The following is a 124,762-nucleotide window of genomic DNA, read 5'->3' on the forward strand; positions in this document are numbered from 1 at the left end:
ATTTGATAACAGCAAGCATTTTGTTGAAAACTGATTTGTGTAACACCAAGCCTCAAAAGCCACTGGAAAGTGTTAGACGAGAGTGGTATCATCTGTGGAGAAGCATCTTAACTGGAAAGGGATGGGGGGGTGTGTGTGGGGGACATGGCCAAGGCCTCAGGGAGGCAGACTCTCACCCGAGCCCCTGGCCCACCCATCAGGCTCCCCAGCCTCAGCCTCTCTTATCAGATGTGTGAACACGGGCTGTCCCGTCCCCTGTCAGGTATCTTTGCTTACCTGGCGGGGGGTGGGGGTGGGGGGACGGTCAGTGGGCCTGGGCTGGCTGTGACCTCTCCTTCCCTTTCCCGCACAGATGTCTCCTGGGACAACCCCTGGTCTGCTACCGAGCCAGCAGCTGGCTGCTGCAGGGTGTGATGACCTGGGCACCCTACTGAGGGCACGGCCTCCCTGATGTCTACACACCTGTCCATCCCTTCATTCTCTGGATCCCAGATAAGGTTTCTAACGCCACCTTTGATACCTTGGTCAAGAAACGCCCTTGGCGCTGGCCCAAGCCCAGGAAGGGAAGCAGCAGCAAGGGTCCCAAGCTGATGGAGTCCTCACTCAGCTCTGTATCTACAGCTCTGACTGAGTCCCAGTCATCTTGCATCTGAATCTGCTTCCTCTTTTGCACAACGCCTGTTGTTCAGTCGCTCAGTCGTGTCCAGCTCTTTGTGACCCCATGGACTGCAGCAGGCCAGGCCTCCCTGTGCATCACCACCATTTCCTGTCCACCAAACTCATGTCCATTGAGTCAGTGATGCCATCTAACCATCTCATCCTGTGTCGTCCCCTTCTTCCCCCGCTTTCAGTCTTTCTCAGCATCAGGGTCTTTTCCAATGAGTCAGTTCTTCACATCAGGTGGTCAAAGTATCAGAGTTTCAGCTTCAGCATCATTCCTTCCAATGAATATTCAGGACTAATTTCCTTTAGGATGGACTAGTTGGATCTCTTTGTTGTCCAAGGGACTCTCAAGAGTCTTCTCCAACACTACAGTTTGAAAGCATCAATTCTTTAGCACTCAGCCTTCTTTATGGTCCAACTCTCACATCCTCCATACATGACTACTGGAAAAACCATAGCTTTGATATTGCGCAACGGAGATGTATTCACACTCCAGTACTCTTGCCTGGAAAATTCAATGGACGGAGGAGCCTGGTAGGCAGCAGTCCATGGGGTCGCTAAGAGTCGGATACGACTGAGCGACTTCACTTTCACTTTTCACTTTCATGCATTGGAGAAGGAAATGGCAACCCACTCCAGTGTTCTTGCCTGGAGAATCCCAGGGACCGGGGAGCCTAGTGGGCTGCTGTCTATGGGGTCGCAGAGTCGGACACGACTGAAGCGACTTAGCAGCAGCAGACGTATTCAATTATCCATCCACTCCACAAGCTGCCACCAGTGCTCAGGCAACCGGGACACGGGGCTGGCACAGCCCTGGTGTTCGTGGTGTAGGGCTTGGGGGAGAGGCGGCACTGGCTGGAGCTGTCACAGTAATCAATGTGCAAAAGCGAACAGTGGTGAGCGCTGAGAGCAGGCGGGCAGCCGAGCCCGGTGGGCTCGCCCCTCCCCACCGGCAAGGTGCTGGGGCGGCCCCTCAGAGGTCCGTTTTCCCGCGTCACGCAGAGACCTGCTGTCTTGGGCTTAAGGACCTTCCAGGTCCCTTCTCGGTTTGTCTAATAAACTTTTGGGAGGCGAGGGTCTCAAAGGCACGAGGGAGAATCTGTCGACCCGAGGCAGGGAGCTGCTGGCCCCACGGGGACTCTCGGAAGCGCGGCCGGACCCCGCCCCTCAGCAGCCTCGGGCTCCAGTCACACACTCCAGCCGGCAGCGCGGTGGTCAGAACGGACACACATTCCCGGGCGATGGCCTGGGTCCTACACCACCAGCTACACTCGCGTGGGGTTCCTCGCGCCGACCGCCCAGCAGACTGACCGGACGGCTGAGCCCCGCCTCCCACCGCAACGGGCCGCTCCGACTGCGCCTGCGCGCCGCCGCCTTGTGCGCGCTTTTCCGAAGCTCCCGCTTCCCTGAAACTTGTCCCTTGCGCCACGCCGTCGTCTCCAGGGCAACCCGGCGCCTCCTAGTAACCGCGCGGCCCGGCTATGGCGGCCGCGGCCCCCAGCGTGTTCCTGCTCATGGTCAACGGGCAGGTGGAGAGCGCCCAGGTGAGCGGCCGTGAGTTCTCCAGGGTCGAACCTCAGGGGAGGGAGCCAGCGTGACAGGCTTGGCGAGAGGTCGCGCGGACCCTCCGCCACGAAGTGCGGTGGGGAAACAGGCCTGGAGGGTTGAGCAGGCCGAGGCCACAGTTGGCCGAGCCCGCGTGAAGATTCGGGCAGGGGCCTCCATCCACCCAGCGACCCTCAGCTCCTCCGGCGCGGGTTGGTCTGACACAGCGATGGTGGCAGCTCTCCTGACCTGGAGGGTGTGTCTGTCCGACGGAAGGGGACAGTGCTTTCCAGTCCCCTGCATGTCCTAAGAACCGTTTGTTACTACTGTAAGACATGATATATGCCAGTCTTCATGCCCAGCCCCGCTCAGCCAGTCTTCACAACCACCCTTTGAAGTAGGTATTACTTGCACCCCCATTTTACAGATGGGAAGTTGCCCAAAGGAAGTGGCAAAACGAATTTCAAACTTGGACTGATGTCAAAGCTTTGCTGGACTTGCCTTTCCAGGCTGTTTTTAAAATATTATGATTATATTGTGAGTACTAACCAAGGTGGTCTAGGTAAAGCCCCGTGGGGTCTCTTAGTGGGCATCTCCCGCCTTCCTGTTTCATCAGGGTCGCTGCCCCACGCTCCCACCCTGTCCACCTCCTCCTTGGCCTGGTGCCTAAGGCCAGCTTCCCCTCTTCTGCTTTATCCCAGCAGGGGCCTCAGCTGGGCTGGGTCACATGTGCCTGTGTTCTCAGCAGCCCCTCATCCCCACTCTTCCCCTTCTCTGCTTGGGCCGCTCTGCAGGCCCTCAGCTCCCACCAAGCCCTGTATCCTGGGAGCACCTGTCTTCTAGACCTTTCACTTCGGCATCATTCCTTAGACCCTCCTGTGCCCACCCTGTGCCAGGTGCTAGGGACACAGAAGGCCCACATACCTGTCCCTTGTTCACAGTCTAATAGAGTTGAGAGAAATAAACATGGTCAGTGCTGTGATGGAGCACCAGGGGCTGTGGAAGCTGGGATGTGGCTCCAACAACCTGGAAGTCATGGCAGGCTCCCCGAAGTGTCAGTTTTGAAGGGTGACCAGCACTCCTCCAGGTGAAGGAATGAGAAGGGCATGTCATACAGATGTCAGAGCCTGAGCAAAAGCCTGGGGGCAGCAGTGGCCCTGGACTATCCCACATCTTGAGACCAGACCCTCCAATGAACTCCATATCCACGCACCCTGCTCTCTCAGCCCCTGCCCGCCAGGTGCCTCATGTTCAGAGTTGCTGGTGGCTGTACCTGCCTGGCTAACAGGTGGTCACAGCACGAGTCCCTGTGAGCAGAAGCTGTGTGTGCTTATTTCCAGTTTCCTGAGTACGACGACCTCTACTGCAAGTACTGTTTCGTGTATGGCCAGGACTGGGCCCCCACAGCGGTAAGCTGGACCCTACAGCCTCCCAGACTCACAGCTTTTGTGACTGGAGGGGTTTCTGAAGGCTCCATTGCACCCTTTCCCCTCCCAGTTCAGAACCAGTTAAGAGTTCACGGGTGGCACACACGTGAGTTTGTTCCCAGTGAGGCCGGGGCAGAGAATGCAGAGATCCCTGATCCACCCCTAAGGCTATGGTCGCTCCTGGGCCCTGCCCTGCAGCAAACAAAGCCAGACCAGCTCAGCTTTGCTGGGGCCACTTGCCTGAGAGGGAGACAGACTCGGGGCAGTAAACGCTCCAGGCTGTTGGCTAGTAGCGGTGCTGAGGGGAAAGTGAAGGCAGGAAGGGGAGGGATGAGAGGCCAGAAAAGGCCTCCTTAAGACAGTAACTGAGCGTAGAGCTGAAGGAAGCAGGGGGATGGGCCAAGTAGAAGGCTGTAGAATAAACTAGCCAGGCAGAACGACAAAGGAGAGGGCAACAGCCTGCTGGACCGTCCCCTCCTCTGAAGGAGGTGCAGGTGGAGCTTGGGCACCAGGAGAGGGGAGGGGCCTCAAGGTTTCAGGCCCTAATGGATAGAAACCCTCAAAGACCTGGGAGCCACTCTGTCATGTCTTAGGTCCCTCTGTTCGGCAGAAGATGGTGATGAAAACAGCTCTCAGCTGTCACCTCTGGGGTGGGGTGGGAGGACATGGCAGCCTGGAGCTGGGACGCTGGCCGTCACTGTCATTGTCCTCGCAGGGGCTGGAGGAAGGCATCTCACAGATCACCTCCAAGAGCCAAGATGCGAGGCGGGCGCTGGTATGGAACTTCCCCATCGACGTCACCTTTAAGAGCACCAACCCCTACGGCTGTGAGTCTGCAGGCTTCGTCCTGCTCATCCCTGGGGCCCTCTACCAGCCTTGTCAGGTGCTCTCAGACACCTGGCTGTTTTCCCTTCCTTCCCACTTATTTGTGTGCACTTGACCTTTCCGAGGTTCTGAGGAAGTCGGTGAAGCCCAGCCTGAAACCTTGAGCAGCGACTGCCTGCGAAGGGCAGAGCCTGGTGACTGTGGCTCAGCAGTCTGGCCTCTCATCGGCTCTCCCCCATCCATCACCGCTGTGCTTCCGCCAGTCCCGAGCCCCCTGCTCCTCCTCCAAGACCCTGCCCTGAGCCAGGGGTAGGCCCTTCTCTCTGCCATGGGCACCCAGCCCTCGTCCTACCTCTGGCCTCCCAAAGTTCTCCTTGCTAGTGTCTGCAGGGTTTGTTGTCCACTGTATCTGGTCGTCTGTGATCACTCTCACTTAATGAGTGCTGCTGCTGCTGCTGTTGCTAAGTCGCTTCAGTCGTGTCCGACTCTGTGCGACCCCATAGACGGCGGCAGCCCACCAGGCTCCCCCGTCCCTGGGATTCTCCAGGCAAGAACACTGGAGTGGGTTGCCATTTGCTTCTCTAATGCATGAAAGTGAAAAGTGAAAGTGAAGTCACTCGTGAGTGCTAGCTGTGTGCAAAGCCTGGCTCGCTCCACAGAGCTGTGCGTGCTCTCCAAACGTGGACTTGGCTGAACTGTGAGATACTATCTTAAAGGTAGGCTTCTCTCCACCTCTTCTCCTGTTTAGGAAACCAAGACTCAAAACAGTGGCATCATTTGCCTTCAGCTTCACCTTGAGTAGCTGAGCACGGATCTGATTTCACAGTCCAGGCCTTCACACTGCGTGCAGCCGGCGCCCAGGCTTAGAGGGTCTGGGGTTGCAGGTCTAGAGCAGAGGCTGCCCAGTGACCCTCCTGGGCAGGACGGCCATCCTGCTGTCCATGAATAAGAAACTCTCATTGGCTCCCTGGAAGACAGCACTAGGTAACATACCAGACTCCTGCTGCCGAGGACAGGTGAATAGAGTACTTAAAAGCAAAACCAGAAAACAACTACATGAAGGCATCAGACAGGCAGCAGAGCATGGAACTTGATTTAGCTGCTGAGCTCCAGGAGCAAAGCAGGGCTCCAGAGAGGCCCCGCCCCCGCTCCCCCCAGGAGCATTTGCCGATTCTGGCAGAGATGATGGAGATGCCCGTTGAGACTTTTGCCAGCCAGATACTAAGCTGTAATTATACAGCACAGTGAGGAGGGCACCGGGACAGACAGATCCATACGGAGCCCCAGGCAGAACTGAATCTATGCAGACAGCCGGTTCATGACAAGGGGCAGCGCAGGAGTGGAAAGGGGACTTGAGAGTGGTCTGAGTGACCAATAAACAGGACAAGGCCTCAGGTTTATTTTAGGAAGAACAGTTACAATTAAGGAAAATGCAAATTAAAGCTAAAGTGAGGGGCTTCCCTGGTGGCTCAGTAGTAGAGACTCCACCTGCCAGTGCAGGAGACACAGGTTCGATCCCTAGTCCGGGAAGATCCCACGTGCTGCACCACAACTACTGAGCCCAAAACCACAACTTCTAAAGCCCTAGAGCCTGTGCTCCGCAATAAGAGAAGCCACCACAGTGAAGACCCGCACATCACAACAAAGAATAGCCCTTGCTCACCGCAACTACAGAAAAGCTAACACGGTGATGAAGACTCAGCACAGTCAAAATTAAATACAATCATATAAGAAAAAAGTGAGTGGCCACAATGCAGGCACCAGAACAGCCCAATCAGGAAGCTTGAGGATGGCAAGTTGTCATGAAGGGTGCCAAGCGCTGGCTCAGGGAACAAGGCTGGAGTGGGTGCTGCGCCCCCGGGAAGCAGCTGGGGGGACATGTGCTGAGCCCCTGCTTGACTGTGCACCCCACAGACATGCTAGATGGGACCAAGTTGAGCAGACCCTGTAGGTGACATGGTTTGGTTGCATCCCGTGAACACTGAGTCTAAGAAGCTGAAAGAAATCTATGCACTGTTCCATTCCCATGGTACAAAGTTCAGAACACAGGCAGAACCAAAGGACCAGGCTGGGAACACTTGCTTTGGTGGTGAAACCTTAGGAAAAGCAGTGACAATCTCTGAACGGCCCTCCCCGCCCCAGGAACACTTCATGTGGGTTGGCCACGAGCCAGCTCCTGCCTCCACCGGAGGGGCCCAGAGTGGAGGGAGTTCTCTTCTGGGCCTCCAGGGGGCAGGACTGCCCACCGGGAACACTGGGAACTGTTAGGATTCCAGTTAGGATTCCAGAGGAAGGGCGTACAGGCCTCTGCTTCCCCTCTGTCCTCCTGGACCGGACCGGACACCACCCCTCCCAGGACCCACCCCGCTGGCCTGAGTCTGACACCCCTTCAAAAAAGGTCCCAGGACCGGACCCCACCCGATCACACCTGGATGCCTGCCGACTTCCTGGGTCTGTGGACAGTGGAATCACAGCATCCCAGGCAGGGCATCGGCCGGTACTGGACAGCTGCCAGGCTCTGCCCCCCTCTTCCCGCCTCCTGAATCCTGGGTGGCAGAAGCCCCTGGTGTGGGGTGGGAGGTCCCCACATTCACCCCGTACTCTGTCAGCCCCATACCTGGGGGCTTCAAGGACCACGGCCCTGCTCTCTGCCCTGCTCTTCCCAGGATTCCCCACGGGCTGACCCCTGCCTTGTCGTTCGAAGGGCCGCAGATTGTGCTCAGCGTGTACGGGCCGGACGTGTTCGGAAATGACGTGGTCCGAGGATACGGGGCGGTGCACGTGCCCCTCTCACCTGGCCGGTAGGTCCTCCTCCATGCTCCCTGGGCTGCTGGCCACGCAGCTTTGGGAGGTGGGCACCCTCTGCCAGGCTCCTATCCAGAGGAACCCCCCTGGAGGTGGGGAGTAGATGGGGCCTTGCAGGGGTGGGGGCACAGCCCCATCTGGGAGGAGGCAGGGGTGGGCACTGTCCTGGGCTTCGAGAGGCCCCAGGGGTTGGAGTTGAGACATTCATTCCTTCTTTCCTTCCCGAGAGCCCGCATGGCTGCTGCCTTTGTGCGCGGTTCTGCTGGCCTGAGGACGACGTGTCAGACACATGTGAGCTCAGGGCCCTGCCCTCAGCAGCCCCCATTAGTGGGCAGGGTGGAGAGTTGAGGCTCTGTCTCATCAAGCCCCATGACAGATGTAGACACAGTGCAGACAGGACGTCTGGGCACAGGGGGACCAGGCGGGCCCTAAGGAGTAGGACTAGGTCAGAGGGGGCGGAGGGAGGCGGCACAGCAGGCAGCCGAGAGGTGTTGGGACAGGACCTGCTCGCTGATCACAGCGGGTGGGACCCTGGGGGCTGCCATGGGCTTCCTGGAGGAAAGGTATCCGGGCAGCACAGGGGGACATTAGGGGAAAGGCAAGACCCTGTGAGGGTGCAGCTGAGCCGGGGTTGGTGTCTGTAACCCTCACATCCTCTGGCCCTTGAAAACAGGCAGGGCTCTCGGGAACTTGGCCCTGGAGGCGGCCTCGGCTTTAACCTCTGGGCACTCCAGCTTGTCCCTCACTGGAGGCTCAGAAAGTTCCAGCACTTTCCCTTGATTCAGCACAGCTGTGAAAACATTTGTTTCAGGCACAAAAAGACCATCCCCATGTTTGTCCCAGAATCTACATCTAAACTGCAAAAGTTTACCAGGTGAGTAGACGCCTATCCCCCGTCCCCAGGGCGCCCATCCTGGCCTCAGTGGTGGGAAGGAAGGCTGTCACATTCCCCCACCCCTCCTTGTCATGCTGAACACCTCTGCATGAGGGGCCTCTGCCAGGAGGTGACATCTGAGCAGGGCTTAGAGCCAAGGGTGGGGCCATCATGGCAGAGCCCAGAGAAGATTGCAGGCACAGGGAGTAGGTAATGGACTTGGCAGCACAGCCAGCGGGGGCTGGACACAGGGCCTGGGTGAGACCAGCCGAGGCCTCTGGCCCCTTCCCTCATCTGAACAGGAGCTGGAGGGTGGCTGGGCCTGGCTGGCTGTTGGGGGTAGGGATGGAGAACAGTCAGCTCAGCTGCTGGGTGGGCGGGCAGGATGAGGGGAACGTGGCTGGAGCCCTGCTGGCTGGAGGAAGCTTCCTGAGCTCTGAGGCCTGGGGAGCATGGCTGGGTGCTTGCTGCCCCTGGGAGCTCCTCCGGAAGCCACTGTGATTGGGCCAGTGTCGGCTGGAGGTGACATCACCACCCACGGGGCAGCTGTGGGGTGTCAAGGGCCTTGTGGGTCCACACATCCTGGCCACGTCCACACTGCTCGGGGGAGAACTGTGGGCCCCCGTGTGCTGTCTCCCTGAGGAAGGGGCTTCTGGCTAGGGAAGACCTCACTGCTGACCAGGTGGTAGCAGGGGTGTCTCCTGCTCTTCTTGCTGGCGGGGTGGGGGGGTGGGCAGGGGGCGCTCTTGCCCCAGCTGGACTGTGTGAGCTTGGATGATGGAACCCAGGGCAGCAGCTGAATCGACAAGACCACTGCAGTCCAGGGCCCTTGGAGGCCACTGAGAAGCTGGCCAAGCAGCCCCTCCAAACACCCCCTCTCTGGGTGCTCTGCTCCCAAGCATCCTTCCTCAGCCTGCTGCCTACCCACTCCCCTGCGACTGCTTCCTGTGACCACTGTGACCAGTTACCACAGATGTGGTGGCTTAAAACCAAAGACGTTAAGTTCTCTCAACAGGACCTGGTATCTCTGGGGCCATCACTCCGCCCCTCCAATCTGATGCTCAAGGGTTTCCCCAAGATGCCACCACATGGGCGACTCAGGCATGTCTCTGCCCCAAGGAGCCGCTGGTGCTCCTACAGCAGCATCTGTCCTTGGCACATGCCAGCCCTGGGGGCTGCTTCCCCAGCTTGGTCCTCAGCGCAGCCTGGCAGGCAGGTACAGGTGGAGCCCTGCTCCTCTGACGGGGAAACTGAGGCGCAGTCAGTGAGGCTCCTCCCGACCTGCCATGGCCACATCGCTTGGTGCCTGTGTGGGTGTAAAGGACCCAGGCCAGTGCCACCTCCCTGCCGTTGGGAGCGAGGTGGCAGGACACTGCCCAGGCGGGGGGCACAGACATCTTGGCCAGAGCCCCGTCAGGTTGGGCCTGTGATCACATCCCCGGGACACTGGAGAACACTAGGGCCCAGAGTCGGGAAGTGACTAGTCTACGGTCCCGCTCTACTAGGACAGCAGAGAGCCCTGATCTTGTCCCTCTGCCCACCCCCAAGGATGGCTGCTGGACTCCGGGTGGGGCCCCCTGGGTTCAGGCCGTGCACCCTCCCAGCCCTAGCCCGCCCTCTGCTTTTGCCCACAATGACCGTACCCATGGACGGTGTCCAGCTGAGGAGGAGGGTGGTGTGGGGAGGCTCTTCCCCGGGAAAGGGCTGAAGGGAGAGCCCATGCCATGTCTGCAGGACCCCCAAGCTCCTTGCTCACCCGCTCCCCTGTCTTCCCAGCTGGTTCATGGGACGGCGACCCGAGTACACAGACCCCAAAGTGGTGGCTCAGGGGGAAGGCCGGGAAGGTAAAGGTTCACCCCTCACCCTGGGCAGGGTGGGCATGGAAGGGACCAGGTGGGCCCCCAGGAGTCAGATGGGTGGAGCAGGGTCCAGCTCAGAAGGGTTGCCACTTCCATCGCCCTGTCCCCAGGGCAGCCCCTTCTCCCAGGGAGGAATGTAGGCTGGGCAGTGTTGCCCCCACTTTCCAGGAGGGAACACGGAAGCTGTTGATTCCCAAAGCAGCCTGGATCTGTCTCTGACCCAGCTTGGCTGACTCTGTCCTTCTGTCCCCAGTGACCCGTGTCCGCTCCCAGGGCTTCGTCACTCTCCTCTTCAACGTGGTGACCAAGGACATGAGGAAGCTGGGCTATGACACCGGGCCTCCGGACACACAGGGCGTCTCGGGGCCCAGCCCACCCCAGGGCCTCCCCCGGTGAAGGCAACAGCCCTCTGCCCAGCAATCGTATAATAAAGTGTAACCTTTTCACAGAGCCTGGGCTAGGGCTGCGCCGACTTTTGCAGCACATCCCCTGGGAGCAGGGCCCTCACCTCAGAGGGCACCGCCCATGGCCGCTGCACAGAACAGCCACCAGCACGCGCGCTTGGACTCAACACTGATCTCAACGGCTCACAGCTGTGTGCCCCTCACACCTCGACACATTCGGCCCTAAAACCTGCCTGCTTGGTGCCTGGCACATGTCAAACTGACCATGCTCCATGGCTCCAGTTCCATGGATGCCTGCCACCCTTGGACAGGGGACGGGCTGAGAGCCTCCCCAGGTGGGTGGTATTGCAGGGGGAGAACCCACTTGCCCTCGGCCAACGCCAGGCCACCTGACCACCCGCTGGCAGCTTCAGGGGAGCCCTCTGAGCAGGTCACAGGGCTCGCCCAGTGTTCTCTCCTTGGCAGGATTTGAAGGGAGCCCCCGGCTCATGTTCCCCCAGTTCCTCTGGAAACCAGAAGTTTATGCTACTCAGGGCCACTCCCCCTGCCCCAACTCATTGTGCGCCCTGGAATAGGCAGCAGGACGCTGGCCTTTTCTGCATGAGGAGTCCTCTCCTGCTCTGGCCTCTGCTCCGCAGGCGCATCCCCCGTGGCCCCATCCCAGCTTCCAGAACACCCCTGGTCATCATACCAGCCTACGGCCACCGGACTCCAGCCACCCTTGACGCATCCCCATCCACCTGGATGGTTCCTCCCTGACATGGCCTCTCTCTCAGCTCCTCCCTTGTCATGACCTTGACTGTACAGGAGCTCCCCAGTCCACTCCTTCCCTGATGCTCAGGCTCACACAGGCACCGGGACCAGCTCAGTGGCCAAGCTGGGTCCAGGTGGGAACTGGCTCCTGAGCCGGCCCCTCACAGTGTTTCAGGATTGATGAGGGTGGAGGCAGGGGAAGGACACAACCAGAAACCGCATCATGATACAAATGATAAATTATATTTATACAGTAAATAAGTATCAATAGTCAATACGAGTTCAAAACCAGCCACCTGCCCCTGGACTGAGAATGGCTGGGTTACACCCCCACCATGGCACCTGGGCAGGAGGGCGCTTGATGGCACACATCCCACACTCTGGCAGTGCCAGTGGCTTCATGATCAGTGCAACGGGCAATGGGAAGAGGTGCCTGGGGATGGGTCTGATCGAGGGCGGGAGCTGAGGCTGCCTGGGCCTCGGAGGCCTGTGTCACGTCAGGAAGGGCTCCTAACTGATGAGGAGCGGCCCCAGCACCCAGTAGTGTGGTCCTACCACCTGTGCAGGCGTCAGCCCATCCCTCCCTGGGGGAACATCTTGCCCCAAGCCCGCTCTCCCCTGGGCCGCTGGGAGAGGAGAGCCGGTCCGGCCTTCCTGATGACTCAGGAGCCCACAGTCCAGCCCAAGTCTCTGGGCTGGAGGTGGCCTCCGAAAGGAGGAGCAGAGTGAGCTCTCCAGGCTGCTCTGTCAGCCTCCCGTGCCCAGCACTGCAAGCAGAGGGACCTGGTGTTAACTGCCCTTGGTGCCGGAGGCAAGACGTCCACTGTGGAAATGGAGACTGACTTGCCCACTAGGCTAGCTGTCCAGACATGGGACTCGGGGCCAATGTCCCTGCTCTGGGGAGGAGTGAGTCTCTTCTGATCTTTGTGACTTAATACTTCTTTAAATTGTGGTGGGTGGGACAAAGGAAGCAGGGGAGAGGGAGGTAAGATTAGTGCATGTTTGTTAATATCTTTTCTGTATAAGAGTGATTTTTGATCCTCTCCAAAGAAAGAGATGGTTATTTCTACATCACAACATGTGTCTGGAGGGCAGGTGAGTGTGTGGGAGCCAGGCTTGGGCCGCAGCCCGTCAGCCTAGGGCTGTCCCAGGAGCCACAGCAGAGCCCCACTGCCCCCCGACAAGCCGCCAGCACTGTCCCCACCTCTGCCCTGAGGGTGGAGCTAAGGGGGAGGTCACAGAGACAGGGTTCCATCCCATGTTTCCACTGTAAACGCGAGTCCTGTTAACTGTGCATGCCTTCAGTCACAGAAGTTAGCTGATAAAACCTGGTGAGTAACATTCATATGTTAGATTTTGTCTTTAACTTTCATGTTGGTACATCAGTAAGAAAAATAGCCTCTCTCTTAGATCTAGCCAAAAAGGCTGAAAGTCAGTTTGGTAATTTACCAAAAAAGGGAGTTAAAGGAAAAGGCAACTAGAGGCTACAATTTTTTGTTACTATTGTAGGTTTTTCTTTTTTTTTTTTTAATATCTTTTATGTGTAATCAAATTCCCATATTTTTCCTATAAAGAATTTGCTTTAGTTTTTCCATAAGGCATTTTTTTGTCTCTTCGTATTTAAATTTTCTTACAGAGTTAAAACCATAAATAAGAGAATTTAAACCACTAACATGACACTGCCAATATCTTAATTCAGCCAGACCTGGTAAATTCTATCAAAACTAGACAGTTAAATAAGAACCACGTTATAAAAATATTAGCCAAAAAAAGACTATTTGATAATTCTGCAAACTCAAATATGAAACTGTACTAAACAAAATCTGTGCAAACGCATACAAGCACGGAGCACGTGGCAGGGCTACGCTCGGGTTAGTTTAAAGCTTCTCTAGTGGATTTAATTCAAGAGTTGTTCCACGGTGGTGGCGTTCACTTTGAACTCACGCACGAGTCAAAGAAAAGTAAAACACGCACAACTGCGTCCCCAAAAGGTCAGTGTCTGAGGGTGCCGGCACTCCATCCGGTCCATGCCTGGGGCTGCCCGGGGTGTCCCTGGGGCTAGGGGTGGGGGCCAGGTCCCGGGCGAGAGTGTCCCAGAGACCCTGGGCTGAGGCTGGACTGGCACTTCACATGGCCGCCGCCTCGGCCAAGCCCCCGAGAGCTGGCAGATCCCCACAGAGGCAATGGGGTGGCCAGGCTGGGCCCGGGGACCCACATGCTGTGTGATGCCTCTTGTCTGCTGCCACCGCTCACCCCTCAGACTGAGGCCCGGGATCACAGAGACACCCTCTGCTCAGGAAGCTGGACAGGACGCCCTGACACCCATCCCCCTGCTCTCCGACCCCTTCCACAAGCGACAGTCCCTGCTCGGCGTCCTCGGCATGGATGCTCTGCACGGGTCCCGGCCGGGCACTAGAGGAGGAACGGGTTGGTTGTGCCGGTGGCCTGAGCTGCCGACTGGGGTACACCCAGGCTGCCCACTATGTTCATTGCAGCAGGGCCCAGAGGTGGCAGGGAGGAGCTGCTGGCCCCCAGGCCTGGGTGGGAGGCCGCGGAGGTCATGGAGGCCACAGCCACAGGCTCCACACCTGGGCTAGGACCAAAGGAGGCACTGCCCCCTAGCACTGGGCTCCCCCGCAGCTGGTTCAGCGTCAGCGGCTGCGGCTGGTTAACCTGGAAGGGGTTGACAGGGGCCGAGGCTGTGGCAGCACCTGGGGAGAGAGTGGGAGAGGCAGTGGCTGTGGGCAGAGCAGCAGCGTCCCTGGGCCCCGGGGCTGGACTACAATGCCAGGGAGGCCACCCAGGCAGCCCCGCCTCTGGGCGCGATGTCCAGAGGAGGAAACTCAGGCTGTGAGGAGCCAAGTGATGGGCCAGGCTGACAGGGGCCAGCGCCTACTCCAGGCTGGCACCCTGGGCACCGTCAGCAGCAGCCACAGGTGCAGGGAGAGAGGGGAGCCATGGGGGAGGCGGGACGAGCAGCGCAGCCTGAAAGCAGTCCCCACATGCTGTACCGGGGGACCCTGACCTCATGAAATCTCTGAGAAGTCCTGCGATCAAGGAGAGACGCAGACCCCTATCCCTTCAGGAGCTCATGGCTGGGGCTTCTGCACTTTTGCTCGAGGCTCTGAGAGCTTGGCCCTGCCAAGTCCTCAGGCCAAATGCCCTGAACATAACCCGTTCCTGTCCTTGTAGAGCCCAAGGAAAACTCGGGGAAGGGCGGGGGCTTCCTTAAGGAAGAGGGTTGCCTGGACTGGGGCTGAAGGGTAGATCTGACCCTCCCACCCAGGGAGAAGCAGGACAGCCAGGCCGGTGGGACAGAGCATGTGGCAGGGATGGTGAGCAGCTCACGCAGCTGAGGGTGTGAGCACACTGGGACTCGGGACTGGGGCGGGACATGGGGCCCTGGCCACCGACTCAAGGGCTGGGGCCTGTCCTGCAGCCTTGTGGAGCCCCTGCGGGTGGAGAGCCCACCAGCAGGGAGGATGGGCTCGGGACAGAGGGCAGAGTTCCGGCCCCAGAAGAGGCAGAACCCAGGGCAGGGGCAAAGTGAGGGTCCCTGGAGCATGGCTCGGCAGAGGACCCAGGTACACTCACCCAAAGCGGGGGCAGCCAACCCTGGCTCCCCTGGCCCCCAGAAGTGTCCCAAACTCATGCTTGCTAGAGGGTTTCCCTGGCTGGGGGCACCAAGCCAGGGGCAGCTTCTGCTCTGTGGTCTTAACTGAGAGGAGGGGCTGTTTTCCAGCCCCTCACAAGGCCCCCCGAGAGGCACCAGTGCTGGCCCAGGATGTGGGTGCTCCAGAGCGTGCTCCCCACCTGCCTACGGCCTGTGGGAAAAGTCCATCCAGGGTTGGAGAGGAGGTCAGCGCCCACAGGCCTGCCCCAGGGCCACTCTCAAGAAGGGTGGATGGCTGGGGGAACCCAGGAAGCCACATACCTGGTGCCAGGAAGGGGTTGAGGGCCTGTGCCGGCGGGGCTGGCCTGGTCACCAGTGAGTCCAGGTTGACCAGGGCCGCGTTGGGGCCCAGGAAGGACTCTGGGGTTTTCCGGGCACCACTGGGCTTGCTCGAGGCGACGGTCAGGGGCTGAGACTCAAAGGGATCAGGGCTGGAGGTTCCATTGTTCTGGGTCGGCGGAGAGGCTGCCTTGGCTGCAAGACAAGGACACACGTGGACCAGTGAGCTGGGAGGGCGGGGGCCCAGGACAGGTGCATCCCACCCTGCAGTATCCAGAACCCAGATGTCCTCAGATGCTGCCTCGCTGGGGACGTGCACGGCTGCTCCAGAGGATAGGACGTTCATGGCAGAGCTTTCCCAACAGCCCCAAACTGGAGCTGCCAGCAGCCACAGGGCAGGGCTCGCACCATCAGACCCGAATCCAGGGACAGAAGGTGTGGGGAGGGAGAGACCAACCAAGAGAAGCAGGGACCAACAGCACGGCCCCGTCTCCACACACGACAACAGCACTGTGGGTTGGTGGCTACGCGTGAGTAAATTACATCTTTTGGATGTTTTCATTTTTTAAAGTTTTTACAAAGGACATGAATCTCTCAACAATAAGCAAATGATTTTTAAAAATTCAGCCAATAGAGGGTGTGCTGAGACAGGCCAGCAGGACATGGATGTTCTGCCAAGATGTGAAAAGGCAATGTGGATGTGGGTTCCTAGAAATGGTGGTGCCTTTGCTCATTGTTCCTGCAGCTCCACGTCCAGGAGCCTGGTCTCGAGAAATACCACACAGAGACACACAACCTGGAAGTCAGCCTGAAACGTCCTCCCCTAAGTGAAAAATTCAGTAACATCGCTGAGATTCTACAGAGCTATTTCTAAAGGATTTGTAATGCTGAGAGAAAATGTTTTCAATCTGTTTTTCCAAAAAGTCACGGGGGCAGGATTGGACTCTCACGCCACCGTGAGTTCCAACGACAAAGGCCGTACGTAACAGCTCAGGAAAAGTACTGGAATGAAGCTTGGTGGCCACAAGCACATGGAAGAATTGGAAACGATTCTCATTTTCTTCCGTAAGCGTTTCCAAACTTTCTATTGATACAGTGGAACTCCTCTGGAGTCGGGGTAAACACTTCACAGGCCCAGGGAAGCGTGTTCAGACTTCTCACTAGGCGCAGGGAGCAGGTATGGACAGTTAGGTTGTGCTTTGGCTGTGGAGGACACACGGAAGCTTGCTGCTTTCTTCATGTGGCAAAACAAAGAGCCCAGGAAGCAGCAGTTCTAAGGCGCTTCCGGCCCCTCAAGCCGCAAGGCCTGGGGGTGGTGCACAGTGCCAGGCTGCCCGTACCTTCAACCAGCCCAGCCCGGCTGCTGGGGGAGGCACAGGAGGCAGTGGGAAATGGGGAGGGGGAGCCGAGAGGAGAGAGCAACGAGAAAAGTTGCTCTGGCAAGAGGGGTGGCCCTGGGGATACTCTGTCCCCAGCCCTGTGCGGTGTGTAAAGAGGGCGTCCAGCCCCTTCCTCGGCCCGCCACCCTGACCACTCCCAGCCTAGGGGCACACGAGGAGGGGTCAGGCCTCCTGCACAGTGGCTGGTGGGCAGTGCAGGAGCTGCTTGTGTGTGTTTGTGTGTGCATATATCTCTGTGTGCGCATGCGCACAAGTGTGTATGTATGTGTGTGTGCATGTTTTTATGTATGTGGATATATGTCTGTGTGTGCATATATCTGTGTGTATATCTGCACACGCACTTGTGTGTGTGCACGTCTGTCTGTGTGTGCATGTCTGTGCGCACATGTACGCATGTGTATGCACGTGTATGTGTGTGTGAGCATGTGGCTCTGTGTGTGCATATACCTGTGTGTGTGTGTGTGTGTATGTGTGTCAAAGATGCCTGCCTATACAGAGACCTGAGTGGTCTAGAAAAGGGGGCGCCTCTGGAGAGCTGGGAGGAAGGAGGCAGATGGAGGTGGGGCAGGAGCCATGTGGGGCTGGAAGCTAGGGCAGTAGCCTCTGCAGGCAGCCCCAGGGCAGGAGGCTGAGGCGGCCCAGCGAGAGGACAGAAAGCTCAAGGGCATCCACTGCTGCCCCGAGTCACTCCAGCTCTGAGTCAGACAAGAGGGAAGTGTGTGGAGTCACTGGGCTCACGACTGTCATCCCTGCAGAGACGGGATTGGTCAAGGGCATAGGACCGTGCGGAAACCACCACCACCTCATGTACCTGCTTTTTTTGAAGTTCGGAGGTTGTCAAATTCAGAGAAGTCATCTTTAATTGTACCATTCAGATTACTGAAGAGATCGAAGGACCCTGGGGGAGAGAGTGGTGGTGACTGCAGGGGGCCTCCACTCCCTGCCTTCCACTGCCCACCTGGGCCAGGGTGGGCAGGCATCTCTGCCCCTTGTGGGGAGAACCAGAGAGCCAGCTGAGGAAAGGGAGGTGAAGCACAGGCTTGGGTTACCAGGTGGGCAGGGCGGGGACCAGGAGAGGGACTCCCCATGCAGAGTGGGGTGCTCAGACTGAAGCAGAGGAGCCAGGAAGGGGGTCTCACCAGAGGAAGACACAGGCTTGGCAGCCGAGGCTGCAGCCCAGGGGTCAGCAGCTTTCCCTGCGCTGGGGGCTGGCTGCTGCGGGGCAGCCCAGGGGTCCGAGCCCTTGGGAGCAGAGTGTGTGCCGGCTCCAGTGGGTGCCCCCCATGGGTCGACGGAGGCGGCTGGCTTGGCACCTGTGGAGAGGTAGGGTTGGCTCGAAGATGCCCGGTGAAATGGCTGGGCAGCTGGAGTGAGAAGGGGAGGGCCAGCCCTGGGTGGTAGGAGCACCCAGGGGGAGAGGGCCGCAGAGCCTGCTGGCAGACTCATGTGCTTCAGAGAGCACAGGGCACACACCTGGGCGCCACCACAGCCACTCGGCGGATCTGGACAGGCCCTTCCCTGAAGGACAGACAGACTTCTATACCCTGAAACTGTCCGTGGGGAGGGGGCTGACTCCAAGAGCACCCACATGCTGGCTCTCCCCCCTCGGAGCATTACAGGTGCCCACACCATGCCCCTGCGCCCCGTCCCAGTGGCCAGCACCTCCCCTAGGCGAGCGGTGCGGGGCCCCTGAATCAGGTGCCTGGCAGACACGCCACAAGGCTGTGTTCACGTGTTTTATTTGGGAGGCTCAGCTGTGCTGCTTTCCTGCTGTGTGACGTTCCGCTCTGAGACACAGAAGGAGAGGCGGGTGTGCTTGTGTGGCCACCGCTCCCCAGGAGCCCCTCACAACTCCCCTTGCCCTCCATGAGGTGCTGACTCTGTTCGCCTCCTGAGGGGCTGCTTTTCTCCATCATGCTCATCAGTGGGGTTCTTTCCACATCTGGCTGCTGATTCTCTTCCGTGAGTTACAAACATCTTCTCACTTGTGGACTTTCCCTTCACCCTCCTTAAGGGGTCACTTGAAGAATGGAGAAGTTCTCAACGGGGATGGGGCAGGACCCCCGGGATTTTCCTCTGATTTGTGCTTTCCGGGACATGCAGGAGCTCCATCCCCACACGCGGCCTCAGTAATACTTTTTACTATAGTTTTTATTTCCATAAGGGATTTATACAACTTTTGTAAAAGTTAGTCCTAGGGACTGTTATGTTTCTAAAACTTCATTTTCTAATTACCTTTTTGTTATGCAGAGAAACAACTGAAGTTCACATAGTAATTTTCATATCCAGCAATCTTACTAAACTCAATTCTAATCACTCAAATTCATCCTATTTATTCTCACAGTAATTCTAATAATAACTCTCAATTCCAATAAACCCCTCCCTGGAAGCTACGCACTCTCTCCCATCTCTCATAAAGGATGGGGGCGGAGCTCTTCGAGTTCCTTTTCTTTCTATCTTGCTGCACTGGCCAGAACCACCCGTCCCAACACATGGCAGGGGTGCACGCTGCATCCATGTCTTGCTCTTAAACATTTACCATTAAATGGCACCATTTACCATGACAGGCTTTCTCCTTTCAGAAGCTGACCAGGTTACAGAAGCTCTGCATTATTTCAAGTTTGCTAAGACTTTTGCAATAAACAGCTGGTGAATTTTGTCAACCTGTTTCTGCCTTTACAAAGATGACTGCATGATTTTTCTCCTTGGGTTTATTAATATGGTACATTAATACATTTCCTGGGGATTCCCAGGTGGCTCAGTAGTAAGGAATCTGTCTGCCACTGCAGGAGATGCAAGTTCAATCCCTGGGTTGGGAAGATTCCCTGGAGAAAGAAATGGCAACCCATTCCAGTATTCTGGCTGGAAAATTCCATAAACAGAGAAGCCTGGCAGGCTACAGTCCATGGGGGTCGCAAAGAGTCAGACATAACTTAGCAACTACACACCAACCGTGCATTTCCTGACTTGGTCCTGGCAAACAAGGCTTTTCGTAATGCACTATACCATTTTTATGCTTTTCTCATTTTGATTTTGCAATTGCTTCTTTGCTGAGGGTTTTTGCATCCATATTCCTAAGTGAGCCTGGCCTGACATGTCTGTTCTCACACTGGGCGTCTTCTGTCTGGTTCTGGTATTAAGGTTGTGCTAGCCCACAGGAGTTTGTGTGAAGGGGAGGTGTTTCCTGTGGGGTGTCAGACCTCCCAGCAAAGCTTGTGGGGTGATCAGGGGGTGAGGGGGAGGTGCATGGCTGACTCAGGTCCTTTAGTGACTCTAGGACTATCCTGTTCACAGGTGTCCTTCCACCACTGTGGCTGAGTGTGACTTCATCCATTTTATCCAAGTCCTCAGGTTTGCCAACACAGAGTTGGTAAAGTCTTCTCACTCTCTGCTGAGTCTTGGCAGGATCTCTCTCAAGGACGCTGGCTCCACTGCTGGATGAAGCTGGCCCAAGCATAGAGCCACCTGTCTGCACTGGGGCCATATATGACTGGTGTCCTGCCCATCAGACTGCCTCCTTGACGTACTCGGGGTGCAGTCCTGCCCTGCAGCCCCCATGCCACCTCCTCACACAGCCCAGAGTAAAGTGCATAAGAACCAAGGAGCTGGCCCTGGGTCAGGCAAGGAACAGCAAGGAAAAAAGCGGCAGGCCACAAACCACATGAGGCCACAAACCACATGAGGCCAACCCAGCTGTATTCTGATGAGCTCCAAACATGCTCTTAATCTTTTAAATTCACTATCAACATTTAAAGGTTTGATTTGAAATTTTAAGGTTATGGACTTTCCTGGTGGTCCAGTGATTAAGAATCCACCTGTGAATGCAAGGTGCCTGGGTTTGATCCCTGCTCCGGGAAGATCCTGCATGCCGTGGAGCAGCTAAGCCCAGAGTACCACAACTACTGAGCCTGCGCTCCAGAGCCCACAAGCTCCAACCTGAGAGCCTGTGCACAGCAACGAAGACCCAGCACAGGCAGAGATAACCATTCTTTGTTAAAAAATTTTTTTTCTAGGTTTCAATCATCTCTTACTGCTCAATAGTTATACAAAATATGATTTAATCTACAAAATGGAGTATTATTCAGCCATAAAAAGGGGTGAGGTAGGAATGTGTGCTACCATGTGGATGAACTCTGAAAACATACCAAGTGGAAAGCACCAGGGCCACGTGCTGTGTGATCCCAGGGCAGGGCGATTCCCTGCGCCTGTCCGGTCCCCACGTGGGAGAACGGAACCTGGCATTTGGTACACTTCAGCAAACTGCTAGGGAACTGAGCTGAATACAAAAGATGGGGTTCTGGTTTGCAGAGACAAAGGCCCCAAGAGACATGGGCACAAAAGATACATCCAAAGTTGTAAGACAGGATGTCCACAGATCAGCCATGGCAGCAGGATTGAGTATACCTCGGGGGGCTCCCAGAGCGGCGGGCTGGCTGCAAAACCGTCCCAGAGCCTGTAGCCAAGCCCTGCCCAGCGATCAGGAAGTCCATGTGCCCAAGGTTACTCCCCAGATGAAACTGATGGTGCCACGCTCATGTCTGAATCACCTGTCACAAGTTCACTTTACGCTGGCATTAAACAGAACTCTAAAATGTTCATTTAGCCTATTAAACAGATTTGCTATTGCTTTAAATAGCAAGTAAGAAGAATTACTTTAATACGGTCATTTAAGCATGTCATAATTTCTAGCTAATCACAGCAACTCGACTCAGACATTTCACGCCGTATAATACAGTTTCTTAACCCAGGTGCGATCCTGAGGCTGAGGGTTGATGTGTGTCCCAGGGGAGGGACAAGCCATTTCCAGTGCACGTGGGAAGCAGAAGAGAAACGTGCCCAAGCAAAGCTCCTCACAACAGGATGAAGTGGAGCTCTGAACCACCACCCTCAGGAGGGCGTTACAGTGGGTGTGCAGGCCTGGACACCCACCCCATCACCTGGACCCAAGCCCACCACTGCCAGGTGAGCAGAGTGCCCGTAGCTCCTCCCTCATCCAGCAAGTGCGCAGGGGAGATGTACCAGAGGGGTCTTTACCGAACGACGGCCAGGGGTCCGCAGTGCTGGCTGGGGCTGCCGGCGCGCCCCAGGGGTTGGTCTGGCTGGCGGAGGTGGACGGGCCCCAGGGCTCCGCCTTCTGGGCAGCAGGGCCCGCGCTGGGCAGGGCGTCCATCAGGTCCAACAGCGTGGTCTGCTGCGGGTGGGAGCCGTGCTGCTGAGACGAGCAGGGTAGGGGACAAGTGAGCTCTGCTGCCTGGCAGCACATGTTCACCCATCACCTGCACCTGCCCAGGGTTCTCCCAGAGAGAAGGCCTTCGGGGGCCCAGAGGACCACAGGACTCCCACTGCCCCACATCACCACTTCCCAGTGAAGACCCGGCTCCACCCTACATGCCACGTGCCCTCTGTCAACCGGTCCTCAGGGTTTCCTGGGAAAACGCAGGCTTTGCCTCCTTCCAGGTGCTGTCCGCTGACACACCTGGCCCTGCAGTGGCCAGCATCACCCAAGGCCCTCTCTCCCGGGGGCTGGCTCACCCTCCCACTCTCATGGCCATCCTGGATGCCGTCAGGGCCAGGATGTATCAGCACTGTAACAGGGTAGGGGCCCCAACGGAGCCCCTGGCCCTGGGGGGACTCTGCCGTCCGTCAGGATGGTTGTCGGGGGCAGAGTAGTCACATTTAGATCTCAGAGCACGTGATGCGCAGCTTAGGAAGCAGTGGCTAGAGCCATGTGGCTGGGGGGTGGGGGGCCGGGGAGGGGTCATGGGGGCCCACCACCCAGGCAGAAGTGTGCACTTCGCCCTCTCCTTGCTCCTGCTGTCACACCACGGGGGCGGGCTTGGAAGGGTCTCACACAGTGACCCCCCAGCCCCGTGAAGCACTCACCTCTTTCTTTTTTGGAACTTTAACCGTGTCTCGGCGGCTCTCCTCCAGGGCCATCTGCAGCCTGAGGTCATCGCCCCGCCTAAGGCGCTCTTCCTGTGGAGCACAATGGACCTCGAAGCTGGTTATGGCCACAACATCGCCACCCAGCTAGGCCCTCCCACCACAGCCGGAAACTAAAGCTGGATCGCCAGTCACTTCAGAGGAGGGTCTGAGGACAAGGTGGACAGCGAGTATCTCCCGTCCCCTCTATGCGCCCGGGGTCCCCTCCCACCTGTGTGACTCCCACCTACTTCCAGTCCCCACCAGGGAGCCCAGGGCACAGACACCACAGACAGAGAGGAGAAGAGGAATACTTCTAAAATGCTCTTTCTCAAAGTGAAAATGACTTTAAAATTCTTTCTAATTATGGAAGCAATATGTCTCTTCATAAAACACAAATAATCAGGAGGGGAAAAAAAAACAAACACAAACAATCCAGAGAGGAACTGGAAGGGGGACACGTCACAGGCCGTTCCACCCTGACCCCTGCCGTGCTTCCAGAAAACAAGTGTGTTCCTATTTTTGAATTCTAACAGAAATGGTCCATTGTATTTTATATTTATTCAAAGCACAGTCACCATATATAAGACTGGGCCACTCAAGCTTTTACAAATGGATAATATAATGATTAAATGTAAGTGAATACACTCATTGTGTCTTATTTACTCTAAGATGGGATAAGGAACCACACTGGATGGGCATGTCCATCTGCCCCGTTTTCCTTGTGAGCTCTCTGTACCTCCCTTGGGCCGCCAAAGGTGAGGTGGGACCCATAGGGAGGTCGTGTGGACTGAGGGGCCACCCTGGGGGCAGTCCGCTACTGTGGACCTTACAGGATACTCCAGTTACAGGGGGACCAGCCACTCTGGGACCGACAGCTGCCTCCATGTGACCCCCTGCCTGTCCCTCACGGCACTTCTAAGCGAGAGGGTGACGCAGCCATGCCACACGGCTTTGCCCTTTTTAACCACAGGACAGCAAGTCAGGGCTGAAAGCAGCAGCAGAGGGCCAACCCCTCTGAAGGTCCTCTGGGCCACTCCCCCTCCTTCGCCATCTTCACGTGACACGTGCTCATAACAGGGAGACCAAACACACACCCCTCTCTGGACGTTAGCACTCTCCTCTCTCCTGGGCCCTCCCTCCAGCCTCTGTCTTGTCCTTTTCCGGGTCCAGATGCTCTCCAGCCACCTTGTGGATCGTATTCTGCACACAGGATGTGCAGAATACAGAGGGAGCATCTTGTGAAGCACCTCTGACAGGTGCGTCCCCAGGACCAATGTCCTGAAAAGCCTTTCCTCTGTGTGGCTGTGCCTGGGCCCTCCCCGCCGGGGGTGTGTCCCTGCCAGCACCCACCTGCTCGGCCACCTCTCTGCTCATGGCCAGCGCCAGCTGCAGCTGCAGCTCCTCCTCCCCACTCGTCTGCGGCCTCGCCTGCTCCAGCTCCGAGGACACCCGTGGGGAAGTGGCTGTAGGGAAGACAAAGTCACTGTGAAGGATCCGTGTTCCCCGGTCAGCCACCCGCTCCCGCCTCACACCCACGGGTCCCCCTGGGCGGGGAGAAGGGGTGTCTGCGACCATCCCAAGGTCACAGCTGAGGAACATCACAAGCACATCAGCCACCCAGCACCCACCAGGAAAAATATCCTGGGGCACAGGCATGGCCAGCTCCGACCTCTCAAGGATCAGACCTGCCCCCATGGCAGAGCTGCATGGCATCAAGAAGGGGAGCTGAGTTTTTACAAGATTGGGGGCACAGTTCTGGAAAAGCTGGGTCATCATTCAAAGAAGCCCAAAGCCTGTGTGGACTCACAGGTCCTCTCAAGACCTCCTGACCCCAAACGCTGCTTCAGCCTAAATCTCCCACTTAAGCCTGCCTCTCAGGATCTGCTTCTTTGGGAGAAATTAACTGGTGGGGAAGAGCTCGGATACTGAAGTTTCTAGATGGCTGTGCTCTGGCTGCAGTGAGTAAGGTGGGAGAGGCAAGACTGAACTGGGGTCCCTGAGCAGTGCAACGGGCAAGGCTGCGGGGCAGTTTGGGGCAGCCTGTAAAGGGGAAAGACACGTAAACACAGCGAGGAGACTGCATCTGGAGCAACCAGGCCTGGAGCACAGTGTGTTCACTATGATTCACAGTCAACCAAGAGAAATGGTTTAAAAAAAAAAAAAAAGGCCAACTGCCTCATGTGTACTCTAAGCTAATGAAGAGGTCAAAGAGCAAAAAAACACTGCAGTTAGGAAAAAGCACAAAGATGCTTTTCTAAATAAAATCAAGTCCAATCCCAGTCCATCACCCCAATTTTCCAGAGCATTCCTTTAGAAATAAAGCTGGATGGTAACAAAATGTCCTCAAATCTATCTTTTAACAATCCTATTTCTTAACAACATCCCCAAACAAAAGCATGTCTGGTCCCCAAAGTTCACCTCTGCCCATCACAGATGGCAGATTCTGGCGTCCCTGTGCTCTAGAAGCAAAGCCACCACCCAGACTGGTGAGAACAAGGGAAGTGAGACGGCTGGGGTCAGTTGTGGGGGCAGGAGGAGGCTCTCCCAGGACCAGAGTGGCTATCTTATCCAGGTCACGGCCCCATGGGCCGCCCGCTCCCCGCCGGCTCCTGATGAATGGTCTCTGAGGCTGCCTCACGAAACTCTCAGTTTATAACAAACCCTGGATATCTACCATCCTCCACTTACTCCCAAAGGGGAAACCAGGCCCCCAGGCTCCACCCTATACCCCCAAAGGGCTCTGAACAGAGGGCCCCATGTTGGCAGGGAAAGCTGAACTTGGCTGTGCAGCCACAGAGCCTGACTTGCCCGGGACAGGATGAATGGGCCGGGGCTCTGCAGGGCTGGCCAGAGAAGTGAGGCGCCCTGTCCTCGGTGCCTCTCTGCACAGCTGCGCGGCCGGCCCAGCTTCAAATGCAAATGTGCACGTCTGTGTCCCCCCAGCTGACGCTGCTGGAATAATGTGTGGCCGGCACACACGGAAATAGCTCACCACATCAATGTGGAAATCAGACAAAGGGTATTCCCCTAAATGCTGTGGTTTTTATAAGCGGATGCACGGCTCTAGGTCGCGCAGATGGCAGAATTCACAGCCACCAGCCCGGAGCGTCAGCTGAGCGCACACGGGCTTCAGCTGCGAGGGCGGCGTCCGGTGGAGATGCTCCTGCCTTAGTGACAGCATCTCGGCCCCACAAAGGGCCTCTTGTGCCAGAGAACAGGACAGTGAGCACAGAGCCTGAAAGGGCCCTCCGGCCACCAGAGCTCGGCCGGGCCCCACTCTGAGGGTCCACCATTCACGGGGCAGTAGGAGAAGCAAGTCCCCTCGGGTCTCTGCTGCTTTCTGCCCCAGCCATGCTCTCCTGGGAAGGCAGGCCCTGTGCACACAGGCTCATCACCCTGGGAGCACGAGCATGCCCCTGCCCTTCCCCTGCGGTTGAGCCTGACCCGTGGGGAGGAGCACAAAGCTGGCACCCCTGTGGCAGGCTCCCTTTTGTCCTGCCTGGTCCACCACCCTGGCTGAGGAAGCACAGGGGAAGGCTGGACAGGGAGCCTACACAGGATCACATTTTCTCAAACTCCAGGCTAGGAGGAGAACCAGAAACCCACCCCCAACCTGGTACCTCCTGCAGGGCCACCCTCCTTGACCCTGCTTGCCTGCTCCAGGGCCCGAATGCCCCCTACAAGGCACTTCAGGTGTGCACGGTTGGGGAATTGCGAAAAAAGAAAGTAAAGCACTCAAGGTAACAGAAAAACAGGAAACTGCCCCTTCTCATTGGCAACGTTCTGCAGTTTTCCTAGAGCACTCTTCAGCGGCGTCTGTAGTCACGGCCGCTGTGAAGGGTGCAGACTGCACGCCCCCTCCCGCAGGCGACTCTGCACAGGGACTTCACGGAAAGCCAGGCACACGGGCTGGCAAGAAGGCAAGGGCCTGGCCATGCGGCTCCAAGGAGACCCCACCTGGGTCTGAGCACTGCCACTACCCCATGCCTGCCAGCAGACGGGGACACCAGGCACCTGGCCTGTCCCTACCCCACTGCAGCAGGGAGCTGCACCTGGATGCCACCCCTCCAGGCTTCTGCTTCCAAGTCTGTGAGGTGAGCGATGGGAGGGGCGGGAGGGGTGGGAAGGCCCGAAACAAGCTGCCCCCACCCTGGGGGTTGGCCCTGCCCAGGTCACTGCTCTCCACTCCACCCACAGCCACAAGACACCCCCTGTCTCACGGGGCAGAAACCAGATGGACACCGTGGTGGCCCAAGGCCCATGTGGGCTGAGGACTGTGGTTCTGGAGGCCGTGGCCTCCCCCTCCCTTTTCTGTTGGCCACCGAGGGAGGGGCTGTGGAGCTGGCACTGAGCCCAGGGCCACTTTTTGCCCCTGGTGACCAGATCCCCGTTCAGCTAAGTTCCTTCCTCATCACTGAACTGCAATGAAGTGCTTACTGGGCCTTCCTCAGCTGCCGACATCTTCCTGTGATCCACAGGCTGTTTCCTGAGTCAGCAATGACCTCAGCCACCAAGGACACTCCCACGGAGAGCAGAGGCTTCTGACCCTGTCCCCTGGGAGACCTTCCAGGCCCGCCCTCTCCCAGCTCACAGGCGACAGCAGGAAAGACTGTTTTTAGTCAAGTGAGATGAATTATGAGAAAATAAGCTCAGATTACCCCAGGTAACATTGAAAGGGAGAAAATACAAAAATATGTTGTGGAAATAACATGTCCACTGACTCAACGGACTTGAGTTTGAGCAAACTCTGGGAAATGGTGGAGGCCCGGGAAGGCTGCTGTGCTGCAGTCCATGGGGTCGCGGAGTCAGACACGACACAGCAACTGAACAACAATGTTGTGGAAAAGCCAAAAAGGTGCGAGATGTGAGGAGACGGAAGCACCACCACAGCCAGGGGACCTTCAGGACAAGGGGGGCTGGACCATGACCATGCTCTGCCCTTTGCCCACCACTTGACAGTCCTGGCAAAACCCTGTCCAGATCCCATCGCAGACTCTACATCTGATTCCAGTTCACAGAAGCACAGGAAAAGGACTGAGGCAGACAAACCCAGATCAAGGGCCGCTTTGCAGGATGGCCAGCCCAGCATCCCAGCACAGGAGGGTCATGAGCATAGTCAGACTGAAGGGACAAGATCCCGGGCAGTCTCCGTACAGACAGTTGGCTGCACGTCACAGTCAGAACAGTGGGCAGATGGGCACGCGGGCAGGGACGAGGCGGCCCAATGGCTGCTGTCCACTCCATCCACTGTCAGGCTATGGGGGAGGGGAGATGCCAGAGCCTGTGTTAAATACTTCAGCATAAGAGGAAGTGAGGGCCGCCCCACTCTTCCTGCCTCTACCCCTCTTCCCAGAGGAAACAGCTGTTGACATTTTCTCATGATTCCACCCAGAAGACATACTCGCACACCCTGCACATTGGCGTGCTTTCCTGACTCTCGCCCACCAGCCCCCTCAATTCCTGCCATGTGTGGGCTCCACCTCACCGCATCCCCACCCAGGCTGACGGTCTCAGCCTCAAAGAGGCAGCCCTGGTGGAGGGTGCGCCTGGAAGCCTGGGCCCAGACCCGGGCTTGCCGCTGCTCAACCCCTTGCTTTGGCTTCCTCACCCACAGGATGGGAAACAGGGTTCCTGCGGCTTGGGCTGCTGTGAGGACCAGACGAGTTCCTACGGGGGGCACCTGGCCCAGTGCCTGGTGTGTGACAGTGGTACCACACCTGGTGTCTTGCCCAACCCTCAGCCCAGATGGGGTCCTGCCTTCCAACCCACCCTCAAAACCGGGGCTGAGGTCCAGAGATGAGGTGGCTTGCCAGGGTCCCACAGCCACAAGGGACAAAGGCCGACCTAAGGCCTTGCTCTTCACCATCACTGCTTCCCACAGAGGAGGGAACCGGGGCCCAGGGAGGTCACAAGGCCACTCAGAGCCAGCAGAACTCAAGAGCCAATGCCATGCTGTCCCCATGCCCTGAGCTGCTCGGAGCCCTCGGTCCTAACATTTGCGCACACCATGCCTGGCGCTTCTCCAGGCCAGAGGGCAGCCCATGCTCTCCCAGGGCCTGTGTCCAGTAAGGAGGGACAAGACACACACACACAGGGGAGGGGGTGGGGACACTGGAGCATGGCCTGTGGGCAGGCAGCAAGGCTGCCAAGCAGAGAGCAGGTGGGCTTCACCAGGGTCGAAAGCCTTGCCCTGCCGAGGGGCCAAGGCAGAGCGGGCCCAAAGGTGTGAGGTCCTGACCCCCAGCGCCTCAGAACACGAGCAGATTTGGAAATGGCTGTGGCAGAGTCCTTAGTGAATGGTTAAGCTGAGGTCACACTGAAGCAGGTGGGCCCCACATCCAACGTGACCTGTGTCCTTACAGGCAGGGAAGAGATGGGGGCGAAGACACGAGGGGAGGGCGGCAGCCATGGCCCAGGGACACCAAGGAGGCCTCCAGCAGCAGAAGCAGGGGGAGCATAAGGCAGGATGCTCCCTGCGCGTGCGGGTCTCAGAGGCAAAGGCCTGCGCACGCCCTGATCCAGGGCTTCCAGCCGCCACAGGGAACAAGACCCGGGTCAGTGCTGCTGCAGCCCCAGGTCCCGGGCTCTCCCAGCACACACATCTGGGCCCCACCTCCCGCACACTCTTGCCACGGGGAGGAACTGCCCCTGGACTCTATACTGCTCACCACCCACCCCTGGCCCCTGCTCTGTCACCCCCGCACAGGCCCTAGAATCCCCCAGCTCCTTCTGGCTCTCGGGCGGGCAACAGCACCTCGGCTTCCCCTCCAGGGTCGGCTCTGGAGCCACCCCCCTAGCACGTCCTCCCCACTGGGGTGCTCCACGGGCAGGGGTTCTTCTCAACCTGGCTCAGTGCAGACACCCCTGCCCCGGGCACCTAGAGCCGGCAGACCGGAGGCCTCACCTGCGCTCCAGACCTGCCTGCAGCTGGGCCATCTCCCCAATCTGCCTCTTTCCACGCACCTGTGTGTTCATTTTCTAGTCTAGTTTCCAGTGAGCAGAAGCTGTGACTCCCAAGGGCACACCTCACACACTGGTCCCAACCACCCTGAGGTGCGTGAAAGCCGAAGCCCAGAAGAAAGGAGGCAGCGCAGACGACTGTGGGGATAGGCAGCTGGGCAGAGACAAAGGCTGCCCTAGGGCTGGCTGGCAGGACTCAGAGCCCGTCCTATCTGTGCTGCTCTCCTTGGGCTGCAGAGTAAATCCTGTCCGTTGTAAGGCCATCAGCTTGCAAGGTGGGAGCTAGGAGCTTGTCCAGAACAGGAAGCCATTTTTTCTCCTTGCTCTTTCCCAGGGGTTCCATGGTTCCTGGTGCTTTGGGAAGTCACACTCTGGAGGGGGTGAGGGAGCACCAGGGCTAGGGCCACACCCACAGCTCCCCAGGCAGGCGCTCGGGAGGAACGGGGGTTGGGGGGGTGCTGTGGTCACCGGAACTTTAACAGAGACAGAAGGCTCTCTTTCTTAATTCAGTCGTAAACTGAGATTGCATGCCTAGAGCACTTTCTTATAGAGCAACACTTACAAACAGGAAACTCACTTTTAAAATGAATATCCTGATGGAAATTTTCATCTACTAAACTAGCAAAGTAATGCTCAAAATTCTCCAAGACAGGCTTCAACAGTATGCGAACAGTGCTTCCAGACGTTCAAGCTGGATTTAGAAAAGGCAGAGGAACCAGAGATCAAATCGCCAACATCCGTTGGATCATCGAAAAAGCAAGAGAGTTCCAGAAACACATCTACTTCTGCTTTATTGACTATGCCAAAGCCTTTGACTGTGTGGATCACAGCAACTGTGGAAAATTCTTCAAAAGATGGGAATACCACACCACCTGACCTGCCTCCTGAGAAATCCGTATGTAGGTTAAGAAGCGACAGTTGGAACTGGACATGAAACAACAGACTGGTTCCAAATCGGGAAAGGAGTACATCAAGGCTGTATACTGTCACCCTGTTTATTTAACTTTTTTTTTCCTTTTTGTTTTTTTGTTTGTTTTTTATTTAACTTTTATGCAGAGTACATCATGAGAAATGCTGGACTGGATGAAGCACAAGCTAGAATCAAGATTGCCCGGAGAAATATCAATAACCTCAGATATGCAGATGACACCACTCTTATGGCAGAAAGCGAAGCAGAACTAAAGAGCCTCTTGATGAAAGTGAAAGAGGAGAGTGAAAAAGTTGGCTTAAAACTCAACATTCAGAAAACTAAGATCATGGCATCCGGTCCCATCACTTCATGGCAAATAGATGGAGAAACAGTGGAAACAATGACAGACCTTATTTTGGGGGGCTCCAAAATCACCGCAGATGGTGACTGCAGCCATGAAATTAAAAGACGCTTGTTCCTTGGAAGAAAAGTTATGACCAACCTAGACAGCATATTCAAAAGCAGAGACATTACTTTGCCAACAAAGGTCCATCTAGTCAAAGCTATGGTTTTTCCAGTAGTCACGTATGGACTGAGAGTCGGACTATAAAGAAAGCTGAGTACCGAAGAATTTATGCCTTTGAACTGTGGTGTTGGGGAAGACTCTTGAGAGTCCCTTGGACGGCAAGGAGATCCAACCAGTCCATCCTAGAGGAAATCAGTCCTGAATATTCCTGGAAGGACTGATGCTGAAGCTGAAACTCCAATCCTTTGGCCACCTGATGCAAAGAACTGACTCTTCTGCAAAGACCCAGATGCTGGGAAAGATCGAAGGCGGGAGGAGAAGGGGACGACAGAGGATGAGATGGTTGGATGGCATCACTGACTCAACAGACATGAGTTTGAGAAAGCTCCGGGAGTTGGTGATGGACAGGGAGGCCTGGCATGCTGCAGTCCATGGGGTCCCAAAGAGTCAGGCACGACTGAGCGACTGAACTTAACTAAAACTAGAAATTATCTTTCAGAAAAATCTCAGTACCCATTTTGGGCTGGGGGCTATCCACCAAGCATGGTCACCCCTCTTGCACCCCAGCTGGGGGCGCTGCACCTGGGCCGGGTCTGCTGGGAAAACATCTGCCAAGTTCAAGACATAGAATGATGCTAACACACTTGCCCACTAACCTCACTTCCTGGAATTCTACTTTGAAGACAAGACAATTCTACATCAAGACCCCTCGGAAAAGCAGCTTTCTGCCCAAAGGTATTCATCACATTGTTACCACACTGTGAGAACCTGGACACAATTCAGACAGGGTGGAGACTGTGATCCACGCGGTCCCTTCTCAGAGCATGTCCCTCAGGCAGGGCGCTGTGTGAGAGCCTGTGACAGCACAGGGGACAGGCAAAACCGGGAGAGAGCACCATCCCAACCTGCTGTACGGACCTCTAACCCACCCGAGCTCTAACCTTTGCAGTCAAGTGTAACTGTGCAGCAACGTGGAAAATGCACAGCAAGTTATCTGAGTCAGCTGAGGGGTCCTCTGAGCCACTGCATCCGGCCCACTGCATGCAGGGTGAGAACAGCCTCTGACTCGCCTGCCCGGCCCCCTCCGGGCACTCCATGTGGCACACCGTCAAGGTGCCCACCCTCTCCCAAACTGGAGGCCCACAGAGGGCCAGGCCTCATCTGGGGACCACGAGCCCTCACTGCCCAGCGCGAGCCCTGGGCAAATGAACGCTGTAGCCTTCTGAGATGTGTGCTTTGTTACAAACAACACGCGTGTAACACTGTTGTACCATGTATACAATATAAAACATCAGATTTCTTCTGCTCCCACAAAACACTTCAGACCCAGATCCAGGTCTGTCCATACAGCTGGCTGTGGGGGATATGGGTATTGATCTGGTCCTCGCTTCCTCCTCAGAGGAAGAACTCTCTGGCTCTCCCAGACAGATGGCCATGACGAGGCCCCACCACTGCCTGTGCCCAGAGGCCTGGGAGCTGGGACGACGTCGTGATAGAAAGGGCAGGGATCCAAACAAACCTGCAGGCCTAGAAAAGCACCTGCTTAGAAAAAGCATTCAGAAGGACACACCCACACGGGAACAACAGCAGTCTAAGGAGATCATGGAGTGTGTCCGTCTTCCTTTTGCACTTTCTACATGATCAGTTGTACACAGGCATTATCTTACGATGAGAAAACCAGCAGAGTTTCTTTTGTGCCACCCATGCTGAGCTCACCACCTAGACATGGAGAAGCGGGCCACAGGGGCACTGGCCTGACGGGCTGGTCACTGAGTGGCCAGCAGGCTGTGGGAGGAGGCCCATGGGCGCATCGCCTGCTGACTCTGACTTTCTGAAAGGGCACGGCTGCCGGTCATCAGCCGGAGGGACGGGAGGAAGAACCTGAACTGGACAGGCCACAGCCTCCGAGAAAACTCAGCACCAAGACCACGATGCCCGTGCCCACCCCAAGACTCCAGCTTGTCAGACGTGTGCCTGGGCTCTGGGCAGCCAGCGGCTCAGGGAGCAGAGAAAGGGCAGCTACAAAGTTGGAAACAGCCTTCACTACCAACAAAATCTAACCTCTAAGAATCAGATTTCTAGACTCAAAGCCTCAAGATATGGCACATTTCCACATTTCTGGAAAAGCCCACAAAATGCAGTTCCAAAGGCTAAGTGTCAAGAAAAGGAAAAGAGGGCTAGTTCCCTAGCCTGATACAACCACCGATGGAGATAGCATACCACACGAGCCGAGCTGACGGCCCGGCCTGGATCTCCGCTGTGTCTCACAAGGCCGGTCAGGGTGACCCCTCCATGCTGCATTTCCAAGCCAGCGAGTTCAAGGCAGATCCCCAGGGCCCAGGCAGATCCCCAAGGCAGATCCTCACCTCACACTGGGCATCAGGCGGGTGCTCAGAAATGATCACCCGTGACGGTGAGGGTTGAGACACAGAGAGAAAGGCACCCAGAACGGTGACACCACGTATCACTGGTTTGCCCAAACCTCATCCAGCACTTGAGAAACTCTGGGAAAACAAACTCACTCACTCATTTTACCCTTAATTTCTACCTCTAACCCCAGAGCTGAGGCAGTGTGGGCTGTGGGTCGACCAACTTGGTGGTGGTGTGTGGAGGCACCGAGTTGAGGGGGGACCTGCGGGCCTTGGCTCGGGGGCTTTGAATGCAAGCGTCCCAGGAGAGCTGGGGGCCCCGGGTACTCGACAGGCAGGCTCAGGGGCCCTGGGGACCAGCGGGAGTGTCACTCTGAAACACTATGACTGCCTCCCTGCACCAAAGCCAGTACTCCCTCGGGACAGAGAGTGAGGGGAAAATGGGCCCGGAGCTCAACACAGTGATCCCGCGAGCACTGGCAGGGGGGCCACAAGGCGCACAAAGCCCAGGTGAGGGGCCGCCAGCCGCCCCGGTAGAGCCACTTAGGCAGAGAGGAGAGGCGTTCTCTGTGGTGGGCCCAGGTGCCAAGGCAGTGGACTGAGTGCACTTCTTCGTAGGCTGCGGCGAAATCTGCTTTCAGCGTAGCCCGCACCAGCTGAAGGTCGTCCAGGAGAGCTAGCAATCACCACCAAAGCAAGCCTCACTTCCATCCCCATTGAGTCAGAGACCTCCAAACACTGCAACCTACAACTGACTAGGCAGCCAACTCTCTGCTTGCCAGGGTCCCGGGTCCTGCAGATTTCAGGAAGGATGGCGGGGAACTGAGAAGCAAGATCCACCCCATTTGGTCCTCTGCTCACCTGCCCACATCACTGCAACATGGAGGATGGCTCCCGGCTGGGTGTGCCGGTGGGACAAGGACCAAACCACAGGCCCGGCCCAGGGGCCTGGTCCTCCCCGCATTTGGGGCTGCCGCCAGCACACCTCCAATCCCGCAGGGTGTGGGACTGGGAGAGCCTGATAGCTACCCAGGCCTCATGCAAAGCAAACAGCGGATCCCCTGAGGCCTCTGGGTGAGGGGTGTGAAGAGGGGCGCAGGGTAGCCAGGGCTCCCGGGAGAGGGGAGGGAGGACCAGCGCTGGGCTGCAGAGGGAGCCGTCCTGAGGCCTGGGAGGCAGGGAGAAAGCTGGCTCTACTGGGCAACCAGGAGCACATCCAGCAGGCTGCCCGCGTTTCCCACCTTGGGCTGCGGGGTCCCAAGAGAGGCAGGGCTGGGCCGGGTCACTGGCCGGGCAGGAGGGTGGCCCCGGGCGCAGCAGGAAGGGCGGGCGATGGCTCGGCGGCGGCTCCTCGCTCTGACCCCACAGGGGCCCAGTGCGGTGCTGGGGACACAGCGAGGCCTCGGGTGCTGTGGGGCAGGGACACACACACACACACACACACACACACACACACACACACACACACACACAGAGACAGGCCGTTAGAGGGACAGGCAAGGCCGGACCCCGCAAACAGACTCTGAACATGCAGCTCAAGCTCGGGCTCTCAGAGGTGGGCCAACTCAGGGCCGCTGGGCAGGGAGGCGAAGGCTGAGGCCACAGGACCAGACACGAGGCCCCACCACCTCCTCCCAGCCCCGGAACAGTCTTCACTCGATGCATGGGACGTGGCTTCAGCTCCTACACTCAGTCCTCGGGACTCAGGGGCAATGACCTCAAAAGGCAGGCAAGAGAAAAGCAGCCCCCAGGGCCCTTACGTGACCACTTCCAAAGAAGAGGCCAGCCCGGAGCCCAGCCTACCTGCAGCGGCCTTTCTTGGCGGAGAGGGGCTCCCTGAGGGACACATACGACTTCATTTCTTAAGGTCAATCTTCCTTTTCTATCAACCTAGTGTAGGGGAGCCCCTGGAGCCCCAGATTGCATGCTCCAATTCTTTTAAGCGGCTTCACCAAGGTCCCAGCATTTGCCTGAGCAGAGTCATCCAAACTAGGTGGGGAAACGACAGGAACTACAAGTGGGACAAGGAATGCTGGCCTCTGAGCTTGACAATTGCTGAGAATCCCAGAGGCGGGAGTCCAACCCCACTGTGCAAACCTGCTCAACACAGATGCTACAAGTGGCGGGGCGACGACAAACCGAAACCTGCCAATAAGCAAGGTCAACAGGGGGTCAAACTGCAAACAACTGCCTTAAAATTTTTTTTATGCTAACAGTGTTACTTATTCCAAAAGCAAAGGGTAGGGGTACCTGGATTTCTGTTTTCACAGCCAGAGGCACAATTTCTGTGTCCCTCACCCTGCAGGCTACCAGGGCTGCCTGCTTGCCACCTCACTGAGAAGGCAGAGGGGCACCATTTCAGGGCCCACATCCATGAACAGCTAGGATGCCAACATGGCTCCCTGGCCAGCCTCCGTCAGGCCCTGAATGCCACTTCTGCTCTCTGACATTTCTCCTGAACACTAGGCAAAGACCTAGCATCTTCAACATGCAAAGCGAGAAAACAGAGCAGCCCAGAAAGCACAGACCCAGCCGTGTGACCGAATCACCAAGGACTCCCACCCAGAAGCGGGAAGGAAGCCTGGTCTCTCCCTCTGCAAGAGAGGCGAACATGCTCTGCCTCACCCAGTGATGCTCAAGCAGAACAGAAGCTGAGCCAGTCAGGAGACTGGAAGCCCAGTTTCAGAAAGGGACTGAATATGAGATAAAAGAGAGTAGATTCTCCAGGACAGCCAATCCCCTGCTGCTGTGGGCAGCCAGGCCCTTCGCTTCAGTCCTGCCCTGAGGAGGAAGCAGGTAATCCAACCTCTGCGCCTGCCTTGCCCCCGAGGCCAGCCCTGCCCACATGCACAGAGTCAAACCCCAGAGCAGCAGAGGGTCTCGGGACCCCAGGCCAGAAGCCCCTCTGTAACAGTAACTCCAGGCGGACTGAGGGGCTGCTGCCAGGTGCCAGCAGCAGGAAGGTAGGGGCCATGAGCTCTGGCTGAGCCCGGTGCCCAGCATGGGGGTTACTACTCACAGCCATGGTAGGAAGCCGGCGACCCCCCGGCCTTGCCGTACTCCTGCTCCGAGTAGCTGGTGGACAGGTTGGGCTGGCTGGAGCCCCGGCCAAAGGTAATCTGGTTGCTGCCCATGCCGGTGGCCACCTGGGCCATGCGCTCCTTGGTCTTGAGGGCCTGGGCCCGCTCGGCCTTAAGCCGCTCCTCGTCCTTCAGCAGGGCCACCAGCTGCTTGGCCTTCTCACGTACGTTGACCCCCTGGTCCTTGCCGTCACGGTCAACGTACTGGAAGTCCTTCAGGGTCTGGATAGCAAAGATGTTCTCGCGGCACTGCTGGGCCACGCGCTCGGAGCCCGTCTTGATGAGGTAGTCAAGCAGCGTCAGCGCCTTGTACACGTGCCGCCAGTTCTTGCCGTGGTCGTTGAGCCGCTTCCACACCATGCTCATGATCTCCGAGAAGGCCACCACGTTGTAGGTCAGGTCTGCAATCTCCGTCATCAGGGAGCTGGACGGGCCCCATGGGTCATTGGAGGTGGCTTCCCGCACTTTTATCTCAGCTTCCGAGTAGTTGTTGACAATGTTTTTCATCTGCCGTCTGATGGATGAGGTCGTCATCTTTACGTTCTGTGACAAGTGCAGATCCTTTCAGAGAGAGAAGCTTCCCCGTCTCCGGCAGGTTCGTGCTCCACAGAGGTTCAGTCTCCGTAACAGGTCTGGAGCAGGGTCCCTGACGGTCATTTCCTCTATTGGAGCCTCAGGTCTGAGAAGCTGGAAGCCATGACCTAGAGAAAGAAGTAACAAACGTTACTGTGTGTGAGTTCCCGAGACAGCAGGCTCTCTGCAAATGGCAGGCAGGGGTTGGCCAGCCGGGGTGGTGAGAGGACATCCTCCAGCCCCCGAGGACAAAAAGGATGCCATCTTCCCTTCAAAACTAAGTTAAGAACAATACTACACATTAATAACCAATACAGTTTAAACTCAAGTTTAAGCCTCTGGAAGGAAAGCGGTAACACTGTAACTCCTGGTCTATTTTCAAACCACTTCTGCTGGATCTGCTCTGCCACACCTGGCAGACGCCCGCTAGAAGAATCTCACACCATCTACACTGGCTCCAGAGACTCTCTCTGACCCTCTTCTCCTGACTTCTTACAGAGACTCCCAACCCCTTCGAGACCAGGGCTGAGGCCCCACTGGGCTTTCAGAGCCTCCAGCATCTGGCACAAGCTATGTAGCACTGATACAACCTTACATATAAACTGCTTCTGGCCCAGTTTCCTCATCTCAGAGAAAAGAGAACTGAGGACTCCACATTAACAGGTCCACCCAGTCCTTTGCCACAAACACATCTCTCCAGGGAAGGAACACCTGCGGAGCTGGAGTGAAGGCTACGCCTCTGGCCACAGGCCTGGTCCAGAGTGTGGAGGACTCCACCTGGTTTGGTTGCCAGTGGGCACCCAGCACTGCGATATAAATGCTGCTGCCACAAGTTAAAAGCAGCGCCCCTTCCCCCAGGAAGGCATCTGGCAGGGGACAGAGGTGAGTGCAGGGACCTGAGGATGCAAGTGGAGGGCAACTCGACTGTGGCGGTGGGCCACCGACAGAGGTGAGGAAAGCACTCCCTTCAGAGCCCTCAGGGGGGTTCTTCAGAGGAGGTGACAGGGTGGGCGGGGACTGGAAGGGAAGCGGTGCCAGGTGACTCCTCTCCTACAGAATGAGGAGGGGGCCCAGGACCTGCAGCTCCCCACCCCCACCCCACCCCCAGCTGCCACTGGGCTTCTGGCCTGGGAAAGAGCTGGGTGGCCTTGGGCCAGGCTGTCTCACTATATGCTCACAAAAATCCTTCCTTCCGGGTAAGGATCACCCCTCCCCTGGTGCAGATGGAGAGCCTTCCTTCTGGGTCATGAGGTCAGCTGACCAAGGCCCCCTGGTGAGGACTCTCTCCCTCCTCCCACAGGGGCTCTCACTCTGCTGCTTCTGCCAGAGGAAAAAGAGGTGGGCGGCCTCTACCAGCTTCATTCCAGACTCAGAAATAAATAACCAGCAAGTGTCAGGAGTGGGGAAGCCAAAGGAAATGCCCACTCCTCACATTCAGCCAAATAGGAGAAGCTCATAACCGTCATCCTGGTGCCATTAGTCATCGGCCTGGTGAGCAAGGCCTCTCCACCCTCAGACAGGCCAAGAATTCTATCTTCATCTGCAGATGCAGGGCTTCAGCAGAATGGGACTTCAGCTGAAGGTGGGCAGAGTGAACTCCACTGCCCGGTCGGCTCTTAAAAACCTTCCACAGTGTGTCCGAGGAGCAGGGCCAGGTGCTCTGTGGGGACCTGCATGTGTGACATGACAAGGCTGGTCATCCATGGCCACCAGACAGGATGGGCCTCAGAGGGGGCCTCCTGAGCAGCTCCGGCTCCCAGAGCAAATGCTCCAGCATCACTGGTCACACTCAAGGTCCTGAAGCCCCAGGGCCACTGAGCACTTTGTCTGTCACCCACCTGGGGCTCGGCAGGCTCCCCCACCCTGCACTTCGCAGCTGCAGGAGCCATCGCGGCCGCATGTAACCTGCAGCTTGCATGTCCTGTCCCAGGCAACAGCCCACCTACACACACAAAGCCTGAAGGACGGGCCCCTAGCCACAGCTAAGCCATGGCCCAGTACCACCGAGGAGCTGCGTCCCTTGGCTCTCAACACGCAGGCAACCCAGCCAGAGTCTGGGATCAGGACTCTTGATCTCAAGAGCAGCCTATAATGGTGACCATAAAGTAACAGCTGGATCACATTTGCCAAAGACAAGCTGGGGCAGAAAAATTCTGGCATATTTGAAAATATAACCAGAATTCGCCTGACAGTGGAAACTACAAGTAGACTGAATAAAACAGCAAATAGAGCAACACTAAAAAAACAAACAAAAAATTCCAAGGCTAGAGTGATGCCCCTGGAGGCAAGAAGAATTCCATAAAAATGTGTTCAAGAGCCTTCAGAGTTGGGTGGGGAAATTCCTTCCCAATCCAGAGTCCCAGACTCGGGAGGAAGCAGCCCTCATGGCTCCAGACGCCAGGTGGGCCCTGGTCAAAGCCCACGTGAGTCCTGGCCATCCCTTCTGTGACAGGGACATAACTGGCCAGGTGTCAAGAAGATGTTGATGGTTGGGGTCTCCACCAAACCCCCATCTGGGGGGCTTTTCAGGGATCGGGGATCGTTATCAGGGACCCAGACCAGCTATGAGGGAACGGCAGCAAATCTCTCCCCTCCCCAAACCTAACAGGATCCACAGATGGCAGCTCCTGATCTGCGTCTGGCGGCCTCCTGTGACTTTCTCCAGGCAGGCGACACCCACAGGGAAGCTGAGGGCCGTCCGCCTCACTCACCGAACGCAGCATCTGTGTCCCAGGACTCCTTGGTGGGCAGAGAAATCAAATCTTATATCTCTATCCCAAAAGTGGGCTTCAAGAAAACCCTGCATTCATGTATGTGAAGAATTTCAAAAACAAACATCTGAGCCTCTTAACTCCAAGATGATAAAGCAGATACAGTGGCAGCACCCACATTACAGGGAGAGCCCCAGGTGCCAGTTAACTGGCTGCAGGGGGACTGACCGTCCTCCCAACGCTGGATGACCCCTGTCCCCTTAAAAAGAAAGAGCCACCTGGGGGCTTCTCCCAAGACATGACAGCCTTGGAACAAGCACAGGAAAATTCAAATTCGATGTCAGATAGCCTCCAATGACCATGTTAGTGATTTTTCTCAAAGCAGAAATCAAGCACTGAAAACACACGTGAGGACTTCTTCTTTTCTTTAGCAGTGTGGCGGATCGTTCAGTCTCTAGGAAGAGCAGCCGGGCTGCAGGTTACACGGGTGTTGAAACGCAGTCACTCTGAAAGGCGGTGTGAAACAAGGACCAGGCTCAGGAGACGTGGTCTGGCCACCCGACAACACAGGCGCTTAGAAACGGTGGCGTGACGAGCAGCACCTCCCGGAGAGGCGCGAGCACCGAACGCTGGCGCCTGGGCCAGTGGATGCGTGAGCAGAGGACAGAGAATTCCTCACTGCTCCCCTCCACCACTCCTCCATGTAGTTTTGCTAATGGCCAACCAGGGACAACATTCTTAAACAACCCTGCCAGAAACCAGACAGCACACAGAACCAGGGGCCTGGAAAGCAGGGCTCGGGCTGGGCCAGGCCCAGCCTCCCGCTCCTGGATGGCAGGGCAGACCGGACACCCAGCCTCCTGTCCCAAGGCCCCTTTCTGACAAGGGCTCAACTCCTGCCAGCCCAAGGGTGTCACAGGAGCCCCCACCTCAGACCAGCTCCAGGTCAGTCACCATGAGGCTAGAGTTCTGGCGACAAGCCTAGTGGTGGATGTTTCTCTTGGCCTGTGGGGCTTCCCGGGTCTGTGGAGTGAGCCCCTGGAACTCAGCCCCCCTCCAAGAAAGGAGCTTGTGACCCCTGGGCCAGAGTCTCCATTCCAACACGCTAAGTGACTCTACCACCAGAGAGAGACCCCCGATGGCCAGTGGCCACGCCACCCAGAGACTGGGGCACAGAAGGGGACATTTGATGGCTTCACACCCACCCACCCGCACACGGGGCAGGCCCGCAATGGGTTTGATCAGCAGAAGTTTCCAGCTTGAGGCATTTTGGGAAAAGAACAGAACTACATGGGAAAAGGCAGAATTCCCAGGGATTCATGCTTAATTTAGACCTGGCTGGTCATTGTGGTGGCGCTGAGTGCTGGGCTGTGGCCACGTCCTGAGGAGCCAGCAGGAGAGGGGAAGCCGGGGGAGGGGGAGCTGTGGACCACACAGGCCTGGGTTCAGGCACAGCAGCCACCCGTCGCTGCTCTTTCAGGAGCTCAAGATGCTGCCCAGAAGAAGCCCGCAGGTGAGGACAGGCACCTCCGGGCAGTGTAAATGCAGACCAGCCTGGCACAAAGGGCTCCCGTGGGCTTTGGGGAGTGTGGCTGAGGTCCTTGCAGCCCACCCCAGGCGGTGCGGGGGGCACCAGAGCCCAGAAGACGGCACACCCGGAAGGTGACCTCCTCCAGGGCCAGCACGGGTGCACCCTCGCCCCCTGGCACTCTCCCGGTCCCAGGCACGGTCTGCTCCCCTGCCCGTGGCCTCCCCCAGCACTGTCCCACTGGCTCTTTCCTGTCAGTTGAGATCTGGGGACCACGATCACTCTCTCAAGTCACCAACTCCCACTGTGGGCAGAACCTCTTCATGTGGGACACCTTCCTGCTCATCCCAGTTGCTGCTTGCCCATCTCCACCACGTGTCCTCAGCACAGGCTCCTCTGACGCGGGCTGAGTGAGTGGGAACAGAGGGAAACTGAACAAGGCAGACAGCACCCCACCCCCTCCCCCTCAGACACGGGGCTCACCTGGGCCAGTCCCCCAGCAGTCTCCCTCAGGGCTCTGTCGCTGGAGTCAGAGCAGCCACTCTGCTCAGTGAACATATAAAACCACTCCACGTGGTTAAGAGTTCACAACGAAGAACCTGAGGGCAGGGGTGGATGAGCCATGTCAGCCAATAGTACCCAGGCAGTCCCACGGGCAGCAGAGCCCTGCCACCCCACCAGCCTGGGCTCAGGAGCAGACCAGGTGATGAGGTGGGGACAGCTGCTGCTCAGCACTGAGTGACACAGGTTCAGACACCTGCGTCCTCCCAGAGTGTGTCTCTGAGGATGTTTCTCAGCAGCACCCCGAGGGCAGCCTGGGGACACAGTCCAGGGCAGGGGACACACCTACAGAAGCAGCAGGGCCCAGGCAGAACATGCTGGGCAGAAGGCCCCTCCTGGTCAGGCAGGTGGCATCATCCCCAAGCCCCTTCCTGACCGTCACACCCGGGCCCAGTCCTCTCCTGTGTGGCTGGCATTCCCAACAAGGCCTCAGATGTGCTAACTCTCTGATGCCAGCAGTCACCCGAAAGAACAGGCTCAGAATAGAAACTGAAAATAGCACAGGCTCTCTCAACAGACGCTGGAGAATCCTAACAGCTCTGACTGCATGCCAGAGCGTCTGCTCACTGAACCTCAGTAAGAATTTGCAGGTGAGGAAGTTGGGCGCAGAGAGGGTAAGAAACTGGCCTGAGCCACATGCCAGCACGTGGTGGGACCAGGACTTGCTCCCAGACCTCTGGCTTCTGGTCCTATTCTCTTCATCTCGTCTGTTTAGCTTCAGATAAACCCCACACTACCATGAGAATAGTGAATCCTTCCTCCCTGAATCCAGAGGCTTTGAAGGGCCCTCCTATCAGGTGCTAAACAGGCAGTGAGACAGGACAGAAATAACCACCCTCCTGCCCCTGCTCAGCCCGTCTCCAGCTCTGCAAGCCAAGCAGGCAGGAGCCCAGACGCTGGAGCTAAAGGGCCAGCCCCTGACCGCGTGTGGACATGAGGCCCAGGCGCTGTGGTGCTGTCCTGGGATAGGCCCCTGGCATTCCCAGCGCCTTCCAACGTGGCCCACCAAGGAGAGGTCTTTAAGGTTCTTCCCAGAAAGCACTGCCCTGGAAAGCGTCAGGCCCCACAGACGGGAACAGGAGGAAAGCTGGCAGGTGGAAGCCTGCGCATCAGAGACTCCAAGACGACTCCAGCCCATCAGAACTCACACTTTAAGAAACAGGACCTCTTCGGTGACTGCTGCATCTTCTGCTGAAGCAGCCACATGGGCTAGAACAACCCGAGAGCTCTGATTACTCCTTTAAGAACAGCCGTCATCTGAAGTACCACCAGGAAAAAAACCAGTCTCAGGGCCGAAAGGTAAACTTCCTCTTTTGGTTCAGAATAAAAATACAACTTCCCTCCTTCCTCCTCTGCTGGATATGTTCCCAGGATTTTATTTACTCTGCACCGCTGACTGGACTCTCAAATGTCAGCGTCAGCCCAGAGAAGGTCTTCCAGCCACCACTCTGTCCTCTTACATTTTTATGATGTACGTGCTGCTGGGCACACACGAGTACACACCAGCCCCATGTGGGCACAGATGACGCGCCCCTGTCACCCAGACCCCTTCCCCACCCAACCCCGCAAACAGCTTGGGTTCTGAGCTCCGTGATCCCACGGTTTTTAAGAAAGAAGATGGTCTTACCATTGACATCATCCAACCACCACAATCTGCCGGTGTCGATACTGAGGCTCTGAGACTCGTCCGCGCTGCTGTGTGTCCCTGCCATGTGACAGCGCCTGTGTTCACCGACACCCACCCCCTCGTCTGTCCGGGGACACCTGAGCCCACTTCACCTTCTTGCCATCGTGAACAGTGCTGGTGTGTGCAAGAGTCCCCGAGACTCGTGCACCAAGGCTTCTAGACCCTGTTCCGGGAGCAGAGCTGCTGCTCTGCAAGGCACACGGCGACGTCTGCATGGCATTTTACAAATGTTCTTGCTGTTCTCTCTTGTAACATCATTTCCTTGTCACAGCGCAGACAGACAGAGGGTTTAGCCAATACTTTTCACACGTTGGACATACAAGGAATGATGCCTATGGGGAAGCCCAGGACGCAGCCCCCGCCCCTACCTAGGTGGGGACAGCCGGTGGGAAACCTGTGTCCCTGGGGCAGGGCTGCAGGAGGATGGGGGCACAAGGGAGCCATGGGCATGAGGGGAAGAGGTGGTGAGGCGGGGGGCGGGTTTGGGGGCCTCATGCACTGAGGAATCTGGATCTGCTGATTCGTTATTCCCCTTCCAGATCTCTGTCAAACCCTCCAAGTAAGAGTCATATGGTTAACACTCACAGGGTACTTCTGACATGCCAAGCGCTGTGTTAGGAATCCTCCTCTTTAATTCTTAATATAAGCTGCGTTATTGTATGCTTAATATTTTTCTTCAAATCCATCTACTTTGTTTTTGGCCACACTCAGCTTGTGGGATCTTCATTCCTAACCAGGGACTGAGTTGGCCATGGCAGTGGAAGCACAGAGTCCTAACCACTAGACCACCAGCTGCTGCTGCTGCTGCTGCTGCTGCTAAGTTGCTTCAGTCGTGACCGACTCTATGCGACCCCATAGATGGCAGCCCACCAGGTGCCCCCATCCCTGGGATTCTCCAGGCAAGAAGACTGGAGTGAGTTGCCATTTCCTTCTCCAATGTGTGAAAGTGAAGTCGCTCAGTCGTATCCGACTCTTCGTGACCCCATGGACTGCAGCCTACCAGGCACCTCCATGCATGGGATTTTCCAGGCAAGAGTACTGGAGTGGGGTGCCATCGCCTTCTCCGCTAGACCACCAGGGAAGTCCCTAAATCAATTTACTTCTAAATTCAAATACCTGCATTAAGTAATCACATACATGAAATCAGGTATCATGCTATGGCATTTGGGCAGAGGAGGTCTTTCTATTTGTTTTCATTAAGACGAAATTCACCATTTTAAAGTAGGCAATTCACACTCACAGCTTAGGATCCTCACAGTGTTGCATGGGCTTCCCAGGCGGCACTAGTGGTAAAGAACCTGCCTGCCAATGCAGGACACATAAGAAACGTGGGCTCGATCCCTGAGTTGGGAAGATCCCCTGGAGGAGGGCGTGGCAACCCCCTCCAGTATTCTTGCCTGGAGAATCCCGTGGACAGAGGAGCCTGGCGGGCTACAGTCCTTGGGGTTGCAAGAGAGTCAGACACAAGTGAGTGACTTAGCATACAGGCACAGTGTTGGGTAACAGTCACTGCAGTGGACGTTTGCATCCCCGGGAGACCCTGTCATCGGCCATCACTACCCACTCCTCCACTCACCAGCCCCTAGCACGCTGCCTTCTGTCTCTGTGAACTCACCTACTCTGGACACTTCACGCAAAACCACGCAGTATGTGCCTTTTATGTCCGGCTCCTTTCACTCAGAGTATTCTAAAGGTTCGCTTATACTGCGTTTATCAGTACTTCACTCCTTTTTGTGGTAATTTTCTCTCGTATGGACAGACCACATTTATGTACCCACTGATCAGCCAGACACCTGGATTGTTTCCATTATTGGCCTTTATGCACAATGCTGCTGTGAACTCTGCGTATGAGTTTTTATGTGGATGTGTGTGCTCAGCTCGCCTGGACAGGTACCGAGGAAGAGGGCTGCTGGGTCACCTGGCAGCTCTCAGCTTCACTTTCAAAGGAACCACCAAAGATACCACGGCATTCTGACGATAAAAAACTCTCTAAGATGAGTAACATTCAACGGCTTCCACTTAACATTATTTTAAGAAACACTGCCGCAGCTGAAGCTACTGGAGTGGGTTTGCAAGTCTGGGGACAGAGAAGCAGCGCAGCGGAGGCGGGGCTCCTGCAGTCCTGATGGAGTCACAGCAGGCGGACTGGGGGGGGGCGGGGGAGGGGGAGGGCAGGAAGCAGGCAGACGCCCATACCACAGTGCCTGGCTGCACCAGAATGGCAGGGACACAGGATGTCAAGGTGGGGAGAGTGTGCCTGCTTCAGGAGAAGGAAGGAGGCCGTACAACTATGAAGACAATGAAGCTGGAGGTGCTGGCAGGACCAGCACAGAGAGCAGAGACAGCCGAGGCAGCTGTGCCAAGGGCTGGGGCGGGCGCTGGGGGAGAGTGGGCATGGAGCACAAGTCAGAAGGGGGTGAGTGGCCATCAGTGACGTCCAAGAAGGGCCAGGAGAGGGGTGGAGACACAGGGGAACCATCCTGTGGTGTAGGAGAGAGGAGCTGAGGGGATTCAGGGCATGATGCCAACCAACAGGGATGCAGAGTCCAGAGGAGGCAGCAGGAGCCAAGCCTCAGGCTGGGAGGGCTGTGACTTCTCTGCCTGGTTATGCCAACAAACAGCTCCAACACCCAGTGTGGGGCCCTCGGCCCTCCAGACCTGCTGCACGGGGCCGGCCTCTGTGGCACAGCACCAAGCCCATCACCGCCCCCCCACCTCCAGCCAGCCTTGCAGAGCACCCCCCACCTGCTGCGGCTGCCCTGCAGGCCACCTGCGCTTCCGGCCTCCCCCTTCTCTCCCCGCTTCCTCCCACGGCCTCTGGACAGAGGCCCCGACTGTCTGCACACTGGGGCTGCCTCACAGGGCCTGGCGCTGAGCCGGGCACACAGCTGCCCCAGGAAGGAGTGACTCAACCCCACCTGCTCCCACACTGCCCCAGCCTCGGCTGCTCCTCACACCCTCACCCGATGCCCAAGTCCAGGGCCCCCAACGTCTCACGGGGTGTGGAAACATGGGCTGTGATGCTGCTGGGGGTAAAAACTACCATGAGTTGGAGTGGAGAGAGAGCTGCCCCCACACCACGTTTTCGTCAGCTCACTAATCTGTTTCCTCCTCAGGAAAATGGCAGCAGCAGCCTTGGAAGCCTACAGATGACCCCATGAAGGATCTGAGTGGATGGAGGGGAGACCCTTCACTCCTGCGGGGCCCACGGCTGCTCACAGGCCTCTGCCACACCCTCTTCGGTCCCGCTGAGCACCTCCCCCACCCAGGAGAAAAGCAGGACTGGAGAGGCCCTCGTCTGGCAAGGCGGCACTGAGTCAATTTCACACTAAAGTTAACAAGCAGAAACAAACCACGGCTGGCATACCATGTAATTTTTTTAATTCTTAAAAGATTAGAAGTATGCTGCTGAATGTCAAAACACAAAAACCAAAAAGAAGTTAAAGTTGTTATTTTCCTTTTAGCTTTATCTCCATTAGCCAAATACTTCTCTCCAAACAACATTTACATTGCCTTTGTCCTACTTTGCTGAGGAAAATAATAACGCAGGAGTGAGTTTCCAGTGCGGATGACAGTGCACACGCAGATCTGCCCAGTAAACACTCCACTTTAGAGAAAGAAGTGTTTCCTTGCCTCACTGGCCACCAGCCTCCTGCTCCCTCGGTCAGCCCAGGGACGACCAGGGGGAGGACCGGGTCCTTCGGCACACCTGTGCTTCACAGGAAGACAGTCAAACCTGGGGAGGCCGGCCCGCTCACTCACCGGCCGCAGGCTCGGCTGCTGCTGGCCAAACTCACCGAGGTGGCCGCTGAATTTACTGATGGCTTACTGTGTGCCCCAGCCTGCAAGGGAAGCACTTCACAGGAGAGGAGAGAGGGTGAGCGAGGCAGTGCCCACCGAGGAGGCGCAGTGCCAGCTCCTCAGCCTCAGGACCCGAACATAACTTACACGAGGCTCCCGGGTCCTTCCTTGAAGACCACCACATGTTCTAAGCTGCTCCCTGGAGGACTCATAGTCTCTCCACCAACCAGCTTCCAAGGCGGGCCTACCAGTGGCAGGTAATTTGCACCTGGGAGCCCCACCTTGCAGTGACCCCTCCCCTGTGCCCAGAATGCCCACTCCCCCTCTGTGGTCATCATTTCTATGCACCAAGGACTTCCAGTCCACCGCCTCCTGGGCCTGTAACAGAACTGTGTTCCCCGCTCCTCAGGGATCAGCCACGGCCCTAGCCGGTAAAACTGGCAGAAGGGAGGTGTGACGTTCTGCGTCCAGCACCTCAGAGGCCCGTTCCCCGCGGCATGTGTGTGGGGGGGGGCGGTGGAGGCCTGTGTCTCCGCCAAAGAGAAAGGATGAGGTGCCCAAGCACGCACGTGGCCCTGGAGTTCACAGCAACATCGCTCCTAAAAGCCAGCCAGTGAGAAGAGCTTCCCTTCACAGATGAACAAAACGTGGTATACCCATACAGCCTTAACAAGAAGGAAAGCAGGCACAGAGAGGGCCACTTGGGGCCGCCCTGCAGGCCAGCAACAAAACTGGACCCTCCTGCCGGGCCCTCCCCTGGCCTCAGTGAGACACAGAGAGACGTGGAGCTGCGGGGAGACGGACAGGCCCTCAGAGGCCAGCTGCACTGGCCTGGGACTTTCTCTCTCAAGTGACTGGATGCTCAGAAGTCGCCAGTTCATCGGGCACTGTGCTTGGCCCCTTCCACATCACCACCTGCAAGGCGGGAGGCCTTGGGGGAAGGATTCCAGGTTACATCCTGTGAGCCTCATGGCACAGGTTTTTAAACATCTTTTATTTCTGAGAGCTTGATTCAGAAGCAGTGTGCCAATGAAGTTTCTTCCTTTTAAAGAAGACAATATTTGTTCCCCTCCTCCTAGTTTTAACCCAATTTCTTTTTCTTTCCTCCCAACGGCCTTTAGGGGTCTACCACATGGATTTCTTCACCATCCAGTGGCTAGCAGAGCAACGCCACACATCACTGATGCAGACCCCCGAACACCCCCCCAATACACACCAGGCCCACCGCCATCACAGGACGCACAGGCTCAGGGGAGGCCAGCACCTCCTTCCCGGAGGTGCCTGTAACCAGCCAGGCAGGCAGGGAAGTGGGGACCCCTCCCCAGCATGACAGAGCTGCTCACAGAGGCTCAGGCTAGGCACAAGCACATCCACACCAAGGGCCCCAGAGGGAACTCACTCAGCACTGACGTGTCGTGGGTCACCCCAAAGTGACCTGTGAACCCACAGCCTGGACTGGAACAGAGGGAGCTGGTTAGCCCCAAGCAAAGATGTTCCTGAAGAACGGCCTGCTTTCTCTTCTGGGGCCTGCCTTCTCTTCTATAGCCTCCAGAAAGGAGAGGCATAAACCACCCACGACCACCTCATCATAAACCAACCTGACCTCAGTGAGGGAGGAGGTTTCTTCAGAAACCCAGGATGACAGGCCGGACGCCACTCCAGCCCAGAGGGGAAGGTTTCGAAGATCCAGCACCCAGGCACCTGGCCCTGGGAGAATGCCACCCCCTGTACTACATGGTAAAGGGCAACCTGAGCCCCGAAAGTCACAGCTGACTCTGCCCGGGGGGGCGCCGCCCGCTCCACAGTCTCTGAGGCTCGCAGAGCCAGCAGTCTTCTGCTCCACTGTTCAGCCCCAAAGTCTGCCTCCCTGCAGGCCACCCTGCCTACACGCCCCGTCCCAGCACCCGCTACAGCCTCCCTGTCAGGGTCTCCTCCTCCTCCTCCACATCCAACTGCTGAATAAGCCCCTCACTCCGCAGCCTCGCCCCCAGCAGTGCTCTCAGCCACAAGACCCCGTACCCACAGCAAGGAAGCGGGGGACAAACCACAGGAGGCAGCTGAGCTCTTCCCAGCTCAGCCACTGAGGGAGAGCTCTGTGCCAGCCTGCGATGGCCACACAGGCCACAAAGACCCCTGGGCACTAAACAAACAACTTAGAGAAAATACACCAAAACATTAACCGCAGTGACAGTGACAAGGCTAGTGCCAGCTTGGCCCTTCCTACTTTCATGAACTTCCCACATTTTCTTTCATTACCATTAAGACAGGCATCATCAACATTCCCCAGAGACGTAGCACGGAGAAGAACCAGCCTGAAGATGCTCGGTCAGCGTGTATGTTTTATCAGAGCTAGCTTTAGTTTTTGGAAAAACTACGGATAATCAGACGGTGAAGAGGGGAAAAAGTTACCAAGGTTCTTGCTCAAAGTCAAAAGAACCTAATGAAAAAAACCTGAGAAGAGGGAGAGAGAGGGAAGAAATAATAAAGGGTTTGGTTTTGTTGTTTAAAGAAAACATTTGTTTCTCTTTCATCAAATATTAACATCTACCTAACACCTTGCAGTCCGGTTACACGGTGATTTCTTACGCTACTTACTTTACTCTCCTGCCAATAAATAAATTTTTTTTAAATCAAGAAGGAACATATTTTCAGTCATAATTTATTCCTTCTCTCAATTAGAGCAGGGAGAGTGCTCCTTTAACACACAGGCAGGGTCAGATGAGTTGCAAAGACCCGGTTATGAATGCCTTCTTATCCACTGGTCTTCTCTAGAACTGCATTCCATAGCAAATGGCAGCCTGACTGGGCCCCACACACAGGCTCGGGTCCTGGACAGCCCGGGGACGTTGTCACACAGCCGCGCTCCCATCAGGCAGGCCCAAAGCCCTCAGAGCAAACTCTACAGCCACTCATCCCCGGTCTGTCCAGGAGGTGAGGCCTCTGCAGGCTGGCCAAGGAGAGCTCCTGCTGGTTCCACCAGCAAGAAGGCCACCAGGAGCTACATGATCCACCTGCTGCTTCTCTGAGCTCAGGCCACCTTTGCATCGGCTGTCCTCCCCAACTCCATCCTTCCTATGGAGGCCTATGTTTCCTACCTTGTCGCTAAAAAGAAGGGAAATGGCCAACAGCAGTGGCTCACAACCCCCGCCTGTGAGGGGGATCTGTGCTGGGATCTCTGGCAAGCTTCAGGAACTTACTTATGCTCAAGCCCCACCCAGAAAAATTAGAACCAAAGGTGATGGGGGCACAGCATTTGAGAATCACTGGCTCAGAGGAAGCCAGGAGACACGGCGAATGGCAAGTGAATGAAGAAACCCAGGCAACAGGGAAACGGAAGGGGGAGGAAAAAAAAGCAGGGCCAGAAAGCAAGGTTAGAACCCAAGTGCAGACCACACCAGAGGTAGGACAAGAGACTGGCTCTGAGCTGAGCTTCCTGGTGGCCAAAGCAAAGATGACTCACACTGTCTACAGACAAAACAGAACAGAGTCACAGAAGAAGCTTCTCCTTGTCCTGGGGCCTGAGATGAACCCCACCCTCATGTCCTCATAAGGGGACACACAGCATGACATAGATGAAACGTGCTCCCAACACCAGGACCAGACCCCTATGAAGTGGACAAGGGCCGCTCTGCATCCCCATGGCAGCCCTTGACCTACAGTCAGCAGTTGGGCTGCCACTGACTCTTCACTGGAAATAAACTCCTACCAGAAATCAACGCCCACATCTACGCCATGCTCCCGAATAATTTCATGGTCCAGCTGACAGCCATGTATCTAACCAGCCATCCTGAACTCAGCATGCAGTCATGAAGCCACAAGGGAACTGACTCTGACCGTCTCACTGGGGAAAGCAAGGAAAGGCATCCACCCGTGTACTGATGGCTCCAAGAGAATATGAGAGATCATCCCCTCGCCACCATCCACCCCCAGACCCATGGCTGTGGCTGTTCAGGTTGGGAAGGGCAGGGCCTGTCCTTGGTCAGCAGCCTGCTGGGAGGGCCTCATGGCCCCCAGAGGCAGACAGCAGCCATGTGGGCCTGGGTGCCCTGAGGGGGATGCTCTGCACAGTGCGCTTCTGTAGTACGTGTGTCCCACTCAGCAGCGAGCATCTTTAAATGTGTGTGTAAAAACCAATGGAGCCAAGAGTAAGGCACCTTCCTGCTCCCTCACAGGTGACATTTTCTTTTTGATCCACACACCATATCACCACGTTTCAAATTAAGCATTGACAAGTTAAAGCGGCAACTACTCACAGCTGCCAAAGTGGAAACAAACCAAGTGTCCATCAACAGATGAACAAATTGTGGTCTGTCCACATGACGGAATATCATTCAGCCATAAAAGGCATGAAGCACTGACACTCGACCATGGGGGTGACTCTGGAAGACAGGATGCCAACGGGAAGAAACCAGTCACAGAAGGCCGTGGGCCACATGGTTCCATTCATGTCAACTGCCCAGCACAGGCAAATCCATGGATGCCGGGGTGGGGAGGGGAGCAGCGGCTGCTGATGGGTGCAGGTCTCCTCAGGGTGTGATGAGACCAGCTTGGGAACCAGAAAGAGGTGAGACTGTACAACACCATGAATGTGATGAATGCCGCTGAGTACTTACACTTTAAAATGGTTGCTGCTGTCGTTCAGTTCGGAGAAGGCAATGGCACCCCACTCCAGTACTCTTGCCTGGAGAATCCCATGGATGGAGGAGCCTGGTAGGCTGCAGTCCATGGGGTCGCTGAGAGTTGGACGACTGAGCTACTTCACCTTCACTTTTCACTTTCATGCATTGAAGAAGGAAATGGCAACCCACTCCAGTGTTCTTGCCTGGAGAATCCCAGGGATGGGGGAGCCTAGTAGGCTGCTGTCTATGGGGTCACACAGAGTTGGACACGACTGAAGTGACTTAGCAGCAGCAGCAGTTGTTCAGTTGTGTCCAGCTCTTTGTGATTCCATGGACTGCAGCATGCCAGGCTTCCCTGTCCTTCACTATCTCCCAGAGTTTGCTCAAACTCAGGTCCATGGTAAATTTTATGTCATTTTATAAAAAAAATAATAATAATTAAGATAGCTGAACTCTCATTGTTTTGCCTTAATAGAAGTGCTAATAAAATTTAACCCACATCAAGATTTTGTATAAAGATGACTGTTATGCTACCACTGAAAAAACCCAGCTTTGAACCCAGAGAGTATGAACTTCAGAATTAGGACCGCTGGTGGTCAGTCCTTATTTAAAAATAAGTTCCCAAAGAGTCCACATCTGTGAGCAATACACATTGAAGCACTTATCAACAAAGTCAAGTCTCAGATTTGGTTTGAAATAATCTGGCAGGGGAGGGAGAAGAGCCTAGATTAAAACAGTCAAGCTGAACTATTCTATTTTTATAAGCTGGAAACCCTCCATAATGATAAGTCTTACTCTGTTTTCAAGCAAGTTTCCAAAGATCTCTGACCTGCTGGATAGTATTCTGTGTAGATAAAAGAACTAGATGCCTCTAAGCTGTCAAATTCCAGGGGCTCAACCAGGTGTCCTCCACCTGAGCCCCAGAGCACAGGGTCACCTGGAGGCAGACCTGGCCACAAGCAGCCATACAAAGGGCTCCTCGAAAATAACCAGAGTCCCAGGCCAGGCCACCGGGCAGCAGCGCACAGAGGTGTCTGGCCTGGTCTCTCACGCTGCTAATGCTAACTAAGGGCCCTCCAAAATGCCTGTCCCAAATTCAGCCATCAGCTGGAGTCCCGGCAATGTCTGCAAATATGGGGATCAGTCACCCAAGTGCCTCTTCCAGAGCCCCAGCACACCAGACGGAGCTCACCTCTGGGCTAGGGTCCAGGAACAGGACGCTGCCAGAGCCTCCCTCCCGAGAGGCAGGAGGAGCTGATGCTGCAACTAACTGCCAGCTCACCTGTCCCTGCTCCCTCTTCCAGAACTAGGTGTGCAGGGGAGGCAAGGCAGGTATCTCCCTCCACCCACCCCTGTCGCATTCCCAGAGTCTAGGGGAGCATGTAGCACACAGCAGGTGTTCAACAAAACACTGCTGTGTGGTCCTGACTCAATGGGCACTGCTCTAACGGTGTACTAGAAAGACTTGCTTCTCACAGACGCCAATGCAAGATGTAAGATGGAAGGTACCAGGATGGAAAGAAGGGACAGGAGACAAGGAGTTATGGTAAAAAAAAAAAAAAAAAAAAAGCACCACCACCAAGAAGAGCACCAGAAAGGCTCTGGAGCATGGAGCCTGGGTCAGCAGGGAGGCATGGAGAGGACAGAGATCTGGAGGTGGGGGAGGGGGGTCTCATAGGGACACAGAAGACGGAGGCAGGAAGCTCCACCATCCTGAGCAGGCACCTGCCACCACAGGACTCCGTGGAAGGCTGTGAGTCCCCAGAGCAGGGCCCAGGCCACAAAGGGAGGTGAGTGGACACCACGGGAGGGGTGGGGGCTGTGAGGAGCTGGAGCACGCAACCTCACCCAGAGATGGCGCCGACCCTGGCACTGACCCAGGGTTGCCAGGCAACGGGGCAGGCCCCGGCTGCCAAGTGTTCTGATTTGTCAATGAAGCCGCAAGTCTGGATTGCTATGTAAGATCTCCTGATTTTCATGTTGGCATCTGGGGTAGACCGAATAATGGCCTCCCAAAGATGCCCTCATCCTAATCCTGGATGGATGGCAAAGGGGAATTACAGCAGCAGATGCGATTAAGGTCTCTAATCAGATGACCTTAAAATAGGGAAGAGGACCCTGGATTATCCAGGGGGCTCCATGTAACCACAAAGGACCTTAAAGTACTAGTGGGGGCAGGCAAGCCGTATCAGAGGGCACAGTGGGAGAGGGACGGGACTATAGCTGCTGGCTCTGAAGAGGAGGGACCTCGAGGCAAGGCGCTGGAGAAGGCAGGGGACAGAGCTCCTCAGAGCCTCCAGAAGAGCCAGCCCTGCCTACACCCAAAGAGCCACATGGACTAGACTTGCAGAACCCTGTTGCTTTAAGCCATGCGTGGGTGGTAATTTGTTACAGCAGCCATAGGAAACCAATACAGCAACCAAGTTCAATCTTGAAAACGAGGCACCAACAACCCAAACGAAAAGTACCGGCGGGCTGGATGGGACCCACGGACCACTTCTGCCTGGTGCACGTGGGGGGTGCCCAGGTCCAAGTCTGGCACACGGCAGCTGCTCACACATGCCCTGAGCTAAGGGCTCGACCCCTCGCCCCAACAATGTCGTCACACAGGGCTCCATGGGTTCTAGAGAACATAGCCGCTTGGCTGTCAGGAGTCCTCTCCCCAGGGACCTGCTCACTAGGCAGGAGCACTGCCCCGCCCCGCCTGGACCCAAGGAACCAGCTTCGCAGAGAGGAGGGGCAGCCGAGAGCCCCCTCCAGCCCCACCTTCTGCGACAAAAGAAAGGAGTGTGGGCATTCCAGGTTCCCAGGGAAGCCTCCAGCACCCGCTCCCAGTCACCCCAGGGTATGCCCACACACCACAGCAGTGACATCACTTCAGTCTGTCTCAAACAGCAGAGGACCTCTTCTCACAGGAGCTCTTTCCAGCTCCCCACGCTCAGAGGGACCAGAGCTGCTCAGATCAGAGGTCAGGGGGAGCACCGGGTGCCCCCTGCCACCAAAGCCATATGAGAACCAGGGTGGACTCCAGGCTGATGGGGGCCTCCGCGCACGCCCCGGCCTGCCTCCTCCACACCCTCCCGGCTCAGGGAGCCTGACATCTCACCCACGGCTCCTCGTGGCCTGTTCCTGCTGCTTGGGGTCCTCTGCCCCTCAGAACTCCCACTTTTCCTTCAAGATTCTGCTTACGTACCATCTCCTCTCTGACACCCAAGTTCGTTCTCAGCATCTGCCCACACTTTCTAACGTCTCTCTCTCGGAGTTGACACTACCTGTCCCACGTCAGGAGCCGCTCTCCGCAGATCATCAGCTGCTTAAAGGCAGGAATTTACATCCTTTGTTTTTAAACTAGAATATTTACAACACTGATTCACAACACAGTGTTAATTTCAGATACACAGCACAGTGACTCAATAGTGTGTGTGTATACTTTTGAAGATTATTCTCCCTTATAGGTTACTACAAAATACTGAGTATTGTTCCCTGTTCTATACAGTAGGTCCTTGTTGGCTATCTATTTTATGTATGTGTGTGTGTGTGTACATATATATATATATATATATTTGTGTGTGTGTGCATGATCAGTTGTGTCTAATTCTTTGCAACCCCACGGACTGTACTGTAGCCTGCCAGGTTCCTCTGTCCATAGAATTTTCCAAGCGAGAATACTGGAGCAGGTTGCCATTTCCTACTCCAGGGGATCTTCCGGACCCAAGGATTAAACCCACGTCTCTTGCATCTCCTGCATTGATGGCATATTCTTTACCACTGTGCCACCTGGGAAGCCCTATTTTATATATAGTGGTGTGTATATATTAATCACAACCTCCTAATCTTTCCCTCCTAGGAACTTACATCTTATCATGTATGTATTCCTAACCTACAGTGTATAACACGTGTGTTCAGTAAACATTAAAAACTGAATAAACTGGACTGAAAACTACTTTTTTCTGGAAATACCATAAATGATGATATTGTGGTATGTGTTAAATACACCAGGTAAAACCTTATTTCTGACCTTTAATCAATAAAGTGCATCTACCTAAATAAGGAGTTCTAAATTACAGCTGCTGCTGCTGCTGCTAAGTCGCTTCAGTCGGGTCCAACTTTGTGCGACCCCACAGATGGCAGCCCACTGGCTCCCCCATCCCTGGGATTCTCCAGGCTACTCTAATTACTTTTCAGAAGTGTAGTTCTACATTTTACAAGCAGTGTCTGCTGTGGTCATCACAGTTAGGGATGCAGGAAGGAACCTGGCTTCCAGGCTGGCCCGGCGGTGTCAGTTGCACTGACGTGGCTGAGAGCCAGGCTGAAGGAGGTCACCAAACAGCTGGGCCAGAGTCTCTTCTGCTGCACTAGAGTCTCTTCTCCTGCTCTCACCTTGCTGACTCCGCTAACCCAGCCCGCTTTCCCCGGGGTGACTGAAAGGCAAACCTCTGCAGCCAGGTGGTCACCCAACCGTCCTCCTCTGGCACAACTCCCCTAACCTGCCCCCTCCCCTCTCTCCCTCCCAAACCATCCACAGCAGCTGACAGGAGCTCAGGGTCCCAGCACCCCACACCTCGTGACTGCAAAGGCTTCCGGCTCCCTCTGGCTCCAGCCTCGCAGCCCACACACACAATCAGAGTGCTCTAAAGCACTTCTGAAAACATGACTGGCTCCCTCACCACGGTCTGGGGTGCAGCCCCATTACAGGCATTCTGAAAAGCTTTCAGGCCACGTGACCTGCAGGTGCAGCCAACAATACGAACTGCAGGCTCCAAGGGCATTGACAGCCACCTTCCTAGGCAGCAAGAAGGCCCCAAGGAGCCCCCTCCACAGAGCAGGACTCCGGCCTCTTCATCCTGACACACACCCTGGGGCTGGCTCTGGAACTAGGACCCATCCAGTCCAGTGAAGGCAGCCTGGCCAGGCCCTCACCCACAGGAACTAAGCCACACTGCAGGCCCTGCCAGAGGGCGCCCCCAACACTGGAACCCCAAGGCCGCAGCCCCACTGGAGCCAGTGGCCACCCAGTGCTCCCTGCTCTCAGGAGGCATCTGCCCAGCAGGGCTGCTTCCATAGCCTCCTCCACACACACGCCACACCCCCGCCAGGCACCTGCCCCCCTTCTGCCTTCTGGCTCCCTGTCCAGCCACGTCCAGCTGTGATCCTGTCCTCTCCCTGACTCTTCCAGACTTTTCTCCACTCTTCATTTCCTGACCAAGAATCAAAATCACAACTCAACAAACCAGCTTCTGCCTCACTAACAGTTTTCTTTAGTGGTGGCGGAGCCATGGCTTCTCACAAACACCCAGCTCTGACCTCAGAGACCCTGTGCGGCACTCCGGCAGGCTGCCCTCAGATATTGGCCCTATGGTCATGGAACCGCCCTGACTTGACACCCATATTTCTGCCTCAACCGACTGCCTCTCAGAAAGTGGCCTAAAAGCTATTTCTCTGATCATTAATTTCCCAGTATACCCCATGGCAGCTCTGGGTATCAAACAGGCACTCAGGGAGGACATACTTTCAAGTAAAAATGTGAACTTTTCAGCCCATCATCATTCCTTGATTGCCACAACCTTGGGGTAGGCAGACATAGAGAAGGGGACAGACTCTAGCTAGCAACCTTTAGCTCTCAGGATGTATTCACCCCAGAGTCTTAGAGAGTTTACAAAACAACCAACTGGAGTCCAAACCTCCAGGGCCTCCCAAGAGCACAGGGCAGGTACTGACACATAGCTGTTTATCACCCCTTGGCTTGGGAGCTTCGGGCAGTTTTCAAACCTTGGGAAAGTGATCACACCCCAGCCTCCTCACCCATGGGAAGTAGGACCAGAAAAATGACCCATGTGCTAGAAGGCATATGTGAACTGCCTACTGAGGAAGGTGAAGCATCATATTTTTATTTATATGCAACATTTTAAAACTACCAAGTTTTTCGGTATGCATTACCAGACCATTTTTTAGTCCTAAACTCCCATGTGCTATGTTTACAGAACAAATGTGCAGTTTCAGGATCACAGAGTCAAAAAAAAAAAAAGCCCCTTCTCTCCAAGGGCAATTTGGGCGATTACTTTAGCACAGCTTTATGAGCACAAAACCAATTACCAGCCACACAGACTTCCTCCCACCGCTCCAGCCAGGCTCCCCCCAGGTTCCTGCTCTACACACCCAGGCAGCTCTGGGTCTCAGAATTGACTTCTGCACCTCTTGGCAGTGAGGGGAGGATTCAGGTCCTGCCAGCAGCGGGTGGGTGCCCATGAGCATGCCCAACCCCTCCAAGCCCCAGCTCTGCTCCCCTGTGAAGCGCCTGCCCCCGGGCTGCTGTGAGGCACGCTGAGGCAGTGGGCACACCTGCGACGGCTGCAGGGCAAGGCCACTGAGACACTGTGGTTTTCAATCTGACACGGTGGCAGCAGTGTTCAGCTGGGCAATGACTGGCTGTGTGGCCTGAGGTCAGCTGCTGAGCCCCTCTGAGACTTAGTTTCTGCACAGGCGAAAGGAGAAGTAGTGACGGGTCTTGGAGGATCCCTGCGCCCTGTGGAGGGACTCCTGAAGGAGTCACACGGGGCCAGGCACAAAGGAGACACTCAAAGATCGGCAGGGCTCACACACACCCACGTGTCTGGTTTTGACGGACAAGCTGATCATTACTACTGGAGACAAAAAAATTTTCCTTCCCAACTGTAAACACCAAAGACTATGAAATCACTCTGAACTGCTGGAGGGAGGAGCAACTTCCATTAACACCAGAGGCCACCCCCAACAGCCCGGTGGGAGTTTGCTCCTGTCCAATGCCACGCCCCCTGCCCTTTCTCAGCTGCATTTCTCAAGAGCCTTGACAGCGAACATCTTGCTTGACGTGTGGGAATGAAGAACCAGCTTTTCAAACAGGATTCTGGACTTAAACTGCCTCTTCGAACAGCACTGACGTTTACGTTCCCTTCGTTTACGGACAACATCCTGACTAACCCACAGAGTCATCGTGCTGTGACCACAGGTCAAATTATAATCACGTAAGAACAAATGAAAACATCACTTTGAGAAACCAAATTCCCTTCCCAAGCGTCAGGCCACCATCTCACTCAGAGCACTTGGGAGGCAGCAAGGACCTGCTGCTGGTGACTCTCCGGCACAGCCAGCCAGGGCAGACTCCTCACTGGCCTTCCCGTCTGTCCTGTGGGCCTGCATTTCCAATCTGGCCCCAGAACAAGCAGCATCAGAGAACACCTAGTAACTGGCTGAAAAAGCCCATTTTCAGGCCTCACTCCAAATCTACTGGGTCAGAAACTCTGGGGGCAGGACCCGCCCCGCCCTCTGAGCGATGCTAATATGCACCAGTGGCTGAGGAAGACCACTCTTCTATCTGCAGTGGTTATTACTGGCCTCTTCAGAGACAAGGAAAGCAAAGCTCAGTGATTAAAGTGCCCAAATCCATCCAGCCAGGAGGCCAATCTGTACCCACACCTGATTCCAAAGCTGTCGCATGGCCTCTGTAGCCAAACTGCCTGTGCCATTTGGTGTCCTCAGCTACGGAGCCCTGTTCTGTGAAGCTTACTCTTCCTTAAGAAGGGGGAGTGACAGGAAGGATGAAGCCTGCACTCAGAAGTGATGAATTATAGATGCTTTTAAACCCATATCATGCTTGAGCCTGAATGGGCAGTCACCACTCAAGCCGAGCCTGATTCTCCTGACCCCATTCACGATCCATGTGCCAGGAAGCGGACGGGGTCCGTTCCCTGACAGCCTCTGTGCACAGTTCCAACCACCACTTCAACCAGGTAAGGGACACGGCTGCCTGCTCTGTCTCCAGAGGGCTGGCACGCTCCACCCAGATCAGGGCCCACAGGAAGGCACAACGCAGCCCCAGCACCTGGGTGCGCCGCGCTGAGTCACCAGAAGGAATCCCATGCACGCAGGGGATTGTCACAGTGCTGAGGATCTGCTCAAAAGAGCCAGGCCATTCTCTAAATCCGAAGCCAAAATTCAGCCTCTATCAGTTCAAACAGTCCATTCAAACCTCAATTTCTTCACAGACACTAAAGTCAGAAAAAGACACACATCTCCTTGCTCACAATTCCCAGCCCTCTAAATAAATGTGGTGGTTTTCAGGTTACAAGTGTGTCCTATAACAGAAATGAGCACTCATCATGTGGGGTGTTCTGCAGGGGCTGGTGGAGTAGGAAGCACCCAGCTTTAGGAACCACACAGGCCTGGGTTTGACTCCTGGCTGGGTTAGCTCCTCAAAGGTTACTTAATCTCTCTGGGCCTGTTTTTCTACTCGCGATAGGGTGGCAACCCCTGTGTTGTATGTGGATGTGAAGACAGAGGGGAATTATGTTCAACAAGAGTCTGCTGGAACAACTTTGCATTTCAAGCCATCAAGAATCTAGAAGGTAGGTGCGGTCAAACAAGCCAGTGGATAGAGGCTACTCAACACACCCTCTCAGCTGCATGGACACTTACTTCACTGTGTTTGCTTTTCAAGCGTCTATTTTTAGACACCTTGAACAAACTTAATTAAGACCAAAGAAAATTCCATTAAGGAACTTATCAGAAAGCTTGTCAATTTTCAAAAACTCAACAGATGGAGACAAACAGACATTTCACAATGCATCTGGCAAAGCCAAACGTACTCTCCCACCTCAGCAATCCTGATAATCAGGTCACCCCGTGGTATTCAGTCCTCCACCAACTCACAGCTGGGTTTAGAACAAGTCTCTTCACCCCAGGACTCAGTTTCTCAGATGATATTAAGGCATCAGAACATCTGGGGAGTCAACACACCTGTCTAAATTCAGCCCCATCACCTACCGGCTGCATGACCTTGAGCACAAGACTTACGCTCTTGGGCCTCAGTTTCCTCACCTGTAGAAGGGGGATAACACCCACTTGACTGGCACAGGACTACTGGACCAACAGCAGCAGTTCTGGCAAGAGCAAGACAGAACCATGGATCCTGCAGTGGGGATGGGTAAGCTTGTTCCCTGCTGCCCACCGCCCAGGACTCCTTATTCACATTTCATGCTACACTGAACGAAAATCTTTGTTCTTTTTTTAAATATATTATTTGGCTGCATCGGGTCTCAGTTGTGGCTCATGGGCTAAGTTGCTCTGCAGCACGTGGGACCTTAGTTCACCGACCAGGGATCAACCCCACATCCTCTGCCTTGCAAAGCGGGTTCTCAACCACAACAGCACCAGGGAAATCCCGGAAGGCCTGTTTAAGTAGAACGCTTGAACTGAGAGCCCAGCAAACAAAAGCAGGGTAGGACTAGATAATTCCTCACATCCTCCCCAACCTCAATCTCCCAAATCCAAGCCCTTTGATTTCTCCAAGGCTCAGAGTCAATAGATCCTCAGCCATGAAACAACAGATTCTCAATCTCCCAAATCCAAGCCCTTTGATTTCTCCAAGGCTCAGGGTCAACAGATCCTCAGCCATGAAACAACAGCCACAGTTCTCCACACCCACCAATTCACCAGGAAGGTTCTGGGGAAGGGGGAGAACAGCTGCCAGAGAGCTTTGAAAACTTAAAAGGCGCTTCCCTAGAAAGTGAAAACAGCAGCCCTGTGCGTAAAAATCCTTCAGCACTTCAGGCCACAAAGAAGTAAATGCTGCTACTCTTCCTAATAAAACTGAAACAATTATTATTATTATTATAAATGCCCACTCCTTAGGTTCGGGAAAAGTCAAGCCATTGAAATAAATCAGAGACTTCCCTAGTGGTCCAGTTGCTAAGACTCCACACTCCCAATGCAGGGGGCCTGGGTTCGATCCCTGGTCAGGGAACTAGATCCCGCATGCCATAACTAACACCTGGTGTAGCCAAATAAATATTAAAAAAAAATAAAATAAATCAGCGACACAAGCAATTCTCAACTACTTTTGCAGGGCTCTTATCAGAATCCAAACACTCAGGAAACCCATGTCTTGTCATGGAAGACAGTTACACAGAGAGTCACCTGCATTTCTAGAGAGGATTTCCATAGAGGATGGGGCAGTTTTCAAGACTGTACACACCATGCTAGCTTTCATCACGCGAGTCTTACATTTCTTCACACCCCAGGCACATGCTTGGAGTCACACACCCTGCTGGAAGAGAGGTCTCCCCAGAGCACCCCATCCACCAGGCACAGGGAGGCAAGAAGCCTGTGTAAACCGAGATCAGTACACCCCACAGCACAACCCAAACACGCTCCTGGCCGGGGGGCTGGTGGGATGCAGTCCTGGATCGTGCCTCACTCTAATCAGCACTTTACCAAACTCTTCAACAGCCAGTAACTCCTCCAGGACAGTGGAGGACAGCCTGGCCTGCTGTAGTCCATGGGGTCGAAAAACGTAGGACACGACTTAGCAACTGAACAACAACTCATCCAGTGGGCTTCCCTGGTGGCTCAGTGTTAAAGAATCTGCCTGCCAGTGCAGGAGACCCAGGTTCAATACCTGGGTCGGGAAAATCCCCTGGAGAAGGAAATGGCAACCCACTCCAGTATTCTTGCCTGGAAAACTCCATGGACAGAGGAGCAAAGGGGTCCATGGGGTCACAAAGGGCTGGAAACAAGTGAGCAACTGAGCATGCATGCAACTCATCCAGTGCTTCCAAAAGAAGAACTCAGCAAGACTGGTAAGGATGACTGACGCAATATTAAAACTAAAGAAGCAAAAGAGCTTTCAAAATGTAAAAATACAGTACAGATTTTTTTTTAATTCAGATAAATAAGAAATGAGATCTTGGCAGACTCTGACACAATCACCTGTCCAGCAAACACAATTGCTGGAATGAGCACCACTCAGGAACAACCTGTAGGCCCTTTGGATGTTAATGTAAATACAGATGAAAACTTAATTATCAGTGCAAATTCAATCCCTGCTGAGCAGGATTCAGCATACGATCTGTTAGCACCTAACATCCGTAGATAGAGCTACAAGATGCACAAGTTTTCTGCCAAATCTTCATTATCTTACATAATTGGAAGAGGACAAAGACAATTAAAAATTAAAATTCACCTTTTTCAATCATTTTAAGCTCCTCCTGGAGGTGGAAAGGAACAACTACTTCTCACCTTTTTCTGTTCAAGTTCTTAGTGAATGTTAAAAAGAGAAGAGGGATAACCCTGAACATCTCTCTAAAAAAAAAATTCTAAAATATCCCAGAGAGCCCAAGCTTCTAGTTCCGGCACCGACGCTGCATCACCGCATGACCCAGTGCCTCTCCCTGGGCCTCAGTTTCCCCATCTGAACCCTCAAGGTGGATAAACCCATCCTCTTTCCAGCACAGGCTCCGACGCGTCCCCAGGGCAGCTAAAGGGCGAAGGGCCCCAGACGGAGCCCATGGGCGGCGAAATGGGTTTCCACAGGCCCCTGCCGGGATTTCTGGGGACAGCGAGCTGTCCTCCCCTCTCCCCGCGGCAAAGCCACCGGGCCAACTCCAGGTTGCAAACAAAAACCTGTTGGCACGGACTCCTCTCGGAAGGGCTGGCCTCTCCCAAGGCGCTAGGCTCCCGGGAGCCGCCCCACGGGGAGAGAGACGAAGGGTCCTCTGGAAGAGGCGGCTCCACGCACCCCTTCACCCACCTCGACCAGCCCGGCAGGACCGCGGGGCGGGGTCTCTCCATCCCACGCGGAACAAAAGGCAGCTGGAGCCTGGCTCCGCCGCCCCCGTCCCCGCTGTGCCGTGAGGTAGGAAGGGCGAGCCGGGTCCCTGCGGAGGGGAGGGGGCCCGCGGCAGCCCAAAGGGGGGCGGCCGGCACCTGGACGAGGGCGGGGGCGCCCCGCCCGGGGAGGAGGGGCAGGGTGGGTCCAGCGGAAAGGTGGACGGCGAGGCCTGGACGGGCTCCCGGAGCTGCGGAGGGCGCGGGAAGCCCGGGGCTCCGAGGATACCAAAGGAAGAGCTCCCTGAGGGAAAGGCGGTGGGGCGCGGTGGGGGGGGGGGGGTCCCTGCAGAGGAATGAGGACCCAGACGGGGAGGGGCCGTGCTCCAGCCCGTGGGGCGGGGCCTGTTGGGTAAGAGGGGATCCGGCCTGAGGTACAGACCCGACTGAGACTGAGGGGTGTATACTCCGGGAGGTGGTGGGGGAGCTGCGCTCTTGGGGCGCTCTGGGGAGGGGCAGGGTCCGCGCCCTCGGTCCGCTCCGGCCCCCGAGCCCCGAGGCCCCGGCTCACCTGCGCTCCTCCGGGCCGACCCGGGTGCGCGGCTGCGGCCTCCAGTAGAGCTGAGGAGGCGGGAGCGACTGGAGCCCGAAGAGTCACAGCCGCTTCCAGCTCGGTTTGACACCCACACACCAGCCAACATGGCGGCCGGGAGGGGGCGCGCCGGCTGCGTGCGCGCGCCCGCCGGCCCCTCCCCTCTGCCCGGCCCAGGTCCCGAAAGGCCCCGCCCCCTGCCGTCTGGCCCCGCCCCGTGCCCCGAGGGCCCGCCCTTCCGCACGGCCCAAGTCCCGCACGGCCCCGCCCCCTACCTTCTGGCCCCGCCCCGCGCCCGCGGGCCAGGGTCCCAGCCAACCCAGGCTTCACTTTCTCTGACCCCGCGACCTCCCTCGGATACCCACGACCCCACGCAGACTACCCAGCCTTCCCACCACACCCCACAGCCCACGCCCCAATACTCTAAACAACACCCAAAACCTACGCACGCGTGCCAACGACCCCACACCACTGCACAAACCGTGGCAAATTCACCCCGAACCCACGCACACGGCAACCTTCACTGCTGCTGCTGCTGCTGCTAAGTCCCTTCAGTCGTGTCCGACTCTGTGCGACCCCATAGACGGCAGCCCACCAGGCTCCCCCGTCCCTGGGATTCTCCAGGCAAGAACACTGGAATGGGTTGCCATTGCCTTCTCCAATGCATGAAAGTGAAAAGTGAAAGTGAAGTCGCTCAGTCGTGTCAGACTCTTAGCGACCCCATGGACTGCAGCCCACCAGGCTCCTCCGCCCATGGGATTTTCCAGGCAAGAGCACTGGAGTGGGGTGCCATTGCCTTCTCCGGCAACCTTCACTCAGACCCCACAAATCCCCCCATATCTCAGGCATGTCCCACAGGTCCACACACCCTCTCCTCCTTCACACACACACACTCCCAGAGCCCCCAGCCAAAGCTCAAACACGCTTTCCCTCGCAGTGTGCGCTTGTAAACATTACCAAGTCCGAGAGGTGGAACCGGATGGTGGGGGTGGGTGGTTGTGCAGGGGCGCTGGGTGCTGGGGTACAAGTGTTACCCTTGGTGAAAATTCACTGGTGTATGCTACAGATGTGTCACTTTAATGTATGCATTCTACTTCAGTAAAACACACCTGAAAATTATTCTGAGGATGGTGCAGATGCTTTGCTAGACTGCTAATGACATTATGACCCTAAGAAGGTGGGGCACTGGGTTCACCCTCCTCCTGTGAGGGGCTTATAGATCCCCCGGTGCAGGCTCGCCCCTTCACAGGGCCTCGCACTCTCACACAGGAAACACGTCCTCCCTTTGGTTCAACCAGGGCCCACGAGACACCTACTGTGTACTAAGAACCATGCTGGAGGAGGGCCAGACCCTGGAGAGGAGCCCAAGCCCACCTTGCTCCAGTCACAGTGGGGTCAGCAAAGACCCCTCACAGCAGGGTCTGGGGATGCATCAGGGCTTCCTGGGTTGGCAGAGAGCACCCTCCCGCAGCCTGTGATCCAAGGAGGCCCAGGTGACCTCAACAGTATGCCAAGCTTTGGTTTCAGGGGGGCTGTGTCCAGAAGTCCCACTGTGCCCTCACTGGCAAAGGCATGGAAGGCAAACCACTGTCCTTCCCCGAGCCCCATATTCCTTCCGCCTGTGTGAGAGGATATGGGGGATGACAGCCCTCTGTTCTCACTAGCTGGAATCTAGACTACCCTTCTCTGGCCACAAGATAAGAGGGAGAGAAGAAAGGAGAGGGAAGACTGGAAGGAGTGATGAGGGGGAAGGGAGAAGCAGAGAGAGACACTAACACCTCTGCAAAGCCATGCAGCCATCATTCTTTTGAAAAGTCCAACAGTGGCAGTCCTAGAGGCCAGAAACCGCTTGTCCAACCTGCCTTCAGACTCCACATGCCTTCTCTACCAGAAAGTGAATGGAGCCCTGCATGCCTGCCCCCAGAGGCAGGAACCTGAGCTCCCGATTTTAAACCCGGTCCACCCCCATCCTGGAGCACCCTCCTGGTGAGCCCCGGCTCTCTGCTGGGCCTTCCTGGGCCTGCAGGAGGGCAGCACTCTCGCTGAAATCATGGCCCTCCACCCCCCAAAGAATCTGCAGCTACAGATGAACTTGTGCCCACACGCAGCAGTTGCCGGCACAGGCTGGAGTGCTGTCCACAGATTCTACAGACCAATGCTGCCACTAGGACTCCTTGGGAGGATGGACTGCAGTCTAGCTGTCCTGTCCACACGTAAGCACTTGAAACGTGGCCAGTGCAACCGAGGAGCTGCAGTTTTAAGTCTTTATTTAACTTTAGTTGATGAATTTAAACAACCACGTGCCCCCACCAGGCATGGCGCTGGCCCCAAACCTCACCATGACACCTCAAGGTGAGCCTTCATATTGTTCGAATTTTACAGGAAAAAAGTGAGGTTTGGAGAGATGCCGGGCTGGATCACCCAGGCCAACATTTGCCTGCAGAACCCAGTCCCTTCTACACCCAGCTTGCAAATCTGCACTGCCACAGAGATTTAGGAAAGAGAGCTGGATGCAGATAAAGAGATGATAAGCCAACCACAGCCCAGGAAGTGAGCTGGAGAGCAATTCACGGGATCAAGCCAAGCTGCAGAGTAGGGAGGGCCTCCTAAGGCTGGAAGACCATCTCCCCTGTGCAATGTCGGAGGGGACATTCCTGCGTTCCTCAAACTCACTTCTCTTTCCTCACGCCTTTTGAATCCCAGTGCACTCTGGCACTTCCTCTCTTGGTTCATCCCCATGAGGAGTCCTTGAGGTTAGCAGTGCCATTCCCATTTTAAAAATAAGGAAAGAGAGGCAGCGCACGGCCATGCTGGGATTCAAAGCCAGGTTCTCCTGGGTCCACAGCATGTAAGCTATCTTACAGAGGAAGGTGCAGGATAAGTCAGATACTCTGCCCAAGGCCCAAGCTGACCCAGGGCACAGGCTGGAACAGTCATGCTCATCTGCCTTCCTGGGGCTTCCCTGTGGCTCAGTGGTTAAGAACTCACCTGGCAATGCAGGAGACATGGGTTCTATCCCTGGATCAGGAAGATCCCCTGGAAAAGAATGGCTACCCACTCCAGTATTCTTGCCTGCAGAATCTCATGGACAGAGGAGCCATGCAGGCTACAGTTCATGGAGTTGCAAAGAGTCAGACACAACTTACAGTTTGGAGGTGAGTCTCAAATGCCTAAAGAGGCAGAGTGATGGGGGCCAGTCAGGGTGATGAGGGTCAGAAGCAGGAAGAAATGGCTGTACAGATGGGAATGTCTCTGGGGTTAGGGAGGGAGGGCTTCAAGGGGGAGGCACTGCAGGCAGGGAAGAGAGGGCGTGCCTTGAAGATGGCATGCATCTTCTCCTGGTGAAGACGCAGGAGGTCTCAGGGAGCTTCATCCAAGGTCTGAACTCCAGATCCAAATCCATTTGTCCAGCAAGCAGAGCCTATGCTGGCCAGCCCTCAGGTTCCCCATCTGTGAAGTGGGGGTAGCAATTCCTCCCACCTTGAGGGATTGCATTTCAGTTCAGAATGAGAAAGCAGAGAAGGAAAAGCTTTAGAAATTTAGAAGCCCTAGATGGGCGGTGGTTCTTATTAGGGCACAGAGATAAAGCTACCCTGGTCCCTCCAGGGGCTGGAAGTCTGAAAGGGCAGAGGAGTCCTGAACACAGACAGAAACCAAAACACTGAAACCACAAGAAATCATAAGAGAAAGGGCATGAGGGCTCAGAAGGAAGCTTCCTTCTCATTTTTAGGGAAGGAGCAATATTTGCAGTATTTTCTACATTAATCAATAACCTGGTAATTCAGTAGAGATTTGTATAACACCTTTCTTCCACAGCTCTCATCATGCCTGAGAAACAAGTTTTTATGATCTTCCTCAGATTTCCTCCCTAGGGCATGAAGTGTAACAGTAAACAACAGCATCAGCTTAATATATAATTTTCAATCTGTGACCCAACATTTCTAGTCTTTATTGACCATTATTCCTCAGGTTTTTTCCCCTATAGTGGTGAACATTCCAAACAAGATAGGCTATTTTTATTGTTTTTTAATGTTATTTATTTATGTATTTAGTTTTGGCTGTGCTGGTTCTTTGTCGTGGTGCTCGGGCTTCTCACTGAGGTGGCTTCTCTTGTTGGAGAGTAGGGGCTCTGGGGGACGACAGAGGATGAGATGGTTGGATGGCATCACCGACTCGATAGACGTGAGTTTGAACAAGCTCTGGGAGTTGCTGATGGACAGGGAAGCCTGGCATGCTGCAGTCCATGGGGGTCACATAGAGTCAAACATGACTGAGAGACTGAACTGAGCTGAACTGAGGGCTCTAGGGTGCCTGGGCTCAACAGCTGTGGTGCACGGGCTTAGCTGCCCCGTGGCATGTGGGATTGTCCCAGACCAAGGATTAAACCCTTGTCCCCTGCCTTGGCAGGTGGATTCTCAACCACTGGACCACCAGGGAAAGTCTTTATTTTTTGTGGGGGGGGGGTAAACATCTTTAACCAGAGAAGGCAATGGCACCCCACTCCAGTACTCTTGCCTGGAATATCCCATGGATGGAGGAGCCTGGTGGGCTGTAGTCCATGGGGTTGCTAGAGTCGGACTCGACTGAGCGACTTCACTTTCACTTTTCACTTTTATGCATTGGAGAAGGAAACGGCAATCCACTCCAGTGTTCTTGCCTGGAGAATCCCAGGGACGGGGGAGCCTGGTGGGCTGCTGTCTATGGGGTCGCACAGAGTCGGACACGACTGAAGTGACTTAGCAGCAGTAGCAGTAGCAAATATCTTTAACAATAATGCTTAAGGGACTTCCCCAGCAGTCCAGTACTTAAGACTCCACACTTCCACTGCATGGGACGTGGTTCCTTCCCTGGTAGGGGAGCTAAGATCCCATATGCTGCACAACTCGGCCAAAATAATAAAAATAACAATAATCCTTAAAAAAGTGCAGGGGCTTCCCTAGTGGTCCAGTGGTCAAGAATCTGCCTGCCAATGCAGGGGACACAGGTTTGATCCCTGGTCCGGGAAGATTCCACACGCCTCGGAACAACTAAGTCTGTGAGCCACAACTACTGAGCCCTTGAGCTTCAGTTACTGAAGCCAGAGCGCCTAAAGCCTGTGCTCTGCAACAAGAGAAGCCACCACAATGAGAAACCCACTTGGCTGCAACTAGAGAAAGCCCGAGTGCAGTAAAAAAGACCCAGCATAGCCGAATAAATAAATAAATCTTTAAAAAAAAAAAGCATGCACACATTCTACAAATACCTCACCAGTACTTTTCAAAACTGCCAAGGTCATAAAACACATGAAAGACTAAGCGGACAAGATAACTCAATAATACCTGCTTCGCATAGGAGACCATGGGCAGGAAGCGTGTATTCCAGGGCCACATGCACAGCGGGCCCTTGCACTCTCAGGATCCAGTGCTGTGGGAAGAAAAGCAAGAAGACTGGCCTTGGCTCTGGAAGAGGCCTCCGGCTGGGGCTGCTGGAGCAGACAGTCGGGATCTACCAGTCTCTCCGGAGACCTCGGACCTCACCTCCAGACTGGTTCTCCCTCCGCCCTCTCCTCCCACGCACCTGCTCCTTTTCTGAGCCCCTCCTTGTGAAGCAGGTTTGTGCTGGGGCATCAGGCTGGGGGAGGCTGACCCAGACACAGCAGTTACAAAGCCAAGACACAGAGGTCTCAAGAGAGGGCAGGAGGCCAATGACCTCAAGGGGTGAGGCAGTGCAACAGTTTTGGCCATTTAGACCAGAAAAAGGCAAAAAAAAAAAAAATCCCCCCAATCTTTCTTCTGCTTCTTTCTCTCATTTTTCTCTCCCCTTCTTTCCTCCCTCCCCCTCCTTTTGTCTTCCTTCCACTTCTTTCTTTAATTTCTTATAAGAAAATACAAGTTGAGGACATAAAGCAAATATTGTTATTAATTTTTGTAACTGTGCTTATCTAAGAGATACTGAGCAGAAAGATGAGAATAAAATTCCATCTTCACCATCTTCATCTGAGTGGCTGGATACAAGCCGCCCACACACCCAGACTGCCAGCCAGCCCGGGTCCTCTCAGGCCTCCCTGCTTCATTCCCGCCAGGTTCCTCTGTTGGCGCCGCTCCCATATCCTGCCCTGCGCCCCACCTATTCCCCGGGATCTCCCAGATGGCTTGCATGTGCTTGCCTCTGAGCGCCTGAATGTGCTGTTCCCTCTGCCTTGAGCACCTCTCCACCCCGGAGGATCCTTCTAGAAGTCAGCCTGGCCCAAGTGCTCATAGGTTTTTAGGATCCAGTGGGCATCTTGCCCTGGGGGCCTCCGTTGATGCTATGGGCATCCTGGCACCTCCCCCTGGACAGTGATGTGGGTTCTGCCACCCTGTGGTCCTGCAACTCCTTGACTGGGGCCGGGCCTGGCCTCCCTTACCTGCGTCTCCTCCCCTGCAGGGTTCTCCCAGGGCACAGTGTTTGAATGTGTGTGTTGAGGAACGATAGGGGACGGGCCATCACTGGGGGAAAGCCCTCCCGAAGCCCAGGGACCCCAGCTGTGGTCGGTGGGGGTGCTTGTAGCCACACCCAGCACCCCACACAAAGAGCAAGTTAGGGAGCCCGGTCCGGCTGCTGCTCTGTGCTGGGGACCAGACCACAGGCGCACACGGGGACCCTCAGAGCCTCTGCTTCCTCGCTGCATTCAGGGCCTGGCCCCCTCCCTGGCAGAATTTCTGGGGAGAACACAGGAGGACATGTCACCCCTCTCAGCCTCTCCAAGGACTTGGCACCACACTTAGAATCATCCACAGCCCCTCCCATGGCCAGAAGACCCTGCCCCTGCCCCTTCCCCCAGTCCCCCCCGACAGCACAACCGCTCACTGTTCAAAGTTCCCTTTGCCAGGAATGCCCCTCGCCACATGTCCGGAGGTCCAGATGCCCCGTGCGGGCTCTCTCCAAAGACAGACAGCGCACCCCTGCCACCACCCGCTTACCCTATGCACCTCCCCACTTCCTGCAGACTTGAGTTACAGCCACCCTGTCTGACAGGGCTGTCGCCCGGGGTTCCAGTCCTGACCACCCCACCAGCTGCAAGACTGGGCAACCTCTGAACCCTGTGAAGCGAGGTGTGAAGAACCTGGTGGGGTGAGTGCAAGGTTGGAGCAGGTCCGGAGTCCACCTCCTTGGGGCCAGGCCACCACAAGGTCACAGCCACACAGACCCCACCGTGCAGCCCCTCTCCTGAGCCCTCCCCTATCATCCCACTGGACCTTCACACCAAACTTTCACACCAACAAGAAGGCACTCTCATGATCCCATTTCACCAACGAGGAAACTGAGGCACAGGCAGGCGAAGTGACCCAGCTAGGAGGCAGCAGCCTGGAGCTAGGAGCCCAGTCTGTGCCCTTACCCACTCCCCCATAGACAGAGACTGTCAAGCCTGTCCCATGCACTCAGCCTGGGCTCAGGCCGGGAGTGAATCATGACTGAAGGTCTGCATTGAACAAGGATTTCCTGCTTCCCTTCGAGGGAGGGTGGAAAGGAATCCAGTGGAGGGAACAGCAAGTGCAAAGGCTGAAAGTCAAGAGGATGAAGGATGGCTTGGCTGCTGGACAGTGGGGCTGGATCAGGAGGCCACAGAGGCTCAGGGCAGGTAGGTGACCTGCCCAAGGTCACAAGTGCCCACCTTGAACAAAGATTCCAATGGCAGTTGTTGATTTGGACATGACTGCAGGAGTCACATTTAGGAGCGTGGGGAAAGAGAGGGAGCCCAGAGTTGTGGGCACCTGACCCCGCCCTCTGGCTGTGTGGTCCCAGACCAGCCACCAGCCCTCTCTGAACCCAAGTTTCCTCTTTTGTAAAAGAAGCCCCACTAAATATCTCCCACTAAATATGTCCCAGGAGATAAAAGACTGGGAGGTGTCCCGGGACAGAGGGTCCTGTCTGGGTTCCCGGCCCTGGTCCAAGCTCCAGGAAGCAGGCGTGCCCCAGTGAGGGCTCTCTGTGGGTGCTAAAGCCACAGGAGGCAGGCAAAGTGCCCGGGCTGTTACCACAGGGGCCCCGAAGAAACCACATCACGGCCACCACAGCCTCCACCGACCCACGGCGACTTCCGCTGCTGCCTCTCTTAGGGCAGCGTCTCCTCCCGGCAGTTAGCTGTCCCTCCACCAATACCTGCCCCGGGAGGCTGTGCAGCTGCAGGCCCCTTTCAAAATGCCGCAGAGACTCCTGTGGTTGAGCCCACATCCCTGCCTTCCAGCGCTTGTGACCTCAGGCAGGTCACCTCTCTGCCCTGAGCCTCTGTGGCCTCCTGATCCAGTCCACTGTCCAGCAGCCGAGCCGTCCTGCATCCTCTTGACTTTCAGACTTTGCACTTGCTGTTCCCTCCCTTGGATTCCCTTCCACCCTCCCTTGCTGCCTAAGTAATGGCTGTTTCTGCTTCAGCAGTCAGGCAGTGCCCTCCCAGGGGAGGGAAGCCCTCACTGGCCGCCCCCAGCAGACTAGCATGGGGCCCCTTTCACCTCCCCCCGCCTACTCTTCCTCGGTAGCTCTGAGCCCAGCTTGTGAGCTGGTGTTTACTCCTCTGATTACCTCACTGCGAAACCCAAGAGGGCACAAACTTATCTTGCCTCCTGCCAGAGCTCAGGGCCTATGGGGGGACTGGCACCAGTAGGTGCTCAATAAATGCTTGTTGAATAAATGAATTCCTGTCTGGAAACACTTGTCCTTGGTCAATTCCTTGGCCTTCTGGACCAGACTTAAATGTTACCTTCTACAAGCAGTCTTCCCTGATTGCTTCCCTGATTCCTCTTCTAAGTTTTCAGAATTCCCTCAAGCTATTTCACAATCACAGATCACCTTGCCTGGGTCCAGTTACCAGGACCCTAGCCTGCTCCCAATACCCCTTCTCTAAGTGAAAGCTGGAGGGAGAGACCTTGTAGAAGGGTGGGGGGCTGAAGTCCAGCACTGACCAGGGTGGAGATGTGAGCAAGACCTGTGACTGGAAGGAGGTGGAGGAGGGACAGGGAGGGGGAGGGGAGGGCGGTGGCGGCAATTGGACTGCCGGCAGCTTGCGGTGGGGGGGGGTGGGGAGTGGGGTGGGTCTGGTATTTCCTGAGATCACCCGGAAATGCCTGGGGCGGACCTGGGGCCCTGGGAGGGGACGAGGGGATGGCCCTGGAGGTCCACACCCTCACGCCACACCCACAGGGCTTAGGTCACTGCAAGCCTTCCTTCCAGTAGCCTCGGGGTGCTGATTGATCAGTCCCTTCAATCAGGAGAAGGAAACAGGCCCAGAGGGCCAGAGAGTCGAAATGTCTCCAGGGCCAGGCTGTGCCCTCCAGGCATCTCCCCATCAGGGCTGCATGACCCACTAGCCTCCCCATACCACCAGAGGTGAGGGACATGGACATGGAGGTGGAAGGGGAGATGGTCACCAGGCTGATTTCTGCCTTCTGGGTCAGCAGGGCACGTCCCAGCCCCCACCAGAACCCACACCCCTTTTCACATGGAGACCGAGGCCCCAAGAGGGGCAGACAGAGGAGTCAGAGTCCACCCTGGGCTTGACAGCTTCTGCCAGAGCTCAGGTCCTGCTGTCCAGCCTGTAGCTGTAGGGCCTCCGAACAATCTGCTTTACTTCTCTGACCCCAGTTACCTCTGGATGGTGGGGATAAACCCAGGCCCTGCTCAGAGGACTGTGGTGAGAAGTAAGTTGATCTGGTAAATTGCTGTTGGAGTACACAGCATGTGCACAATAAATGCTGGTTATTATAAAAGAAACACGCTCAGACCTCCCCCACCTCTGAACGGAAAGTCTCTCTCCTGGACCTTTACCCTCCAGACTCCTGCCCAGCCTCTCCTTTCCCATACCTTCTGAGTTCTATCAAATACACATTTTCTATACAGTTAAGAATGTGTTGGGCTACAAAAAAATAGAAAACGGATCAGAGTGGCTCAGGCAAATAGGAGTGCATTTTCCTCCATCCCAGTGAGCTTGGAGATCAGCTATGGTTGGCACTGCTTTGCCTACCAGTCCACTGATATTAGGGTTCATATCTCTGCAATTGCTTGACTTTTCCCTCTTGTTTTCAGTATGGCTGCAAGTGTACCTGGCATTGCACCTGCATTTACATTTAGGACAGGAAGGAAGAGAAATGGTTAAGCTTAGGATGAACTGAAATAATCTGTCTCTTACCACACAGAGAAATAATTTCCCAGAACTTACCCCTACCTCCCACCCCCCACCCTACGGATTCCTTAGATCTAATTGACCAGAACTGTGTCACATGACTGATCCTAACTAACTGCAAGGGAGACTAGGAAAGCCAGTCATTTCTCTTTTCCAGCCTCTTAAGTGGAAGGCCACAGGGGAGGGTGGGTTGGTGATGGCAGATAGATAGGACAGCCAGCTGATGGATCCCCTCCCTCCAGCCTGGCCACCCCCCAGGCCGTGGAGCAGGGCCATCCTGTCAGGTGGGACACAGACTGCTTGCCTCAGTCCCCACCACTTGCCTTCTTTTTTTAAATTTAAATTTTAATTAATTAGTTTATTTGATTGTGTTGGCTCCTACTTGTGGCATGCAGTGTCTTTCATTGCGGCGTGCAGGATCTAGTTTTCTGACCAGGGATCAAACCTGGGCCTCCCACATCAGAAGCAAGGAGTCTTAGCTGCAGGACCTCCAGGGAAGTCCCTCGACCACTCCTTAATGTCTCAATGTATTCATATTTCTTTCCTGGTTCTTGTTGGTTCTGGAATTTGCACCCCTGAATTAATGTATTTATTTTCCTCTCCCTGACCTTATTTCAGAGAAATAACACAAAAAACCCTTTTAGGTATTTCATAAGTGTGCAGCGAAAGTCTTCTTTCTACCACAGAACCCAGGCACCCAGTTCCTCTCCTTAGGGGTAAATAATACCTTGTTTGATTTTTTTATGCACATATAGGCAATTCTACCTATATTTTCTATTCTTGGATAGAAAAAGGGATGGACCCTTTTTAGCTCAAATGTGGACATGTACTATACATTGTCCTATACTTGTTTTTTTTCCCCCATTTACAATATCTAACAATATCACTTAGAGATCACTTCCTGGGACTTCCCTGGTGGCCCAGTGGTTATGACCCCACGCTTCCACTGCAGAGGGGCATGGGTTGGATCTCTGGCTTGGGAAACTGCATGCCACGAGGCCCAAAGTAAAAAAACAAACAGAGGAAGATCACTTCGTACCTGCACACGGACTCCCTCTTCAGTCCTTTTTCTGTCTGACTTGCTCTAGCAAGTCCCTCCCTCCTCCTCTTCTTTGAGCCTCTGTTTTTTCCTTCACAGAGGGGGTCTGATAAGCAATACCAACCCCAGAGGACCACTGGGAGAATTCAGAAGTGTTGGTTTATGATGTCTCTGAGTCTGGGAGACCAGGCTTAGTGCACACCCTGCTGAAGGTGAGGTGAGTTTTCAGAACCAGAAGGGATAGAGGCACGCAAGGGGAGTCCCTGGAAAAACAGCAGTCAAGTGCTTCATGCGTATTGTTTTATCTTTCCTAGTGGCTCAGACAGTAAAGAATCTACTTACCAAAGCAGGAGACTCTGGTTCGATCCCTGGGTAGGGAAGATTCCCTGGAGAAGGGAATGGCTTCCCATTCCAGTATTCTTGCCTGGAGAATCCCATGGACAGAGGAGCCTGGTGGGATACAGTCCATGGGGTCGCAAAGAGTCAGACACAACTGAGCCGTGAACACTTTCACGCCACTTTCAATCCTCACAGCAATCTTCTAAAGGAGATGCTCTGATCGTCTCTATTCTACAGAAGGGGAGCCAGAGCAGCCAGGTGACTTGACTGGAGTCACACAGCAGAGAGTGCTCCAGTTAGGGCTTTAGTCCACAGTGGCCCTTCCGGTGCCAGCACCCAGGCAGCTGGGCACCACGTCCAGACACAGGCCGACTGCCCACATCTGCTGAGCAGTCCCCAGGCTGAAGGGGACCCCCTCCCTGGGCCCTCCAGGTCACTCCGCCTGGGAGGAGACATCTGGAGCCACATTTGTCCCTGTGCTCAGAGCAGGCGAGGCTCAGGGTCTTTCTATCCACAGCGTGGAGCCAGGTCAGTTGAGGAACTTAGGGACCCAGAGGCCCAGGAGCCAGGCTGCTCGTCTGCTCTTTTCCCACAGGTTCAGTCCGGCAGCGCCATCTGGTGGCGACTGTCAGATCGCAGCGCCCTCCGCCCGCCCGGGACTCAGCCCAGCCCCAGGTTCTGGGCGGGGTTTGTGGGGGTGCGGAATCCCGGGTCCAGACCATCAAACGAGGTGGGAAGCCTGGAAAGAGCATCAGAGGGGCCTGGGGCCACAGACCTTGCTATGGCCCTGTCCTGCCGCCTATTCTCCATGTAAGCTCGGCCACTGTGGACTAAAGCCCTAACGAGCACTCTGCTGTGTGGCTCCAGTCAAGTCGCCTGGCTGCTCTGGCTCCCCTTCTGTAGAATAGAGACGATCAGAGCACGGAGGCCTTGCCTCAGTGCCCGGCCTTTTACAAAACCCACTCACTGCCCCATCTCAGCGTGTGCAGAGATCCCTCCTGGTACTGATGCTGAGCTGGGCCCTGGAGTAGGGCAGAGCCCAAGAGGAGCGAAGCTGATGCTTCAGGACACAGACGAGGAGCAAGGACAATCAACTGTGGAAACTCCTTGAGCTGCACATAGGTATATGCCACTTTCATGGGAAAGTTTCCTGAGAGGATAAAATGAATTAAATACAGGACATTAACTAAGTATTGTGAAAGGAAATGCATTACATTTCCTACCAGTGTTTCTTGAAAAAGATGTTTAAATTGGCTTTTTAACGGTTTGCCATGAACCACACAGAGTTCCAGGAGAGGCACCTGCATATGAACTTATTGCAAGGCCCCTCCCAGTGCTCTGGACACCTGGGCAGGTGAGGGCACTGCAGCTTAAGCCTTGTTAGCTTCTCAGTGAACTTGCCCTTATTGCCCCACTGTCGCCTCCTGGCTTCACCCCACCCCTCCCCTAGCTCCCCCCACACTGGCCTTGTCGCTCCTCGTACCCCCAGCACACTCTCACCTCAGAACCTTTGCATCTGCTGTTCCCTCTCCCCGAAATGCTCTTCCCCCAGGTCTTCCGGTGACTCCCTCACCTCCTTCAGGTTTCTGCTCCTGTCACCTCCTTGGGAAAGCCTCCCCTCACCACTCTACTTAAGGTAATGCTCTTACTTCCTGACCGCCGCTCCACGACACGTCTCATCACCTGCCAAGCCCCACATCTGACTCACCGTGCTCTGACCCATCTGCCCCATGAGAAGGTAGCCCTGTGGTGCAGGGGGTCCGTCTCCTTCACTGGAACAGCGCTGTGCATACAGTAGGTGCCTAATGAATGCCACAGAGCCCGAGGAGCCTGATCAAGCCCGGAACGGGGACAGCGTACTGGGGCCCCAGACTGGGAAGTGGTGATGATGAGGACGGGCAAGGGTGCTCAAGACAGAGGGAAGAGCAGTGGAAAGGCACGGGGCACTGAGCTTCTCCGAGCCTCCGTTTCCCCATCTGCGACGCCTCAGAGGGGTGCTGGTGAGGAAACGCATCTTGAGCAGGTGCCCAGTAAGGGCTCAATAAATGTCAGTTGTGATGTTCAGGTTGCTTCCCTCTGCTGTGAGAGACTCTGTGTGAGTGGATAATTATAGCGATTACAACAGTTAACCCCGGTTAAGCTCACTGTCTCAGTTTGTTGTTGTTCAGTCGCTCAGTCATGTCCGACTCTTTATGACCCCATGGACTGCGGCACACCAGGCTCCCCTGTCCTTCACCATCTCCCAGAGCTTGCTCAAACTCATGTCCATTGAATAGTCGGTAATGACATCCAACCATCTCATCCTGTCATCCCCTTCTCCTCCTTGGTTCTTCCAAAGCAGACCTGAGACAAGAATTTATTTGGGGACAACCCTCAGAAGCCCTGGCAGAGGTGAGGGGACAGAAAAAGAGCAAAGGAGTGGGTCCTGCTTCTCAGGGTTGCCAGGGCACAGGGGTTGGATAGAGCTCACCCCAGCACTGTCCCTCCCATCAAGGGCTGGGAAAGGTGGCCTTTGCCTCATCGGATGATGTTTGCTCTGGTGCCCTTCACCTGGGCTGAGTGTCCTCAGTTGCAGAGAAAGCCCTCAGGTGCTCCAGGTGTAGGATTGCCAACCGCAGCAAATGAGAATACAGACTTCCTACTTACATCTGAACTACAGGCTAACAATGACTGGTTTTTAGCATAAGTATGTCCCATGCAATATTTGAGACAGGCTGAAGAAGGACTTGTTTATCTGAAAATCAGATTTATCTGGTGGCCTGTGTTTTATCTGGCAACCTCTTGAGGTGGGAAGCCAAGCGCTTGTTTGGAAATGCGGGGCTGGCTTGGTGCTGGCAGGGCTGTTACTGGCCACTCAGCACTCCTCGTGTGTCTTCCCACTGCTCTTCCTCATGACCTGGCAGCTCATTCCAAGCACTATGAATCCGAAGTTTCTGGTTCTCTGAGGTCTGAACTCGGAAGTCCCAGAATGTCACTTCTGATGCATTCTCCTAGTCTGGGCCAGCCTGGATTCAAGGGGTGGAGAAATGGGCTTCACCTCTTGTGGGAATGACAGGTGTATGCAGGGAGGGAGATGTTGCTGGTGGCCATTAAAGGGGTGGTCAACTGCACTGGAAAAGCACTTCTTTCTTTAGGTCTGTTGATTACATCCAGGTTAATCTCTGTTGATCATGTCCAGGGTAAATTTCTGCACAGCTTAAAGTAATTCAAAATTTCCCAGTTATGAGTTATGACCCCTTAGTGGGTTGTAAAATCCATGTATGGAATCCCAAACTGATGAGTTTTTAAAATTCTTTTTACATTTTTAAATTAATTAATTGGTTACAAAGCATGTGAGATTTTATTTTTCCCACCAAGGATCAAACCCATGCCCCCGACAGTGGAAGCACAGAATCTTAATCACTGGACTGCCGGGCAAGTCCCAAACCAGTGAGTTTTAAAATATTCTTTTAATTTGTAACTTCTGAACATGCACGAAAATAGAAAGTCTGAACCCCCTATACCATCACTCAGCTTCAGTCCCCACCAACATTTTTTTACACATGTGCATCTACCTGCCTTTGAACATTAAAAAAATATATTAAAATGGGGTGGGATAAGCTAGGAATTTGGAATTAACATATATACACTATTATAAATGCCTGGAAAATCCCATGGACAGAGGAGCCTGGTAGGCTGCAGTCCATGGGGTCGCAAAGAGTCGGACACGACTGAGCGACTTCACTTTCACTTTTCACTTTCATGCATTGGAGAAGGAAATGGCAACCCACTCCAGTATTCTTGCCTGGAGAATCCCAGGGACGGGGGAGCCTGGTGGGCTGCCGTCTCTGGGGTCGCACAGAGTCGGACACGACTGAAGCGACTTAGCAGCAGCAGCAGCACTATTCTAAATAAAATGAAAGTGAAAGTGAGGGCCCTCAGTTGTGCCCGACTCTTTGTGACCCCATGGACTGTATGTAGCCCACCAGGCTCCTCCATCCATGGGATTTTCCAGGCAAGAATACTGGAGTGGGTGGCCATTTCCTTCTCCAGGGATTTTCCCAACCCAGGGATCGAACCCAGGTCTCCCTCATTGCAGGCAAACTCTTTATGGTTTGAGTTACCAGGGAATCCCATAAATAAAATAGATACATATGTTTATACAAGGACCTACTGTATAGCACAGGGAGCTATACTCAATATCTTATAATAATTTGTAATGAAAAATAATCTATAAAAGGAATATATATATATAATGAATCCGGACTCCCCTAGTGACTCATTGGAGAAGAATCTGCCAGCCAATGCAGGGGACACTGATTCAGTCTCTGGTCTGGGAAGATTCCACATGCCAGACCACGCTGCATATGTGAGACATGTGTAGCGTGTACATGTGTGCATGCTAACTGGTGCCCCACCACTACTGAGCCTGCGTGGTGGGATGAGTGAAGCCTGAGCCCTCTAGGGCCCGTGCTCCACAAGAGAAGTCACTGCAATGAGAAGCCTGTGCACCGGAACACAGAGTAGTCCCTGGTCACCACACCTAGAGAAAGCCTGAGCACAGCAACATAGACCCAGCACAGCCCCAAATAAAATAAATAAATAAAATTATATTAAAAAAAAAAAAAAAAAACTTCATTGTATACCCGAAACTAATACAACATTGTAAATCACCTATACTTCAAGTTTTTTTTTTAATGGGAAAAATAAAGTAGATAGAATAAAATAGAATAGAAAATATCAGAAAAATAAGGGTATTATTTTGTGAAATTTTTGTTTCATTTTTATGTATGGTGTAGGTCAAAATGTTAAAATGTGTTTGAAAAAAGCTTTTCTGATACATAATTTCCCTTTGAACTCTTTAAAGAGCACTGGCTTTTGTGAGAAACAGTGTCCAACAGCATTTCATAACATTGTCTTGTTTTTACGGTAATTTCCCTGTTGTTATTTACAAAGTGACAAAACTTCCACTTAAGAGTAGCGCTATGTTACTGACATTTTAAAAACCGTCCTCAAAAACATTCATCTGTTCATGGAAGTTTTCAGTTCTTGTTAAGCAGTATCGTTTGGGAAGGTGAGAGGCAGGGATGACGCGAGGGAAAGGCCTCAGCCTGGACCCCCGCCCGGGTGGCTCGGTCCCCCGCTGGACCCGAGGTCCGGACTCCCGACTCGGCTTGAAAGGCGGCCTGTAGTTCCGAGAGATGCCATGAGAGGGCAGACGCGGCCGCCGACCGAGGGGCTGCGGGGTGTGCGGCCGAACCCAGAGGCTCTCCGGATCGATCCCGGTTCTCCGTATCGATCCCGGTTCTCCGTTACCCAGGCTGCCCCTCCACCCCTCCCCCGGTAAAACGGATTCCTGGAAAGGTTAAATAATATGAATATAACATATAGTTTATGAATGCGTTCCCCCCTACAGCTTCATCTCAGATGCAACTGTGGACCTCCCACAAGGGCCGTGGGCCATTTAATGAGCGGGAAGAATCCAAGGAATTTTTATTTAGCTGGTTTGCCTTGGAAAGCGTGGGAGCGGAGGAACTCGGTGATTAAACAATACGGGTTGGGCGGGGTGGGTGGAGGGAGAAAGGGAAAAAAAAGGAAGAACTTACACCTAATGAAAGCTAACTATAATTTTATTTCTCATCAATAAACATAAGGATATTGGTATAAAGTTTTGCAGTCTCATTTTTTTTAACTGCAAACATACATACATACATAAATATATGAATATTTTATCCACAAATTCAAGGGCATGAGCAATGTCACATTAGTTCATTAAGAATTTTCCTTTACTTTAAATAATGACTTGTTTTTAGAAAAGTAACACGTACTCAACAGAAAGAAATCCAAGCAATTTACTAAAGAAAGTACAGAGACAATAAGCAGTAGAACATCGTCACCAGTGGAGGTGTGTATTTCATGACTATCTCACAGATTTCTCCCTACCCAGCTTCACTCGTCTCTATAGGGTGAGTGAACAGACAGACAGATATGATCATGAAGACTGGGATCATGATCCATGGCCTGTGTGTGGTTTTAAATTAATTAAGAGATTTGGGGGGAGGGGCAGTTTTAAGTTTATAGAAAAATTGAACAGAAAGTACAGGGAATTCTCATATATCACCTCACGTCTTCCTCACCCAGCCATTTTCCTATTAAAATTCTGCATTGTGATGTGGTACATTTGTTACAATTGATGAGCCAATATCAATGCATAATTATGAAATAAAGTTCATAGGGTTGCATTAGGGTTCACTTTTTGTGTTGTTCTTTCTGTGGATTTTGACCAGTGTATAATGACATGTATTCACCATTATGATACCACATTGGCAAAGTTTCACTGCCCTCCCCCAAACCCCATGTTCCATGTATTCATCCTTCCCTCCCTTGAGCCCCTGTCCACCACAGATCGTCTTCTGATTCCTTTCCTGGAATGTTGTATAACTGGAACCTACAATCATCTGGATTTTCTCCTGTGATGTTAGCCTTGTTGTTAGTCACTCAGTCGTGTCCAACTCTTTGTGACCCCATGAGCTGTGACCTGCCAGGCTCCTCTGTCCATGGGATTTCCCAGGCAAGAATACTGGAGTGGGTTGCCATTTCCTTCTCCAATATCAGCCTATGCTTCTCTTAAAATAAACATTAAAAATAATTTTATTGCAATTTAGAATATGAAGAAGAAAAGTGAAATTGAGTAAATTCTAAATTTGAGATGCATTTTTTGTAACCATAAGAAATGTGGGTTCAAAATGAAAGTAAAATGAGAAAAAGAAAAGAGGAAGAAGAGGAGGAAGAAGAGGAGGAGGAGGAAGAAGGAGAAAGGAAAGTGAATTCCTTACAAAGAATTCCTGTAGAGTTAAGACAGAGTTTGTGAAAGTCATTAACACATTGGAGTCTTTCTTTTAAACCATACATTTTAAACTTAGATATGAGTGTCTCTCTATAATAAAAGATAAGGTGACCAAAATATTTTTTTACACTGAGCCCTGGCAACTTCTGTTACTTTGACTTTGTTAACATGTGTAATACATTTATGTCCTGTTCTGCAGCCCTGAGTCTTCTCATTTTGTTTGAGTTCTGCAAAAGGTAAAGAATCTGCCTGCAGTGTGGGAAACCTGGGTTTGATCCCTGGGTAGGAAAAATCCCCTGGAGAAGGGAATGGCTACCCACTCCATTATTCTTGCAGAGAGAATGCCATAGACAGAGGAACCTGGCGGGCTACAGTCCATGAGGTCGCAAAGAGAAGGACACGACTGAGCGACAAACACTTTCACTTTCCACTGGAAGACATTTAGTATTTACCCTCAGTCCTTTTTGCATCAATTTTCTATTTCTGAGTTCTTTATATCAATTCCTCATAGACTGACCAGATTTTATTATTGAGTAGTTTTTTTTTTTTTTTTAAGAAAGTCCAAATGATGTAATATCTGCTAAGAGTAGCAGTCAGAGTCTAGTCAGGAGACCACAGTTTAAACAGAAGTTTGGAGAATGAATTGCTAACTGTGACCAAAGGGTAACTCTAAGGAAAGCCTATGGTTCCTTAGTGCTGAGGGAGGGTACCCCAGGAAGGACAAATTTGGAAGGGGTTCACACCTTCTTGGGGAAAGTGAGTTTTGACCACTGGATAACAGAGGCTCTAATCTAGTCAGGCTGACCTGCTGGACTGACAAGAGGGTGCTCTCTTTAATTAAAAAAAAAAATTTTTTTTAAATCTTGTGATGGAGACTTCTAAGGTTTATTCTCTTCAGTTCAGTTCAGTTGCTCAGTCGTGTCCGACTCTTTGCAACCCCATGAATCGCAGCACGCCAGGCCTCCCTGTCCATCACCATCTCCCGGAGTTCACTCAAACTCACGTCCTTCGAGTCGGTGATGCCATCCAGCCATCTCATCCTTTGTTGTCCCCTTCTCCTCCTGCCCCCAATCCCTCCCAGCATCAGAGTCTTTTCCAATGAGTCAACTCTTCGCATGAGGTGGCCAAAGTACTGGAGTTTCAGCTTTAGCATCATTCGTTCCAAAGAATGCCCAGGGCTGATCTCCTTTAGAATGGACTGGTTGGATCTCCTTGCAGTCCAAGGGCCTCTCAAGAGTCTTCTCCAACACCACAGTTCAAAAGCATCAATTCTTCGGTACTCAGCTTTCTTCAGAGTCCAATTCTCTTAGCAACTTTCAAATATGCAACACAGTCTTATTAGTTATAGTCACCATGTTGACAGTACATCCCTATGTCTTATTTTATAGAAGTGAAGAGCTATGGCTTATTTTATGGCTGGAAGTTTGTACCTTCACCCATTTCGTCACCTCCAACCTCCCACCTCTGGCAGCCACCAATCTGTTCTTGGCATCTACCAGCTTGAGGTTTTCGCTGTTGTGGTTTTGTTTGTTTTGTTTTTAATTCCTCTTTTAAGTGAAATCATACCATAAGGTATTTGTTTTTCTTTATCTGGCTTATTTTTCTTAGCATGATGCCCTTGAGGCTCATTCAGGTTGTTGAAAATGGCAAGATCTTATTCTTTTCCATTTATGTGGGATGTCAGGGGACTTGTTAGGGCTCTCTCATTCCTGGACCACATCAGCCGTTAAACTCCACTAAGTTCCTGCTGTTTCTTTGTTGTCTTCCAATCACATCCTGGGTCATTTTCTACCAACAGATGCAGTCAAATTCTGGCTCCTTTGAAGGAATAGTGTGTGATTGCCATAGACAGAGAAGCCTGGTAAGCCACAGTCCATGGAGTCGCAAAGAGTCAGATACAACTGAGCAACTAACACCTGTTTGATTATTTGCTCTGACCCCAGAAGGGCTCCTGCCTGGGTATTGTACTGAAAACTAGTTAGCTTCCAGTCTAGCCTGGGTGTGGACTCTCCCCTCCGTATCTCCGTAATCACCACCGTTCTTGACAGAATTTCAGGCTTGAATTTCTTCACTCTGTGTTGTTGCCAGAGAGGTCAGTTCCTTTGGGAAGAGAGTAGGAGCTGTCCATTTTATGGCCGGTTTCTATCCCTAGGCAAAACCCAGGGAACAATGGGTACGTTCTCTCTGAGTAACACGCCTGCTTTAGGAGCTGGAGAGGGAGAGGCAGCCTGAGAGCCATGAGCAGCCACCACTTCAGGAGCCAGGGCTGGAGGCCAGGGTGCCAGGAACTCCTGCCCACTGAACTCTGCGTAGAGATCCTGTTTCATGGAGGGGCGTCCACCTCTCCACCACACTCAGGCAGTCAGCCTCAGTGACACTGACAGCCTGCTCCTCCCAGGAAAAAAGTCCTAACTGGGAGCTATGAGGAGGGGCCCTGGGTCCTGGGCACAACTGTCTGGAGGCTCACCAGCTGTGAGGAGGCTGAAGGGAGAGAGTGGTTTTGGTTCAAATACCACAGACTCTCACTTTTCTTATCAAATTGTCATGAATGTTCTTGAACAAACGTTTCTTCATTTCTGTTCACCCTTCGGGCCATTTCCAGAAACGTTCAATATTTTTATTTTTACCACTTCTCACCAGTCTCATGGGCAGCAAGTCTGCAGTGGAATGTTGAGCTCACCTTGCAGGGGGTGCTGACCTCTGAAGGTGGAGGCTCTGTGTCTGTTGTCTCCTTGTCAGCATCTCATCCACAGAGCCTTCCTGGAGCCAGCACAGGTCGAGGCTCAATGATGGGCAGAGGAGCACATCTGGTTTTCTGCCACTCTCCTGGTAAACCTGCCCTCCCCGCCCCATGATGAAGCCCAGAGAGGTCACTTGGGTGTGTCCGTCGCTGTCAGATAACAGAAGGCTGCATCCAGCCTCTCTAGAGAATCCAAGGGTCTCGTCCAGTCTCTGAACTACAGAGCTCCAGCTTCACAGATCGTGGTCCCTGGAGCCCCAGGCCCAGCTCCGGGCCTGGAATGGGGGGCGGGGGGGTCAGTTCCTGCTCGCTGTCCTCATGGCCTGGTCTCAAGTTGCCATTTCTGACTCAACACCGGGACGGCCCCGAGGGAGGGGGTGTGTATTTCCTGTGGCTGCTATGGTAAGTCACCACAAGCTCAACATCACAAGATCACTCTCTACTGTTCTGGGGACCAGAAGCCCCAGCTCAGCCTCGCTGGGCCGAGGAGAATGCGTGGGTGGGGCTGGTTCCTCGTGAAGCCCTGGAGAGAGCCCCTTCCCTGCCCTTTCAGCCTCCAGAGCTGCGCTCCTGACAGCCCCCGGCCACTCGCCCTTCCTCCATCCTCAGCCACAGTGATTGCTTCATCTATCGCCTTCGAGATCACATCTCAGGCCCACCTGGATAACCCTGGACCACTTCCCCATCTCAAGATCCTCAACTCAATAATGTCGATGAAGTCCCTTTGTCACCTATGGGAACACTCGCAGGCCCAGGGGTCAGGCCCTGGATGTGTCTGGGTGTTAATCAGACTGGAACAGGGGGCTGGGGGGCCTAAGGACCAGACAGTCCTAAGTGGCTGGTTCTGCTACAACCAGGCATGGCCAGTGGCCACCAGTGCTTGTTCAGGGGGTGGCTTTTGAGGGGCCTCCCACGGGGACTCAGCTGCAGCCATGATGGGACCATTAATGGTCTCCCAGCTGCCAGCTCTGCACCCCCTCATTTTAGGCCCCAGCATGCACCCTCAGTGGGGTGCCTGAACCCCCAAGGGGTCCTCCCAGTCAAGTCCCACTCCCAGGGTCCTGCTGGGCCTCTGAGAGTTGGGCGCATATGCCCTCCCACCAAGATTTGCTGCTCACCCGTCCACCCCCACCCCCACTTCCTGGCTCTAGACTGAGGCCACATGGCCCAGGGGTTATGGCCCAGGGGTCATGGCCCAGGGGTCACAGCTCTGGCCTGGGCTCAGCTCTGCCACTTATCAACCGCAGACCTTGGGAGAGCGACTCACATTTTTGTATATGACTTGGCACAGAATAAGCATTTTGAAAAACAAAATAAACCAGCCCCCAAGCCCCTAGGCCCCAGAGGACACTACTTAGTTTTATAAAGGGAGCCCTCCCAACTCTTGCCTCCCAGGCATCTCAGACTTGGGGCTAGGTGGATGACCACCCCCCCCACCCCCACCTCCACTCCTCCTCCCCACCACATTGCTCCATTCTGAGGCTTTGAAACCTCAGCTGAAACGGAGCTGGAGCCGCAAAGAAACACCTGCTAACATCCTGTCCCTGAGCAGGGGCCTGGAGAAAAGGTGAGGAGAGGTCCTGGAGTGGGGTCGGGGTCGCTGCCCTCTGCCCTCTGGGGGCTCCAGGGAGGCGACAGCTCTGCCAGAGCCCTCTTCTTTTCCCTCAACTGTTGTTTTTTCTTTTTTTTTAACTAAACCTTTTATTTTGAGATTACTGTAGTGTCACATCTATCTTACCAACTTTTTACATGGAAAAATTTCAAGCCTTTTGAAAAGGTGTGAGAAAGACATGACACTCACATCCCTCTTACCTGAACTAACCAATTCACATGTGGTTAAGGGCATCATTTTTAATCTATTATCCACAGCTTTGTAATTACACATAGAGGTAAATGCAGAAATATGCAGACACCAACTCTGTCTACTAGGAAACACATTTCTAATATATATAATGATTATTTTTTTTTATGTTCTTGCTACTTTTCTTTTTTTTTTTTTACTTTTTTTTAATTTTATTTTTAAACTTTACAATATTGTATTAGTTTTGCCAAATATCGAAATGAATCTGCCACAGGTATACCCGCGTTCCCCATCCTGAACCCTCCTCCCTCCTCCCTCCCCTACCCTCCCTCTGGGTCATCCCAGTGCACCAGCCCCAAGCATCCAGTACCGTGCATCGAACCTGGACTGGTGACTCGTTTCATACATGATATTATACATGTTTCAATGCTATTCTCCCAAATCTCCCCACCCTCTCCCTCTCCCACAGAGTCCATAAGACTGATCTATACATCGGTGTCTCTTTTGCTGTCTTGTACACAGGGTTATTGTTACCATCTTTCTAAATTCCATATATATGCGTTAGTATACTGTATTGGTGTTTTTCTTTCTAGCTTACTTCACTCTGTATAATAGGTTCCAGTTTCATCCATCTCATTAGAACTGATTCAAATGTATTCTTTTTAATGGCTGAATAATACTCCATTGTGTATATGTACCACAGCTTTCTTATCCATTCATCTGCTGATGGGCATCTAGGTTGCTTCCATGATTATATATAATATCCATGTTAGTCGCTCAGTTGTGTTCAACTCCTTGTGAGCCCATGGACTATAGCCCACCAGGCTCTTCTGTCCATGGGATTTCCCAGCTGACAATACCGGAGTGGGTAGCCATTCCCTTCTCCAGAGGACCTTCCCCCCTCAGGGATCAAACCCAGGTCTCCTGCATTGCAGGCAGATTCTTTACTGTCTGAGCTACTAGGGGAGCCCCATATATAATATATATAGTGATTTATTTAAATATATAGGATATATGCGATTTTATTATTTTTTTCCTGTCTCTGTCTGTGGAGAGGCCCTGGGAGCAATGATGCCTCCACAGTAATAAGCACACCCAGTACCAGCTCAACCTTGGGTTCTAACATCACTTTCCATTAAAACCATCCTCCCTCTGCCCTTCAGGAAGGGCTGGTTCTGGGTATGAGGCAGAAGTCCTGGAGGAGCCTGGGATGTGTCATCAGAGAGATGGAAGGTGCTCAGAAAACCACGGGGATTTTTAAGGACAAGGGGCATCTGGAAGGGGTCCCACTGATCAAATCTAAGACAACGTAAGCATCAACATAAATAATAGTAATGGATCATAATCATAATATCTGAAAGCAAGATGTCACCTTATCAATATAAATAAAGGAATAAAAATTCTTTTTTTTTAAACAAAAAAATAAAACCAAGCTGACTTCACGCTGATTCAGCCAGTCCCCGTCCAACACCCCAGGGCTCTTCCTCTCTCTTTTTGAGACCGTGGTCACACTCCTTCCCTGCACAGCAAACTCCATCCTCCGTCCTTGGTTCTGACGGCTTCACCACATTCAGTGGTTTAGGTTCTTTCCCAAGAGACTCAGCCTCATCCCAGAATTGCCGCACTGATCTCACCACCCACAGCAAACCTAAGCAAAGGTCCGCATTTATTTTCAGTCCTTTTTGACCTTAGGCTCACCATTCCACTGAAGGTGCCCAGTGTTTAAACCAGAAGAGGCGCCTTCTGAGTTGGGCACTGATGGATGAATAGGAGTCTCCTGAGAAGAGAAAGGGGAAGAGGGGCCATGCGTGTGGAAAGGCTGGGGGCGATTTGGGCATGTGAGGTGTCCCCCTGCTGCGGCTGCACCCCAGGTTTGTTCAGAGGGAAGGGGAGTAACAAAGGATGGGTCTGGAGAGGTGGGGTGGGGAGGAGTAACAGGCAAGGCCCTGGTGGTTGGGCCAGGAGCTTCAGGTCAATAGTGGGTCACAGGGGGCGTCAGAGTTTAGAAACTGTGGTGGAAGGATTGGTAAATGAGTGGGAGTGGTGGTGACCACAAGTTCAGCATTCTTGCTGCTCTGGAGACTCAGTTTTATCATCTGTAAGGTGGGTGCAGGAGGAGGACCCACTCCCAGGGCTGCTGGGGGACGCCCTGGAGTCTGAGAGGGGCCCGTGGCTCACACCCCCTGTCTGGGACATCTCTGCTTCCTGTTTCTCCGTCAGGGGAAGTCTCGGTCTCAGCTTCAAAAGCACAAACACGCTCTCAAAACAAAGGAAGCTGGTCCTCGACTGCGGAGGAAGCAGGAAGCTGCCGGCCCTGCTAGCAGCCCAGCTGCCGGGGCGCGGGGACGGCGGTATGGAGTCTGTGGCCCTGTACAGCTTCCAGGCCACGGAGAGTGACGAGCTGGCCTTCAACAAGGGGGACACGCTCAAGGTAGGGTGGCCGGGGCTGGCCGAGTTGTGCGTATGTGATATGGGGTGGGTGCTTAAAATCAAGGCCTGGATGGCCCTTCTAATAGAGTCTAGTCTCTGGAGGAAGATAGGCCCAGCTTCTCCAGTCATTGGCTACATGACTCTGGACAAGCCACCTTCTGCCTCGGATTCTCAGTTTTCCCATCTGAGAAATGGGGAGTTAGTTAGCGCTCCCTCCCTTAGGAGCCATTCTGAGAATTCAGCGTAGTGAGTGGCAGGGGCTGATTCAACACCCAGTTTCCCAGGAAAGAAATGAGTTAACTCATTTGAAATGAGTTAAAGAGAGAGAGGCAAAGAGACTGAGACAGAGAGAGGATCTTGGGAATTAAGTACACACACTAACCTATCGGGGATAAAACAACTGTGACTAAGGGTCTAGACGGGCCTCCCCACAGGTGAGATGAGCCTCAATGCTACGCAGCTCCCCTCGTGGAACCTCTGTAAGGAGCACACACCCTCCAGGGCAGAGGGGTTTCCAGGCTCTCTCTCTCAGGAAGTGTCCCTGCTTACATGCCTGCATCTGGAAGCGGAGCTCAGGGCCCTGATTCGGGAGTGTTTGGCACGATTTGGGTGCTGGATTAGCCATCAAGTCCCACTCAGAAAGCTCCCTGGGCCCCAGGCTCCACACCGGCCCGGTGGGCATGAGACCGGCTATCCTTCCAGTCTGAGCTGGGGCCCCGCTCCGGGCTGCCCCAAGCTTCAGGCCTCAGAAGGGACAGCACCTCCCGTGGGCTGACCGTGTATGGAGCCAGGTCTGAGCTCGGCGGTGTGCTCCAGTGCCCACTTAATCTGCCACGGCCCCATTTTACAGGTGACTAAGTGAGGCCCCCAGGCACCATGACTTGCTCAGTGTGGGGTCGGGTGTGAACCCCTTCACCTGGGCTGGGGCGAGAGGGTGACAGTTCTAAGAAGGGCCACATCATTTTGAGGAAGTCCCCCCTTATCTGTGCTGGGATGCTGGCCCTGGGCCCCCTGGGTGGCCGGCAGGGGGTGGTGACCTGAGGACGTGTGGTTACCTGAGGGTGGGGCAGGCTTGACACCAGGACCAAACAGCCAGTACAGGAGACTCTGAGGTCTAGGACCAGCTCAAAGGCCTTGTTAGCCGATCTGAGAGAGTTTGGGTCTCTAGTTCCAGACTCCAGGGCTTGGGAGAAAGTGGAATCATGAGGAATTTGGAATGGGGTGGGCAGTGCTTTCCCCCTGAGATGCAGGTGATGGACAGTGTGGTGGGGATGGATCTGTGGGGTCCCCCAAGGGAATCACTGTAAAAACTATGACACCCATTTCCCTCCTGGATGCCTGGGCTCTCTACCCACCCAGAGACTGGCCGGGTTCCCACTAACCCTGGCTAGAGCACTGGCATCTTCTGCTGTGTTTGCTTCTAACCTGGGCTCCTGAGGGCAGGGGCATAAACCAGTGCTGGCACAGGGCAGGACCTCAGCAAGACACGGGGTGTCAGAGGAAGGAAGGCGGGATTAAGATGTTAGCCAGGACCCAGGAGGGGACCTCTCGAGGCATGACAGGCCATGGGAAGGGCTGCCTTTTCCTTCCTTCATACAACAAACCCTTGCTGGCCTGTGGAGCATTGTCCTGAGTGCTGAGGCCACAGGCAGTGGACAAAGCCCAATCCCTGTCCTCCCAAACCTGACATTCCAGAGGGTGAGTCATGCCAGGAGGTGACAGATGGATGGAAGCAATCACCCGCGAAGATGGAATGCAGAGGGTGGGAGGGGCAGGGGGACAGCTTTAGACTAGGGGCGGGGGGGGTCTGGGCAGCCTCTCAAAAGAAGTGACACCTCAGCTGAGATCTGAAGGATGAGCGGGACCCAACCATGCAGAGAAGAGGCGGGGGAGGAGAGTGAAGGAGGAGATGCATCCAGCGGGGGTGTGAGTGAGTCTGCAGCGTGGACTCAGCCTAGCTCCATGCTCCGTGGTGGCATAAAATACCACACAGTCCCTAAAAATGCCATCTGGGAAAGGGTCGTTTAACAATGCAAAAATGCTCATGAGGCAACGTGAAGTGGCAAAAAGGCAGAATGCAGAGGAATATACACAGAGAGCCAACTCACACGTACTCAGTAGATTTGAGTTTTAGGGATAGGAAACTGACATTCTGCAGGTGAGAAAGGGAAAGCTGAGCCTCTTCTAGGCACCGGATTCGTGCCTAGGAAAAAACACCAGCATGTCCTGAGGAGTTAGTCCTGGGTCCTGGGAGGCGGGCCATCAGCAAGTCCCACTTCCTTGTTCATGCCCCTGCCTTTCCTTGATGGACAGGGATGAACAAGTGGGCCTTCCAGGCCCAGACCTGGCGACAGGGCCCTTCCTCACGGTGGTGCAGGTGCCAGGTCAAATCCTGCCTTGATTTAAGATTTTGATGGATTTTTTTTTTTTGCATTAAATTTTAAATAGTCTAATTTTTAGAACAGTTTGAGGTTTACAGAAAAATCGAGAAGGTAGTGCAGAGGGAGTCACATCTGACACCGCAGGCCCGCTCTCGCCCATGCATACCCTCTCCCGTGGTAACATTTTAGAGTATCAACCTGGTTCATTTGTTACATTAATAGACTGATATGGATACATTATCATTAACTACTGACAGCATGAAAATTTTTTGCATTGATTTTGATTTTTTAACATATTCTCTTAAAATACTATTTACGTTGATTCGTGACATCTTCGGAGCTCCGTAAATTTTGCGCTCAAAGTGCCTCCCCCACCTTATGTGGTCTGGAGTCCAATTTCTATAACTGCAAAAGTTCGACTGCGACATCACCCGGCAGCCCTGCTCTCCAACTCCCGTCTGGTGACTGAGCACGCAGGGCGTCCATTCGAGCGTGTTTCCAGCGCACCAGCTGTAAGCGCCCAGTGGACATACAGATCCCAGGCCCTGGGAGCTGGCAGGACGCTGTTCTTCCAGTCTTGAGCTCTGCTCTTAGATGACCCTCTGGACAAATAGCCCCAAATGTCACTTCCCTAAAACATAGCCCCCTCCCAGGAGTAGGCTGCTTTGGGTGCACAGTACCCGTCGCTCCTGGCTAGAGGAAAGATGTGGGTGCTGGCTTACCTCTGCCTCTTCATCGACAGCCTGGCCCCCAGAACCCAGACTCAGGGAGCCCATGGCCTCAGCACCTCCACGGGGATGGCCGGTGTGCCCCAGGTTGGACACAGCCAGCCCTGAGCTCCCCACCTGCCCCCGCAGCTGTTCCATTGCACCCGGTGGCCACATCTGCCCACCAGCACCCAGGCCCAGAACTTGGGGTGGTCTTGGCTGCTTTCTCTGCATCTCGGAGCCAGCCTGTTAGCAGTTCCCCCTAAACCGTCCCAAATCTGACCACATCTCAGTCACCCCAGTCCAGGGCCCCATCACCGCTCACCTGGGCCCAGCTCCTCACATCCCTTCCTCCAGTCCACAGCCTGGTCTCCACACAACAGCCACAACCCAGAGCCTGACCTTCCCCCAGTGGCCCTCAGTGGTTCCTCTTGTTTGTTTTTGTGAATAATTTTCTTTATTTATTGGCTATGCTGGGTCTTTGTTGCTGTGTGGGCTTTCTCTAGTTGCGGGACCAGGGGCTACTCTCTGGTTGCTGTGCTTGGGCCTCACATTGCTGCAGCTTCCCTGGTTGCTGAGCACAGGCTCTAGGGCGCGTGGGCTTCTGTGCTTACAGCTCGCAGGCTCTAGAGCACAGGCTCAATAGTTGGGGTGCTCTGTGGCATGTGGGATCTTCCTTGATCAGGGATCGAACCTGAGTCTCCTGCATTGGCAGGTGGATTCTTTACCACCGAGCCACAGGGGAAGCCCGCTCGTCTTGGTTTTGAAAATAAAAATCTGAATGGCCTCCTCATTCCCACCAGAGTACAATAACGTCCAGCTCTCTCGCTCCCTGTGTACCTCACGGTCCGGCCCCCACCTCAGCTGCAGTCACACAGTTTTCCTTTCTGCTCCAAGGACAGCTTGCTCCCACCTCAAGGCCTTTACACTGGCTATTCCTTCGGCCATGGACCGACATCCCCACATCCTCTCACGTCCAGCCTTTCCTATAATTTGGGCCTCAGCTCACATGTCAGTCACCTCCTCAGAGATGCCTTTCTTGCCCACTCCCCCACCCCTGTGGACAATCCCCTGCCCCAACCAGGCATCTACATCTTCCTGGTGTATATCTTGCGAGCACTCCCCACTGCATTAAATTATCTTGTTTATTTGTCTGTTTCCTGTTTCTCCCTCTGCCTCTGCCCTCCAAAGCGTGACCTCCTGCTCCCGGCTGTGTCATTGGGCTGGACACAGGGCCTGCCCTGCAGGAGGTGCTCAGTGACCACACTGGCCAGGGGGTAGTGGCACAGGACAGCACCCAGGAGAAGGGGCCAAGCTGGGGGCATCACCAGGGAGGGTTGGCAATTCCTGTGTCTCAGAGGGTCTGGGTGCTTTGAACAATGTTGACGGCAAGACCTCAGCTACCGCAACCCATCAGAACATTTCTGAGTCTTTCCCTGGAGTGGAGATGACAGGAAAACAAACAAAGTTGGGATAGACGAGATGTGTTACAGCCTCATGTCCACACAGGACTTTGTAGGTCACAAAACACCACCACATGCCGTGTAGGCTGCCTCTATTTTATGGTTGCAGAAACCGAGGCCAAGGCTGCGGAGAGAGTTAGAGGCAGGCAGACTGGTCTAGAGCCCAAGGCTGCCGGGAACCTTCACTGAATCTGTGTCCCATAGGCCCTGATTTTCCCATTAAGCTGGGGTGGGGGGGATTTGTTTTGTGTTGTTTGGTTTTCAGCAAAAGTTTTCCTGAGTCAGCCACCTGCTTCCGGCTGTCCCTGGGGACGCTAGCCTGGCCCAGACAGTGGGGACAGGAAGGAGGGGGCTCGGCGGGCCAGGCGGTCAGACGAGTTGCTGCCCCAGCCCTCATTCCCATGGGGCCTCTGCTTGGGTGGCTCATCTGTGTCTGATTTTTTGTCTCAACCAAGCATCCCCACCGGGTTGGAGCTGATACATGGACCTGCTCTAGGACGGACAGGGAAGACTGCCCTTGGGCAGGGTCCAGAGACAGAATGAAGGGGGACTGGCGTGAAGAGTGAGGGGGTCCTGCTCACCTCCTCTTGGAGCCTGCGTCCTCCTCTGTGAAATAGCTTTTGATGACAGCAGCCCCGGGGGCCGGGGTGAGAAGGGGTGACCCGTGGCGAGCCTGCCCAGCGACAGGGGAGGGAGCCCAGCGTCCCGCCGCCACCCTCAGCAGCTTCCACCCACACTTGGGTTTCAGTTCCCCTCGGGCCACCTGCAGGGCGACACAGAGCCTGTGACCCGAGCCTTGTCTCAGCCCAAATACCTCCCGTTTGCTCCCCAGGGTCTGAACTCCCCACCAGACCATCACCCCTGAGTTCAGGTGTGCGGGTTTGTAAATGTGGGTGACCCCAGGTGACCACCACTTGGTGGGGCTCCTCAGACTGCCCCCTCCCCGGGTCAGCGGAGGTGTCGAGTACCATGGGCCCCATGTCCAGGGCCACAGCTCAGGGACTGAGGGGCTGTGGGGTCTGCCCTAACCCCATGGGGTGCTGGGGGTCTGGGTGGCAGCACTTGGATGTCCAGCTCTAGCCCCGTGTGCCCTTGGCAGGGGAAGCTGACACTCCTGGGTGACCAGGAGCCATGTCTCTCCTGCCCACAGATCCTGAATATGGAGGATGACCAGAATTGGTACAAGGCCGAGCTGCGGGGCGCCGAGGGGTTTGTCCCTAAGAACTACATCCGCGTCAAGCCCCACCCGTGAGTAGCTCCCTCACATCCACAGGACCCCCTGCCCCGCTGCCAAATGTCCCCTCCCAGCCTGGCCCAGACGGAGTGACCTGCAAGGCCTCACCCCAGCCTCCCTCCATCCGTCTGGAGCCCCCTGTCTGTACCCTGAGCAGAAGTGGGGGACAGAGATGTGATGACTTGTCCCAAGTGGTGGTAGTCCAGGCCAGTCCAGGCCACAACACCGAGGACCTGGGACACCCGAGAGCACCCGGGCCCTGGAGAGGACGGGGCCTGGGCCCTCAGCGCTGGGCCCAACGGCTGCGGCGTGGCCTCAGGCAGGCCCTGGCTCTCTCTGTTCTTGTTTCTCTGTCTACAGCACAAGGAGGCCCGAGGTTCCACTCATGGGGGGCCCTAGGAGCCTGTGCAGGGGTGGGGGTGAGGGGCCAGGGAGGAGAGGGGCAGGAAGGAGGCAGACCTGAGGGCCCCGCCATTGGAGCAGGAGATGGGAGAGCTGGACACCAGCCAAGCAGAGCTGGGACAGGGCAGAGCAGGAGTCAAGTGTGGGGCCCAGGCATCCCCAGGCCTGGGACCTGCTGGCCCAGGGAAGCCTCTGGTCAGGCTTTCAACATTGAATGCCCTAGTCTCAGCCCCGACACAGGCCTAAGTGGCCAAGAATCTATGAAAAACCAAGTGGATACGTGTGGAGTGAAGGCTGAAGTAGCCTTGAGACACAGTCATTCACTAAACACTGGCTATGGCCCCAGGGACCCGGCCCAGGTGATGCTGGAGACACGTGATGAGATGCTCGGGTCAGAGCAACGTGTCCCAGGGAGAGACAAGAGGTAAAGAAAGTATGACAAGAGAAGGCAGTCAGCATCGAGATAACTAACCAGGGAGGCCTTCTCGGAAGAGGTGACAAACTGAGGTTTTGAAGGATGTGTGTAGGAGTTAGCTGCGTAGTCAGAGAAGGGCATTCCGGGGAGAGGGGCAATGAGAACCCCTGGCTGTGGGCCTGGCAGTGGGGCCTCAGATGCTGGGTGGAGGGTGGGAGGAGCCACGGATGGGTTTCAGCGTGGATGGGGGTCCTGCATCTGATGCGGAGGCAGGTGACAGGGCTGGGCAGGCTAGAGGGGGCAGGCTGGGAGCTGCAACATGTGTGTGGTTGTGGGGTGAAAGGAGAGGGAGGTGCACTGCCAGGGTGGGGCCTGGAGGCTGTTTCCTCTTTATCTGTCTTCGAGTTCTTTCCAAAGCTGCCACCACCTCCGGCTTCCTGTGTTGGGCAAGGCCTCTACCCACCTAGGTCCCCTGTCTGGGCTCCAAGCACTCCTACCCCGCCACAGGTCCTGTAGCCTGGGCTCCCAGCCTGCAAGGGCTGTGTGACCTTGACTTCCGTAAAGGGAGACAGATGGAGAGAACCTGCCAGGGCCACCAGCCAGGGCCAGGTCAGTGAAAGACACAATGGAAGTGGGAGCCTCCAGGTGGAGGCTGTGGCCCAGCGAAGGCTGGGAGCCTAGGAGGTTGGAGGCCACTGAGAAACCCAAGTAGAGGCTTTGGTTTACTCAGAAGGAAAGAAAAGCTGATGGATTTCAGGGCCATGCCCTGTGGGGCACTATGGTGGTTGAAGCCAGTCTCCACCAGGGTGGGTAGCAGCCGTGGAGGGTTCCGTGTCTGATGGCCCTGGGGTCCCTGGGGCTGTCTTTGGCCACTAGTGTCTGGGACAGGTCAGGGACCAAGGGCAGATCCCCCACTTGGCTGAGGCCAGGTCCAGGTGCGTTCTGGGCTAACTTCACCCCTGCCCTAGCTCTGAAATAGCAGTGGGGAAAGTCCAGCCAGCAACTGACTCAGCCTTTGGGGCTCCAGTGTGGAACATGGCAGGGCAGGGGTCTCAGGGGGGCCCTGATCACTGCCACCATGCTGCAGCCCAGGGAGCCCGGGGCAGGTGTGATGCAGGCCACCTACTCCCAGGGCCTCTGGGCATCACAGGCAAGGTCCACCGAGGGTCTGACCCAGTCGTGTGGGGGTCTAGGAGTGCACAGTCTGCTGGGCCTGGGAGGTAGAGTAGAAGTTTGCCAGGAGTGTGGGCAGACCAGCTAACAGTGGGGGAGGTGGGGTGCGCATGGCTGAAGGTCGGAGCAGTGGCGGTAAACCCCTGCAGGTGGCGGCACCCTTGTCCTCCCAATGACCCTGCGAGCTGGGTGCTCTCGTCAGCGTCTTGTGGGCCAGGAGACTGTGGCAGAGACGAGTGGCCTGTCCAGGGTCAGAGACGGAGGGAGGTTTGCTTCAGGTGCTGTGGGCCTGGGCTGTGCCCACCAGGATGGAGTTGGGGAAATTTGCCAGGCAAATATTGGCGGGGGGCCTCTGCCCCTCCTTGGGCCTCAGTTTCCACATCAGTAAAATGGGGGCTAAGTGAGGAGTGAGCTGGGTTCTGGGGGTGTCAGGACGGGGAGGCTGGTTTCTCCCATCCTGTCCTTTGAGCTACCGAGGACCAGGAGGGGGCTGGGCACCCTCCTCAAGACTGCGGTTGTGAAAGCCTTTGAGGGTGACGGCCGCCCACACACGGATGCCTCCTGTGGGGTTTTGTGGGTTCTTCAGAGACACCGGGCTCGGGAAACGCCCACATGGGGCCCCACTGGACCCCTGCTCCCCCCGCGGCAGCACCTGCACGGGTTCCTGCTGGGGGCTTCCCAGAGGAGCTCCGTTCTGGGCACCCCCGAGCCCTGGGCCCTCCGCGTCCCAGCTTAGCCTCTGGCCTGGAGGTTCCTCCGGGACTCCCAGAGACCCAGGCTGAGCTCTCAGAGGCAGCCTGGAGCCCTACCCTTGGCCACCACCTCCACTGCCTCCACTCCGGGAAAACCCGCTGTGAGATGGGCCCAGGCCTCTCCACCCCCCAGTATGGGGGCAGTTGTGGGCTAGAAGCTCACTTTTGGGGTATGGGCTCCCAGGAGTGGCGTCTAGAACACAATGTCAGGACCAGGATTTTATTTTGGGGTGGAAGATGGGGAGGAGCCTTGGAACTGCTCTTTCTGGCTGGAACCAGGGAGCCAACACCATGAGCTGAGCAGGGTGCCTGTCCTACTCCCCTCAGTCACCACCTGAGACATTGGGGGCCCAACCCGCCCACACCCAGGCCGGGCACATCACTCGGAGGAGCTGCCAGCGCTCACACTTGGCAGGCAGGGGAGGGGTAGGTAGGGCTGCGGGCAGGACCCCGTCTGCCTGCACCTGAGCCCCCGTGCTGGGCTTGCAGGGCTCTCTGTCAACATCCTGACATGACAGGAAATTCCCGCCTCGTATCTGCCGGCTGGGCGCTCAGACTCAGGAAGGGGAGAAGGGAAACAGCTCAGGGAAGGGAGGCTTGGCGGCCTCGGGGCGCCAAGGTCTCACGGTGAGATTCCGGTCACACTGGGCTTTGGTTTCCCCATGTAAACATCAAGAGTGGACTAAAACCCTGGGGCTGGGAAGCCAGCTGGAGGTCACCTGGGCCCTCTGAGGGTAGGCGATTCCCAAAGAGCCAGACTCCGCCAGACTGCCTCGTGCATTTACCAGGAGCCTTCTATATACCTGGTTATGTTTGGTCAGAAGGAAGAGGGACTTGATCGAACCTGTGAGAAAAAGTCCAGGTGGCCTCAGTCTATGCATCTGTGAAATGGGTACAGGGAGAGACCCTTCCTCATCAGAGCAAAGCTACTATTTCTCTTTGGTGGTGGTTTAGTCGCTAAATTGGGTCTGACTGAAAAAAAGACAAAATAAATTGTGTTTGACTGTTCACAATCCCATGGATTGTAGCCCACCAGGCTCTCTCTGTCCATGGAATTCTCCAGGCCAAAAATACTGGCGTGGCTTGCCATTTCCTTCTCCAGAGGATCTTTCTCATTCAGGGATTGAATCTGGGTCTCTTTCATTATAGGCAGATTCTTTACCATCTGAGCCAGGGGAAACCCATTTCTCTTTGGTCATCTTTAAAATATTTTTTCACTTTAAAGAAGCTACAACAGGAAATGTAAAAGCCCAGGTGGGGGTGGCTGGGTCAGAGTTCACTGAGGTGTGTGTTTGCCTGAGTGTGTGCGCATGTTAGGTCGCTCAGTTGTGTCTGACTCTTTGTGACCCCGTGGACTGTAGCTTGCTAAGCTCTGTCTATGGGATTCTCCAGGCAAGAATACTGGAGTGGGTTGCCATGCCCTCCTCCAGGGGATCTTCCCAACCCAGGGATTGAACCCGAGACTCTTGTGTCTCCTGCATTGGCAGGTGGGTTCTTTACTACTAGTGCCACATGAGAAGCCCCGTGTGTTTGCCTGGTGTGGTGGCAAAGGCTTGTGCTCAGGAGGCAGAATGCTGGGACTAGGCACAGCTCCTGTCTGCCACCATGTGTGACCTTGGGTACATGACTTCTGCCTCTCTGGGCCTCAGGTTGATAGTCTGTAAAGTGGGCGCAGTCGCACCTCCTGTGTCCAGGACTGCTGGGAGGACCTGGCTGTGATGGGTGCCTGGCACCGGGCAGGGTGGCTGGCCCCCCGCCCTCACCTTGCCCTCTCTGCAGGTGGTACTCGGGCCGGATCTCCCGGCAGCTGGCGGAAGAGATTCTGATGAAGCGGAACCACCAGGGAGCCTTCCTGATCCGGGAGAGCGAGAGCTCCCCAGGGGAGTTCTCCGTTTCTGTGAAGTGAGTTCTGACCCGAATACGTGGAGGAGGGTGGGCAAAGACAGGCCCTCGGGGCAAGGAGGGAACAACAGACCCCTGGAAGCAGATGACAGTCTCGGGGTTGGGGGTGAGGCGACTGCAGGGCGTGGCCCTGGACAGTGAGGATTGGAGGCCAACTGGGAGTCCTCCCATGCTGGGCCAAAGGGTCGGCCATTGTTCCACGAGCAGCAAGTCACCAGGGGAAGCTGATATGACAAGGCTGCAGGGGGAGAGCAGCAAGCCCCCCGGGGTGGGTGTCCAGGATGTGCTCTGGACAGGGTCCCCCTTGTGCTATGCAGTCAAGAGGATGGACCCTGGGGCCAGGGTGCTTAGGTTCACATTCCAGCTCGGCCATTTCCTGTCTGTGTGACTTTGGGCAAGTCACTTAACCTCTCTGTACCTGTTTCCTCACGTGTAAAATGAATTATTGCGAGGAGCAAATGAGTCATTCTATCGAGAGCCGTTAGAATAGTGGCTGCCACTGAAGCAGGGTGGCAGCCTCTGGGCAAAGTGGAACCAGAAACCAGAAGTCACAATGGGGCAATGAGGAGTCCAGGTGGAAGGAGGGGCAGGAGCCGGGGAGGGGGTCGGGCCCCGCTCGTCTCTGTCCTGCCTCTTCCGCACCTGGAACAGGGGGATGTGGGAGCAGCAATTCAAGGACTAGTCACTGAGTTATGTGCAGTGTGCCGGGCAGCATCAGGGACTCAGGAAACAACAGGAAAAAACAAAGTTGCTGTCCTTCAGGGTTTGTGTCTTAGTCGGGGAGACAGACCTTGAAACAAACACAGCAGGAGCCAGGTGGCAGGGACGGATGGCCTCAGGTTTGAGCAGAGATCTGCAGCTGCAGTGCAGGCTGTCCGGGGCCCCAGGAGTGAGGACTGGGAGGAGAGCTTCCGCACAGAGGGAACAGCAAATGGAAAGCCCCTGGGGTGACTGGGCAAAGCCAGTGTGGGGAGGGGTGTCAAATCCAGAGAGAATGGCCTGACAGGTCCCTAGCAGGAGGCGGGTTCCCCCAGAGCAATAGGCCTCCACGGAGCATCCCCACTAGGGGAAGGAAGTGGATCCCTTGGGCTACTGAGGAGGAGGATGGCTGGGATCGAGGCAGGCCCTGGAAAGAGCCAGACGGAGCCGCTGGCATTAGCACTGGGATGGGGCTGGAGGGTCAGGGAGGTGGCATGTGCCCGTGAATTGGGGACCATCAACAATAATACCACCTTCAGGGTTGCTGAGGACACTGGGCACATAGCTGGATGGGATGGGTGGGTGGACATGGGCAGCATGGCCTCAGGGTGCTGGATGGCACCAGTCTTCTAGGACTTGGATGTGTCACAGCCAATGGCTGGCTGATTTTCCAATGGATAAACGTACATAGGATGGCTTTGATGGCTTCTGTGGGGAAAAGTCTGATGCGGCACCAGGCTCAGGGGAGGGAAGAGCTCGTGTCTCCCAGCAGGCTGGCCATGAGGCTCCTGTTTGCAGAAATGTGCCCCAAGGGAGGCCTTTCCTGTCTGTTCTATACAGAGCTTGTGGTGGTGTGCAGTTGGCACACTGGAGCCCTGGCAGGTGGGCTTCTCCTTGTCGGGGTCAGGAGAGCTTCTGGGGATGGTGGTCCCACACCAGGGGTCACAGCCCTCACCCGCCCCTCTCCAAGCTTTGTCACCAGCCTTGGCTTTTCTCACTTCCATTTCCCCTGGGAACAGGCTGAGCTCCTGATCCAAGGCAATGGCTCTCCTCCTCTCTGAGCCTCAGGGGTGGTGAGACACCAGTTCTTGGCCCTGAGCGTCTGGAGCCCCCTGGCTCGCCCCTCCTTCCACAGCCCAGACCTTGAGGCCAGTGGGTCCCCGAGGAACAGGAAGTGGCAGTTTTCCCTGTGCTGGCTCCCAGGGCCCAGTATCTCCTGGGAAAGGCGCCCGCCAGGCGGGCTGGTCTGGCCTCGCTCCAGGAATCAGCTCCAGGGTCACCGCAAAGCAGGGCACAGGGGCTTCTTTGGCCACTTCTGCAGCCTGAACTGAGCTCCTACCTGCCTCCCCCTCACCTGAGAGTGGATCCCATGGCCTGAACTTCCGCCGTGGGTGCCCTGGCACCCTGCCCTCTCCTGGAGCCTCCCGGGGCATGCAGACCCGCCACCCCAGGCACGGGGTCAGGCCAGCCAGCTCAACCTGTGGGGTGTGTGTGTGTAGGACAGGGGAGGAGTCCCTTGGGGAGTGAGGGACTGGGGTCTCCACGATGCCTGATGGAGGGAAGTTCGATGGCAGTAGGCACTCCGCAGGCTGGAGGAGATGACATCTGAGCTGGGCCCTGGGGCATGAGTAGGAGTTTGGTGCACAAAGAGGAGAGGGGATGCCAGGCCCAGGGAACAGCAAGTGTGAAGACCCAGAGGTGGGGCAGAGAAGGTGGGCTTGGAGAGTAGTTGTCTGTCCGAGCAGGAGGGGAATGGGCAGTTTTAGGGAGCCAGCACCAGTGCTTTCTGGGAAAGGGGCCTGGAGTGTCCCTCAGAGAAATCCCCGCACACACACTGTCCCCCTTGTTCCACCCCAGGCATCCTGCCCAAGCCCTTTCCCCTAGCTCAGAGCCAGAACCCTGGGTGCCCGGGTTGTGGTGTGTACACAGCACCACCAGGTGGCGCCCTCCAGCCTCAGTTGCATCTCCCAGGGCCAGGATCCTGGGTCCTGCCCCTACTCTGGTCCATCCTCTGTCAGCGGGCCTTTCAGGGCCCTTGGAGGACCACCAGGCAGACCTCAGAGCAGGAAACAGACTCAGGGCATCTGTGGCTAGGAGAGGGGCTTTTGAGGAAGAATATGAGCTGTGTAACCCTGGGCAAGGTACCCTGGTCTGTTTCCTCGTCTGTGAGATGAACATCGATGCAAGGGGCTGAGAATGCTGCCAGCACACAGCAAGTTCTCCCCAAATGTTGGCTTCCCCGGTGGCTCAGTAGTAAAGAATCCACCTGCCAGTGCAGGAGACACAGACTCCATCACTGGGTGGGGAAGATTCCCTGGAGAAGGAAATGGCAACCCACTCCAGTGTTCTTGCCTGGGAAATTCCATCGACAGAGAAGCCTGGTGGGCTACTGTCCGTGGGGTCGCAAAGAGTCAGATATGACTTAGCGACATGAACAACAACAATCCCAAAAGCCAGCTATAGTTGTCATTGCCATGTCAACCCTCCCAGGACCACACAGTGCCTCCTGGCCCCAGCCCCATGGTCCCAGGCTGTTAGAGAAAGGCCAGTGGCCATGTGGGGCTGGGCAGCCCAGCTCTCCTCCTGTGTAACCTCAGCAGATCCCATCCTCCTCGGCTGTAACGTCCTTATCTCCAGTGTGGAGACAGTAGCCAGGACGTTGTGAAGTCCAGTGACCTGACAGCCACCCTTCTGGGTGATGACTACACAGATGCATGTGCAAGAGCGTTTCCGCCTCACTGGCAGGGCTCCCGGGACCTCTGATCCTACACGAGTGGCATCTCCCACAAGCTCCCGCCAAGCCTCATAAAGCTGTCAGAGGTGGGGTTTACGGGCCTTGCTCTGCCTCCTGGAGCGACGGTGGCCACGGCTGGGTGCCCTTTACAAGTTTACAGAGGGCGGTCACCCCCACCCCCACCTCCAGGAGCATGTCTGAGCTGGCGGCCTGAGGGCCAGGGCAGGGGCGCATGGCCTGGCTGTGTTACTTTTGCCCCCACTCTAATACAGGCTGCGGTGGGCTCCTTGGTTGGAAGCAGTTTGTTCCCTAGTGAGACTAGGAAGATGCTTGCTTCTTTTCAGGCTCAGGTGCCTGGGGTCCTAACTGTTTGCTCTGCCCCTCTGGTTGCTGAGCCCCTACTGTGCACCAGGCCCCATGCCCAGTTTCAGGGACTCAGCTGCCATCAATTCAACAAAGCTCCCTGTCCTTTAGGCCCAGGTTCCACTGGAGCAACTGATAACTTTATACATGTATGTATGAGGAGATGTGTATGTATAATTTATTAAACAATTAGTAAATTATATAAAATCTTGGAAGATGAAAAAGGCTCTTGGAAAATGAGGCAGAAAGAATCGGAAGAAGGCATAGTTTTATGCAGGCAAAGACAGGGAGGAAGTGACCTCAGAAGTCTGGTGTGCAAGTGAAGAAACAAAGGCTCAGAAACGTGCAGTAACTTGCCTGAGGTCACACAGCCAGAAACAGCAGATCTAGTGCCCATTGACACCCCCATGACCTGAAAGACCAGGTCTGCCCTTCCGCTCTCCTTCCCTGAGGCTGAAAACCCGGTGTTGGGGGGTTCTCTCTCCACTCCCTTCCCAAGGTCAGTTTGATTCTATCTCACATCTGCTGCAGAACAAGTCATCCACCCCCTCCTTTTTCACAGATGGGAAGACTGAGTGCACAAGGGCCATGCCTTATCAGAAATCACCCAGTAGGCAGTCAGCAACCTGGCCTCCACCAGGCCACCAACCTGGTCTCCAAGCCCTGACTGGGGGGTCCTGGGGATCCTGACACCTTACCCCAGCCTTGTTTATCCACCCTGGGCCACTGTCACCCTGGCTAATGCCGCCACCAGGCCAGAAAAACCTGCTGGGCAGGACCAGCAGCAGCTAGCATTAGGCCTGACTTCATCCTTTAGACTTTTCTGACAGCCCAGGGGCCCGGCCCAGCCCTCACCCCGCTGGGTAGGTGGGCGTGAGGGTCACAAACAGGGACACACACACCCATGGCTGCTCGGAGATGGATGCACATGGCCGGCCTCCCGGAGCAGGGAGAGACACACGCACACATCCAGGTGTGATGGAGAGACACTGGCATGTGCAGGCCTAGACATCAGACACATACATCAGGCTTGGTGCCCTCTCCAGCTCGGGAGGGCTCACCCAGCAGGGCCACCCCTCCTAGCTCTGGGGTCACCTGGACTTAGACTCGGGCCTGGGGAGGTAGGAGACAGGCTGGCCGGGAGAGAAAGTCTGCCCAGGTGCTGGGTCCTCATCCCTGTCACATGGAGGAGGGTCGGTCACTCGTCAGGCCAGGGGCTGGCTCAGAGGAGGGTCACACCTGCTCACAGACACAGCAGACCAGCTGCCCCCAGCCGTGGGCGGGCTCCTCTCCCCTCTGAGCCCTGCTATCCCATCTTGAGCCATGCACAGGCTGAGGACTGGACCACGAGAGCTTCCCAGGTTTGAGAATCCGCCGGTTGTCAGTCTGATGAATTTGAGCAAACTCTGGGAGATAGTGGAGGACAGAGGAGCCTGGCACACTGCAGTCCCCGGGGTCACAGAGAGTTGGACTTGACTTAGCAATTGAACAACAATAAGGTTCTAGAACTGCTGGATCCCTTGCCCCCTCCCAGGTCTCGCCCCTTCCCTGGGTATGATCAGGGAAACACTCCATTCTGGGTGACGTCCGGGTGACTGAAGGTAACCTTCAAACACCAGAGTGTTCAGAACTGTGCTCACTTGGAGCTGAGGTCTCCTCAAAATCCCTACACCCTCCGACCCTCACCCGGAGGACAGCTGCTGAATACACCCCCGGCTCCTCCTCGGAGATGGCACTGAATTAGGGACTCTGCCTCCCCAGCACCACGGCCACAGTCCAGGGGCTGGGAGAACCCCAGGCTCTCCGGGACAGGGCACGAGGGAGTCAAGAACCAAGGCTGCAGCAGGCCGGACAGGAGGGAGGTGCCTGCCCGCCTGCCTGCCCTCCTCCCATCCTGGGACATGGACACACATATCCTACAGCCGACAGCACAGGTGCTTAGTCACCTGGGAACAATGCTTGCTGACGGCACACAAGCGGCTTTGTCTCAGGCCGGGGTGATGGCTCTGCCTGGTCACAGAGCCTCCAGCATTTTCTGGCCTCAGTTCTGCAGGTGGAGCTGGCTGCCCTGAGCGTGGACGTGTGTTAGAGGGGCTGGGAGTACAGCTCAGAGCCAGTGGGGGTTGGGGGTGTCAGCGGGGTCTGGGAATGAAACAGCCAGTGAGCATGGATGCCTGGGCTGCCCCACAGTGTCCCTGACCAGATTCTCTCCCAACTGGGCTATGCCTGGGCCGACTCCTGCCTTCCTGACTTTGGGTATCTGTGAGCAGCGGGTTGCTGGCTGGCTGCACAGGGCTGAGGAAGACAAGGAGTCCCCTGACTCTGACTGAGGGCATCTGAGGCAGCTCACGGAGCTTGGGCCATGATACCCAGGCTTTGAAGCATGAATAAGAGTTTGACTGAAGAAGAATTTGGAAGAAATAATGTAGCAGAGGCCTGGAGGCATGCTTGAAAGTGGAGAGAGAAGCTATGGCGTGGTTGGGATCCTTGCCTTGGGCGGGGCAGGAGGATTCCCCCTCCCCCAGGCCCAGAGACACAGAATGGAAGGTATTTACCTGGGACAAATCTCCATCTTAAATCTCACATCTTACTTTTAACAAGGCAGCACGCCAGGCCTGGGGCTGACAGGTGGAGGAAGTGAGCTCAGACAGGGATAGGCAACTGGGGGATGGACTCCGAGCTCCGGTCCAGGCCCTCGAAGCACTTGGACGGCAGCACTGCAGGAGCTCAGGCTGCCCAGTCATGTGCGGCCCCTCCTGGCATGGGATAGGCTGAGCACAGGGAGGCACCGGCAGGTCCCTCTGCCCTGTGGCCAGTCTGGGAGAGGCAGGCCATCCCTTCAATTGGAAGGTGCTGGGCAGAGGGGTAGGATGCCGTGCAGTTGGGATGCAAGGCTGGGTAAAGGGAGGGAGAAGAGAAAGGGGTACGTTGATCGCATCACAGTGTATTTGAAGAAAATTGAGGCTGGACAGGTCATCAGAGCCAGACCTTGAGATCAAGGTGTTAGGATTTTACCCCGAGGGCTGAGGGCCGTGGGGAGCCATAGAAGGTTCTTAAGGGGGGTGGGGGTGGACAGGAAGCATCCCATAGCCTGAGCCTCTTGCACACTGGCAGGCTTTGGTCTAAGTCAGGATGCTCTTAGGACTCACCCCTCAAGGGACTGTGAGGGCTGAGAGGGGATAAGGTCGGGGAGGGAAAAGAGAGTTAAGGCTGAGGGGACGTTGGAGAGAGGAGGTGCTGTCTGCTCAGCTCTCTCAGAGGAACCATGCAATGTTGCCAACCAATGAGCGTTCACCCAGAAGGGAGGTATTACTATGAGGAAACCGAGGTTCAGAGAAAGTAAGTGATTTGCCTAAGGTCACAGAGCAAGAAAGTGTCCTGATCCAGGGTCCACATCCTTAACTCCACACTCCACGGCCAGGAGATTCCCTGTGCCTTGCACGGAGCCCGTTGGAGGGGACTCAGTCCTCACCCGGAGAGGAAAAGGCCAGGTTCCAGGGGGCAGGGGGAGGGCCCATCCGAGCAGCCCTCTGAGATGGCCTCTCCCCCAGCTACGGGGACCAGGTTCAGCACTTCAAGGTGCTACGCGACCCCTCAGGGAAGTACTACCTGTGGGAGGAGAAGTTCAACTCTCTTAACGAGCTGGTCGCCTTCTACCGGACCACCACCATCGCCAAGAAGCGGCAGGTCTTCCTGCAGGACGAGGAGCCCCTGCCCAAGGTGGGTGGGTTTGGGGGGCGGCAGGAGGAGGGTCTAGCACAGCTTCTCCAGTTCTGTCCTGGGGGTTGTCGTGAAGCAAGAGGAGCTGGGGGGCAGGGGGAGGTGGGAAGGGCGGGTAGAAACTGCTGGGCAAGCAGAGCCTGGCTTATTCTCAGCCAGAAGCTGTGCGTGCACACAGTAGGCGCTCAGTAGTTGTGTGTTGAGTGAGTGGAGGTATGCCACCTGCTGAGCCTCCTGGGAGCCAGCACCTCACAGGTAGGAAGCTGAGGCTCAGGGAGCAACGGGATTCGTCCCAGGCCGCCTGCCGGGTGGGGTCAGCACTAGCTTCTGCTTGCCAGCAGTGGCGTGGGGTTGGGAAGTGGGGCAGGGGGTGCCCGTGGGCCAGGTCCCGGTCTGGTGGAGGGGGTCTAGCCACCCCTTGTTCTCACAATAACAGCAATTTGCCAGCCGGCTCTTTCATCAAGGGGCCCTGGGACCAGATCTCAGTCTCATTAGGGTGATGAAATCAGCCAGTGGGTTTATTAGACCTGACATACTGTTTTCCTTGGGACGGGGTGTCAGCAAGGCCTGGGGCTGGAGGTCAGGACCCTGCACAGCCTAGTGAACTCGGGTTCTGTTGGGGAGGGAGAGGGGGCCGCAGGCTGCTGCTCCAGTCCTGCCTGTTCCTAGGCCCCCCAACCCCTGCTCCTAGCCAGGTGTGATCTTAGGGCCAGTTCCCTCCCCTGGGCCTCAGCTTCCCCTGGGGCCAGTAGGATGAGCCCTGGGAGCTGATAGGAGAGTAAACAGTGTTTTCAGAGGACCCCCTTCCCCGCCTTATGCACCCTCCTCCCATCACCACACTTAGCGCCTGGCCCACTCAGAGCTCAGTCTCAGGGATGGTTCCCCCAGTGGGTCTGCTGCCCAGGCCAGCTCTGCCCTTGGAAAGTGTGAGGGGGCCACGAGGGAGCTGGGGGCTGCCGGAGGGCTCTCCCACACCCACCGCCTGGCTCTGAGGTCACCCACCCTGAGAGGCGACTGCAGAGCAGGCCCGGCCCCTGGGACCCAGGCTGCCTCCTCTGTCCTGGGCAGAGAACCGCTAATTACAGCCTGTCCATGATCCTATCGCCCGCCCAGATGAGATTCTGCAGGCTCGGAGCAGAGTGCCTGGTGGGCAGGCAGGTCCAGGGTGCTGGGTGTGATCATCATGGCGCCAGGCTGACGTGCCCGGCGGGGAGCTCTCATCCAGCAGCCATTCGCAGAGGGCAACCAAGTCCCACAGAGGTCAGGGACTTACCCACGGCCGCTGGGGCACAGGTGGGACTAGAGCCCATCCTGAGAGATGGAAGTGTGCAAAGTGACATCCTTTGCCTCAAAGCCTGGCCAAGGGTAACAGCAGCAGACTGCTCATAGCCACACATCACTTTACAATATAAAGGCCTGCTCCCATAGGTCTGGGGCCTGGAGTCAAAAGCTCAGGAGAGAGCCCCCAAGACGCACAGGTATCTAACCAAAGTCCCATGCTGAGGCCCAGGACTTGGTCCCTTGATTGCTGGCCATGTGGTCCCAGCTGGGCTGCCAGGACAGACCCTGTGGAGATGTAGGGTCTGTGCTGCAGATGTGCAGGGAGCGGGCAGCAGAAGGCCCATGGCGGGGTGGGGTGGGGGGATGGCTGTCATCTGAACCTGGACACAGAGCTGGGTTCAATCCCAACTCTGCCTCCTCTTGGGGCTTCCATGGGGACAGCCCAGCAGGGGGCTCCTGAAAGCCCACTGACCGTCTCCTCCCTTGCAGCCGCCCCGGGCCTGTTTCGCCCAGGCCCAGTTTGACTTCTCGGCCCAGGATCCCTCCCAGCTCAGCTTCCGTCGTGGTGACATCATTGAGGTCCTGGAGCGCCTTGACCCCAGCTGGTGGCGGGGCCGGCTCTCTGGGCGGATCGGCTTCTTCCCGCGGAGCTACGTCCAGCCGGTGCACATGTGACTGGAGTGGGCCCAGGGGCTGAGTCAGTGGACCCGCCGTCCACCAGGCACGTGGAGAGAGGACACTGGCACCCCCAATCCAGGGCTTTGGACGGGAGCATGGGCGTCTTGACTGTCTGGCTGGCCTTTGGTGCTTCATGCTAACTGGGATGGGCCCAGCGCCCCGGAACCACTGCCATGTGCAGCGCCCACCGGTCTGGGGGGCTCCACGGCCTCTGCTGGCCTCTGACATCACAGGTTGGCCAGCAGGGCCCGTCCACTCCAAACACCAATGCCCCACCCCAGGAGGGCTGAGGACTCGGGCTCCACCCACTGGGGGCCCAAGCCAAGGAACCACAGGCTGGGCCTGCCTGTCTCTCCATTCAAAGCCCCAAGGGCTGGCTACTGGGAAGTGGGCCAGGGCCCTGTGTACCAGTGACCTGGACTTCTGGACAGACCCTGGTGGAAAACGACTTCTCAGCTGTCCTTCAAAGACTATGGGATCCACAGGCCTCCAACACCCCTGTCCACTGCAGACACTTAGTGAGGAGGGCAGGGTAGAGGCGAGGTCCCGAGGAAGGAGGGGAGGGGTGGGAGGAATGGAGGCAGCTGCTCCTTGCCACTGGCCCCATGGGACAGATGCACTCCAAGGGGGTAGCCCTGGACATGGCCCCCTACAAGACACAGCTGCACCTGCCGTATTTGTTCAGGCCCAGGTTCTGCCCAGACCAGGACTTCAGGAAGCGGGGGTCACTGCAGACCCGGTGGGGAGCTGGGGCAGGAGCTGGACTTTGAGGCCCAGCAGCATCCAGGATGGGGGCAGCCTTGCTGGGCCTGGCTTAAGGAGAGGCTGGGTGTCTATGGGGATGGCGCTGCCATACGACCCGGGACGCTCAGAGGCCTGAGCTCTGGTGAATTCGCTGCTCATGACCTGGGCCCGTGAACTCAAAATAAATACAGTGAAAGAAGATAAGTATGTCCGTGAGAAATCTCATTTTCTTTCCAATTACAACTACTATTTTTAAAGTATCAGACATTCTTTTTTTCCCATTTCCTCCCTAATTTTTCAGGGCTCCTACTTGGCTGGCTTGGCCAGTCGCTGGGCACTGGCCTGCCCTGTGGCCCAAGGCGCGCTGCCCTCCTCTGGCCCTCGGTGTTCTTGACGGGGAAAGGGGTACTCTGGGGGCAGCGTCAGGCGAAGTAGGTGTAAAAGAAGATGTTGACGCACATGAGGAGGATGGCGTTGACACCGCAGACACGAGCCCAGAAGGCGTGTCTCTGGGATGCTCGGCCATCACCTGGGGGTAGTGGGAGGAACGGGGAGATGAGGGCCACAGGGTCCCACCCAGTACCCTTGCCTGCCACCCTGCCATGGGTGGGAGCAAGAGGGGGGCCTAGGGTCACACACACACACCTGTTTTCACTCCCAAGGGCAGGTCCTGAGCCAGAGTCCACCAGGTCAGGCTCTGGATCTAGAGGGAAGGGCAGGGGTGAGCCCAGACAGGGGTCAGTGACGGAAAGAGGGCAGGGACCAGGGTTAGATGGGGTTACAGGTCAAGACCCAGAAGATTCCTGAGTCAGAGAGGGTCAGAGGCCAGGGGTGAGGGCAGGCTCACCTGGACGCCCTGGGGGTGTGGTGTCAGCAGGCTCCCAGCGACCACCACAGCCCCGCTGAGCAGGAAGAGGGCCACGGCGAAGTGCAAGTAGTGGACGCCATGGAGGATGGGGGGCCGCGTGTCAGGGTGGCCGCAGGGCGGGGCTGGGTGCAAGAACTCCAGCACCAGCCTCGTGGCACCCACTGCCAGCCCCGCCATCAGGCCCCAGAAGGCTCCCTGGAGGAGAAGGCAGGGCTGCTGGGGCCTCGGGAGGAAGGCCAGGCCTCCCCCACTCAACACCCAGGCAGCAGGGGAGATGAGCCCTGAAGCCTCCCGCTCTTCCCACATCCCACCTGCTCGTTGGCCCGCCGCCAGAAGATGCCCAAAACGAAGACTGCGGTCACCGGTGGGGCCAGGGAGCTGGTCACCGACTGCATGTAGATGAAGAGCTGCCCGCCATTGGAGCCCTGCAGGACGGGGATCCAAGCCACACTCACGCCGACGAGCACCACGATGACCAGCCTGCAGGTAGCAGGAGGCGGGCCGTCCTCAAGACCCCCACCCCTCCCCACCTCCCCTGGGTCACTGAGGCTGGCTCTCCATCTGTCCCCTGCTGCAGAGCTCCAGCCTCCTCCCCGGCCCCTGCTCCTCTCCTCCAAGAACACAGCTGGCCTTGCCCTCTCCAGACTCTTCCATGGCTCCCCGCTGCCTGCAGGAACCGCCCCCGACTCGGCCTGCAGTGCTCCCGGTCATCCCTGCCATCTCCCCCTGGTCTCCTGTCCATCTTCAAGGCCCGACTCCACCTCTCTAGGTTTGCCATCTCCCACTCCTGGTGGCAGCAGCCTCATCCTTTAGTTCCCTGCTGCACCTCCCAGCACACAGTAGGCACTCAATACAAACTTGTGAATGACCTGTTGCCCTCACATCCAGGCCAGACTGAGCCCCTGGTGGTTCCTCAAATCCTGGCGGGCCTTTGAAGGAGTTGGGACCTCTGGTGGCACACCCCACCCTCTGCTGTGCGTGGCCTGAAGCCCCTCTCCCTGCCCCCCTGTGTGGACACCTCCTCTCAGCTCCTGCCTGCCTCTGGCTGGTGTGAGCACCCTTCCTGCCCCCTCTACCCCGCCCCCGCCCCCCGACACCAGCAGGGACGTGTTTCACTCATTCCTCCATGAAGCATTCATGAGGAGCCTGCCTGAGAGACGGATGGGGTGCTGGGGCTAGGTCTTGGTGACAAGCGGGCCTGGTTTCAGTGCTGCCCCCGGAGTGGGGTGTTCTGTCATCGTGTGCTCAGGGCTAGGCCAAGGGAGCCCAGAGGAAGCACCAATCCAGGAGGGCTTCCAGGAAGAGGGGGCCCTGTGGCATTGGGGGACAAAACTGGGGCTAGGTGTCCATATGCTCTTCTCTGCTTAAGGGCCCCTTGCCTGTATCCTGGCTCACCTGGATGTCCCTCACCCCCAAGGTGGGTGATGGGTGGGACCCTCCGGGACCCCAGAAAGGACAGCAATAGGCCATATGTGCAGCTGGGCGGGTCCTCCCCTTCCCGGCCTGAGGGAGAGGGTGGAGGAAGGAGGCGCCCCCTTGATTAGGGCTAATTAACCCTCCGCCTGGCAGGCGGCGGGCGCTGCCCTCTTCAAAGGCACAGGCAGGCTGCACCCCACCCTCCTTGTACAGGCCCTGCGTCCAACACCAGACTCAGCATCTCTCACAGGGCTGGGCCTCTGCAGCCAGCCTAAAGTGTGGCCCTGGCCCTCACCAGCCTCTGGGGTTTGCTCTTCTGACTCAGCCCCCATCAGGCTGCCAGAGGGACCCGAAACCCAGAGGCTGTTCCTTCTGCCTGGAATGCCCTAATCAGCTCCTCCCCCAGCAAAGCCTCCTCATCCTCCAAAGCCCAGCTCGAGGCCCTCCTCCTCCAGGAAGTCTTCCTGCCCCCCCCCAACCCCATTCTGCTGTCGGGTGGGGAGGCCCCCTCCACTGTCCCTGGGCTGCAGCTGTGGTCACTTTAGGGGAGCCCCACAAGGCCAGGTGTCTCTGAGACCTCTCTGGGTCCCAGGGAGGCCCGGCACTAGCGGACTGAAAAGCAGGGGTGGGTGCAGGGAGGACCAGGGAGTGAGGCTCCGGACGCCGGTCATGAAGTGATCACACTCCGAGGCCTGTGGTGGCTCCTCCAGCCCCCCACCTGAGGCGATGCCAGGCTCCTGGGGGACCCCTGCTGCCCTGCCCTGTGTTCTGTCTCTTCTTGGACTGGGGCTCCAGAGACCCAGAGCCCGCATTGGGGAAACACAGCTTGAGCGGTGCTGTTTTAGGCAGGAAGCAGGCTGGAGGTATTGGGGGTGTGCTGGTGCTTCAAGAGGGCAGATGGTAGGGCTGAGCCCTGGGGCCCAGAGAGGGTGAGCAGCCAGGCCACATCACACAGCTGTGCGCCCACAGGCAGGTTGGCAGGGCCCAGGGTGGGCTTGCCTGAGGGGATGGGCGTGAAGGTGGGCCAAGGGTGCTGTTTGTGGGGTGGGCCGCATGGAGGGGAGACCAGCTCAGGACTTTGGCCAGGAAACAGCAGGCAGGGGCTGTGGAGCCACCAAAGGGGCCCTGAGTCTGCTGTGTCCAGCCAGGGGGGCGAGGCAAACCCCTGGGCAGTAGGAGAATGCCCAGTCCCAGCATCCGGGAGGCTGGAGCTGGAGGGGCTCAGGGAGTCACCTGGCTGGGAAAAGTGGCCCAGGTGCCGACCCTGGGAGTAGAGGGAGGGGCTCCCTGCCCTGGATGAGGCCCGGGCCATGCAGGAGCCCATACCTGCCGGCTGGCGTGTCCCAACACAGGCGGCTGTACTGCGTCACGGGACAGCTGCCCGGAGCTCAGGGGACCCCACCCTGAGGATGGGTGCCATGCACTCTCAGCCCGAGGGGGCACTGCTGGGTCAAGCCCAGCACCAGAGAGCAGGGTCCCTGGGGCGGGCAAAGTGGGGGTCGCATGGCTCAGAGGGAGATAGTTGGGGGCAGGACCCCTGAGAGGGCACCAGCTCCCCTTCACCAATCACAGAGTCTCAGCCCGGGAGCTCCTGGGGACTTAGCCAAGCTTGGGGATGGAGGGCCGGGCCAGACACAGCTACACCCACAGGAGGGGCGTCAGAACACCAGTGGGACCTACAAGACCTGCCTGATCTATGGGAGCCACTGGGCTCTAGTTCCTACAGGGGCCTTCCAGGGGAGGGGACTCAGTCCTTGCCCGGGGGTATCAGGTGGGCTGCCAGGAGGAGGGGCACTTGAGCAGATTCTAGAAAGATTAGATGAGTCATAGAGGGATAAGAACGGAACAAGCAGGGCTTAGAGGATGTGGGCAGAAGCTCAGTGGGGCCAGAGGGACAGCTACAGCCTGGGTGTGGCCACGCCCAAGTACTGGCTCCCGGCATGTCTGCAGCAACTGGGATACAACAGGGGACTAGGGGCTCAGACCCAGGGAAGACATCTCTGGGTGTTGGGAAAGGGGGCTTTCCCAGCAGACTCCCTCAGAGGTCCCGACTGGAGTAAGAGAGCTACCCAGGATGGGCATGGCCAGGGGCTGGATATGGAAGGTAGGCGCAGGATGTTCTGGCCTCTCCTCTCCTCTCCTTCCTGGCATCATTCTATCTCCAACCAGCAAACTCTTACTCATCCCTCAGTGCCCACCTCTGGGGGTTCCTCCTGGGCTGAGGGTGTGCTGGAGAAGTCCTCCTCCCCAGCCCTCCCCCATACCGTCCCACCAGCAGCAGCTCCCGCTCGCCCGCACGGGGCCGCAGCCGCCTCCAGATGTCCATGGTGAAGAGGGTGCTGCTGCTATTGAAGATGGAGGTCAGCGAGGACATGAGCGCAGCCATCATCACAGCGACCATCAGCCCCCGCAGACCTGGGGGAGGGGTACAGGCCACTGTGACCTCCCTGGGCTGCTCCTGGGCCCTACTGATGAGGCCCCTCCAAGTGCCCGCAGGCAGAGGCCCAGAAGGGTTGGGGTGAGGGTGTTGGAGGTGGTGGAAGGAAGACCCTGACTTGGGATGCTGGGGCTGACAGTGGGCTCCTGCGGCTGCAGGCAACGTGTCTGCTCTCAGCCTCTTCTTTCTACAGAGCTGCCAGTTGACAGAGTGCTTCCACACCCGGACTGCATCTGACGGGTGAGGAGGTGGAAGCTCAGAGAGGAGAAGAGAGTTGCCCAGGGAGGCACAGCAGGCCAGAGGCAAAACCCAGGGGTAGTGGGGGAGTGACAAGGGACCCTCAGCCTGGAGCCCACACCCCGGGCAGGGCGCAGGGGTCCAGAGCCTGCGGTTTCTGCTACTTTTTGTGCATGGCTGCCAGGCAGGCTGAGAGGAGATAAGGCTGCCCACCTGGGGGATAAAAGCCCTTGAAAATGAATGAAGGGCCCACACTGAGGTGGGCAAGGCCCTGCTGTGCAAGGCCTCCTGGGGGTTGTAGGCTCCAAAGGGGCTGAGGGTACAGAGACTCAGTGCTGTGTGACTTTAGGTTGGTTGGCTCCCTCTCTGGGCTTTGGCACAAGTCTGTCTCCAAAGTTTCTTGTGCTTTTTCTTCAAGTGTGTAAGCACCTCCTCCACCTCTGTAGACTCCCTGTCTATCCTCCACCCCCACAACACCTATACACCCCTCCCTGACTCCAGGAAATGCCACCTCCTCCGAGGGCTCAGCCTTGTAGATGCCACTGCTTGCCTGGCCCTGGTTCTGCGTCTGACCTGCTGTGTGACTTCCAGGCATCTCATAGCTCCCTCTGTTCACTAGGCTGGCTGAGATGGGGCCCAAAGCAAAGTGAGTTAAATCATGGTTTCCCCCTCAAACATTTCTCCAACCTCCTTCTCCTGCTCAGGGAGGTGGATTACCTTGGGGTTTATTCTCCTCCCATTTCTCAGGTGGGGAGCTCAAGATCTTGGAGCTGGATCTCTAGGGGTTGTGGTGAGCCCCTCTGAAGAGTAGAGGCAGACGACGCCCCAAGGTGCGAGCCCACAGGGCAGCCAACCCCTGTGCCAGTCAGTTTCCCTGTGCTGTGTTTAATCCCACAACCACTTTGAGGGGTGAGTAGGCATCATTATCCCCAGTTTGCAAATGAGGACACAAAGCTATGAGCAGGGAAGAGGCTTGCCCCAAATACCTCTGCCAGCAAGCGGCAGAACCCAGGCCTGGTCTGGGAGGGAGGGAGGGTGAGAGGAGCAGGGTGGGGTCCGAGCTCCCACAGTGGGATGCTGAGAATCAGGAGGTGAAGCCAGCAGAGGACAGCCGTCTCCTCCATTTGCTTCAGTGGGACCACACCCCTCACCGTGATCTGCTTTCACATCCTGTATCCCACTGGCCGGGAATGTGGAAATGGCCAAAACACACCCATGTTCTCTGGTCTGCAGGGTCTCAGGGAGGCAGAAGCTGTAGGCTCAAGGCAGGGCTGGGCGCCTCGGGCCCCGGCAGAGTCAACAGTGGACTTGGGGGCCAGAGAGACTGAGCTCTGTGTCTTAGCCACAAGCTACAAGCCTGGGACGAGTCACTTTCCTCTCATCTGTGTCTCAGTTTCCACATCTGTAAACACAGCTAAGAACTCTGCCTCATAACATATAGGAGAGGTCGTTTGTGAGTGGGCCTGACACCCAGCAGGCCTGAAGGACGAAAGCGTGGCAGCCTTTCTTGGGGGCAGGGCCAGCACAGGCTAAGAGGATCCCCCAGCCCTGAGTTCAAACTCCAGCTTTGCAGCTCGCTTGTCACCTGACCTTGGCCAGGGCACCTTGGGTCCCAGGTTATGCATCTGTAAAGCTGGGATGATAAGGGACTTCCCTGGCCATCCAGGGCACCTTTGGGTCCCAGCTTCCCCATCTGTAAAGCCAGGATGATAAGGGACTTCCCTAGAGTTCTGTGCTTTCACCGCAGGGGGTGCAGGTTCTGTCCCTAGTTGGGGAACTAAGATCCCGTGTGCCCTGCAGGGTTGCAAAAAATTAAAAAAAAAAACAAAGAGGGTATGATGATTAGAGCACCAGGGTTCCTGAGAAGCAGGTGCAGGTCAGTCCTGTGCGACCCCCTGGGCATGGTGCTTGGTGCACGGTGGGCACCCTACATGCTTTCTGATTCCTTTCCTCTCTTCCCCCAGGAGCAGAACATCCCACCCAGGTGTCACACAGCATCACGCTGGATCCAGAGTGGCCTCCACCACCCCCAGGGCCCCTTGTCAGACCCAGCCAGGGCCTCACCCGTGGGCATCAGCTCCATGACCAGCTTGGGGTAGGCGATGTTGGAGCAGCCGATCTCAGCCCCACAGGCCCGCAGGCACTCGGCTGGCACCACACAGCCCACGTCATCTGCAGGAGAAGGATCCTCAGTGTCCCCGGCCTGCCTGCCACCCTGGGGTGGGCAAGGAGCCTGGCTGGACCTGCTCTGTTACCACCTGCCATCAGCTGCTGCTCAGCCCTGAGCCTCAGTTTCCCGGCCAGGGTGACAGACAAGGAGGGGGCCAGTCTTGGAGCACTATTCTGTCCCTAGACACCCTCTCTCCCTGCCTTTCTGTCCATCACCATGAGCCTGTCCATACCCACGACGCTGGCTCCCTGTCCCCACGTGGGGCCGGGGCTCCCCTGCAGGGCTGCCTGCCCAAGCAGTGGTCAGTGGTCAGTGGTCAGTCTACCATCTGCCGTCTTCCTCCCCCTACCTCCTGCCCCCAGCCCTTCTCCCCAGAGGAGCAGGTGAAGGCCCTCCCCTCAGACTGTCTCCAGCAGCTTCCAAAGGACTCTTCAAACAAGAATGGAGGCCCCTCCACAAGACTCGCCAGACGCCAGGCTCCTCCAGGCTGGTCTCCTTCTGCACACTCCTCTCATGGTGTTCCAGCCTCCCCCCGACCCAACCTCCCTCTCCCAAGCCTTCCCACGGGCTGCTCAAAAGTCATCTCCTCGATCTGGGCCGTAAGGATGGAACCCAGGTTTCGCTGCTGACATTCCCCATGGCGGAGACAGCACCCACTGCATGCCCTCTGAGTGGACGTCCAGGGCCTTGACCCAGATCCGGACTGAATCTGAAGTCTCCGCCTCCCTTCCAGCACCATCGGCCCTGACCCCTGGGTTTTCAGCGGTGGTGGGGGCAGGGAGGGGGGCAGAGGTCAACAGAGAGTGACCTGCGCTCAGAGAGAACAGGCAACGGGAATGCAGCTGCTCGGCACAGGGGTCTGTTTGGGGTCAGAATGTTTCCACGTGTAGCATCGACATTTCTGTCACTGAGCCCTCCTCATGGACCGAGCGCTCCTGGGTTAAGATCCCTACTTAGATGCCCAACCCACCACGGAGGGTTTCAGGTCTCCTCCCTTGAGCCAGTGGGACTGGAGTAGCATCACTCTGCCCCCACGATCCTCGGCCCGTCTCCAGCCCAGCCTATCCTGAGCGCCAGGCTCCTAGGACATCTGTACCAACAGCCCCCACTTCCAGTGCACCAGCCCCCAGCCCATGGGGGCTCCTCCCGTCACCTGCCCCCTCCACTGGGCTCCCTCCACCTGCTGCTTTGTCTTCTCACTGGCCCTCTTCCACCCTCTGCAGCCTCATCCTTTCAGAGTCACGGCTTTGCTCTTGTCACTTCCTTGTCAGGAGCCCCCTCCCCAACTCTGGAGCCCATGGTTTCCTGGAAAAAAAATTCCTTTCCACGACATTCAGACAGTCAACATTCAAGGCCCTGGACAGCTGGGCCCAGGTCCTGTCTTCCCAGCACCCGTGCCGGCCACCCTGACCTGCTTGTATTTTCTCACACACACCCAGCACCCGACGCCTTTGTGCCTGGGCAGACGCGGCTGGGCTGCCTCCTCCCACTGCTCCTGCTCCATCCCTACCCTTGTTTGCCTCCGGCTTCACGCCTGTTGCAAAGGACTAGCTCTCGGAGGCTTTCCATAACTGTCCCCCAACCCCTCCCAGGCAGAGCAGCTTCCTCCCAAGGCCTCCTAAAGCCCAGGCTTGAATCACAATTATTTGTTTGCATATTTCACCTCCTCCACCAGACTGGGAGCTCCCCAAGGGCGGACACTGGCTTTGAATCACCTCCGCTCCCAGGTATCACCCAGTCCAGGGCTGGGCCCAGAGAAGATAGTCTGTGAACATCTGTGAATGAATGAGTGAGTAAATAAGTGAATGGCTGGAGGAAGGGGAAAGGCACAGAAGGCCAGAAGGAAAGGGAGAAAGGAGCCCATGAAGCCCTAGGGGGGAGTTCAGGCACTGTTTGATCCAGCTGCCTTGCCCACCACTGTGCAGATGTGAGAACTCAGGACCAGAAAGGGCATAACTTGCCTAGGACACATAGTCAGACCCAGGATACAGCCCGGGGTCCCCTGGAGGGACTCTGGGTCCAGGTGAGGGCAGGTGACTGGCCCCTCCCAACAGGTTCTGGGCTTGGCCTGGCCGGCTCTGGCACCTGGAGGACTCAGCCCTCCCGGAGGGACGGATGAAGAGTCACAGCCACATAATGGCTTGAAAAGCCCGAGTCAGGAGATTCTGCCCAGGTTTATTCAGCCTGTCGCAGCCCACTGCAGGCTCCCAGGATGGGGCCCTGCCTCTGGGCACCTCAGGGTTTGTGCTGAGCGTCAGGAAAGAACAACCTCTCTTTTGTGACAGCAGCAGAGGTGTCGTCGCCAGCTAAACACTGGCCCCCATTTGTGCCAACTCAGGACTCAGCAGCCCCAGGCCGAAGGCAGGGCCAGGGGCCTGAGTGAGAGGCTTTGGCCTTGTCTGGTGCTGGACTCTGCAGGCCTGTGGGGGTGTCCCCACTGGCTCCACCTTGACATCAGCACCCCCACCCAGTGGAGGCCACGCTGGAGGCCTGAGGGCTGCCTCCCTCTCTGCCCTCCATGTCCTCCCTCCCTTCAGCCAGTGCCAAGTCCAGTCACTAGGCTTGGGGACTGGGGGGCTGTACCACCTAGCCCCTGTAACCCACGCCCTGTGGGAACTTCTAAGTCCATCAGTCTGGCCACACTCCTTCCTGCTCACAGCCTCCTGTGGCCCCCATCACCCACAGGAACGACCATGGAGCTCTAGCTGGGCACTACAGCCTCTTGCTCACGTGACCACCCTAACTACCAGCAAAATGTCACCCACAACTCCAGGCCTCTGTGTCTGCTGTTCCCTCTCCCTGGAATACTCTTCTGAAACCCAGGGAGCTCCTCCTGACTCCTCTCGACTCTAAGGCATCACTCTCCAAGGGCGCCTTCCTGCCTCTCCAGAGGCGCTACCGCAGGAGCCCCTTGGGGAGCCTGGGCCCCAGGCGTGCACAGCATAAGCTCACGCGTGGCAGGGTGTGGCTGTGTTTGTTGACTGACTGAATGACTCTCTTCTAAGCTGGTCACTTGACACACCACCTCAGGGAGTAAACAGGGTGCTCCCCACTCCCAGGCCAGCCTGGCTCATCCCTGGGAGCCAGTCTAGACCCTGATGTTGCAGGAGGAAGCGGGAGAAAAGAAAAGCACACAGACCTGCGTTTGGGTCCAGTTCTCCCAAACCCATACTGTGTGCCTGCTCAGCCCATTCAGTCGTGTCCAGCTCTTTGTGGCCCCACGGACTGTGGCCCACCAGACTTTTCTCTCCCTGCAATTATCTAGGTAAGAATATTTAAGTGGGTTGCCATGCCCTCCTCCAGGGAATCTTCCCGACCCACGGATCAAACCCGTGTCTCTTACATCTCTTGCATTGGCAGGCAGCTTCTTTACCACTAGGCCACCTGGGAAGCCTCCCATACTGTGTGGTCCTGGGAAACAGTTCTCGGGCTCTTTGCTCCTTGGTAAAGCCCTTCTGGGGACATCCACAGCCAATGACTCAACCTAAACTTCACACCTCACACAAATATTAACTCAAAATAGACGACAGATTTAAGTGTAAACTATCAAACTTCAAGGAAAAAAAATAGGAGAATATCATCAGAACGTGGGGCAAAATGGAGAGTTTTTAGACTTAACATCAAAAACATAATTCATAAAATGAAAAATTGACAAAATAGAGTTCATCAAATCTAAAGCTCTGGGGATTTCCCTGGAGGTCCAATGATTAAGACTCTGAGCCCTCACTGCTGAGAGCCTGGGTTCAATCCCTGGTGGGGGAACTAAATTCCACAAACTGCACAGTGTGACCAAAAAAACCCCAAACAAACAAACAAAACCAAAAAGAAGAAAAACAAACAAACAAACTAAAGCTTTTGCTTTGTGTAAAACATCATCAGTGAAAAGGATGAAAAGAAAAGCTGCAGAAACAAATTCAATAAAGTCACAGGAAACAAGATCCATACTCAGAATCAGTTGTTTCTGTATGCCAAGAGTGAACTGTCAGAAAGAGAAATTCAGAAAACAATCTTATTCTTTTTTTAATGCTATTTACAACGTATAAAAAATTGCTATTCATTTATGTATTGTAAATATGCTGTTTACAATACATAAAAAATTTACAATAGCATAAAAAAATAAGATACCTAGGAATAAATTTAACCAAGGAGATGGAAGATCTGTACACTGAAAACTATAAGACACTGAAAGAAACTGAAGAAGACACACCAAAAAATGAAAAGATATTCCATGCTCACAGATGAGAAGAATTAATAGTGTTAAACTATCCATACTACCTACAGTGATCCATAGATTCAATTCAATCCCTATCAAAATTCCAATGATATTTTTCACAGAGATATTAAAAACCATCCTAAAATATCTGGATGGAACCAATAAATGGTCCTGAGTAGCCAATGGAATTTTTAAGAAAGAAAAACAAAGCTGGAGGCATCACAGGCCTTGATTTCAAACCAAATCATAAAGCTGTAGTAATCAAAACAGTGAGGTACTGGTGCCAAACAGACACATAGCTCCATGGAACAGAGTAGAGAGCCCAGAAGCAAAGCGAAAGTGAAGCTGTTAGCCGCTCAGTCATGTCCAACTCTGTGACCCCATGGCCTGCAGCCCACCAGGTTCCTCTGTCCATGGAATCCTCTAAGCAAGAATACTGGAGTGGATAGTCATTCCCTTCTCCAGGGAATTTTCTTGACTCGGGGATTGAACCCAGGTCTCCAGACTTGCAGGCAGATCTTCTCACATACATGGTCAACTGATTTATGACAAAGGAGTCAAGGATATACAATGGGGAAAGGATAGTTTTTGCAATCAATAGTGTTGGGAAAACTGGACAGTGACATGCAAAAGAATGAAACTGGACTCCTGTCTCACACCACATGCAGAAATCAGTTTAAAGTGGCTTAAAGATTTGAATGAAAACCAGGTACCATAAAACTCCTAGAAGAAAACATAGGTGGTAGCTCCTTGACATCAGTCTGGGCCATGACTTTTTGGATTTGACACCAGAAGCAAAGGCAAAAAAAAGTGAAAAGCAAAAACAAACAAATAAAACAACTGGGACTACATCAAACTGAAAAACTTTGCACATCAAAGGACACAATCAACAAAATGAAAAGGTATTTTGAAGAATGGGAGAAAATATCTGCAAATTGTATATTTGATAAGGGGCTAATATCCAAAATATGTAAAGAATTCATGCAACTCAGTATCTAAGACTAAAACCCACAAACAAACCCCCAAAATCTGCTTTAAAGATGGGCAGAGGAACTAAACAGACATTTTCCCAAAGGAAACAAATGGCCAACAAGTATGTGTAAAGTACCTGTACAACATCACTAATCATCAGGGGAATGCAAATCAAAACCACAATAAGCTATCACTTCACACCTGCAAGAAGGGCTATTATAAAAACACAAGAGATAACAAGAGCTGGCCAGGATGTGAAGAAAAGGAAACATTTGTACACTGTTGGTGGGAATGTAAATTGGTGCAACCACTATGGAAACAGCATGCAGGTTCCTTAAAAAATTATAAACAGAACTACCATATGATTCAGCAGTCCCACAACTAGGTACATATTTTAAGGAAATGAAATCACCTCCTTGAAGAGACATTTGCACTCCTGCTCATTGTAGCATTGATCACAATAGCCAAGATACCTGAGAGTTGGACTATAAAGAAAGCTGAGCATCGAAGAATTGATGCTTTTGAACTGTGATGTTGGAGAAGACTCTTGAGAGTTCCTTGGACTGCAAGGAGATCCAACCAGTCCATCCTAAAGGAGATCAGTTCTGAGTGTTCGTTGGAAGGACTGATGTTGAAGCTGAAACTCCAATACTTTGGCCACCTGATGCGAAGAGCTGACTCACTGGAAAAGACCCTGATGCTGGGAAAGATTGAGGGCAGGAGGACAAGGGGACCACAGAAGATAAGATGGTTGGATGGCATCACTGACTCAATGGAAATGGGTTTGGGTGGACTCCGGGAGTTGGTGATGGACAGGGAGGCCTGGTGTGCTGCGGTTCATGGGGTTGCAAAGAGTTGGACACGACCGAGCGACTGAACTAAACAATACTTTTGATGAATGGATAAAGAAGATGTGACGCTCATATAGATATATATGAAAATATTCAGTGACTTCCCTGGTGGTCCAGTGGCTAAGACCACATTTCCAATGCAGGGGGTGTGGGTTCCATCCCTGATCAGTAAACTAGATCCCATGTGCTGCAGCCAAGGCCCAGTGCAATCAAATAAATAAAATAAATATTGGAAAAGAAAATATTATTCAGTTATGAGAAGGAAAGACATCCTGCCATTTGTAACAATGTGGATGGATCTCAAGGGTTATATGCTGAGTAAAATAAGCCAAAGAAAGATAAATACCATATGATATCCCTTACATGTGGAGGCTAAGAATGCCAAACCCATAGAAATAAAGACTAGAATGCCATGGAGTATCAGTCAGCAATAGAAAGGAATGAGCTACCGATATACGTTGACCCGAACGAATCACCAGAGAGTGGATCAGTGGTGGCCAGAGTTAGGATGGAGATATTTGACTGCAGGGGGACAGTTCTCCACCTAGATCGTGACAGTTGTTACACAAACCTACGTGTGTGATGAGGGTGTACACACGTGCACATAAACAAGCACACGTAAGCTGCTGAAATCTGAACCAGCTTTCTGGCTGTGGTTATCGCACTGTGGTTATACAAGATGGCACCACTGGGGAAGACTGGGTGAAGAGTGCCTGCAAGCTCTCTGTTGGCTTTTCAACAGCTTCCTGTGATTCTAAAATTATGGGCAGGTAACTGCAGGGCTGGAGGCCCTTCAGCCCTGAGAGCCAGGACTCCCTTCATGAGCCCAGGGCCTCCGACCAGGGGAAGAACAAAAGGAGATGCCAAGGCCCAGAGACAGTCTTGAATGGGTCCCCAGCTGCAGAGGCCATTAGCCAGGCTTCAGGGCTCCCAGTGCTGTGCTCACCCCAGGGGCCGCATCCCTCTCACATCTGACTGTGGGGGGTGGGGGGGTGGGGAGGCAGGTGTGTGTGCACCTACCTGGGAGGTGCTGGGGGCACCTGAAGGGGCACCGTGTTCAGACACAATGTGAAGCCCCCGGGCCAGGGCAGAGGGCAGGACCCCGTGATGGGACCATAGAGACACTGGGCCGGGAGGCAGCACCACCGCTGAGGGCAGCAGACCCAGGGGAGATGGCCTGACAGGCAGACCGGGGGGTGGAGAGGGTCCTGAGGTAGGTTTTCTAGGGCCCAGGCCTAGAGATGTCAACAGCCAACCCTCTGCAGCACAGAGCAGTGTCCTCAGAGCCCCAAGCAGTCCGTGCATGGCTGGGAGGGGGTGGGAAGGCTGGGCCAGATGCCTGGCTGACTGGCTGTGGCACGCGACGGGGTGAGGGCTGTGGTTGGCGAGGTTTAATGGGCTTTGCTGTCCCCACCCTGGCAGCCTGCTTTCAGATGTGGTCCCCACACACCCCCGTCACCGGGGTCCCAAGCCCCAGGGACGCAGGGCAGAGAGCTGGGCCTGACCCCAGCCCACTGCTCCCCTCTCCGCCCTCCTCGCCCCAGCGCCTGGGCGCGGCTCATCATGCAGGACCAGTCCTGGGGCGGGGGGGGGGGGGGGGGGGGGGGGCGGTGTTGTTCTCAGCAGGAAGCCGGGGCTGGGACCTAGAACTGGGTGCCTGCCCTGTCTACACCAGGCTCTGGGAGGGCCCCTGAGGCTGGGTCAGAGCGGC

At 55.4% G+C, this 124,762-nt stretch overlaps 3 protein-coding genes across 16 annotated transcripts; 2 read left to right on the plus strand and 1 right to left on the minus strand.

The window, feature by feature from the left end:
• The first annotated feature begins 1,778 nt into the window (after window positions 1-1,778).
• Window positions 1,779-10,448, plus strand: B9D1 (B9 domain containing 1). 3 transcript variants are annotated; one of them, XR_011562007.1, is made up of 9 exons: window positions 1,779-2,207; window positions 3,549-3,617; window positions 4,351-4,462; window positions 4,586-4,769; window positions 7,127-7,261; window positions 7,493-7,556; window positions 8,077-8,139; window positions 9,916-9,983; window positions 10,252-10,448. XR_011562007.1 is itself a non-coding variant. In XM_070773165.1 (8 exons), the coding sequence occupies exons 1-8, from the start codon at window positions 2,145-2,147 to the stop codon at window positions 10,392-10,394; spliced, it is 837 nt and encodes a 278-aa protein (XP_070629266.1). In that variant the 5' UTR covers window positions 2,063-2,144; the 3' UTR covers window positions 10,395-10,448. The 3 variants fall into 3 exon arrangements, 2 of the variants coding, with proteins under 2 accessions (XP_070629266.1, XP_019837047.1); XM_070773165.1 differs by lacking the exon at window positions 7,493-7,556 and having other exon boundaries at window positions 2,063-2,207; XM_019981488.2 differs by lacking the exons at window positions 4,586-4,769; window positions 7,493-7,556 and having other exon boundaries at window positions 2,064-2,207; window positions 7,165-7,261.
• Window positions 10,449-11,376: 928 nt separating this feature from the next.
• EPN2 (epsin 2) lies at window positions 11,377-64,064 on the minus strand. 11 transcript variants are annotated; one of them, XM_070773156.1, is made up of 11 exons: window positions 63,909-64,063; window positions 41,573-41,688; window positions 36,217-36,978; window positions 34,439-34,606; window positions 23,783-23,895; window positions 22,391-22,483; window positions 21,527-21,719; window positions 17,647-17,820; window positions 17,319-17,405; window positions 15,090-15,302; window positions 11,377-13,866 (listed from the first exon to the last, which is right to left on the minus strand). In XM_070773156.1, the coding sequence occupies exons 3-11, from the start codon at window positions 36,809-36,811 to the stop codon at window positions 13,568-13,570; spliced, it is 1,935 nt and encodes a 644-aa protein (XP_070629257.1). In that variant the 5' UTR covers window positions 36,812-36,978; window positions 41,573-41,688; window positions 63,909-64,063; the 3' UTR covers window positions 11,377-13,567. The 11 variants fall into 11 exon arrangements, with proteins under 11 accessions (XP_070629257.1, XP_019837040.2, XP_070629261.1 ...); XM_019981481.2 differs by lacking the exon at window positions 41,573-41,688 and having other exon boundaries at window positions 21,542-21,716; window positions 63,909-64,064; XM_070773160.1 differs by lacking the exon at window positions 41,573-41,688 and having other exon boundaries at window positions 21,527-21,716; window positions 63,909-64,064.
• A 24,996-nt stretch (window positions 64,065-89,060) lies between these two features.
• Window positions 89,061-110,091, plus strand: GRAP (GRB2 related adaptor protein). 2 transcript variants are annotated; one of them, XM_070773166.1, is made up of 5 exons: window positions 89,065-89,240; window positions 94,941-95,038; window positions 99,546-99,668; window positions 107,016-107,184; window positions 108,955-110,091. In XM_070773166.1, exons 1-5 carry the CDS (start codon window positions 89,163-89,165, stop codon window positions 109,138-109,140), a joined length of 654 nt encoding a protein of 217 aa, XP_070629267.1. In that variant the 5' UTR covers window positions 89,065-89,162; the 3' UTR covers window positions 109,141-110,091. The 2 variants fall into 2 exon arrangements, with proteins under 2 accessions (XP_070629268.1, XP_070629267.1); XM_070773167.1 differs by lacking the exon at window positions 99,546-99,668 and having other exon boundaries at window positions 89,061-89,240.
• The last annotated feature ends 14,671 nt before the right edge of the window (window positions 110,092-124,762 follow it).

This window comes from Bos indicus, chromosome 19, assembly GCF_029378745.1.
Source record: "Bos indicus isolate NIAB-ARS_2022 breed Sahiwal x Tharparkar chromosome 19, NIAB-ARS_B.indTharparkar_mat_pri_1.0, whole genome shotgun sequence".
NCBI lineage: Eukaryota > Metazoa > Chordata > Mammalia > Artiodactyla > Bovidae > Bos > Bos indicus.

What these genes read in the sequence shown, in the direction of transcription:
- B9D1 (XM_070773165.1), top strand. Translation starts at nt 2,145, where the DNA reads ATGGCGGCCGCGGCCCCCAGCGTGTTCCTGCTCATGGTCAACGGGCAG. An exon ending in GTGCCCCTCTCACCTGGCCG is followed by an intron (nt 7,262 to 8,076) that starts GTAGGTCCTCCT and finishes CATTTGTTTCAG; the next exon opens with GCACAAAAAGACCATCCCCA. An exon ending in AAACTGCAAAAGTTTACCAG is followed by an intron (nt 8,140 to 9,915) that starts GTGAGTAGACGC and finishes CTGTCTTCCCAG; the next exon opens with CTGGTTCATGGGACGGCGAC.
- EPN2 (XM_070773155.1), bottom strand. Translation starts at nt 36,811, where the DNA reads ATGACGACCTCATCCATCAGACGGCAGATGAAAAACATTGTCAACAAC. An exon ending in AAGTTCCAAAAAAGAAAGAG is followed by an intron (nt 21,720 to 22,390) that starts GTGAGTGCTTCA and finishes TGCTCGTCTCAG; the next exon opens with CAGCACGGCTCCCACCCGCA. An exon ending in CAACCCCTTCCTGGCACCAG is followed by an intron (nt 13,867 to 15,089) that starts GTATGTGGCTTC and finishes CTCTCTCCCCAG; the next exon opens with GTGCTGCCACAGCCTCGGCC.
- GRAP (XM_070773166.1), top strand. Translation starts at nt 89,163, where the DNA reads ATGGAGTCTGTGGCCCTGTACAGCTTCCAGGCCACGGAGAGTGACGAG. An exon ending in ATCCGCGTCAAGCCCCACCC is followed by an intron (nt 95,039 to 99,545) that starts GTGAGTAGCTCC and finishes CCCTCTCTGCAG; the next exon opens with GTGGTACTCGGGCCGGATCT. An exon ending in ACGAGGAGCCCCTGCCCAAG is followed by an intron (nt 107,185 to 108,954) that starts GTGGGTGGGTTT and finishes CCTCCCTTGCAG; the next exon opens with CCGCCCCGGGCCTGTTTCGC.